Genomic DNA, 132,622 nt, shown 5'->3' on the forward strand with positions numbered 1-132,622 from the left:
ACAAAATCATTAAGTATGCAGATGATACAACGTTGGTAGGGCTCATCTCTGAGAATGATGAGTCTGCGTATAGGAGGGAAGTTCAACAGCTGTCCCTTTGGTGTAAAGCAAATAATCTTATTTTTAATATAAATAAGACGAAGGAAATTATAGTGGATTACAGGAAGAGTAGTTTGGACATCCAGCCGTTGTTTATTGATGGTGTTATGGTAGAACAGGTGACAGAATGGAAGTTTCTGGGAATTACCATGAAACAGGATCTAACATGGGGGGCAAATACTTTAGCTCTAGAGAAAAAGGCCCAGCAATGACTATACTACTTAAGACTCTTAAGATCACTACAACTGTCAGGGAGTCTGCTGGTTGCCTTTTATCGTAGTTGCATTGAGAGCATTTTATCTTATTGCCTCTGCGTGTGGTTTGGGAGCTGCACGGAAGCAGAGAGAAGGGTGCTCCAAAGAGTGACGAGAAGAGCACAAAAGATTTGTGGATGTTCTCTCCCTTCATTGGTGGATCTGTATAATATGGGATGTAAAAGGTAGATACAAATGATCCTAAGGGACCCTTCACATCTGGGCCATTTGCTGTTTGAGATCTTACCGTCAGGTAGATGATATAGAGTGTTGAAGGCTAGGACAAACAGATTTAAGGACAGTTTCTATCCAAGTGCTGTGGTTAGGTTAAATGCAGGGTTATGAATGATTATTTGTTTTAGATATATTTAAATGGTTTAAATGGTTTTATGAATGTTTATCTGTTTTAGATGTATTTAAATGGTTTTAGATGTATTTAAATGGTATGAATATGAATATGTGTGTGTTTGATGTGTTGGTATGTTTTGTGGAAGAGCACCTCATTTCGTTGCTCTCTTTTTGTTGAGAACAATGACAATAAATTTATCTATCTATCTATCTATCTATCTATCTATCTATCTATCTATCTATCTATCTATCTATCTATCTATCTATCTATCTATCTATCTTAAATGATACTGCATTGCTTACAATGTGTCTTAACAAAGGATGACTTCAGCTTGGCCAGGGCCACAGAGCATTAGGCTCCTATTCTTCTTTTTTCCTCCTTAGTAACTGTTCCTTATTATTCAACTCAGGCTTCAGTATAATGATGTATAACTTAGGGGAGAAGATGCAACCCAGCAATCCAGCACTGGAAGACAAGATGGAGAAAACCTCGACAGCCACCATGTATTTTCCCTTGGTGCTTAAGTAGGTTGGAACAAAGCAGAGCCAAACACTGCAGAAGACCAACATACTGAAAGTGATGAACTTGGCTTCATTAAAACTGTCCGGTAATTTCCGAGCCAGGAAAGCCACAGTGAAGCTGACAAGGGCCAAGAAGCCCAGAAACCCCAGTGCACAGTAAAACATAGCGACTGACCCTGCATTGCATTGCAGTACAATTTCTTCAGTTATTGAGTGCATATCAAAATCGGGGAATGGAGGAGAGGTTGCGAGCCATACAGTACAAACAATTGCTTCAATAAGGAAGCAGGAAAGAACAATGCCAGTTGTCAGTTGTTTCCTCACCCAGTTCCTAATATCTGACCCCGGTCGGGTGGCCATGAAAGCTAGGACCACAGTGGTGGTTTTGGCCAACACACAAGACACAGCTAGAGAGAATATCATGCTAAAGGCTGTTTGTTGAAGGAGGCACATGATTTTCTCAGGTTGGCCAATAAATAGTAAAGTAGAAAGGAAGGATAGTAGGAGGGAGATGAGAAGGGTATAGGTTAAGTGCCGGTTGTTGGCTTTGACAATGGGAGTCTCCTGGTATTTCACGAAAATCCCAAGGACCCAAGCACTGAGGAGTGATAAAAAAAGGGCAGAAGTAGCCAGACTGGCTCCCAATGTTTCTTCATAAGATAAGAAGTTTTTAACTTTGGGAATGCATAAGTTGTGGTCATTGTTAGGATAATGATCTTCTGGACAGGGAAAACAGTCATTCATATCTGAAAAAGACAATGTGGTTTATACACATGACTAACAGAAACAATTCCAGTAATCTGCCCTCAATATGTAACCCTGAAAGACAATTCCCTGTTTGCAAATTAAGAAAAAAAATTGTCTTCCAGTACAGGCAGGCCTCAGATTCAGCAAGAGCTCATGGGAAGACAGTTCCTGAACCTTTCTGAGGGTTCCTCCTCTTCCTCCCCACCTACCTTGTCCATTGAATAGTAGGGGCAGCTGCATAATAATCCCTGGATTAGGGGAGTGGGCAGCCAATCAGCCATCAGGGGCTTTGCCACACCCCCAGCAGCTCTCATTAACCCCTGGAGAAGCCCGTGCCACCTTTCACCACTTCTTTTATGATTTTGGGTGGCAGATGGCTTGCTGTCCCTTTGACTGTGGGCTGGGGTGGCCCAGGAGAGACCCAGGTGAGTGAGACCTGCTTGGGCTGGCTGGATCGCTGACTACCCAAGGAGGCCTCGCTCACCCAGGGCTCTCCTTTCTTGCATCAGGTTGCTTTTGGCTGGGGGACCTGGCATATGATAATGAGTTATGCTAATGAGCTCCACCACCTATTTTTCAACAAAACAACCCCTGAGTACAGGTATACATGCAATTTCATACTCAGATTTGAACTTGTAAGTGGAAATACATTCCAGCCTCTCCATTTATGTTATCTGGATTTATTGTAGGATGTACACTGTTGCAGTCAAATTTGGTGCTAAGTTCGGTTCTATAAGCAAGGTGATTTTACCAGACTATTACCTGGATCCTATAAACAAATGTTTTGTACACCAGATCAGGAGTAATAAACTGATTTGTTATGAGGGCTGGATCTGACATAAATGAGAACTCGTTGGACTGGGCCATGTTGGGCCGGGCCATGTGTGTACCTATTTAAGATTAGGTAGCAGAGATATAAAGTTTTTAAATGACACAGATAAACACAATTAAAGATTTTTTTAAAAAAAAAAAACAAAGCAAAACTTAAAATAAAACATGCTTAAAACATTAGCATTTGTTGGTCTTAAAGGTGCTTTCTTTGTATTTCTCCTGTGAGATCCAGGGAACTGGACATAGGCTCTTTCCCTCCCTCCCCAGGGGACCAGGAGGCACTCAACCAATGGAAAAAATAGAGGTCTTGATCTGTAGCTCCTGTGCAATTGAGCAAGCCTTGCAAAGCAAGCTGTGATGCAAAAGAAAGCAAGAGAGAGGGAGAAGGAAGCAGACAAGAGCCAGTTGCTCAACGGTCTGATAGAAGTTCTCCGGGGGCCTGGTTTGGCCCCAGGGCCACATGTTTGACACCCCTGTACTAGATAGACTTTGCAATGGAGCATGCCTCTTTTCATCCAGCAATTCCATTTGTACAAGAGCTCATTGCAAACCATTCGTCTTACATAAACATAAATGTTAGTGGAAGAAGGATGTTGTGTGGCAGAGACAACTTAGTGGGCATGGAGCTCATTATGTCCTGTCTGGGAGAGTGGTGGTGGTGTTACAAAGTCTCATATAGCTCCAGTAGTGACTTCAGGTCAGTCAGAGCAATCAAGGGGATACAGTTCTGCTCAAGAGGTTCCTGGTCTCTTAAATCCTTGGGGGCAGGGACTGTGCCTGGTTTCTAGGGAAGGACCACAGTGTCCCCCTGCAATACATTTGGAGGGGCCTGCACCATGAAGGACCATTCTTTGTCTGATGTGTGATCAGCAGAACTGGGGTGAGTCATGACACAGTCAAAGGATCAGGGCTTTTTTTGAGCAGGAACACACAGGAACGAAGTTCCGGCTGGCTTGGCATCAGAGGGTGTGGCCTAATATGCAAATAGGTTCCTGCTGGACTTTTACTACAAATAAAGCCCTGCATAGAATCCAAGTAGAGTTGAAATTTTCAGGTTTGGATAGGATTGGGAAGGGCGAAGATTGCAGATGGGGACACGGTATAATGTCATATAGTCCTTCCACCAAAGCAGCCAGGGGAACTGACCTACAGTAGGTACTCAAGTCATCAATTGAAATTCATTGAGATCTCCAGGGCATACTTGGAGGCTGGTGACTCTAGTCCCAAGTAAAAATACTGGACTACTAGAAAACTCCATCAACACTGAATAAAGTGCTTTTGGAAACATTAGCATAGTTAGCATCTCTGAACCCTGGTGTGCACATGTTTCATCACAGTTAATATAGCCAAGAAAATTTTCACAGGTCACTTCCTACCTTCATCTTTAGAAATCTTCCCTTCTGGACACCGAAGGCATTCATAGCAGCAAAATGGCTTTCCTTCCTTCTTTATCCTATTATAACCTGAATGGCAAACACTATTGCACATAGATAGAGGTAGTGCCTGCCCCTGAGGGAAAGAGCATAATATTATTTATTCAGATAATTAAGTTTGAGAGCTTGTATATTGCAGATGAAACTGTTTTGGAGTTACTGATAGAACGACATACCGGCATCACCTTACTGGAGTCTTGTGACCTCAGCATATAGTTTTAGGGAACATATGCCCACTATATTGAGAATTAGTGCAGCTTTTTCTCTGAAATATTGCTTGACATAATGTTATGCCTTTTAACATCAGTTCTTGTTTACCACCATTTTTTATGTTGCAATGTTTTTATTTTTGTGCTTGTGACCTTTGCATTGGGTACTAGTTAAACACTACAAATACCTAGGTTTGTATTTACAAGCCACTGCAACATGGACCCAACGACGCAGAGCAATAATTGACAATTCTAAAGCAAATGTAAATGCACTTCTGCGTTTCTTTTTCTCTGAAAGAGGGAATCAGTACATTCCAGCTGTTTTGAAAGTGTTCAATCTGAATATAGGCCCTCAAATACTATATGGTGCCCCCATCTGGATTGACTCAATAAATAAGGCAGTTGAGCAGGTACAATCTGGCTGCTTATGGAAGAGCTTGGGTGTCCCATTGTTGTCCCATATGCGGCTTTATGCCTAGAATGTGGCCAGTTTTATGCTCACAAGGGCATGGCTCATGACGTTCAAATATTGGCTGCATTTGCATTATAACACTGACCCTTCCAGCTACTTCTTCCAACTATTATCTGAATCTAATCATTCATCCTGGCTGGCTAACATAGGAAGCAAACTGGAGACACAGTATTTCTCTTGAATCCCTCCTTCCTCTTTCAGAAATGGAAGCACTGAAAATAATTGCACCCACATACGGAATAAAGAGGCTGACACATAATTATGGGGAAAGGGCCACTTTATTAACTACAATTTAATACGGCAAGGTAAAACAACTGTAATACAAGTCCTGGGGTCTTCCACCGACCCCGCCAAGTCCAACAATGGGCAAGCCACCCTGCCCCCAGCACTAGCCATAGAAATGTGGCTAGTGCTAGGCCGGCAGACCACAATTGCCCTCCCCTTAGCTTCAGCCCCGATCACCAGAAGGAGGGAACCAAGGTGAGGCTTGCACACGATCTGCATCACACAACATTGAGCTGTAAAGCCCATCTGCCGTTCCTGCGGATCGACTGCACTAAACATGTGCAGAGGCCTGGGTGTTCACCAGCAGGGTATGAACCCCCTGCTCCTTCTGCAAAGTGACCAACCGAACTACCTACCTAACTGCCACACCGCGGCTTGTAGTACAAGGTAGGCAAAAAACACCTCACCACTAGCCAATCCGTGAGTGTGAAAAAATTCCTACCCGGCCCCTAATAAGAAGACCAGTCAAAACCTGTACTACTGCGAATGGGTGGGTGGGCCAAGAGCTTCCCAAACTGAAAGTGAATAGCCTCGGCCATGGCCCCAGAAGCTCCCAAAGCCGGGGAAATGAACGTCAGCTGCATCCTATCGTGGATGCAATTGACGGCCCCACAGCTCGTAGCTGCTTGCGCGGCCTGGCCAGGGCGGGGCAGGATTGCACCCACATATGGAATAAAGAGGCTGACACATAATTATGGGAAAAGGGCCACTTTATTAACTACAACTTAATACGGCAAGGTAATACAACTGTAAGACAAGCCCTGGGGTCTTCCACCGACCCCGCCAAGTCCAACAATGGGTGAGCCACCCTGCCCCCAGCACTAGCCATACAAACGTGGCTAGTGCTAGGCCAGCAGACCACAACTGCCTTCCCCTTAGCTTCAGCCCCGATCACCAGAAAGAGGGAACCAAGGGGAGGCATGCACACGATCCACATCGCACGACATTGAGCCATAAAGCCCATCTGTCGTTCCCGCGGATTGACTGCACTAAACATGTGCAGAGGCCTGGGTGCTCACCAGCAGGGTATGAACCCCCTGCTCCTTCCGCCACCACCAATGCCAAGCCTCTGCTTAGGCATTCGTGCCCCCCGGGCGGCCCAGAGCCGCCCGAAGACCTTGCCGTAAGTTGCTCAAGAAGGCCCGATTCCCCAGGTCAGACAGATGAACACCATCTGGCTGATACAATTCCTTTTTGTTCACCCCAATAACAGGATGGGGATGGAAGGTACCCAGACCCCCTTCCAATGCCTTCCTCAGGGCCCGGTTTGCCTTTTTTCTGGTCTGCTCAATCCCCGCGGGGTCCAGAGAGGCACTCCAGACAATCCGTGGCAAGATGGCAGACCAAATCAAGCGGACCCCAGACTCCTCACGATGGCCCGAAGGTCAGCAACTGCCTGCACAGTGCCTTCCCCTTCATCAAACCCAAATCATTCCCCCCAAGGTGAATGATGAGTATGTGAGGCGGCGGACCGACCCTTCCGGAAAACAACAGGGGCAAAAGGCCAGGCCAATGTAGCCCCCTACGTCCCCTCCAATCAACTACTGCCCACTCACTCAGCCCCAACTGAGATCCAACCATCGATCTTCTGGCAAAGTGGGCAGCCCAAAATATCATACTGTGTCCGCAGATGAGGATCCGCAGCCTCCCCTGGCGAGACACAGCACCTGTAATGAAACAACAGTCAAACAACTGAAACATTAATACACAACCCAAAACTTAGGGCCATTCAGGGAAACAACAAGGGATGCACATAGGTCCAATAAGTGGCCGACCGCCAACATCCCACCCTCTGGATAGCCAGTCCTGGGTATCCCATTGCTGCTGCCGAAAGGAGTGGGTCCCAAACTTAAAATTCCCAAGCCCAAGCTTCTCCAATGCTCGAGAAGTCACAGTCCAAAACTGGTACTTAGTGACCCCCCACCCCCACCGAATGGCAGAAAAATGGCCCTTGTGAGCGCCCACGTAAGGCCACATATTGCCACAATGCTTGTACAAGGCATAAAACTGCCTCCTGACATGGGCTGATCACCACCTGGTGCCCTTCTGCCATTGATCCATCTTAGATTGCCGGATCCGTAAGAAACCACGCTCCTCCCTAAAAGTTACATCGCCACACTGCAGTACACAATCGGAATGATCCTTCCAGGACAACGGAACTAACTCACATACCCTTAAGGCGCCAAAGAATGCCATTAGGGCAGCTGCGTGGAACAAAGCCACCTCATAATCCGAGCTGCACACTTCCGGCCACACTTTGCCAAGCCCATGAAGTATGGAAGGGGAAAAGGGCTGATGGGTGTCCGCCCTTGCCCCCCGCTCCCTGGACCAACCCTCTAACATCTTTTTTTACCTGAAAATCATCTGTAGCTGAAGGGTGCCCTTGAGCTTTACTAATAAACGCTAAGGCAGCTAACTGTCCTTAAAAGAGTTCACAGTTATTCCCCTGCTTTTTTGATTCACGCAAAACTGCATAAGGTGAGAAACCAGAATAGGCCAACACTCACCCAAATTGGCAGAACTTCTAAACACCCTGAACTGTAGGGCGGCTTGCTCATAAGTTTTACGTGTACTGGGGGCCAAAGCTAAAACAATTGCCCTACCAACTTCTGCCTGCCAAGCTGCCACAGGTCCAGGGGCATCTGGAATGGCTGCGGATCTGCCTCTGGGGCCAACAGACAAAAGTGCTCCATCTGTTGATGAGACGGGGCATCCGCCACCCCGTTATTAACCCCAGGCACATGTTTGGCTAAAAACAAAATGTTTAAACGCAGACAATGCAGTGTAAAAACTCTAACCAGGTTCATAACTGGAATGGACTTAGATGACAAAGAGTTAATGATGTGGACCACTGCCAAGTTGTCGCACCAAAAATGCACCACTTGGTTGGCCAACTGCTCACCCCAATGGCATACTGCTACCACTATCAGAAAGAATTCCAAAAAGGTCAAGTTTCTGCAAATACCACTGTCTTGCCAATCCTCAGGCCATTGCTCGGCACACCAGTGCCCCCTAAAAACAACCCCAAAACCTAAAGAACCAGCTGCGTCAGAAGATATTTGAAGATCAGCTTCTAACTACATATCTTCCCGCCAAAAGGAGACCCCATTAAATGACTCAAGAAAACTCTCCCATACCTTAAGATCACAACTCATGGAAGCAGTTTTGCACACTCTGTGATGAGGCAAGCGCAGGGCCCCCATGGCATCACAAAGATGCCGAAGAATGCCCTGCCTGGTGCAACCACTCTACAGGCAAAGTTCAGATGCCCGACCAGTTCCTGCAACTCTAAGAACGAAACCTTACGTTGTTGTTTTAATGTTGCCAACCTAACCCTAAGCTGCTGCACCTTCTCAGCAAGCAAACGCGAAGCCTGCTGACAAGTTTCCAACTCAATACCCAAAAATGTTAACCGAGTGGCGGGACCCTTGGTCTTCTCGTACGCCAAGGGCACACCAAGGTCATCCGCCAGTTTCATAAATAGCTCTAACAGCCTGGCACAGCGCCCAGTCCCTGCAGTGCCAACGGACAAAAAATCATCCAAATAATGAACAATCTCGCTGCGCCCTCACTTAACCTTTAGCAGCCATTCTAAAAAAGAGCTAAACCGCTCAAAAGCCGCGCAAGATACAGAGCAGCCCATATCCATATCATATCATATACAGGGCATATACCGATTTTGCGGGGGCGGCCTGGTTACAATATGATGAGACTTTTCGTATGAGAGCTTTCCATATAATATTTTCCTTCAAACTGGAATCCCAACAATTCAAAATCCTCCAGGTGCACAGGCAGAGCCGAAATGCCGACTTGATGTCGCATTTGGCCATTTCCAGAAGAAGAGAGGGGGGAGCGAGGGGAAGATTTACCCTCCCTTATGAACACACGCTATCAACAACCCCCACTCCCCCCTTGAGGAACCAGCCACAAGCCCCAGCCAACCCGGTCCCCTCAAACCGGGAAAAAACTTGGGCAACACAGCCCAGTCTCCGACGCCGAAGTCGCTCCGACGCCACCTCTTCCCAGCCGGGACAAAAAACAGGGGCCTCCGATCAAGCTCTTGGCAGAAGGCAGCAACGTGCCTTTGTCCAAGTCGAGAGCTTCCCAAACTGAAAGTGAACAAGCGGGCTGAGGCTATAAAAGCCCCAGCCACGCCCCCAGAAGCTCCTGAAGCCGGGGAAACGAAAGTCAGCTGCATCCTATCGTGGATGCAATTGACGGCCCCGCAGCTCGTAGCCGCTTGCACGGCCCGGCCAGGGCGGGGCAGGATAAGGATAGACTGTTAAAGGCAGAACTAATGGATTTGTACAGTGCAGCCAATAAGACTTGCTCTCCCCTCAACCATGGAATATTACCTATTTTGGGTCATAGAATCATAGAGTTGGAAGGGACCTCCAGGGTCATCTAGTCCAACCCCCTGCACAATGCAGGAAACCCACAAATACCTACCCCAAATTCACAGGATCTTCATCGCTGTCAGATGGCCATCTAGCCCCTGTTTAAAAACTTCCAAGGAAGGAGAGCCCACCACGTCCCGAAGAAGCCTGTTCCACTGAGGAATCGCTCTAACAGTCAGGAAGTTCTTCCGAAGATTGAGCTGGAAACTCTTTTGATTTAATTTCAACCTATTGGTTCTGGTCCTATGTTCCAGGGCCACAGAAAACAATTCCACACCATCCTCTATATGACAGCCCTTCAAGTATATTCAAGTACCTCTCAGCCGCCTCCTCTCCAGGCGAAACATCCCCAGCTCCTTCAACCTTTCCTCATAGGACTTTGTCTCCAGACCCCTCACCATCTTCGTCACCCTCCTCTGGACCTGTTCCAGCTTGTCTATATCTTCTTAAAATGTGGCGCCCAAAACTGAACACAATACTCCAGGTGAGGTCTTACCAGAGCAGAGTAAAGCGATACCATCACTTCACGTGATCTGGACATTATACTTCTGTTGATATAGCCCAAAATTGAATTTCCTTTTTAGCCACTGCATCACACTGTTGACTCATGTTCAGCATAGGATCCAGTAAGACCCCTAGATCCTTTTCGTACATACTGCTGCTAAGACAAGTCTCCCCCATCCTGTAGCTATGCATGGGATTTTTCCTACTGAATTGCAGAACTTTAGATTTACCCCTGGGTCATAACTGGGTCATCCTCCCAGTTACCTTTACCAACTTCAGAATTCAATACTACATAAAACCTTTTCACTTGCTAGGCTTAATGTCCTCCCCTCAGTGATCCTACCAGGAAGAGTAAATGGCACACCTTTCTAAATAGCAAATAGCAAGCCTTTATTGGCCTAAAACAGATTTAGCAGTAAAATAGCAATATAAATAATATAAAATCCTAGATTATAAAGTACATAGGGAGCTAAAATACATAAAATAAGTAAAATACATATGAGTCGAGTTTAGCCAAAATTAATAATTAAAAGATAAAATGTGGTCATTCCAGAACCATTCTCTGTCGTATTTCCATGGCCTGTTGGAGAAATCCAGCTACCATTAAAGTTACCTCAGCGCAAGTGTCATTCAAAAGTTTGTGGACTTTGCCTGAATCAGCACAGCCCAACATATCTGCTAAGATATCTTTCAAGTATATACAATGAATATCATCATAAAGAGGACAGTTCAGTAGTACATGGGAAATAGTTTCAATACACTTGGAATTACAAAGACAGTGTCTATTAGAGTACTCAATCCTGTTAAATCTACCAAATAGGATAGCAGATGGTAATGCATTACATCTCATTAACGAGAATGCACGCCGTTGCTGTGGAGCTTGCAGAGAGGAGAAATACGACGCTAATTTCCCTACTGAAAGAGGAAGTTCGAAATTCAGCGGGGAGCAGGACTTGTTGGCCAGGCTATATAACATTTGCATTTCAATATCTAGAATTCTGAGCTTAAGTTTCAAAAAAGCTTCTTTTAAGGATAGCATAAGAAGTGAATCTAAATCAATGCCCATAGATTTTATTTTCCTCTCAATAAATACTAGCCAATTTGACAAATTAGATTCTGAGAGCAGTTGATTCGTCCCTGTTTCTAAACACAAAACTGCATATGGTATGCACTTTGGGAATCCCAGAATTTTCCATAGGAATTTTGATTGGACCCCTTCAATGTTATTATCCAAGGCTGTGATCCACACTGGGACAACATTATATAAGGAGCAGCTTACTAAATGTGTGGATAAAGTACAAGAAATATGGCGATGAGAGAAGACCTTTGTGGATAGTGCCGGCTGAAGTGATAAAGTTAACGGCCAAAACAGTTAAGGAAAAACAACTATCATACAACCAACTACTAAAAATACAAAGTGGGAAAATAGAAATGAAAACTGCAGAAGAATTGAATTATAAATATGATTGGTTTCAAATGCAACAAATAAAAAGCTTGATGGAGAATGATATCAAAGCTGAAGGAATAAGGAAAGAACAAACAGAAATGGAAAGAGTTCTGCTTGGAGATAATGAGAAATTAATTTCAAAAGTGTACAAATTACTTTTACAATGGACTACAGAAGATGAAGTAGTGAAATCTCAAATGATAAAATGGGCAATTAATGTAAATAAAGAAATAAAGATGGAATCTTGGGAATATCTGTGGAAAAACTCTATGAAACTCACAACATGTCATAGTATTAAAGAGAACTGTTTTAAGATGATGTATAGATGGTATATGACTCCAAAAAAATTAGCAAAGATGAACAATAAGATGCCAGATAGGTGCTGGAAATGTAAAAAGCATGAAGGTTCTTTCTACCATATGTGGTGGACTTGTGAAAGAGCTAAAATGTTTTGGCAGATGATTCAACAAGAGATATCTAAGATCCTGGGATATGAATTTAACAAAGAAGCAGAGACTTTTCTGCTGGGATTACAAATGGAAAAATTTCCAAAAGAAGATAGAACTTTAATATGGTACTTGCTCTCAGCTGCTAGGACATTGTATGCGCAGTTGTGGAAGCAAGAAAAAATACCAGAAAAATGGGACTGGACTATAAAAGTTATGTCATGGAGTGAAATGGACAAGCTAACAAGAAAACTAAGAGACTGCGATTTAGAACTTTTTAATCGGGAGTGGAAGAAATTCAGAAGATATGTAGAAAAAGAGTGGAAAATAAAAGGACATTGGACAATTTTTGAAGATTAAGACCTTTAAGACAAGAATATAACTTTTGAAGGGGGGATCTTTTTCTTAATCAATTTTTGTTTTTTCTTGATAGTTAAAGATACCTTTAATATTGGTTTTTTTTTAAAAAAATAACACTGGCGGGGGTCAACTATTGGGGGAAGGGGTGGGAGAAAAGTAAGATGTGGGGTAGAATGATGTTTTTTTTATCTTAAGCTTTTTATAAGTTGTAGATATAGTTCTACTACCATATGTTACTAATTAAAATTGTTTATACACACTGGGACCCCATATAAAAGCTGCGGTATCACTTTAGCCTTAAAGATTTTTAGCACAGCTGGGATAAACTGATTGCCTCTTCTGTAAAAGAAGCGCTGGATAGCTGCAACACTAACATTGACTGATTTAATTATACAGTTACGATGATTAGTCCAAAGTGTGTTATATTGAAAATGAATTCCTCGTATTTGTAATATTTTACTTGTTCTATCTCTTTGCCGCCTAATGAATATTTAGTTGGTTTCCAAGATTTGGAAAAAACAACAATTTTAGATTTGTCATAGTTCAATAGGAGCTTATTGTTATCAAGGAAAGTGATACAGCGAACAAGCAAACACTTTAATCCAATTCTGGAACAAGATAGTAAGACTGTATCGTCCACATATAACACTAAGGGAACATGTCTGGCACCAAGTTTTGGACTATGATGGTCAGTATCTGACAAAAAGGGAGCAAGATCATTAAGAAAGAGGTTAAACAAAAAGGGGGCCAACACACAACCTTGTTTAACCCCCTTTCTTAACGGGATTTTTGACGTAAGATTGCCTGATAAAGAGCATTTGACTTGACAAAAGTTGAAAGTATATAATTTTTTAATGAGCATAAGGAGTCTTTTATCAATACTTGTTTGTTCCAGTTTATCCCACAACAGGTCTCTGTTAATCTTCACCTGCATGGCTTCTGAAAAGGGAAGTCCTGCCTCACCAACCTTTTAGAGTTCATTGAGAAAGACTCGCCAGAGATTCCTGAGTAAACTTAGCAGTCATGGGATAAGAGGATGGGTTCTTTTTCTGATTAAAAAAACTGGTTAAATGACAGGTAGTAAAGAGTAGGAATCAGAGGACAATTCTCACAGTGGAGGGAAGTAAGCAGCGGGGTCCAACAAGGATTGGTATGGGGGCATGACTATTTCATTTATTCATAAATGATTAGGAAGTAGGGGTGTGGTGTGTGGCAAATTAAATTCGGTGCTGGTAAGTGTAAGGTGATGGCACAGTGGGACAAAGAATCCCCACTTCAAGCATAAGCTAATAGGGATAGAACTTGCTGTGAATGAGAGGGGGGAAATCCCAAGTGTGTTGTGGATAGTTCGGTGAAAGTGTCAACCAGGTGTGCTGCAGCAGTGAAAAAGGCAAACTTTGTGGTAGGTATTCTTGGGAACAGGACTGAGAATAAAACAGCTGATATTGTAATCCCCTGTATAGATCTATATCGCAGCCTTGTTTGGAACAGTGTGTACAATTTTGGTCACCGTATCTCCAAAAGGACATTGCAGAGCTAGAAAAAAGTACAGAGAAGGGCAACAAAGTTGATTAGGGGGCTGGAGCACCTTCCCAATGAGGAAAGGCTGATGAGTGACTTTTCAGTTTAGAAAAGCGATGGCTAAGTGGGGGAGGGGGAGGGTGGGGTCAAGATAGAGGTTTATAAAATTATGCATGGGGTGGAGAGAGTTGACAAACAGAACTTTTTCTCCCTTTCAAAATACTAGAACTCAATACAACGAGGCTGATAGTATATTCAGGGTGGACAAAAGAAAATACTATTTTACACAGAGAGTGATTAAAATGTGGAATTCGCTCCTCTGTCTGCTCCCTTGGTTCATCAAGGAGATCAGTCCCTAGGCTGACCATGATCCACAACCTCCTCTTCTCTCTAAAGCAGCAACAATAAACTCTTCTTTTTCTTTTAGAATCCTAGACAACCTCCTACTGCCGGGGCCCTGTTCATTGCTCAAGTAACCCCCAGACAGCTCCTTGGAGTGCTAACAGGTGGATGATGCTGACAATGGAAAAAAGGTGACATGTGTGGCGTTCCTGTTGCCCTTTCCTCACCAGAGACCGGAGCTGCTGGTGTTAAGGGTCCAAAGCAAGAAGCAGAGCCTTCTACACCCCACCTTGGATCTTGCCTGAATAGCATAAGAGGACATTTACATTTTCCTCCTAGGTGACGCTAGAGGATGTTTGCCCTCTGCTGTCCATGCGGGCTCTGTTTGAGGCAGGTTGCGGAGGAAGTGACTCTGTAGTCCGCCTCGAATGGAGAACTTGGGTAGGTGGCAGCAGAGAAGGCACACACTTCATGCCCGAGGAAATATCCTCGGTGTCAGAAACATCCCATGTTGAGAGAGGGATAAGCTGTTTCTCCCAGTCCTTCTCTCTAATTGCTCAGTAGCACCAGAGTAACACGGTGGCATGGTCAGATTTGACGGCTGGGCATAAGATTCACAGCCGGTCTTGAAGGTTTGCATCATGGCAAAAAACAAAACAGCCTGACTTAAATTGTTTGGTTGCATTTTATACTGCATAATGTCTATAGCTAGGTAACCCCCATTCAGGATAATCACCCTTCTTTGTTTTTAAGCAAAAACATTCATAAGAACATAAAAAGAACCCTGCTGGTTCAGGCCTGAGGTCTATCTAATTCAACATCTTGCCTCACAGAGTGGACAGCCGGTTACACTGTCTGGAGGGCCAAGCCCTTCCCCTGATTTTGCCTCCTGGCACTAAGATTCAGAGGTTCTTGCCCCTCACACATACCAGTACAGAAAGCTCACTTCTGCTCTGCTTGTAGAGCCAGTGAACTCATAATGAACAGTCACTTGGAATCTGAGGCACCAAGGGTGGAGGAGAACCAGTCCTCAATGTGGTATAACTTGTATGGTATAACCTCCCCCCGTTACCTGCATTTTTTTTCCAGCCAAATTTCAGAATCTTCTATGCAGCAGCTGCATATGTTTTTATCCACCCATGCTTTTTTTTACTCTGCAGATAAAATGGTTCTTTGCTGCTGAAATCTCAGTTTACATTTGTGGTCAGGCATGGCTAAACGACCATAATTTTTGTTGATGAGAGTATAACAACATTTGTACGACAATATTTTACAACCGTAAAAATCAGTGACCTAAAGTTCTGACCTTGGAAACACCCGGCATTCATTTTACCGATCAGGAGGTCAAGACCCTATCTTGACATTTTTGCCTCGGTTCCCATAGGAAACATCTTGCATTTATTTGTGGAGGGGGGGCGGGGGGCACCTGTCACTTTGGAATGCGGCTTGATGTTGATGAAAGGGTGTTTTAATCTTCTTCTCATAACCTCCCTTGTAATTTTTAACTAGAATGCCATGCCTTGTCAGTTTGTTGTTTGCTCTTTCTCTGCTGATGTTGAAGTGGGACAAAAGTCCTTTTGTGGTTACCTTTTTATGTTCCTATTTTTACTTAGATCTCCACCAATGCCACAATGAAATATGTCTGCTAGCTGATGGTTCTTCTGTATGATCTTATGTAGGACTTCTTTTTTAGCAGGACCTCCTTTGCATATTAGGCCACACATCCCTGATGTAGCCAATCCACCAGGAGCTTAAAGTAGACCCTATACTAAGACCCCTGTAAGTTCTTGGAGGATTGGCTAGAGCAGGGGTGTGTAGCCTAATATGCAAAGGAGGTCCTGCTACAAAAAAAAAATAACAACCCTGTTCTTATGTGACTTTTAAAGTGAGTCTAATAAGCCATCATGTGTGTGAAAAAATTGGGGTATCAGCATCTTAATGAATACATACAAAATAACATGATATACCCTCAAAATTAAACTAGGGATTAGAAACTGCATTTCAGGTGAGCTTCACCTTAAAAAATACAGGGACAGAACATTAAACATTGAACATTTCAAATGCTGTGAAATGACTAGAGATGGCCTGAAATAGGTGTAGCCCATACCTGATTAAATCCACTTGGCCACACAATAGCATCCTGACGAATGGTGAGTACTTTATCAGGAGGAGCCTTTGGGTCTATCCTTCCAACTCTGACCCTAAGAAAGGACTGATTCGAGAAGGTGACCCAGTTGATAATATCAAATCCAGCTACCAGTTCCCCATTTGGGTTGAAGGAAACCTCTTCCCCGGCAGTGTTGTTAAATGATATGCTTCTCAGAAAATGGTGGAGCTTAAGAGAAACAAGGAAATAAAATTAAAAGAACACAAAGGTGCAGGCTTGGAGGGATACTGAGGCAATGCAGCAGAAGGAACACAAATAGACCAAGAAATTGGTGAGAACATTGCTACAGCTTTGATTGGATACAGTTGAAGAAGCACTGGTGCAACATGGGCACAGATCTGGCATCAAGTGACCCACCTGCCAACTGATAAGCATAATCCCCCAGTCCGCATGCTGGAGGATCACACCATGGAATGGCAAGACCCCAAGATTCATGTAAACTGCTGCATGGTCTTCTTGACACCTGATGGTGAAGCCACCTGGTAGCCCCTAAACTGGGCCTTCCGCTAAGTGGCTCTGAGACGGCAGAGTAAGAAGGGATATTGATAAAGGGGAAATATGGATTGCTGGATAATTGGAAATGGTAGAGAAGGGTGGAATTAATAAGGCCCACAGAAATGCTTTTAGAATCTTTTGCCTAAGCAAGAGGGGAACTGGCTGCCAGCTAAGCAAACGAAGAAGGCAAGCAGCAAAATTTCTAACTTCCCTCGCAAAACCGCAGGTTGCAAAAGGCTAGCTGGGGCCCCAGCAGCGAGCTTAAGGAAGAACTTCCTCTTTCTGCAGAAGGTAGAACATATACGCAGGTTGGAAGCGATTTAGCAATAAGGAATGTATTGGAAATATTCTTAATAAGGAAACAGGGTGCAGCCGGCAGGGGAAGGCCCATATAAGGACGAACCTAGGAAGATGAACCAACAGACTAGTACCTCACATAAATTGTGGTCGATGCATGTTTTTGTCAGTGTCCCAGGGACATGGGAAGCTGAGACTGTTTTAGATAGTGAGTGGGTGGAGACACCCTATAAAGGATGGCAGGTAACTACAGTCATTGCTCAGAGTTTCTCTGAAGCCCGTGTACAAAGGGCCCGTGCACGTTAAATAAAGAAGCTGTTTTCCTGATTCCTTGTCTCCGCTGCCTCCATTATTGATCCGGCTGAAATTGGTAATGTATAAATAGGGTTTTTCCGTAACATAATTTGGTGCATTGGCCCGGTTTGGGGCCTTTAGCCCCTTTCTATTAGCCCGGCCGACTGCGGCTGGTGGCTGGTGGGACTGGAGCACCGGTAGTGGCGCCACCGGCCCTCCTTTGGGCTGACCGTCCTCAGTCTCCCCCGTCGCCGGCTGGCTTCGACCAGGCCTAATCGACCTAGCGGAAAGAGGCAACAGGAAGCAGCCCTGCTTAGAAGACTCCGGAGCGTGAGTATTGAACCCCAACCTAGAACCTTGACCACAAGGGCGTGGCAACTTTTTTAGGACCTTGTGCTCAGCGTAGCTTTCCTTCACGTATAATACTCTGACTGCAGTACCGAACCTCTCCGAGATGGTCGGGTAGGTGACCCGAAGGGTCGCCTGACAGCCCACCTCCGGCGGGGGGCGGGTAGGAACACCCCGCTTTAGCAGCACTCGCAGGACCCACAGTGCGGGTAGGGATACAGTCGCCTTCCGCCTGCGGCCTTCTAACAGTGTCTGATCGACGGAGAAGGGAAGGTATTAGCCCCTTCTGCCGGCGGGCCTTAGTCGGTTCCGCATGCAGCCGCTGCACTAGGCTACGGGCTGCATTCAAAGAGGGGAAGGGACGAATTCGACCCTTCTGCCTCCTATAGGTAGGGTAATAAGTGAAGGAGAAAAATAAAACGGCTGAGTCACCCGCCAGGGTGAGGCCGCCTCTTCTTCCATTTGGGGAAAGTTTTGTGTTTAATGTTTAGGGGAAATTGTGTGTCCAATATGTCTAAAATGTTCTGCCTGTCTGGTTAACCATCAGTGACTTATAATCTGGGGGACGCCCCTGCTGTTTTTGTGCTTGCTATCCTGTCATAGGTTTTCGGCGAGGTGCCCCACTCTTCTTCCAGAGCTTCCAAAAAAGTGGGGGAAAGAAAGGAGGTTTTGTGCCTCCTCATTGGTTGAGAGTTTTATTACTGCAACATAATCTGTCTGGTATGCCTGATGTGTGCTTGATGTGCGCCTGAGACAATACTTGGTATTGAAGCGATAGTGGATCTGTCAGTACCGCATTTCCCGCCTGCGCGAGCACGGTGGGCCGGGACCACAGAGAAGCGGCTGAATAGGCTCCCGTATGTGTTCTCCCTCCCTCACTAACTGTTGTAGTTGTCTTGTCTGTCTCACTAGGGGACCACATTCTCTTTCTCCTTACGACAGGCTAGACCACGATCAATGGACACCAGGCGCTAGTTTCCACTATTTAATTGGTCCCTGGGTGCGGACCCCGCATAAATTGTCCCTCAGGTGGGAAGAGACCCTCTGTTATCACCTTAAAATCCAACTGTGGGAAGGGTCTAATGGTACAACAACTGGGTGGCTCATAACACGATGCACTAGGCATCTTGCTGGGCGCTCCAAGAACTACTGGTTGTCATTTTGGGGACGCTGGTACTTTTTTAGACAGCAGGAGGGCGGTCGTATTTACGCCTGGACAATACATCCCCGCACTGCACAGCCCGTGAGAAATAAGGGGCCTGTAAGGTGGGGAGATGTAGATTGGGCTCCCCTGCTTGCACAGGATCCCCAAGCCTTGGAGCATTTCCATTACCTGCATTGCGACCACTGCAATTAGCAGACTACCCCCAATATCTTAACGATACAACCGTATGAATCCCTCCCCAGACTTCCAGCTGGAGGATCAGCCTCACTGGAGCCCCCGTCAGAGGTTTCGCAGGTTGGTTGGCCCCTGGGTCAACACCCCGGGAGCGCTGACCCTTCACTGGCATACTCCAATGTATCAGGGGCATAGTGCCCGCCTGTGGAGAGGGGAACAGGGGGAGACAATTGCTTGGTTTTTTAAAAGCAAGATCAGGGGGCCGGCTTGCACTTGCGTAAGACTTGGCTGGGCACGATGCTACTTCCTGAGAAGAACTCGGGAGGGCCCCCTGTTGGCATGGGAAATTAGAGGTCGGACTGCCATTCCGGCAAGATTGGCATAGGGCCGCCACTGAGGATTTGACGAGCCGCCCTTGGCCGCATTAGTCTGAATTTCGAAATGAATTATAAAAAGGATTGTGGTATAGATAAAGACTCCTGGGAAAATGATAGATAAAGACTCCTGGGAAAATGAGGAGTTTGGGTTTTTTAAATGTCCCAGAAGGGTCCCTGCAGCAGCGTTCAGTGGCTGTAGGATCCTGAAGTGTAGTATGGAAGAAGAAATTTTTAGCAGTTCGCCTTGTTGGTGTGGTTCTGGTTATAATTATCATTGTAATGGCTGTCCAAAAGGCACAGCCTTGTTCACCATGCCCCTTTCTTGGTACCATTGCCTGCCCACAACACTGGATTGGGTACCATGGGAAATGTTATTATAAATCTGAAGATGAAAGGGATTGGAATAGCAGTGAGACTAAATGCTCCACATTTGGTGCCACTCTGGCATTGATTGATTCACAGTGGGATCTGAGTTTTTTAGTAAACCAGACTTGCCCTGTACATCACTGGATTGGCCTCTCCAAACAGAAAGGCCTAGTATGGAAATGGCAAAATGGTACGGAGTTTGATGATCAGTTTCTTGTGCGAGGGGATAATGCATGTGCTTATTTAGATGACACTGGGGTGAGTAGTACCAGGTGTTCTCTGGAGAAGAACTTCCTTTGTAGCCAGCCAGACGCCTGCACTGGAAGTAAAGGAAGAAATTAAGATCAGAACAGTCAACGATTCACATTACTAGAAGCAGCAGGGCAGTGTAAAGGCTGCTTGTGGTGATGTGAAATATTTCTGCAGTATTGCATAACCCTGGCCTCGCTCAGAAAAAACGGGAAGTGCAAGTGTGAATAAGCTACCTAGCAACTTCCAATAAAAATGTATGTGTTTTACCCTGGGAGAAAAATCCTGGAGACAGCCCCCAAAGATTATTAACCAGGAAAACTGTGCTTTATTTTGTTTTATGATTGTAATGAGATTACCATGTCATGTCCTGTGGATCCAGCGGTCGTGTATTACTTGAACTTGCACATCATTAATTGAGTATGGGTGTGTAGCTTGAGTGATATGTAATTGCCGGATATAGCATCTCTGAATGGCCACCTCTTGGACAAGGCACTTTTAGTTAAGGAACCCCTTGGGAATCAAATGTTAAAAGCAGTGTTTTCTGCTGCCCCTTGTAGGGAGCTGGTCCTTTAAGCCCAATGCAAGGCTCCCAGTTTCTCTTGTCATTCAGACTTTTTTAGAATTTTACCATCGTCCCCTGCCCCTTGCATCAGTTGGCACAGGAAACCTACGCTAGTCACGTGATGCCCTCTCCCAACTTCCGACCCATGATTGGGCTTGAAGGCATTCAAGGCAACCTCTATCTCCGTTAGGCATGTATCAGGAGGTGAAGGAAGCCTTGAGTGTTATCACCTTTTACCTCTACGATTGGCTCCCATGGAGGCGACTTGACCATTTTAGTAAAGAATTAGAGCAGTTACTTGAGAGGAGATATGAGGGCCACTGGTATCCAGAGACGCCCCTGAAGGGTTCCGCCTATCGCTGCATTTGCATTGGGAAGACCAGAGACTCTGTAGTAGAATTAGCTGCCAAAAGAAGTGGACTGACTGTAGAGGATGTCCAGGACAGCATTCCTGCAGAATTGATTGTGTGGATTGACCCATTTGAAGTCTCCTACCGATATGGGGAAGAAGGGCCAGTCGAGACCGTGTATCTGAAGGACAATAAAGGCTGCAGCGCAGCCAAGGGGCAGAGCAAAAGCAGAAGCAGGCTCAACCCTGAGGCTCCGGCGTTTGTCCCCGCTAGGAGTCAGACAACCTTCTTGTCCAGCTCCCCACCTCCATTTTCGGACCAATCCTCTTGTCCGACTTTTACCGTCGCTACTTTTGCAGCTACCAAGTTTGGCTCCACTAAAGTGAAGAAAAGCAGCAAAAGGCTGAATTGGGGTCTTGCTTGCCCAGGAAAATAAAGAATTGTTTAAATAAGCTTCTTCTCTTGTGCAGTTGCTAAACGCCATTGCTGGAAGAGTGAGAGAAGATGGCATCGTCCCCTCCACCGCAAGAGGCCCAGATTGACGTCTGCCTTGACTGGAGCCAGGAGCTGGAGGAAAGTAGGTCCCCTAAAATCGGTCATAAGGGACGAGCCAGAAAGACAGCGGCTCCAGCCGGGAAGAAGCACTGGAAGAAGACCATTGCGAAGACCTTCGACACGTATGAAGGTACCTACAACCTCGAGGTCAAGGGGCAGGAACGGTTTCTTATGTTTAAGGAGCTGAATGAAGCCCTAGAGTTTAAAGATGCCCAGGAAGACCTTGAAATGGGAAAGAAGACCTCAAAGGGTCGTGGTGGAGGCAGAAGACCCCCAGACGATCAAGAAGAAAAGATGCCCCGACGTCCGAGTAGGCCAAGGGCCATGCGACCATCATTGGCACACAACGAGTGCGCCTTTTGCCGCGAAAGGGGGCACTGGATCCATTCGTGCCCAGACGCCCCTCCCCAATTTCAAGACAGAGGAAGAGGCCGAAGGGGAATGCTCGACCACCACTGGCATGCGATGCGTGAACCTAGGGTCATGAAAGTAGCCACGGGATGGTATCTCGCCCCTTACAGGCGGGACCACACAGCTTGGAATGAGGTCACAGACGAAAAGACTGCAATTGAGGCAACACCAGAGAGAGATGACCACGGAAACGGAGAAAGTACAGGCGAAGCAGCTGGCCCAGCCCCAGAACCAGATGTGAGTCCACAAGAGCCTCTCCAGGAAGAAGCAGCGGCTTCTGCCCTTTTGAACCTCAGGAAGCCTTTCCAGAAAGAAGAAAGCTCGGAGGAGAATCCCAATTGTTAAATCTTGATGTGAAGCCACGAAGAGGGGACCAGGATCCTTTTGAAGTAACTTTGATTTATTTGCTTTTTGGCGCTTAAAGACAATGCTTTTCCTTTGCTAGCAATAGATTTGTCGCCCATGAATTAAGCCAAGAAGGTAGGAGAAACCCCTGGGGAGAGTTAGGTAGTGAAAATGTGTCCCAAGCTGGTTCTAGCTTGGCACATTGTCTTGTGCCTTGTTCATGTCAAGGGACAAAGTGTGTTATAAACTGGATTGTCTCGTTTCATTGTTGTTATCTTTCTCAGACAGCTTTTCATGAATAACACCTTGATGAGCTTGCTAGGCGTTTTAGCATGAACAAGGCATTATTTGCTATTGTTTAGTGCCTTCTTCATGCTGGGATGCCTGGTGGGGGTAAAATGGGCGATTGAGGTCTTAAATGTTTTGTGGAGAAGCCCTTTGGTGAAAGTGCATGAGAAAAACCCAGCCCCAGAAAGAAATGTTATGATAGGATAGGCTTGTATCGAACCTGACTTTGTTTTGCTATGCAGTTTTAATCAAAGTTTTCCTAGATAGGCTTTCTAGGTGCAGCTTTGCTCCCAGACCTGATTGCTTGAAGCCCGACCTCTGGACCTCACTCACCGGCAGTAGTGAGGGTACACAGGCAACGCCCTCTGGATCCTGGCCTATCGGAAATGGCAGGATTCCACAGGCATCAGAGACGACTCCCCTAGCTGCAGTCACACAGGAGCTGATTGCTCTACGCTCAGGGAGAGGAAATTCCTCAAGCAACCGCCAGTTGATCGAGTTACAAGATCCATGATTGGACCTGTTCCAGGCTTAGGGACTGTAGTAATGTAATGGTGCAGTCCTGGGGTCTGGAGCGGGCCTGTTCAAATGGTTATCAAATTTATTCCAGATGTGTTCTAAGTATGGCTTTAATGTATTGGTTTTAATAGGTTGGTGTTGATATGTGTATGAGAGTTTGTGAAGGTGGACTAGAAATGTTGGTCAGGCTTAAGCCTGAAGAGTCAGGCCAAAAAGCCTGAAAGAGGGGAATGAGACGGCAGAGTAAGAAGGGATATTGATAAAGGGGAAATATGGATTGCTGGATGGTAGAGAAATGGTAGAGAAGGGTGGAATTAATAAGGCCCACAGAAATGCTTTTAGAATCTTTTGCCTAAGCAAGAGGGGAACTGGCTGCCAGCTAAGCAAACGAAGAAGGCAAGCAGCAAAATTTGTAACTTCCCTCGCAAAACCGCAGGTTGCAAAAGGCTAGCTGGGGCCCCAGCAGCGAGCTTAAGGAAGAACTTCCTCTTTCTGCAGAAGGTAGAACATATACGCAGGTTGGAAGCGATTTAGCAATAAGGAATGTATTGGAAATATTCTTAATAAGGAAACAGGGTGCAGCCGGCAGGGGAAGGCCCATATAAGGACGAACCTAGGAAGATGAACCAAAAGACTAGTACCTCACATAAATTGTGGTCGATGCATGTTTTTGTCAGTGTCCCAGGGACCTGGGAAGCTGAGACTGTTTTAGATAGTGAGTGGGTGGAGACACCCTATAAAGGATGGCAGGTAACTACAGTCATTGCTCAGAGTTTCTCTGAAGCCCGTGTACAAAGGGCCCGTGCACGTTAAATAAAGAAGCTGTTTTCCTGATTCCTCGTCTCCGCTGCCTCCATTATTGATCTGGCTGAAATTGGTAACGTATAAATAGGGTTTTTCCGTAACAGCTCCACCCCCAAGACCCCTCAAGGGAATCCTCAAACTGACAGAGCACACTTGTAGATCCCCTCCCCCACAGATCCATCCCAATGCCCAAACTGCCTGAGCTGTGACAAAAAAAGTAATGACAAAATGACATGACAATGTATATTGACCCATAACAACCAAACAAAAGAAGGGAGGATGGCGGAAAATCAGCCAGACAAACAAAGGGTGAGCTGGCTGAGGAGCAGCTTTAAATTGTTGAGGGGTTTGCTCTACCGCGTGGCTCAAAAGCCAGCCCCAGCTGACAAATCCAGTTGGTCCAGTCTGCAGCTGATCCCAACCCTTCAATCCTTGCAGGCAGCATGGAGCTGCTGGATGTCATCCATGCCTTACCCTACCTCTGCCTGAAAATGGCGGTGCAGGGTTAGTCCATGCTGCTCTTCACATTGCAGAAAGAGAGAGAGAGAGAGACAGAAAGATAGATAGATAGATAGATAGATAGATAGATAGATAGATAGATAGATAGATAGATGATAGATAGATAGATAGATAGATAGATAGATAGATAGATGATAGATAGATAGATAGATAGATAGATAGATAGATAGATAGATAGATAGATAGATAGATAGATAGATAGATAGATAGATAGATAGATAGATAGATATGGAGAATGAGTGGCTGTTTGACAACAGGTATTTCATTCTCTTCTGGGTTCACGTAGCCAGCTCAAGGTTGACTCAGCCTTCCATCCTCCCGAGGTCGGTAAAATGAGTACTGAGCTTGGTAGGGAGAAAGTGTAGATGACTGGAGAAAGCAATGGCAAACCACCCCATAAAAAGTCTGCTGTGAAAATGTTGTAATGCAACATCACCCCAGAATCAGAAATGACTGGTGCTTGTACAGTGGACTACCCTTACCTTTACCTTTATTTCAATCTCTTTATCTGCTTTTATATGCTTTGTCTCATCTTTGCTGTTTACCCAACCAATTCAAAAAATCTATGACAATGTCAGTCAGGGAAAATTGGGTTCAATTGTCCCTCATCCTATCTTGTATTTTTATCACCACACACACACACACAAATACCTCAAAGGAAGGATACAATTGGCTTTTGTATAAGTGTTCTTGAAAACAGCCCTCTTTCATATCAGCTCTATAAGTTATTATTAAAAATTCAGGGCCCTTGATAAAACCAGACCAGATAGATAAAAACTTATGTGTAAACTCACAGTGCTCTTGATTTAAATTTCAAGCAGATAAAGAATATCTAGGCAACGGATTTCTCCTCTGTCTAGGACACAATATCCAGGGTTGTACCCACAGTTGACTGAATTATCCTGCAGTACCTGCCAAGGTGGTTGAATTAGCTTCCTGGTCCCTCCATCCACTACTCTTTCTCTGAATTTGGGTGATAACATGGCATGCACAGCATGTGCCACAGCATAGATGGCATTGTAAACACAGTAGCTGTGGCCAGTCATGCTTGTTTCAAAGACAGAACCAGGAAGAGACTCCAGCTTCTCCTCTCCAGTACAGATCTTCATATCTTCCTTGGAGTCATGGAAACAGCACTTAAATGCATCCTTCCAGAAGTCCTTGATAAAACCATCTTCTTTTTCCACTTGAGGGTTTCTCCTCTGAATAAATTCCTGGAATCCTAGCAGCTTTTCTGAGTGAATGGCAAACGATAAAGCACCATGGATGAAATCTAAGTCCCAATCTCTTTGAAAGAATAGTGACGTGAATTCCATCTGTGCTGTCATAATCCAGATTTTTTTGTTCACTGGTCTATTCTCATCTTTTGACAAACGTAGCAGCATTCTCAAAATCATCATGCTTTGAATTTCACCATGGACGATGAGCACATTGGCGGTGCTTATCATGGCTTTATCGAATAACTGTGATCCCTTTTCGATCATTTCAGCAATATTGTTTGAAAAAGCCATTTGCGGGAATCTTTCGATGAAGTCAAAGCAGATACCTTTCTGGGAAAAAGCAGGAAGTGTGCTGTGTACAAATTCTTCTGCGGTTTGGCTATGCAGATAAATCACCCCAATCCATGTCCACTTGAAATGCAGCAGTAACTTGATAATCCCCATATAATGATGGTTCCTATTTGGGAACATCCATTGAAAGAAAACAGACTGACTGTTGTTATTAATTGATGAAGGAGAACCATAGGTGAGCTAGAAGGAAGTAAAGAAATAAGGGAGAGATCTATTTCCAAAGTAAGAATACTGTGGACGAAGGGGTCTTTAGTTCTTTAATTTCACCTGTGAGATCCTGTCCATTCTCATACAACTGGCTGGATATTAATATGACTGGATATTAGGAAAAACTTTCTTTAAGGTAAGAATCGTTTAACAGTGAAATCAGCTACTAAGGGAGGTGGTGAGCTCCCCCTCTCTGGCAGTATTTAAACTGCGGCTGGACAAACACTTGTCATGAATTCTCTAGGTTGATCCTTCATTGAACAGGGGGTTGGACAAGCTGGTCTTTATAGCCCCTTCCAAAACTGTGATTCTACGGCTGCACATACGAAAACATAATACTGTCATGGGTGTTTTTGTTTGTTTCTTTTGTTTTACCTTAACGGGGTCTGTAACTCAGTGGTAGACCATGTGCTTTGCATTAACATTTCACTATGTAAGACCAGTTATTTCAATGTGCTTAGACTGCAATAACTCTCTATGTTTCATGCTCCCACCTTACCTGGGGAAGTTTGTAGTTGCTTAGGATGGTGGCCATATGGAGATCAGTGTCAGAAGGTGGTCCCCCAATAACTGCCATTGGGGTGTTCTGGATGTCACACTTGTAGTTAGGGGTTAATTTGTTTGGTGTAGAGAGAAGGTCTATTGCAGCAAGGTAGGTATACCTTTTTTTGAAATAATCGCTATTGATGTGAAATCCCAGGCTGATGTTAGGTAAAATAGATGGATTTCCATTGATCTCCTTGACAGCGAAAGCCAAGGACAGGATATGTTGGTAGTTCTGAGTTATTAACCTGCAACAGAATTACATGCTGCATCAGTTACAGAGTATAATATTGTCTCTTCATGAGTCACAGAATGTAACATTCAGTATCTTTAAGTTCACCATGTGGTCTGCAGCTGACCTGGATGGCCCAAACTATGTCCAGAAGCTAAACAATGTTGTTCCTATTAGTACTTAGATGGGAGACCACTGAAGAAGCCTGGGGTTGCTACACAGAGGCAGGCAATGGGAAACCACCTCTGTTGCCCTGAAGATCCTACAGGATCACCCATGTAACTTGACAGCACTTCTCACCACCACCATATGTCCTGTGAGAGTTCTGTAGTTGGGCCTTTACTCCCTGAAATCAGCTAAAGGAACAAGTTAGTCACCCAGGAGGACTATGGATCAGTGGTTGCAGAAAGCAAGATAAAAGTACTACTACTACTTCTAGTGATCTGCACCCCCTTTCTACACAAGAAGAAGTCCAGTTCTGCTCACATGGGTCTAGAAAGTTAAACAGATTCCTTCTTATCTGCAGTCACTGCTTCTCAAAACAGTCCTGAAGATTCTTTTCAGAGAGGTCAGAAGCAGCTGCAGCAAAAAGGGGGGAGCACAAAAGATTTAAGAGAGCTTTATTTGCAGTAATTTCCACAAAGGGAATCAAGAGGATGCCTTTTTTAAAAAAAATAGAAGGAACAGGATTGTCGTTCATTCCAGAGTTTATGGTACATTATCCTGTTCTTATTATACTGTCTCCTACTTTTTGAAATCCAGATTTCTGCATTATTTGAATTAATGTCTGATACATTTCTATGTTTGTGCTGTTTTTCTTAATTTGTGATCTTAGTCCTATTGCAAAATACATGGGATGTCTATTGCAAAATTTATGCTGTCTGATTACAGTATTTGCATCATTGGAGTCATTTAGCACTTTAGAGACTGACAATATTTTGGAGTTTAAGCTTTCAAGCTTCATCAGGTATCTAGTATCTGACAAAAGAAAGTTTTGACACTTGGAAAGCTTATAACCCCAAAACATTGTTGGTCTCTAAGGTGCTATTGGAATCAAAGCAAGCTCTTCTACAGCAGACCAATATGGCCACCCTCCTGAACTATTTATATCACTTGATTCACCTTAAAGGCTAAGCAAGAAGTGTGATGTATAAATAAAGTAAATCTGGGCTTTTTTGTAGCAGGAACCCCTTTGTATTCTGACAGGGCCTACTGGAAGCTCCTGGAGAACTGGCTACATCAGGAAGGTGTGGCTTAATATACAAAGGAGTTCCTGAAATAAATAAATCAACATCGTCATAGACAACCTAAATGAGGGGGGGGGCGTGGTTTGAAGGATAGTCACTTGTCATCAAAGCAAAGACAAAGCAAAGACAAAAGCCATCCCCTAAGACTAGCCTGATGGACTTTCATGTCTACTTACATGAATTCCTCAACTTCTTCCTGATGAGGATGCTTTGTAAATGTTATCGCTTCAGAAGTGATGTAGATCTGAGAGATGATGCCACCAATGATGAGGTCTCCTAAATGATAATACTTGTGAAGAATGGAAAGAGAATCACTGGGCATGCAATTGTAAAGAGGAACTTGCCTAAAGTCTGAGGCATCAACATCAGTAACAGTCTCACAAATACCAGCATCATGCATGGAAACCGTCTTTCTGGGCACCAGTTCAGCTGTGCCTTCTTTGCCATGCGAGCCTTTTCTGGAGTCACACAGCCTCTCTCAAACTCTAGGCTGATTTGTAGGATGGGCAATATAAAGTGTCAGTGAGAAGACTGGTAGAGCCCTTCCTGCCTTCAAGTTACATCTCTGAACATTACAGGGGATACTAATAGCATTTTCAGTCTTGGTTTCTAGATTTGCTAGGGGAGCTCCTTAGGGATCTAGAGAAGAAGTTAAAATAAATGATAGTTTTATTGCTACAGGGACCATAATTAACTACTCTGTGCAATATAGAGTTTTGGTGGTATTGCAGAGGAAAACATGTTTATGCCATCTTAGTGGAAGCTTCTCAAGTCATCCCCAGCAGAACAGGAGATGCACGTGGTCTAACAGTGACCTACAGCAACAAAAGTTTTCCCAAAATGGCTGTTTTGTAGGGTAGTCAATGGCAGTATACCCCAAACCTAACCTGCCCCAGGCTATACCACATAAATCTTTAGAAATTTCCAAACATGGAGTTGGCAGTCCCATTTTTCCCATATAACCTGAGGGTGCTTGATTCTGCCCGCATCAGTGCTCTTGAGTTGGAAGTAACAACATCAGAGAGCTATTGTAGGCTGATGGCCTTTTCACGAATGTCAAGAAAGGCTCCAAGACCCTGTCCTCTTGGTTGCAGGGATAAGAGACTAGAGGTTCTAGAGTTCTGGTCCTGCTGTTAGAGTTCTGGTCCTGATGGCACCTGGGTTTTGGCCACTGTGTGACACAGAGTGTTAGACTGGATGGTCATTGGCCTGATTCAACATGGCTTGTTATGTTCTTATGAGGTTATTGCTATTATGGAAGCTTTTTGAAGATGCAGGTTTTGAAAAAAAAAAATCAATACCAGCTAGCAAATTCTGTGCTGGAGAGTTATTATTATGTGAAAACAATAAAAAAAACCTGTGTGAGTGCTGTTACTTCCACCACGACCTCCACACATGAGTCTCCATAGCTTCTTCCTGAGCAATCTTCTTTACTTGCACATATTGGGCTTAGTGAGGGAATCAGGTTACACCAGCCCATAAGCCTAACAGAAAGGATGACTACAGCATGGAAAAGAGACATAAGATTTGCACATAAATACTAACAGCAAGTTAAAAGTGTAAAGGGGTGTTTGCTTGGTGGAATAAAGGCAGACAGCTTGATCACCGCCATCTCCAGCCTGCCTGCCCTGGAGACTAAAGGAAGAGATCAAGACAGAGGTTAAAGGCCAGAAGTCCTATTCTCCAAGTGGGGGTGGAGATTCCCCCCTACTCCTGCAGCCCACCGGAGAAAGGGGCGGGGAACAGCAACGCAACAATTGTTGCAATGTCACATCACTAGCTATTAAAAAAATAGAATTCGTGGCTTTAAGGATAGAGCAGCTATATGAATCACTAGAATTACAATAGAGTTTCTGGACATTCACAGAACTATTGGTGTCACTTCCAATTTTTAGCAGAAGTGACACAGTGCTGAAGTTGCTGTTGCACCTTCACCCGTATCCCTGCCTACAAGTCCCCAGTTGGTTATAATGCACTGCCTTCAACTCTTTCAAGGTGTTCCCTTCTTCTAGGACAGTAAAGAGCAAACGCACATGTATATACTTTGAAGGGAAATATAAATAACCTTTTTCATTTTCTTAAAAAAAACAACAACTGAGTGCGCATAGAGTGGATCTGAAGCCTGCCTACTCCTGCAGTTGCTGTATTTATTTTATTTATTTTCATTGATTTATACTCCTCCACTTCCGGGAATGGCTCCCACAAATGTACTCTGCAGCTTTCCATGTTGTCCTCTGAGACCCACTGACTCCCCCCTCCCCCCCAGCTATAGTCTTGTCAGGAGAGAATATGCTTCAAGCAATGGATCAGATTGAGCTGGAGGGCACAAATTACTTGGCTTTGCAAGTGAGAAATACAACTGTTACGTACAGCCTGATTTCGGGGTACTTCCTATAACTGTGCTGAATTCTGCGCAGGAAGATCCCTTGGATGGCAGATGCAATCTCTTATAATGTCATCCAAACTGGATGAGCTGAGTTACACCGCGACCACATGCATTTCCATTAAAAAATTACTACTAGATTAATTTCCTATTATGGCTGACTTTCCTTTGAGCATGAGTAACATAATTAAATTGCACTAGGAATATTATTCGATAATGTATATTCGGATGCATATATGTCATAAAAATTAAACAAATAAATAGTATAATTTAATTTAGGGGTTAAGAGGTTCCTTTGCTATAGCTGCTCTTAGAGACCTTCTCAAGATATACAATTTGTCAAGAAAGAAAGAGAGGAGGAAGGAAGGAAGGAAGGAAGGAAGGAAGGAAGGAAGGAAGGAAGGAAGGAAGGAAGGAAGGAAGGAAGGAAGGAAGGAAGAGCTCATTTAGAGATGCCATTTTTATTACAGTATTACAGATATGTCATAACTATATCTTCTTTAGCAGTAGAGAGATAAATATCCAGCACTCTATGAGTCAAAATACCCATTACACTTTAAACTTTATCCTTAAGTGCAGTGCTGAAAACCTGCTTCCTTAGGACAAGATACCCCAACTGACCACCTGGTAGTGCCTACACTGTAGAAAAAGACACTCTAAGACAACGTGCATTTAGCTCTAGATCACAGCCAGACATTTTTAATATTTCAGTCTTTTATTAACTGTTCCTGGTGTTATTTAACTCAACAAAAAAGGAGCATACAGGTGTAAGCTACTGTGAAAGCCAAGATAGAGAAGCTCTTGAGAAATCTCATGCAGGTTTTTTACATGCTTACCAAAATGTAATAGGACATTTATCTATGCAGTTTGATGCCTGAGGTACACCATATTGTAATGCCAAAAAACAATCCTAGCTCAACGAAGATGGAAATTCTCAATGTTATCAAAACTTCATCACACCTTTCAATCAGGCTTTAAGAGAATACACAGAAACATTTATTTTTTATTTCTTTTTATAAGTATTTCCTTTTTGTTCACATCAGGTCTCAGTAAAATGATGTAACATTTGGGGGAAAAGATGCAGCCCAGTAGTTCAACACTGGAGGATAAAATAGAGAAGATCTTCACAGCCGCCATTCATTTTCCCTTGGTTCTCAAGTAGGTTGGAACAAAGGACACCCAAACATGCTAAAGGTGATGAACTTGGCCTCGTTGAAACTGTCAGGTAACCTCCTGGCAAAGAAAGCCACAGTGAAGCTGAGAACAGCCAGGAAGCCCATGTAGCCCAGGACACAGTAGTACATGGAGACTGATCCTTCATTACATCGCAGTACAATTTCTTCAGTCATTGAATGCATGTCAGAATCTGGAAATGGAGGAGAAGTTGCCAACCACAAAGTACAAATAATGGCTTGAATGAAAGAGCAGGAAATAACTGCAGAGTTGGCCAGTCTCTTCCCACACATTTCCTTATTCTTGATCCTGGTTTGGTGGCCATGAAAGCTAGAACCACAGTGATTGTTTTGGCCAATACACAGGAAACTGGTGTCTTTCAAGGGTCTGAGCAGTACTTTTGGGGACATTTTAAGATGAACAATGAGGGTGTATTCCTGGTTGGTTACTATATCATAGGTAGGGGAATTAAGGAAACACATGAGGCATCTCAGGATGAAGATCTGTTACAATTCCCAAATCAGGCCATCATTGAAAGAGCAGCCAAGTAGTTTGGGGAATGGAGACCATTTGTGCTGAACAGTATCTACAAATCCCTTAGTTGATTGCACAGAAATAGGAAGAAATGAGTTAAGACTTAGGGTGTGATCACACAAGAGATTTGGCCTGACGTAGCCACAATTCCCATTCAGATTTAATGTGCATGATCACATGTGCACATTTGCCCCCCCCCCACTGCAGGTTACACCCGTACCTAACTCATTTTAGGCTGGACTGGGACCGGATTAAATAGCTACGAGGAACTTCCCAGTAGAAAACCACTAAAACATATGTAGGGCACATTTCCAGGATGTCTGAGAAGCAGGAGTGCATGTTACACCCACCCCACATGCGCATGAGAAGTCTGAATGCTCCTCTTGTGCGTGCGTGGTCCATGCCTCTCCTGGCAGTAGGTGGGGGCTGTGAGAATGTCATGGCATGGATCAAAGAGAATTTGCTTTTTCAGAGCTGGGATACTGCTGTGCCAAATATCTTGTGTGATCACACCCTTAGAAACACTTGACACGTTTTTTGCCTGCTTCCTATAAAGTAAACACATATTCTTCACTTGCTTCTGTTTATTAGTTGCTCTCTCTTGTTCAGATCATGTCTCAGCACAATGATATAGCATTTAGGGGAAAAGATACTCCCCGGTAAGCCAGAACTAGAGGCCAAAATGGAGAAGACTTCATCAGCCACCATGTACTTTCCCTTGGTGCTCAAGTAGGTTGGAACAGAGGTCATCCACACACTGCAGAAGACCAACATGCTAAAGGTGATGGATTTGGTTTCATGGAAACAATCTGGAAACTTCCTGGTTAGGAAAGACACAGTGAAGCTCACAAAAGCCAGGAACCCCATAAAGCCCAGGGCACAGTAGAACATGATGACTGACCTTTCATTTCATTCCACAACAATTTCTCTAGTGAACTGAGTGCATATCAAAATGTGGGAAAGGAGAAAAGGTTGCAAACCACACAGTACAAATAGTTGCTTGAGAGAGGCAGCAGGAAATTACGATAGAGCTGTCCATCTTCTCCCCACCCATTTCCTCATCCTGGTCCCTGGCTTGGTAGCCATGAAAGCTAGAATCACCGTGATGATTTTGGCCAACACACAAGAAACAGCCATTGAAAAAATGATGCCAAATGCAGCTTGACGAATCAGGCATCTCACTTTTTCAGGTCACCCAAGGAAGATCAAAGTACAAAGAAAACACAGGAAGAGAGAGACAAGGAGAATGTAGGAAAGGCTCCAGTTGTTGGCTTTGACAATGGGGGTGTCCTGGTACTTCACAAAACTTCCCAACACCAAAGCTGTGATGAAAGAAAAGGAAAGAGCAAAAATAGCTAAACTGATCCCTAAAGGCTCTTCAAAGGACAGAAAACTTATGACTTTTGAAAGGCATTAATCTTGGTCATTGTTCGGATAATGATCTTCAGGACATGGAGAACAGTAATCCATGCCTGGGGAAAAAAAGGAAATGTAGATTGCCATGTAAAGACAGACTTTCCTAGAGAGCATTACATTAATAAAACTTCAGCTTTGAATGAATGGTAAAGAGGAATTTGCATTCTGTAATTATATTAGCAAAAAGTCATGCTCAAAGTGTGTGCAAAAGTAGTCCTGCATGACATTGCAAAAATAGAATTTCAACTAAATTACTGAAAGTGATCTGCTGTACCTGAACAGCAAATTCTGGGAACTGGGCCACCATCCCACTGGAACTTTTCCTGGTGGCCTTAATGGTCAGTCCACCACTGTTTCTTTCCATTACAGGAACTGCTACGAAGGGTTATGTCAGGTTTCTGTGGGTAAGTCAGATTCCATCTTCTTATCAATAACTACCATCATCATTGAACTGTGAACAATGTTTTTAAACATTAAGGAAAAGAGAATCTTTCTTCTTGAATGTTCATAACCCAGATTGCCGTTAACATATTCTGTACTCAACACCTCTTACCCATTTGGTTTGAAATCTTCCCTAATGGACATGGAATACAATCATAGCAGCAAAATGGCTTCCTTTCTTTCTTTGTCCTACTATAGCCCAGAAGGCAAGGATCATTACATATAGAAAGGGGCAGTGTCTGTCCATAAAAGAAAAAAAAAACATTTTAGCATTCAAAATATATACTTTGGGTTTTTTATTTCACTGGACAATCCAATTTTCACTGGCCAATCCAATCCAAATTCTGCCATAGCAGAATGGTGAACAGTTCTACTGGGTACTTGGTGCTCATTGGAGTATTTGAACTTCTACCACTCCTGGGGTCTTTTGCCCATACATAATCAAATTGGAATTGTAAACTTGATGAACACATGAGACTCTCTTCTACTGAATTAGACCATTGGTCCATCAACGTCAGTATGGCCTGCTCATTCTGGCAGTTACTCTCCAAGTTCTCAGGCAGAGTTTTTCACATTACCCTACACCTGATCTTCTAACCAAGGATAGAACTAGGGACCTTCTGCAGGCCGAACAGATGCTCTACCACTGAGCGACAGGCCCTCTAATCCAAGTTAAGTGTTTCCTGTGTTTTGCTGGGTTTTTAAAAAGAAGGTTACAGTGTATATGCATGGTCTATGATTTCATATGCAGTTGATTTATATGTTCTATGTATTGGCAGCCTTCCATTTCTGACCTAATTGAGTCTGATTTTGCTTTTTTTTCCTTTTCAAGTTCTTTCTTTATTTAGCTAAGGAAATTTAAAAGAAGGCTTTTCTCAAATCCAAAGCCAGATTTTTCTAATTCCCGAGTCTGATTTTCAGGTTTCTCAGTGGCTTCTCAAGCAGAGTTTATGAAAGAATTAATGACAACCCAAAGCCCCCATGCTGCACAAACTTCCCCTAGTAGAACTTAGCAATTTATTTCTTTTGCATTGCACTTGAAAAGCATCATGCAGGGTCTGCAAGGGTTCTGGGTATCTGAAAAAGCTCAGTTCCCACAAGTTTTTGTCTTTCTTAATTACCCATTTCTTTATTTCGTCTAGGCTAGCATCTTGTTTAAATTACAGAAAGAAAGAAAGAAAGAAAGAAAGAAAGAAAGAAAGAAAGAAAGAAAGAAAGAAAGAAAGAAAGAAAGAGAGAGAGAGAGAGAGAGGGAGGGAGGGAGGGAGGGAAAGAGGGATGGGGAGAGAGTTGGAAAGAAATATAGAAAAAAAGAAAAAAGAAAGGAAATAGGAAGGTAGGAATGAAAGGAGGGACAAAAGGAAGAAAGAGGGAAAAAAGGAAAAGAAAAATGGAAAGAAACGGGATGGGAGCAATTAAACTTTAAAACTGCTCACTCTCACCACACAGCTGACTCTCCCTCTGCTGCCTCCCTCCCTTCCCAACCACAGGTCAATTTCTGACTGTAAAGTCCCCCCCGCCTGATAGCTACAAAATTGTGCCACAGAAGCCTCAACACTGGGCTGCTGGACCTCTTGTCCCCTGGCCACCCCCCTGCAATGTGCCTTCCCCCCCCCGCCGCGGGGTTGCGCACCTCCTTCTCCCTCCCTTCCCCACTGCAGACATGTGAATTTCATGCTGCCTAATGCCCTCCCTGCCTGATTGCTGCAAAATCATGCCACAGAGACCTCAACACCAGGCCAAAGGGCCTCCCGTCCTCTGCCTCCCCCCGCCTCCCCCTCACATTGCACCTACCCTGCACCGCGTTGTGCTCCTCTGCACCTCCTTCTCCCTACCTTCCCCACCACAGGCAGGTCAATTTCACACTGCCTAAAGCACGCCCCTGACTGATGGCCTGATCAGTGGAAAATTGGCATGGAGCTCACTCCATGCTTGGCCAAGCCTGTGGCAGCTTGAACAGACCGCAGCTGAACAGACAGCGTATGGCTCCTCCCTTGCTGGCACTTCCTGGATGGGAAGGAAGTGCCGATGAGGGAAGAGCCACATGCCCTTATCAGCTGTGAAGGAGGTGTGGAGGGGTGCAACGCTGCGGGGTTGAGGTGCGATGTGGGGGGGAGGCAGGGTTGGCCAGGGGTTATGATGCCAAGCAGCCCGGTGTTGAGGGCTCTGTGGACCGGTGCCGGGTCACAACCGTGCTATTAGGGAACTCCGATCTACATGAAACCACAGAGAGGGATTAAGAGTATCACAACCGACTTCATTTTTCCTTATCAGTTGAGCTGAGTAGGAAGTTCTGAATAGGTGCCTCAATATGGTAATGAATGGTTAAGGATGTGGCATTTGAACTGCATCTGAACTGCATCAAAAACTTCCCCCTCTCCCCCCCCCCCCAAGTCACAACTGACTTATGGCAATCCATTAGAGTTTTCAGGGCAAAATAAGAACAGGGGCATAGCTATCCTAAAATTCCTTGGTGGTTTCCCATCCAAGTACTAACCAGGTGTGAATTCTAGTCTCCCTGAGTTTAGGAGATTCCAGTGAGTCCATAACAGATGTAACCACCCATTCTTACTCAATGACTTTCTGTGTAAGCAGTTTTAGGGTTGTTACATTGTGATTGATTTTTTCCTTGATAGCTGTGCCTTGCAGTTTAATTCAGGCCTTAGGACCATTATAAAGCATTTTGGGAAAAAGATGAAGCCTAGTAATCCAGCACTGGAGGCCAAGATGGAGAAGATCTCCACAGCTACCATGTATTTTCCTTTGGTACTAAGATAAGTTGGGACAAATGACGCCCACAGACTGCAAAACAGCAGCATACTAAAAGTAATAAATTTGGCTTCATTAAAGGAATCGGGCAGTGTTCTAGCAAAGAAAGCCACAATGAAGCTGACAATTGCAAGAAACCCCAGGTAGCCCAGAACATAATAAAACATTCCAACAGATCCTTCATTGCATTGTACTATAATTTCTTTTGCTAGCGAGTGTGTGTCAAAATCTGGGTATGGGGGATCAAGAAATAGCCAAGTCATGCAAATAATCACCTGAATGAATGATAGACAAAGAACAATAGAGATGGCAGCTCTTTCTCCCACCCATTTCCTCATCCATGACCCCGGTTTAGTGGCCATGAAAGCCAAAACCACAGTGATGGTTTTTGCCAAGACACATGAAATAACCACTGAGAAAATGACGCCAAAAGCAATTTGTCGTAGAAGGCAGATCAGAAAGTGAGGCTGGCCAATGAATAGCAAAGAGCAGAGGAAGCAGAGCGAGATGGAGAAAAGCAGAGTGTAGGTAAGATTCTGATTATTGGCTCTGACAATGGGTGTATTCTGGTGCTTAATGAAGATTCCCAGCACCACAGCTGTGGTCAGAGAAAGACACAGAGCCCAAACAGCCAAACTTATGCCCAATGGTTCATCAAAAGACAGAACATTGAGATTCTTTGAAAGGCATCCATTTTGATCCTTGTTGGGATAATGATCTTCTGGGCATTTGAAACAGTAATTCATATCTAAAACAAAAATTAAAAAAAGTATTTTCCAATATAATCATAGTACTGTAAAGTTCTATACTGACCCAATATGTATAAATCACTTGTATCATATATCAAGAAATACAGAACTTTCCCGTTTCCCAAATAATATTAGTTCTGTAGACTGTAAAGAGGGGCCATGGATAAGCGGTAGAGCATTTGCTTGGTGCGCAAAAGGTACCAGATTCAATCCTGGCATCTTCAGTTAAAACGATCAGGCAGTAGATGGTGTGAAAGACCTCTGCCTGAAACTCCAAAGAGCTTACGGCAGTCTGAATAGACAATGCTGTATTTAATGGACCAAGGGTCTGATTCAGTACAAGGCAGCTTCACAATTGGGCCAGAAAGGTTAAGAGGTGAGTAGACTGGCATCCCTGGACTCCGTCTCTCTATTGTACATGGAGTCTGCATGTGAGGAACACATGATTTTTGTTTACCTTTTACCACAAACACTTTCTACTTTAAATGCTAAGTAAAATCATTCTTACCTTTCTGGTTTGAAATCTTTCCTTCTGGGCATGGAGCACAATCGTAACAGCAAAACGGTTCTCCTTCTTTTCTTTTTGTGCTGTAACCTGGTAGACAGTTCTCATTACACACAGCAAGGGGAACAACCTGACAATTTTTTTAAAAAAAATAAGAATGTTTTCCAATTTTCCCTATTTAATATTTTTATAAATAGTTGATTGCATCCAATCATCATGCAGAAAGCCTCTCTTTAGCCTAAGAAGTCTTCCTTCAACTTAAGTATCTTTCCTCCAAAGGAAGAGTCAATTTAGTTGGAGAAAGGCTTCAAACTTGTACCAAAAGGGAAAGTGGAGTATAAATAAATAAATGCAGCACTTTTTTTTTAGCAGGAATTCACAGGAACACAGTTTCGACTGGCTTGGTATCAGGAGGTGTGGCCTAATATGCAAATAACCTTCTACTGGGCTTTTTCTACAAAAAAAAGTCCTGCACAAAACAATACTGATATCAGGGTGTGTGGCCTAATAAGCAAATAAGTTCCTGCTGGGTTTTTCCTACAGAAAACCCCTGAATACATGAATTTATTTATTTAATTTATTTTTATTCACCTTAGATTTATATCCCACCCTCTCCGTGAGCGGATTCAGGGCAGTTAAAAGTCATGTTAAAAACAACAATCTCCAGTTACAATTTTAGAAACAATAAAACTTAACTATTAAACAATTGAAAACTACATATTTGATGCTATTCAAGAATTTTGGTATAGGCGAGTCAGATTATGATTGTGTCATACTTCTTCTGTTGATGAAACCTAATTCAGTGAAGTGGTTGGACAAGAGTGAGGATCTCCTTCAGCTGCTCTGAGAATTGTACATTCATACTGTTAATTTAAGGCCCCACCCCCTGCCCCGCAGAGCAGTGCTCAGGGCCTATTACAATGATAAGGATACACAAAAGTTATACAAAATCCATAGAGAATTAATAAAATCCTACATCAACAAGATGACAATCAACACAATTCATAAATCCCTGAGATAACGATCTGTATGAGTGCTCAATGTAATCCCCCACGCCATGGTGACCTAGCAAGAAATTTGGAGGAGGCTCAGTGAAGAGCATATTTTGCAATGGACAAGTCATATTCAAATCATTCCTTCAGTTAAAAGAACATTCCAGATTAAGGTAGGCCAGTTCCTCCCTGCCCCCACCACTTAAAGAGTGTCAAACAGAATTTAACGTTCCAGCTGCAAAGTATTAGCAGGGTTACCCATTTTCTTTGTACCTTAGAAATTCTGCTCAGGTCTTACCTGATTGAAGCTGCTATGCCATGTAATAGCCATGTCATTAATGGACAACTCTTTACCCGGGGGTGTTTGGGGATCCATTTTCCCTATTTTCACTCTTGAAAAGGATTTATTTGGGAAAATAATCCAATTTATAATATCAAATCCACCAACCATTTCACCCTTCTCATCAAGAGACACCTTGCCTCCAGCACTGTTATTAAAAGTGATGCTTCTCAGAAACCGATGAAGCTAGAATCAAATAAATTAAGGAAGATTAGATGAAGGTAATGATGACGAAAACAGCATGTGGAGGTAGGGAAGAAGAAGACATCTAAATCAGATTCTGTGTTTTTGTTGCTGTTATTATTTTATTCTTTTTTATTTATTTTAGTAAATTTATATTCTGCTCTACCCCACAAATGGGCTCTGGGTGGATTACAACATGCAACACTACAACACGTAAGACATTAAAATCAATAAAAACCAATATATTAAAACAATATATTTAAAGCCTGCCTCAGTGGGGTAGGGCGGGATATAAATCAAATAAAATGAAATGAAAATAGAAATCTCCTGGTTCAGAGCAGGAGACAGATGAGTATAAGATTAAAACAATTTCCAGCTGGCCACTAATTATGTTGTGATGTTATGTTATGGGAAAGGGCGGAATATAAGTCTACTAAACAAACAAGCAAGCAAATAAACAAATAAAGATGTTGTAGTTCAAGTGAGGCCAATTTAATTTAGTTTGATTTAATGTGAATGCCCACTGCCTCACCGAAAGGCCTGGAGATCAGCTCTGTCTTGCAGGCCCTGTGAAAAGGTAGCAGATCTAGCAGGGCCCTAATCTCCAATAGGAGCATGTTCCACATGGCCAAGGTCAGGGCAGAAAAAGCCTGGTCCTAGATGAGGCCAGACAGACATCCTTAGGGCTGGGGACCACCAGGAGATGGTTTTCTGAGCGTAAAGCCCATTGTGGCACATACAGGGAGAGGCAGTCTTAGTAATGACTTATGTCTGGTTCCTTAATGTAAAAACTAAGCCGGGTTCCCAGCTTTTTTAGGAGAACCATTGTCACACTTCTCTGTGAAAAGGGGGACAGTAGGTATTGAATAGAAGCTTCTATCCTTGAACTGAGCTATATCATGACCAATAGAAAGGGCTGAAAAGAATGCCGTTGTGTATTCTATGCTTCCTGAGCACATGGTCTGTCACATTAGTCTTCAGTCTATATGAAACTTTACCTGAAATGGCTGTGGCTTTGGATGCTCCAGCTTGCTCCCATCTGCCTTGATTCCATATTTGTTTCTGGATGAAAACATGGCATGTAGAGCATAGGCCACGGCATAGACAGCATTGTAAACACTGTAACTTTGGCTTGTCATGATCATTTCAAAAAAAGGGCCAGGAAGGCTCTCCAGCTTCTCTTCTCCAGTACAGCTATTCATTGTCTCATCACCTACATCAGTATCTGGAAATACACAGTCGAATGCCTGCTGCCAGAAAGTTCTGATAAAACCATCTCCCTCACCAAAGGGATTCAGGCTTTGAAGGAAGTTTTGGAAATCTTGAACTTCAGTGAGATGAAGTGCAAATGATAAAGCACCATTAAAGACTTGTATGTCGAGATGTCTGTGATATATTTCTGATGAAAAATCAAAATCGGCCGTCATAACCCACACCTTATGTATAGGTGACATAGAATCCGGGTCAAATTGATTCAGCACCAACTGTAAAGCACTCATACTGAAACTGTCAGCATTTACTATACATATATCGATGCTTGTCTTGTTTAGAAAAACTACCATATTCAGAAAATATTCATTTAACATGCTATAAATATCAAAAGTATTACTGTAAGTTGGAGTTCTTACAGTGAATGCAGTGCAGATACCATTCTGGGAAAACTTGCGAGCCAGGGTCTGCATGAACACTTCTCCTTTATCATCACTCATTGCAATGATCCCCACCCAATTCCATTGGAAACGCAGAAGAAGTTGGACTAATCCAGTGTACTGATGCTCTTCACTGGGGACAACTCGGTATAAAGGAGATCGCTGGATTGTATCGCTCATTGTAGGAGCAAATAAACAATATGTGACCTAAGCAAAAATAAAATAAAATAAACTTTATTGTCCTCCAAGTAGCTTAAGATATCTTTCATGAAGGTTCTTCCGCACTTCATAAGAACAATGTGGGCTGCAAGAGAGAAATGTATGGAGATCGGTGGCTACTCTGTGAACTTCCTTTATAGTCACTCATGTCTAGGACCAACATTATCCACTGTCTGCCACTTTCTGTATTCTCTGATCTATACAGACAGAAATGATATCTGGGTACAAACCCTGAAGAACAGCAAACTTTTAAAAAATGCTGTACAGAGAATCTGAATCACAAATAGGGCACATCGCTGTGGGGGATCATTAACCATCACAGCATTAAATGTTTCCTTCTTCACTCTTATCAACATTCTCAATGTTCTGCCAGTCACATTATTACACTATTTCATCAGTTCTTTGTTGGCATTCTGATGTGTTGTGATTTTCTGTAGTGGAAATTGTGCAAAGCTCTGAAATACTGATTTCGTATTCTGTTGTTTGGTAGGTTCTTCAGTTTGTTTGTTTGTTTTGTGGGTTTGTTCCCAATTTTCACATTTTTGACATTCCAGTCTAAATTCTTTGGTCTCCGTTTTCCTTGTAGAGTATGCAGGGCACACACACACAAAAAGTAAGCAAGGAGACAACATTCTGGAGTCTCAAAACTCTGCACACACTACTAACTGGATTGGATAATGCAAGCTCTTTTCACCCATTTTTTCTCATTTACCCCCATCTAAAGTTACTACCCCATGTTGCTTTTTTCCATGCAGGCCCCCACAATTCTTAGCAAAGCCTTTTTGGTAGTCAGTGAGAACTCTAATTTTTACCAGCAGAACAGTTGTTCATATGTGACCCATTCTTTTTATTTTATTTATTTCTACATAATCCAAATTAAAATTCTAGTTTGTATCAATGGTATCTATGTACAATGGGTTGGAGAATCTCAGGAGCTAAGCAGGGTTGAATGGGAGATCACCAAAGAAGACTTTACAGAGGAAAAGAATGGCAAATGGTCTCTGCTTCTTTCTTAACTTGAAAGTCCCTTGCTGGTTGAGATACAACCAAGGAAGATTCTACAGAGGAAGTCAATGGCAAACCACCTCTGCTTCTCACCTTGAATTCCTTTTGCTGGGGTCACCATAAGTCAGTTGAGACTTGGTAACGCTTTTGTACCTATCTATGCACCATGAATCAGAGTCTTTCTTGGTGGACTCCCATTCAAGTACCAACCCTGCTTAGCCTCTGAGATCAATGAGATCTGGCTATACCATGCTGCCTTCCCTTCCAATAGTAACTACACCAAGTTGCGGGGGGGGGGGGGGGAGAGATAAGGGATTACCCCAGCAGCATTTTCAGTAAACACCATGTTACCTGTGGAATCTTGTAAATGGCTAAAGTAGTGGCCATATGGGAGGATATTTCAGAGTCCACTCCCCCAATGACAGCTATTAGATTCTTCCACACATCACAGTTGTAGTTAGGAATGGTCTTATTTTGATTAAAGAGGAGGTTCAAAGTATTATGATACGTCATCCTTGCATCAAAGTAGCTGTCATAGATGTGGAACCCTAATGTTATGTTAGGTAAAGTCTCGGGATTCTCATTAATTTCTTTCACAGCAAATACCAAGGAAAGAAGATGCTGGTAGGCCTTTGTCACAGCACTAAAGGCAAAGACAAAGGATGTGTAAGATGAAGGCTTTAACTTTCTGACTACTTTCCAGTGCTGATGTAGATACAGTCCGCTTCAAAGCCGGTTCTCTGGTTTGTGATATCCACTATAAATCAACTTGGGATGGTTTACTTACCAATTGGATGCCCCTGGCACCTCAAAGCTAGGGGTGTCTCAATTCTAATATCGAAGGCTGCAAATTTTGCTACTAACCAAAACTCTGGTCAACCCCTTGGAGAGATTAATCTTTGACAAAGGCGTTAGAGAAGGGACTGAGTATACCCTTTGTATTTTATGTGCACCCAACGTTAATCAGATATCCTTCCTGACACAAACTCTAACCAAGTTGGAAGCCTTCACAGTAGGACATTCAGGTATTGGAAGAGATTTTAATGAAATCATCAACTGAGACCTCGATAAATCCAATCTTAGATGTAGCACAGTAGCTTAAAAAGCCTGTTGTGTAAGCAGCATAAACCCTCTAAAATTTTACAGGATGTTAACTTACTAGATGCCTGGATATTTATTCACCCATCTTTAAAAGAATGCACTCATTACTCCAGTAGACATAACTGTTATAGTAGAATTGATAAGATTCAGATTTCACACTCCTTGCTCCCTTTATTGGGGCAGCAGAGAGCAGTCCTATGACATGATCAGACCATGGTCCTAAAAATACCATGGAAAAAAGCCAATTAGAATGTGGAGAGCCAGTTTTTTTTAATTAAAGGAAGATATCTCTTTACATAAGCTCCAATCAGAAATAAATGAATACTCCCCCCCCCCCCAGTAATAAAGAAGTTAAGGAAAAAGTGGTTTGAGACACCTTTATATCTGTAATAAGAATTTCTATAGCTATAAAATTTAAGAACAAAAAAAAAAAGCTGCAAAAAAATTAGAGAAAATATCATACATAAAATTAATGTTTTCCAGGTTAAACATAAACTCTCACAGGATCCAAAATTATTCATGAGAAACTCATGCTGGAGAGGATGAATTTCTCACTTGTGCTTTACTTATTCTGAAATACATACTTGAACGTGACTTGTTAATACAAATAAGTATTTCATTTGCAAAATATGTCAGTGGCAATTATCTATTTCTTTATTTAAAATCTTTACACCTAATCGGAGATCCCTAAACAAAACAATAAAAACATTTTATGTCTAAATATTCCTTTAGAAGACATCAGTAGAGGGAAACAGACAAACCCTCCTGGGAAGAAAGGGCCAGATTTTGAGTGTTAGCTATTTGATCTGTCTCAAAGACATCAGAGGATGGGGTGAGTGCGAGAGCAGGACGGGCAGCAGCTGTTCCTGTCTGACCTTGCTTTTTTAATCCTCCTGGAGGCCATGCCTATGTTAGCTCAAATTAGCCATCTGAATTCAGCCCTTCATTTTTTCAGTGATGTTGGATGGGGTTAGCAAGAGAATGCCATAGGAGGAAATTCAAGATCTTAAGTATATAGAGAAGCAGGGGAAATCACCACCCACTTTTTAAAAGATGCCAGTTCCTTTAAACTCTTTGAAATTCATGGCTGCATACATGCCCATGATTATATTGGGTTGGATCCAGAGTTCCCTCAAAGCTGAATTAGTATGAGCTAGCTTACATATTTTTAGCCTCCAGCTCACACATTTTTGCCTTAGCTCAGGAAAAATGGCCCCAGAGCACAATAATTTATGCAGTAGCTCACAACTTTAATACCAGTAGCTCACAAAGTAGAATTTTTGCTCACAAGACTCTGCACCTTAGAGGGAACATTGCTTGGACCTAGCCAATGTTTTCACTTAATCACACTGCATTTCTCTTCTAACTACAGCTTCCATCGCATGTAGTTTTTGTAAATGTGCGTTCTGTGATCATCAGCACAAGCTTTGTGGGTGGTCAAGTGGGACCTCATCTTCCCTTTTCAGTAGCAGGAAAACTTGCCGGATCCAAGGCATTTTCTCTTTGCAAGTGTTATAAAACCAAAACTGATATGTTATGGAAACTAATAGCCCATAAATTTTCTTACAAAGGTTCATGAAAAAAATTTCCTTTGGGATGTTCCTTGAAGGATACACTGTCCGAAACCAAGATGAACTGAGAAGTGAGCCCACAAATGATGATATCCCCTGGTTGATAATACTGGTATCGTGTCCAGAGTTGATCATCCATAATCCATGAGGCAGGATTCTTCCTCTTGCATTCAGTCTGAGGCAGCATTAGAAATACCAGGAGCTGTAAAGGCAAGCTGGAACCTGTCATCAAGAAGACAGAAACTTGGTCTCTTGACATACCTTCAGTCATATCCCCCACTATCTACCAGTAGTCTGGTTACACCATCTGATGTTTAAAATTTGACCTGGGAAACTGCTATCCGGTGAATCCAACAGCAGGGTTCCACAGGCCTAGGGAAAACTATCAAAAGCAGATAGTTTCAAGCTTGCCCTGAGCAGTATCTTGCCCTGAATAGTACTGATGGTATTTGATAAAATCATTCAAAAAAAAAAAATAAGAGTTGATTTGGTAGGGAAATTCATGATCACAGGAATCAGAGATAATTGCATGTTAGGCAGTCATTCATTTCCTAAAAGGCTGAGGCATCAGGGGAAGGAGAACCATTGGTAGTAAACATGGGAGTTATCCATCAAAAGTTTCAGATCCAATCGATTTAAGAAAGTTTTTCTGCACTGCCATTTGCATACAGATTGACATTACATGTATTTACATTCTGTTTTAGCTAGGATGATGGACTGCTCTGATGTCCTTAAGGTCTACACAGGGCTTTTTGTATAGCAGGAACTCCTTTGCATATTAGGCCACATACCCATGATGTAGCCAATCCTCCAAGAGCTTCCAGGGCCTACTTTAAACTCTAGGAGGATTGGCTACATCGGGGGAGTGGCCTAATATGCAAAGGAGTTCCTTCTAAAAAAATGCCCTTGGCCTTTTATTTCAATGTTACTGAGAAGGTGGCCAATTTTTTTTACTCTGCTCTGAACCTGAGCCAAAAGATCTCATGTAAATAATTTATGCTCACACAGGTGTATATGTAGGCTGTGTTGTTTGTTTGTTTTTTAAAAAAAACCTGTATTGATTTTTATTTATATTCTTATGCCAATAAAGTCTAACTTGGTTTTACTTGATTTAAGTGCTTTTCTTAATTTTAATGAGAATATGTTGCTCCCATGAAAGTGGATAATTTACAACAAAGACCAGAAATGTTCATGAAAAACCTCGACCGTTTTCGCACACAGCTAACCTCGCAGTAAAAATCCTGTTCCCTCCGCAGCGTCCGGTTGGATTTTGCACCATCTGCACCGGAGTTACAGGAAGTGCCGCGGCTTTTGCATAGCAAACGTAAACCGCTAAAACCCAGTTTACGTTTGCTATGCAGAAGCTGCGGCACTTCCTGTAACTCCGGCGCAGATGGTGGTTAATCCGACTGTACGCTGCGGAGGAAACAGGATTGTGACTGCGAGGTAAACTGTGTGCGAAAACGGTACTTGACTCTCCACTCTTGAACCATTTTTTCATGCTTTGGAATATATTTAAAATGGCTTCTTTCTATTCAATAGGTCTTTGTGGCATCTCGGGAACTGAAATATAATTTCTTATACAGCATGCATATAACCCCCCTAAAAAAAAATCCAAAACCTTCAGAGGTGTAAAACCATAACAACTTTCTGTTATCTACTTTATCACAGCTTGAAGGACTTCCAAGAAAGCAAAATTCAGTCTCAAAAGTAGTTAGGGACAATCTCCATCTTTACTGCTGGGGAGGGATTCCACAGTCTCTGGGGGCAGTAGAAAAAGTTTTCCTGCAAGTGACAAGGAATATATCCTAAAGAAGGACTGATTTCCTTGGGGGCCCACCAAGGAAGATTCTGAAGAGGAAGGCAATTAAAAGGGGTAAAAAAAACCCTCTGCTTTTTGCTTGCCTTGGAAGCAAGGGTTAACATAAGTAGGTTGTGACTTGGAGGTACATACATAGGTAGGACTGGTTTAAGCAGGAGAACATCATGAATGGATTCAAAAACCTAGACAAGTGGAAACAGTTTCTGGGCCTAAACTATTCAGGGCTATAAAGGGCAAAATCAGCACCTTGAATTCAGTCTAGAAAGAAATTGGAGTCCTTGTTCCCTGATCTGGTTCTGCTTCTGTGTAAGTTGTATTGAATACAATAATTGCTTATATGCAGAAAACTGGATATTCCTCCCACACCCCATTTTCTATTCCATGGCTGAAATCTTTTTTTCAGAACTCATTGAAAAAAGAAGTTATGACCATGAAGGTGTCTACATCATGTAGCTAATCAGATCTGGTTCTGTGATGACATACTGGATTGCATCACTCCACATGGGTTATGGAATTGAAAGGCAATGCAACCCTAACACCAAGGCAAGAGACAAATATTTCCTGTCTTGCCATTCTGTGCTGGCTTTTTTAGTTTACTGTCGATCAGGTGCAAGTTGGATATGGATGGAGAGTTACGTTAATCTGAAAGTGTGTCATACTGAAAATGGAGAGAGAAAACTCGTTTTTGTGTCCATTTTTTCATATGGATTCCACCCATGTCCAGGTGTGGACCATTACCAGCACTGGCTGAAGACATTTCTGGGCTGACCCTGATGATGATGGGTGACCTAAAAACTGTCAGGAATCACTGCAAATTGAGGTTAGGAGGCCGGTTCACCTATCTAGCAGTGGAGCAGCAAAGTGGGCTTACACTAGGCAGATACCAAGGCCTCCTCTGATGTAGACTGCACAGCCTTATTTAGGAAACTGGGGATGGTGGCCAAGGAGGACAGTCCAAACTTCCATTCTCTGCAGAACAATGGGTGATGGGAGAAGGAAGAGGTGGGTGTTATGTATCCCTCCCCTTCCTGTTTAAGGCTGACAGGACTGTCTTGAGGACAGGCTAGGCAGAGAGGAAAGGAACTTAGTGTAGTATAGGTCCTCCCCTCTCCAGCTTCAGGGGACCAGAGGAGCAGTTGTCAGGGCAACTGCATCACCAAGTGACTGCAGGAAGCCTGATCTGAGTACACTAGCCCCCTGGCCAAAGGAAGTAAGTCTGTTTAAAGTTGCAGTGCCATTCACAAGGCTGACCCTGACTTGTTTTTGTAACATAAACAAGCTTACCCTGAGTTTGGTTCAAGACATTCCCCAGTAACACACATACCACGAAACAAAACAACACAAAACAAAAAAACCAGTTTCAGTTTGCTTTATTATAGTCCATGACCAAATACACAGCACAATGCAGGCCGACAACAACCACATAAAAATTGTAAAAAATCAAGATGGACCTAAATAGGTGGAACATAAGGTATTTAAAAAATAAATGTGAAAATAAAATATAGGACATTAGTATGAATGAGATATGACAAATAATACAGTAGTGGTCAAACATCTTCTAGCTTAATAAATATAGTACATATAATAAAAATTTTAAAATTATACAGCTTGAGAAAAAAATATTAACTAGAATACACTAGTTAAAATTACAATCTGTTACCTCGACATTAACTTTTAAGAACCATAAAATGCAATTTGATTGCATGGGAACAAAATTTGGCAACTTTATGCATGGTCTCTGTATTTATTTCAGTTTCAGTAGCATTTGTGATGGTATACAGAGTACTCAGTCATTTAAGAAAAGATAAAATACAAGCTTGGAAATAATCAAAAAACAGTCAGTTCAAGACCCCTTCTTTACAAAATCCTCACAAATTCTCCTAGCTGCCGCCATAAATTTGGCACAATTAATTGTGAATTGGGGGTTAAAATCTGATAACAGCGTATTTCTGATTTTGAAATCAGAAAACCCGAGACATCCCTCCAACAAAGAATAAATGTACCTGGCTCGTATGCCAGGGTATAGGCCACACCCAAACAAAACATGGTCAATCGTTTCAACTTTATCTGCACCACAAGGACAAACCCGCTCAGCCATAGGCACCTTTCTAAAGCGGCCCTCAACGACTGCTGAAGGAAAGATATTGCAACGGGCCATAGAAAAGGCCCTTCTGTGGGATGGTATTGTTAGAGTTGAGAGATAGGGGGCTGGAGCTAACACATATCTCCTTTGAGGGGGAGCTAGATAATCTGGGACCTTGTTAATATCATTCTGTCTCTCAATGTCTTGTAGTCTCTGTTTGACTATGGCCCTGGCTTGATCCAGGGCCATTATCTGGAGAGATTCAGGTGAAAAGCCAAGCGTAGACAATTTCTGATGGATGGCTCTAACCCAAGAGGAACAATAACTATCCTTTAAAATCAACGATGTGATATTTGGGGCAATGGCTGAGATTAAGCCTAGTGGTGATTGAAAGTAGGGTCACCGTAGCCTCTATCCTTAGCAAGCCAGTTTCCAAGCGTAGTACTGCATTGGAAACGCAGGTTGGAAAGTGGAAAATGGCTCAAGAATTTGGACTGAATTTTCTCAAGGGGGTCAAAACTTGATAAGGATGGACCCAACATAGTTCCATAAGTGAGTTGGGGTATTGTTTTGGCCAAGTAGAGTTTTAATGCAACTGGTATAAAATGCCCCCCTTTCGTGAGAAAAAACCTAATGGTGGCCTGGGTCGATTTGCGACCAGAATTGGGAGCACATTTGTGGTGAGCCTTCTTTGACCCTGAGGACTGAATCATGACCCCCAAATATTTGTAAATTGTTACCTGTTGTAGACTATGGCCATTTATATTCCATCTCCTTAGCCTGGGTTTTGGGCCAAAAGCCATTACTTTTGTTTTCTGATCATTAATCTCTAAGAGGTTATGATCACAATAAAGACCAAATTGAGCTAATGCCCTTCTAAGGCCTACTGGTGTTCTAGACAGCAAGATTGTGTCATCTGCAAAGAGTAAGGCTACCAGTTGCCTATCTGCCAGGGAGGGGGGATGAGTATCGACTAGATGGAGGTTGCTGATCATATCATTAATAAAGATGGCAAAAAGGGAAGGGGCCAGCACGCAGCCTTGTTTGACTCCTTTTAAAGTTGGAATAGGGTCAGTAAGGAGACCTTGCTTATTGCACCTGACCCTAATAGACGTGTTGGTATATAATGCCTGGATCAGGAATAAAAGTCTCCTGTCAATTGAGGTGGCACTTAACTTCTCCCATAATTTCCCTCTGGGAATGGAGTCAAAAGCAGATTTTAAGTCAATAAAGGCTGCATGAAGAGAAACCGTTCTGCTGGTTGCGTATTTTTCTATCAAATGTGATAGAATCAAATTATGTCCCAACGTGGATCGTCCTTCCCTAAATCCAGCCTGCTCATCTACCAAATACCTTTCTTGAATCAGCCAGCACTGCAATTTCTCTAGAAGATGGCTAGCGTATAGTTTGCCCAGAATACTCAAGAGGCTGATTGGCCTATAATTGGCTGGATTATCCTTCTGCCCGGACTTAAAAAAAGGAATGATGATAGCCTCTCTCCAAGCATCAGGTAAATCCCCTGTCAAATCTATATATGTAAACAATGGGGCCAAGAGAGAGGACCACCAGTCTATATTATCTTTCAATAGATCTGGGGGAATAAAATCAGGGCCTGGAGCTTTGCCTCTCTTGAGTTTACTGATCAAAGATCTAACTCCTCCAGCCGTCACTGGAGGCCAAGCTGGCAGGTCTGAAAGGGCCTCATGACTCTGGGAAACTGCAGAATGGTGGGGATCAGAGTACAGCACTTGAAAAAATGATTCCCAATTCTTGGGGGTGACAAATGAGTCAATGGGGGAGGTTCCGGTTCCGGCACGCCCAGTTTAAGGACGGCGGTGACTTTGTCTCTGATTAAAAAGCTAAGTTATCAAAGTTTTTTAAACCTTCAGTTGATGTTTTAAACTCATCTATTGCAGTTTACAACTTTGTTCTTCCCTCTTGGCAAGGGTGGACAAGTTTTATCTTATCTTACTCCACTAACGAGGAGTCAATTATCTGCCGTCCATTTACTGCCAGGAGTGGAGTTTAAGAAACATCGGCCAGAGGATTTTATATCGTTCTTTAAATCTAGTTTTGGAAGTTTACCCTTGGCAGAGCAACCTTTTCAAGTTGTGGATTTTGTGAGATTATTTAGCTCCTCCTTTGAGAAAAGACTGTTTGAAGTTTTAGAGTCACTATTATTTTCACCTGTGTTATTCCAAGCATCTCCCTTCTACCTCTGGATTGTATTTTAAGTTTTCTGTTCCAGCATAGCCTTTTGTGGTTTGTGCTTTGGCTGCTTGTCAACAATGGGATTGAAAAGGACATATCCTTTTGAAGAAGAGGTTTCTCAACCGTCATTCAAACAATCTAAATTGGATCATTTTTTTTTTCTGCAATACCATTGCAAAACAGGTTCGAGTGCTTGGAGGCTGTTGCTGAGGAGGGCGAATTCCTCACCTATCAAATCACCCCAGAGACTGAGCAAGAGATGCCTGGTTCCAGGTCTCCTAATGACAGACGAGCCACCAGACCTTGGGAGGGGCTGGAGCTGCTAGCCCAACAAACAGTTCTAGTTGCTGAATCCCTAAATAAAATATTTCAAGCCCAAGAGAAGATGTTGGCCCTGCTTCAAGAACTGAATAACATCATGTCTATCAATAAGGATAGCAGCTCACCAATCACTAAAGGGAGTCCAAGTGTGCAATTCCAGTCAAACAGTTCTGATGGTGACCAGAAGTCTAATGTAAAAGCCTCCTTTACACTAGTCCTTAATCCTTATGCTGTAGTTGTTAATGTGTTCCCATGGAGAGGGAGACACATTGATTGGAGCCAGAGAAGCAGAGCAACAGGTCATTTGGCTGATATTTTTAAACTTCACCATAAAGGTATTGATCTTATTCGGATTGAGAGACTAAGCAGCCCAATCAGATTTGAACGTTTCCTTTTGCATTTTCGCTCTAAGACAATACCATCACGACTGTTTGCCCAATCCACCAAATTAACTGCTCTGGGCATTCAGGTACAGAGACATTTCAAAACCACATTAATTCAGGAGCTAGCCCCTGAATTTGCTACAATAAAATCTGAAAGATCCATTCAGGATTTAAATGCAAGGGCAACAGGGACCCAAAAGGTGCCTATCAACTCTCGGGATCCACTGATGATCCTAGACCTGCCTATTCCCTCCAACTTACAACAGCCATTGAGGGTGTCAGGACAGCAGCGCCCTACTGATATCTCTGTCCCTAAGATCCCAGAAACGTTAAATTCCAGGAGTCAGATCCACATGGAGACTGTGGATTCCCCAGGTGCAGAGGATGTGATAGAGGCAAGGCTTCTCACCTCCTTTAGGACGTTACCAACTCAGGAACAAGATTGTATACTTGGTCGTATGGAGCTCTTGGTATCCACCCTGAAGGGTTTAAGACAGCCCCGGCAGAATAAATGAACCTAATGGACCCCCCCCTCTGCCATAGATGGTTCTCTAGTGCCAGCGCCATTGAGATTCATTCCACTGGAACCAATCATAACAATCAAAAAAAGGGGCAACAACACCAATTTGATAATCCCTCCAGACAACCCAGTCTTGCATACGATCTTAGACGAACCTACTGGAGTTGAAAGAATCACTGACCCTGTTTCCCTGGCAGAAGCTTCAAATGTATGACAGCCAATTCAGCGTAAAATAGAGAAGCCAAATAATCTTAAAATAATCTCCTGGAACATAGCTGGCTGGGCCCGCCTGAGAAGCCTAGATCATTCCTCACTTTTTAAAACATATGACATTTTATTTCTTCAAGAGACCTGGACAGCTGGGGAGGTTTTATTGGATGGTTACCATGGTTTTACTAACAAGGCTACCCCTGGTGAAGGCACTGGAAGGCTCAAAGGGGGATTGGGAATTCCAATCTCCTCAACAATTAAAGGTAAACAAAAAACCCTTTATTGAAGATTTTTTAAAAACATTTTTTTAAAAAAAAATCATATACTTTAGTGGCAGTCATAATGCACAACAATAACAAAACTTAGCTGGCTAACTACTTATGTAATTCTTGCAGCATCAATGGTGGTTCGTACACATATGAAAAACTCATTTCTAAAGTGTTTCTTTTAGAACATATGAAGAAGAGAGTTGAATGTAAACATTGTATAGTGATTTAATGTCATGTCTGGTTTTCCTCTGTTGATCACATGATATTTACACAATAATGAGGGGATGGATAGGAGAACATAAAAGAAACAATGTTTTCTCAACATGAAATTCAATTGAAACCAAAATTCTTGTGAATGGATTCAATGGGGATAAGAGAGTTTCATGGAGGATAGGTTTATCAATAGTTAGGGCTTTTCTTGTAGCAGGAACTCCATTGCATATTAGGCCACATGCCCCTGATGTAGCCAATCCTCCAAGAGCTTACAAGGCTCTTAGTACAGGGCCTACTGTTTCTGCTACAAAAAAAAGCCCAGTCAATAGTTATCATTCATGCAGACTAAAAAGACCTTAAAACAAAGATAGCGGAAGGATGAAATGTCATGGAAGGCCTCTTTCTCTGTGCCCTCTTTGAAAGTCTTCCAGGGTAACTGGTTGGCACAGTGCAAAACAGAACACTGGTCTAAATAGAGCACTGATACAATCCAGAAGGATTTTGCTTATATTCTTATAGCATATTAAACATAATTAAATGATACTACTAAATGAACCAGCCTCGTGGTGCAGAGTGGCAAAGCTGCAGTACTGCAGTCAAAGCCTTCTGCTCACAATCTGAGTTCGATCCTGGCAGAAGCTGGGTTCAGGTAGCCAGCTCAAGATAGACTCAGCTTTCCATCCTTTCGAGGTCAGAAAAATGAATACCCAGCTTGCTGGGGGGAAAGTGTAGATGACTGGGGAAGGCAATGGCAAACCACCCCGTAAAAAGTCTGCCGTGAAAACGTTCTGAAAGCAACGTCACCCCAGAGTCAGAAACAACTGATGCTTGCACAGGGGACTACCTTTACCTTTTTTTAAAAAAAGATACTGCATTGCTTACAATGTGTCTTAATAAAGGATGACTTCAGCTTGGCCAGGGCCACAGAGCATTAGGATCCTATTCTTCTTTTTACCTCCTTAGTAACTGTTCCTTATTATTCAACTCAGGCTTCAGTATAATGATGTATAACTTAGGGGAGAAGATGCAACCCAGCAATCCAGCACTGGAAGACAAGATGGAGAAAACCTCAACAGCCACCATGTATTTTCCCTTGGTGCTTAAGTAGGTTGGAACAAAGGAGAGCCAAACACTGCAGAAGACCAACATACTGAAAGTGATGAACTTGGCTTCATTAAAACTGTCCGGTAATTTCCGAGCCAGGAAAGCCACAGTGAAGCTGACAAGAGCCAAGAAGCCCAAAAACCCCAGTGCACAGTAAAACATAGCAACTGACCCTGCATTGCATTGTAGCACAATTTCTTTAGTTATTGAGTGCATATCAAAATCAGGGAATGGAGGAGAGGTTGCGAGCCATACGGTACAAAGAATTCCTTCAATAAGGAAGCAGGAAAGAACAATGCCAGTTGTCAGTTGTTTCCTCACCCAGTTCCTAATATTTGACCCCGGTCGGGTGGCCATGAAAGCTAGGACCACAATGGTGGTTTTGGCCAACACACAAGACACAGCTAGAGAGAATATCATGCCAAACGCTGTTTGTTGAAGGAGACACATGATTTTCTCAGGTTGGCCAATAAATAGTAAAGTAGAAAGGAAGGATAGTAGGAGGGAGATGAGGAGGGTATAGGTTAAGTGTCGGTTGTTGGCTTTGACAATGGGAGTCTCCTGGTATTTTACGAAAATCCCAAGGACCCAAGCACTGAGGAGTGATAAAGAAAGGGCAGAAGTAGCCAGACTGGCTCCCAATGTTTCTTCATAAGATAAGAAGCTTATAACTTTGGGAATGCATAAGTTGTGGTCATTGTTAGGATAATGATCTTCTGGACAGGGAAAACAGTCATTCATATCTGGAAAACACAATGTGGTTTATACACAAGATTAACAGAAGCAATTCCAGTAATCTGCCCTCAATATTTAACCCTGAAAGACAATTCCCTGTTTGCAAATTAAGAAAAAAAATTGTCTTCCAGTACAGGCAGGCTTCAGATTCAGCAGGAGCTCACAGGAGCACAGCTCCTGAACCTTTTTGAGGGTTCCTCCTCTTCCTCCCCACCTACCTTGTCCATTGAATAGTAGGGGCAGCTGCATAATAATCCCTGGATTAGGAGAGTGGGCAGCCAATCAGTCACCAGGGACTTTGCCACACCCCCAGCAGCTCTCATTAACCCCTGGAGAAGCCCGTGCCACCTTTCTCCACTTCTTATGTGATTTTGGGTGGTAGGTGTCTTGTTATCCTTTTGACTGAGGGGTGGGGTGGCCCAGGAGAGCCCCAGATGAATGAGACCTGCTTGGGCTGGCTGGATCTCTAACCAGCCCAAGCAGGCCTCACTCACCCAGGGCTCTTCTTTATTGCATCAGGTTGCTTTTGGCTGGGGGAGCTGGCATATGATAATGAGTTATGCTAATGAGCTCCACCACCTTTTTTTCTACAAAACAACCCCTGAGTACTGGTATACATGCAATTTCATACTCAGATTTGGGCTTGTAAGTGGAAATACATTCCAGACTCTCCCTTTATGTTATCTTCATTTATTGTAGGATGTACACTGTTGCAGTCAAATTTGGTGTTAAATTTGGTTCTATAAGCAAGGTGATTTTACCAGACTATTACCTGGATCCTATAAGCAAATGTTGTGCACACTAGATCAGGGGTATCAAACTGATTTCTTATGAGGTCTGGATCTGACATAAATGAAACCTTTTTGGGCTGGGCCATGTTGGGCCGGGCCACATGTGTACCTATTTAAGATTAGGTAGCAGAGATATAAACTTTTTAAAGGACACAGACAAACACAATTAAAGATTTTTAAAAAAGCAAAACTTAAAATAAAACATGCTTAAAACATTAGCACTTCTTGGTCTTAAAAGTGCTTTCTTTGTATTTCTCCTGTGGGATCCAGAGAACTGGACAAAGGAAGCTCCGTATCTTTCCCTCCCTCTAGAGGACAAGGAGGGAGAGGAGCCTCAACCAATGGAGAAAATAGAGGTCTTGATATGTAGCTCCTGTGCAATTGAGCAAGCCTTGCAAAGCAAGCTGAGATGCAAAACGAAGCAAGGCAGAGGGGGAAGCAGACAAGAGCCAGTTGCTCGGGGGTCTGATAGGAGCTCTCCGGAGGCCTGGTTTGGCCCCAAAGCCACATGTTTGACACCCCTGCACTAGATAGTCTTTGCAATGGAGCATGCCTCCTTTCATCCAGGAATTTTCATGTTTGGATAGGACTGGGAAGGTCGAAGATTGAAGATGGGAGCATGGTATAATATCATATACTCCTTTCTCCAAAGCAGCCAGGGGAACTGACCTACAGTAGGTACTCTAGTCATCAATTGAAATTCATTGAGATCTCCAGGGCATACTTGGAGGCTGGCGACTCTAGTCCCAATTAAAAATACTGGACTACTAAAAAACACCATCAACTCTGCATGAAGTGCTTTTGGAAACATTAGGATTGTTAGCATCTCTGAACCCTGGTGTGCACATGTTTCATCACAGTTAATATAGCCAAGAATATTTTCACTTGTCACCTCCTACCTTCATCATTAGAAATCTTCCCTTCTGGACACCGAAGGCATTCATAGCAGCAAAATGGCTTTCCTTCCTTCTTTATCCTATTATAACCTGAATGGCAAACACTATTGCACATAGATAGAGGTAGTGCCTGCCCCTAAAGGAAAGAGCATAATATTATTTATTCAGATAATACAGTTTGAGAGCTTGTATCTTGCAGATCAAACTGTTTTGGAGTTACTGCTAGAACGACATACCAGCATCACCTTACTGGAGTCTTGTGACCTCAGTATATAGTTTTAGGGAACATATGCCCACTATATGGAGAATTAGTGCAGCATCTTCTCTGAAATATTGCTTGACATAATTTTATGCCTTTTAATATCAGTTCTTGTTTTTCACCATTTTGCATGTTGCAATGTTTTTATTTTTGTGCTTGTGACCTTTGCATTGGGTAGCAGTTAAACACAACAAATATCTAGGTTTGTATTTACAAGCCACTGCAACATGGACCCAACGACGCAGAGCAATAATTGACAATTCTAAAGCAAATGTAAATGCACTTCTGCGTTTCTTTTTCTCTGAAAGAGGGAATCAGTACATTCCAGCTGTTTTGAAAGTGTTCAATCTGAATATAGGCCCTCAAATACTATATGGTGCCCCCATCTGGATTGACTCAATAAATAAGGCAGTTGAGCAGGTACAATCTGGCTGCTTATGGAAGAGCTTGGGTGTCCCATTGTTGTCCCATATGCGGCTTTATGCCTAGAATGTGGCCAGTTTTATGCTCACAAGGGCATGGCTCATGACGTTCAAATATTGGCTGCATTTGCATAATAACACTGACCCTTCCAGCTACTGCTTCCAACTGTTAACTGAATCTAATCATTCATCCTGGCTGGCTAACATAGTAAGGAAATTGGAGATACAGAATTTCTCTTGAATCCCTCTTTCCTCTTTCAGAAATGGAAGCACTGCGAATAATAATAAGGGATAGACTGTTAAAGGCAGAACTAATGGATTTGTACAGTGCAGCCAATAAGACTTGCTCTCTCCTCAACCATGGAATATTACCTATTTTGCGTCATAGAATCATAGAGTTGGAAGGGACCTCCGGGGTCATCTAGTCGGACCCCCTGAACAATGCAGGAAACCAACAAATACCTACCCCAAATTCACAGGCTCTTCATCGCTGTCAGATCGCCTTCTAGCCTCTGTTTAAAAAGTCCAAGGAAGGAGAGCCCACCACCTCCCAAGGAAGCCTGTTCCACTGAGGAATCCCTCTAACAGTCAGCAAGTTCTTCCTAAGGTTGAGCTGGAAACTCTTTTGATTTAATTCCAACCTATTGGTTCTGGTCCTACCTTCCAGGGCCACAGAAAACAATTCCACACCATCCTCTATAAGTACTTAAAGATGGTGATCATATCGCCTCTCAGCCGCCTCCTCTCCAGGCTAAACATCCCAAGCTCCTTCAACCTTTCCTCATAGGACTTGGTCTCCAGACCCCTCACCATCTTCGTCACCCTCTTCTGGACCTGTTCCAACTTGTCTATATCCTTCTTAAAATGTGGTGCCCAAAACTGAACACAATACTCCAGCTCAGGTCTTACCAGAGCAGAGTAAAGCGATACCATCACTTCACGTGATCTGGACATTATACTTCTGTTGATATAGCCCAAAATTGCATTTGCCTTTTTAGCCACTGCATCACACTGTTGACTCATGTTCAGCATAGGATCCACTAAGACCCCTAGATCCTTTTCGCACATACTACTGCTAAGGCAAGTCTCCCCCATCCTGAAACTACGCATGGGATTTTTCCTACCAAATTGCAGAACTTTACATTTATCCCTGGGTCATAACTGGGTCCTCCTCCCAGTTATCTTTACCAACTTCAGAATTCAACACTACATAAAACCTTTTCACTTGCTAGGCTTAACGTCTCCCCCTCAGCGATTCTACCAGGAAGAGTAAATGGCACACCCTTCTATAATAGATTATGTCCCTGTGCAAGCGGTGCCATCGAGACAGTATCCCATGTGCTATTAGAATGCTGTTACTACATCAGTGTATGGCATAACGTTTTATCACCAATTCTTGGTTGTATTTTAGATATTTCTGACTCACACAAATTGCTGTTTCTGCTAAAGAATACTGCTGATGGTGTTACTGAAACTGTGGCAAAGTTCCTGGCAAAGAAGGTGGGATCCTGTTGAGTCAGCCTATTACTCAGTTGCACTGCAAGTCCGCACAACACTCCAGTGCTCTAATTGCACACAGGGTCATGCATCACAGCTGGGATCATGGCTATCACTCCAGGACACCAACTACCCGAAATTCAGCCCGTCTAGACCTGACCTGTGGGATTCATTAAATACTACTTTCAGTTGCACATGATGGAGGAAGCAGATGATAAGAAGGCACTCCTCCTGAGGCGAGACTCTCCATCTGATGAAGCACCTCAGTGCACCTACCTGGGTCATAACTTGTAGGTTTTACATAGTACTATGATAAACTAAGAAGCTGCCAAGCTATTCGGCCTAGAAGTTAGTCTGAAGAAGACAGAAGTTCTCCACCAGCCTGCACCCCAGGAAGATTATCACCCTCCCTGCATCACTGTGGGTGAATCAGTTCTGAAGACAGTCCAGCAGTTCAGCTACCTGGGGTGCATCATCTCCTCAGATGCCAAGATCGACAAGGAGATTGACAACAGGCTGGCAAAGGCAAACCGTGCATTTGGCCGACTGCACAAAAGAGTGTGGAGCAACAAGCATCTGAAAAAAGGCATAAAGATCAATGTTTACAAAGCGGTTGTGATGACAACCCTCATCTATGGCTCCGAATCGTGGGTTTTATACCGTCATCACCTGCGACTCCTTGAGCGCTTTCATCAGCGCTGCCTTCGCACCATCCTCAACATCCACTGGAGTGACTTTGTGACCAACACTGAAGTCCTCAAGCGGGCAGAGGTTACCAGCATCGAGGCACTGCTTTTGAAGACGCAGCTGCGCTGGGCAGGGCATATTTCTAGGATGGAAAACCACCGCCTTCCCAAGATTGCCCTGTATGGCGAACTCTCCACCGGCCATCAAAATAGAGGGGCACCAAAGAAGAGGTACAAGGACTCCTTGAAGAAATCCCTTAGCACCTGTCACATCAACCATCACCAGTGGTCTGACCTAGCCTCAGATCGCAAAGCATGGAGGCACACCATCCACCAGGCTGTCTCTTCCTTTGAGAACACACGCATAGCTGGTCTTGAGGACAAAAGGAGATTGAGGAAGAATCGCACTGCTACAGGACCAACCCTAAATCAGACTTTTCCCTGCAGCCGCTGTGGCCGGACCTGCCTGTCCCACATTGGTCTTGTCAGCCACCAGCGAGCCTGCAGCAAACGTGGAATATTGCACCCTTCTTAAATCTTCGTTCGCGAAGCCAAGCCGAGAGAGAGAGATGATAAACTAAGCTATTTTATAATGATTTAATTAATAACTTTTAAAAATTGAATTGGAAGATGGAATATGTTTTTTATACATGTGTATGGTTTATTTCTGCATTTTCTTTTACCCTACTCTTTTTTATCTTAAGAGTTTTATAATGCCAATAAAGGAAATTGCTATGTCATATGTAGTTAAAAGTTAGTAACCAGTGCTGAATCAGGAGTCAAAACCCTGTATGGGATTCATCTTCTTTAGAGGCCTTTGTCTGTGTTATCCCCATTGTCAGGTACAAAATGTATGACCACTAGAAGCAAAGCCTGACTCCAGATCCGCAGTATTTTCTGGACTTTTGCATAACCTCCCATGTAATTTTTAACTAGAATGCCATGCCTTGTCAGATTATTCTTTGCTCTTTCTCTGCTGATGTTGAAGTGGGACAAAAGTCCTTTTGTGTAACCTTTTTATGTTCCTATTTTATTTTATTTTTTTAGATCTTCACCAATGCCACAATCAAATATGTCAGCTAGCTGTTGATTCTTCTGTATGTTCTTATACTTACTTACTTACTTACTTTATTCGATTTATATCCCACCCTACCCCACCGAGGTGGGCTCAGGGCGGCTTACAACAATAAAAGCTAACAAAGGTCGATTTAAATACAATTAAAATTATACAATAAAATACATAAAAGCCTAAAAATACATAAAACTCACATCGATATACACTATGCTACTATTCCTTAAATCAGTCCTTCAGATTTCCAATATTCAGTAATCTGATGTTTAAGATTTAATATTCAGGCATTCTGCTCACAGTTAATTATATGCCAACCGGAAGAGGGTTGTTATGTAGGGCTTCTTCTTTTTTAGCAGGACCTCCTTTGCATATTAGGTCACACATCTCTGATGTAGCCAATCCTCCAAGAGCTTAAAGAAGACCCTATACTAAGAGCCCTGTAAGTTCTTGGAGGATTGGCTACAACAGGGGTGTGTAGCCTAATATGCAAAGGAGGTCCAGCTACAAAAAAAAAAGCCCTGTTCTTATGTGACTTCTAAAGTGAGTCTAATAATTGTGAAAAAAACTGGGATATCGGCATTTCAATGAATACGTACAAAATAAAATGATATACCCTCAAAATTAAACTAGGGATTAGAAACTGCATTTCAGGTGAGCTTCACCTTAAAAAATACAGGGACAGAACACTGAACATTGAACATTTCAAATGCTGTGAAATGACTAGAGATGTCCTGAAATAGGTATAGCCCATACCTGATTAAATCCACTTGGCCACACAATAGCATCCTGACGAATGGTGAGTACTTTATCAGGAGGAGCCTTTGGGTCTATCCTTCCAACTTTGACCCTAAGAAAGGACTGATTCGAGAAGGTGACCCAGTTGATAATATCAAATCCAGCTACCAGTTCCCCATTTGGGTTGAAGGAAATCTCTTCCCCAGCAGTGTTGTTAAATGATATGCTTCTCAGAAAATGGTGGAGCTTAAGAGAAACAAGGAAATAAAATTAAAAGAACACAAAGGTGCAGGCTGGGGTGCGGTACTGAAGCAATGCAGCAAAAAGAACACAAATAGACCAAGAAATTGGTGAGAACATTGCTACAGCTTTGATTGGATACGGTTGAAGAAGCACTGGTGCAACATGGGCACAGATCTGGCATCAAGTGACCCACTTGCCATCTGATAAACATAATCCCCCAGTCCGCATGCTGGAGGATCACACCATGGAATGGCAAGACCCCAAGATTCATGTAAGCGGCTGCATGGTCCCCTTGACACCTGATGGTGACACCTGGTAGCCCCTAAACTGGGCCTTCCGCTAAGTGGCTCCACCCCCAAGACCCCTCAAGGGAATCCTCAAACTGGCGGAGGTGAGCACACGAGCAGAGCCCCTCCCCCAAAGATTCATCCCAATTACCAACCTTCCTGAGCTGTGATAAAAAAGTAATGACAATTCGGCCCCGCAAAGGCCGTGCCGCAAAGCCGCTGCGTGCCACGGGGCCGCCTTTTGCCTCCCTGGAAGGAGGGGAGGCTGCGCTTGAGCTTCCCTCCATCTGGGAGTGGCTGTCGGGCGGAGCGTCAGGGCTGTTTGTAGCCTCGGCCCCGCCCTCACAGATCAGTTGCGTTGCTACTCTCGGCCTGGTCGGAGGTCCCTGGTGTATGAGGCCGAGAGCGGATGAAGGCCGCATCGGGCTGGACGGCTCTGTGGAGGACCTGGACGGGGTCGGGGCCACGAGCTCCCATGGGGAGCGGATCGAGACGTTTGGCCTGAGGGCTGAAGGGCCTTTCAACGAGCGGGACGAAGCCGAGCAGTCGGCCGGCGGGCAGAGGGGTCTGGAAAGGTTTTTATTCGCTTTTGCCCCCCCTCCCCCGCAGCTTGCAAGTAGCCGCAGTCTCGGGCCGCGACTCGTTGGGGTCGGTTCCCCACCACCCTTCTTTGAAGGTGTATGTTTAGGAGAAAAGGGGGGTCTATTGGGGGAAGGGGCAGTACCTTCCTGGGTGCCCACTGTGTGGTGTGGAGCGTTTGACTGGGTGGACCATCGGCCTGGTCCGGCATGGCTCCTCTTATGTTCTTCGGTGATGCAGAGTGCTGGACCGGATGGGCCGCGGGCTGGGTCCTACATGGCCTCTCTTATGTTTGTCTGTGTAACGGAGCGGTGGATCGGATGGGCCTATTTGCGTGATCCAGCATGGCTTCGCTTGTGTTCTTATGTGACGCAGAGTGTGCGACGGGATGGGCCGCTGGCCTGATCCAGCATGGCTTCTCTTATGCACTTAGGTGGCATGGAGTGTCGGATTGGATGGGCCATTGGCCTCATCCAAGGTGGCTTCTATTATGTTCCTATGGGGCATGGAGCGTTGGACTGGATGGGCCACTGGCCTGATCCAGTGGGGCTTCTCTTAGGTTCTTATTTATTTATTTATTTTATTTATATTGGAATTTATACCCCGCCCTTCACACCGAAGTGTCTCTTCTTATGAGACACGGTGTGTTGGATTGGATGGGCCATTGGCTTGACTCAGCATGGCTCCTCTTATGTTTTTATGTGACACAGAATGTTGGACTGGATGGGCCACTGGCCTGAGCCTACAGGGCTTTTCTTATGTTCTTAGGAGACATGGAGTGTTGGACTGGATGGGCCATTGGCCTGATCCAGCATGGCTCCTCTTATGTTCTTATGTGACACAGGATGTTGGACTGGACGGGCAACTGGCCTGATCCTACAGGGTTTCTCTTATGTTCTTATGGGACACGGAGTGTTGGACTGGATGGGTCATTGGCCTGATCCAGCATGGCTCCTCTTATGTTCTTATGTGACACAGAATGTTGGACTGGAATGTTGGCCTGATCCAACATGGCTTCTCTTATGTTTTTTCCGTGACACAGAGTGATGGATTGGATGGGTCATTGGCCTGATCCAACATGACTTCTCTTATGTTCTTATGTGACACAGAGTGAGGGACTGGATGCGCCATTGGCCTGATCCAGCATGACTTTTCTTATGTTCTTCTGTGACACGGAGTGGATGGGCCATGTGCCGATCCAACATGGTTTCTTTTATGTTCTTCTGTGACACAAAGGGGTTGGGCCATTGGCATGATCCCACTGGCTTCTCTTATGTTCTTCTGTAACACAGAATGTGGGACTGGATGGGCCGTTGGGCCTGATCCAACGTGGCTTCTCTTATGTCTTATGGATCGTTTGCTGGTGGGGAAATGCATAGGGAAAGGCCGGGCTTCCCCTGCCGTGACGAAGTTCCCCTGAGTCGGTTAGTCTGGGCTGGCTGAGTCCTGTCAGTCCCTGTGGCCGGACGGGTCGTCCATGACTGGTAAGGAGGTTGCCATGCAGGGCTTGTTAAGGTCATTGCCTCGAATGGGAGAACTCTAAGGAAGACCGAGTTCTTGTTGGGGAGATAGGCAGTGGAGATTTCTTCGGGGGTTTTGGGGAACGGTCTGCCATGGTTTGCGGATGGGTTCCCCTGCCCACCCAAGTAAAGAGCACCATTGTCAGGCTGGCCGTTCCTTGCGGCTGGAGATGGGGATGCTGCTGGCCTTCCGCCTGGCTTATGCTTTCTTCTTCGCTAACCGTCCCTCCTTCTTCTGGGTCGGTTTCCCACTGGCTGAGCAGCTGCTTGATGTGCAGGGTCCCAGGTTCGATTTAAGGTGTACCCTACTAAAGAAGGTCCGGGCAGACGGGCGTATGGATCTTTGCTTCAGATTCGGCGAGCCGCCGTTGGTTCGGTGGGATGCTGCTGACTGTGGTGGTCCGGCGGTACGAGGCATTATAAGGCAGCTGTATCGGTTACGGGTTAATTTCTTGCGTGGGTGCGGCGACGGTAATTCCGGTCGAAATGGTTGGTTTTCTTTCAATGGGTTTAAGAAAGGGCAAGTTCCTTCCAATCGGAAATGGATAACAATGGCCCTGCTAATTGGGTTTTCCCGGGCAAGCTGCATGAGGAGTAGTCAGTCGGGTCTGAGTTGAGGCAGACTATTATGTCAGCGGCCAAAAAATTGGGAATTAGGCGCGGGTGGCGCTTCACACCCTGGTTAGGTCACCTTTGTGTGCCAGGGCGGTTACCCCTCCCCCCCTTTTTTGGTACATTGTAGTGTTGAGGCTGTCCGAAGGGTTTTCCCCCAGGGTTCATTCTATACTTTCAGTGGGGATTGAACTGTACTCGGTACTGTTGGTTTCGTGAATCCCGACGGGAGGACAACAGCTCGGTAACGACTCACAGCCATTATACTAGATGGCATGTAGTGCGGTTAATTTCTTAAGCTTGTTGAGCCTGATTTCAGCATTAGAATGGTGGCCTCGGGGGGAGTTGGATTGTGGCGTCTTTCGGCGCCATACAGTCCCTCTGCCCCCCCCCATCGTGCTGCACATTAACAGCTAGTTTCCGCAGCGGCTCGTTGTCGGGTCACCTTTTTTCTGGCAATTGTTGGATGCTGTTCCGTTTGGCGCAAGGGCATTCTGTGAAGTGTCCTTTCAGTATCCTCTGGAGTGGCCGGGTCGTCCGGTTTCAGGTTCTTTGCCGGCGGCACTGGAGTGCTGGTCGGTAGCACCGGCATTAGCAGTACTGGGGATGTGTGGGAGCCTAGCATTTTGTGTTTTTCTATTGTTGTGGTAATAGGGATCTGGGGGCGTGGACGGCTAATGGGTGTATGGCTGGTTGCGTCAGTTGGCCAGCAGCACCCGTTGTTTAATCGTTGATATCTAAGTCCATGCCAGTAATGAACGCGGTAATGGCTTTACTCTACGGTGCCTCAGTAGAGGTGTTGTTTTTTCAGGATAAGCATAACGCGGGATTGTTACTCGCGATGGACACATTGTCTGTGTGGTAGGACCCCCAGATTGATAGCTCCAATAATCTATAATGAAAGTGTGAGCAGAAATGCAGGCTTAATAAAGGCAGACACAAGAGGCTTGTATTAGCAATGAAAAGCAGAGCTTTCAGAAAAGAGGAACTAGCTCCTCTATGCCTTAGCTTAGCTGCAGAGAACATAGTTGCACAAGCTAACCGCAAAAGCAGAAGTTAGAGTTATTTACCAGAAAGGAAAAGGAGCTGGAAAGCCCCTAAGAATATGTACCCAGTATTCTCCCCCTGCACCCCACATAGGGAGAAACCAGATAAGACCAGAAAGGCCGGATGCCCAGACCACAGTGACCTCGAGTAACACCCAGTAACAGTACTAACAAGACCGAGTCCCCTTCCGAGTCCCCTTTCCTATGACTAAATATGGGCAGAGAACACCTACTAGGAGGGTGTCACGAGGGACAAGAGAAACGGGTATCAGGCCTAGATGGGGAATGATGATGTATGTATTATATGAAAAGAGGAAGTATGTTTGAGGCTCTGAAGGCCTATAAAAGCTGTGATTTTTCTATGCTTGTTGCTCAGTCTCTTTGGAGTCTGAGACCCTGCACGTGCTTGCAATAAACTAGAAGCTGTTTCCTGACAACGCCTCGTCGCCTCTGTTATTGGTCCATCGAAATTGGTAAAGTATAGCTCTCCCGCTACATAATTTGGTGCCGAAACCCGGGACCGCGGGCGTTAGCCCTGTTCCATTAGCCCACCCGGCTAAGGCTGGGGGCTGGTGGGACTAGACCCGCGGTTGGAGCTCCCGGCCCCGTTTGGGCTGTCCGCCTTCTGTCTACCCTGCCCCTGCCTGGCTGCGGTTGAGGCCTTAGAGGAACCAGAGGACCAAGGCTGTCGGAACCAGCAACGAAGACCTCCTAGGTGTGAGTATACAATTTTTGAGCATTGGGTAGTAGGACCCTCCACAAGAGACCAGGGGTAGCAACCCCATCTCGGAGGAAGGCGGGACCTGGCCACCCCGCAGCAGCACTCACGGAACCCTGCAGGACGCAGAGGGGGAAGTTGGCCCTTCTGCCTGCAGCCTTCCAACAGTAGCTGCTAGGAAAGGTTATTTGGGAGGTATTTTGTCAGAGTGTGTGAGCGTGTGTGGCATGTGCCTGAGACGATATCTGATATCGAAGTGAACGGGACGCACAAGTACTCCGTTTCCGGCCCGGGCGACCGCGGTCGGCGAGGAAAGTGCGGAAGCGATTTGCCTAGGCTCCTATACGTGTGCACCCCTCCCTTGATCTTGTGTTTCAGTTGTTTTGTCTGTCTGAAGGCCCCGGGCGGGTAAGCACTGGGAGGCGGCTCATGACTCACAAGCTTAGTCAGGACGACAAGCCCTATTGGGACCCCCCGCAGAGATACAGGAACATTGTTGCCCCTTGGATTGAGCCCTCAGGGTGCAGGTTGTCTCGGGTCTGGCAACTCACCCTGTGCGCCCAGTATAGAGCTCAGCTGTGGGTAGGGGTCTACAAGACTACCACTGCTTGGTTTATTAAACGGTGCACCAAGACACCGAGCAGTGGCTGGGGCCGGACCTGGTCCCGTTGGTATTTTCTCAGAAGGAGGGCTGACATGGAACTACAAGCGTGGAGAGTGTACCAACGCAGCGCTTTCCCGGAATCAGGATTTAGTGCTTGGGGAGACCTTATTGCCCAGGACCCTCCTGTTTTAGGGCCATTCCACGACTGGCACTGCCCCTGCCACATTGAGCTCAGTGCGTCGGACCTGCTAGACTTTCCTTTGCTCCCCAGCCCCCTGTCAGACCCCAGCTTGGGATCCAGCTCGAGCTCACAGGATCTTGACCCCGTATCTGGCCCCCGCCCCTCTTGGTGGTACGCCAACCACACCCTTGCGTCTTGCCCAGTAGACCTCACTCAGGACGAAAAAGAGTGTGAGGAAGAAAAGTAATTTTGTTCACTGAAACTAGATAAAATGGGGGGCTCTCAGTCCACAAACACCCCTTTAGAGTGTATGCTACAGCATTTTGTCGAAGGCTTTGTTGGGAACCTTGGGGAATATGACCAGACCCTGGGGTTGTTGCGAATATTTTGTGAATCCGAATGGCCCACCTTCGGGGTCGGGTGGCCTCCTGAGGGGACCTTCTCAGTTGATATAGCACAACAGGTGCATAGCGTAGTGGTGACCCCGCCAGGAGACCACCCAGACCAATACTCTTATATTGACTCATGGCTCAGCCTGCTCCAAAACCCTCCCCCTTGGTTGAAACAATGCATGAAGGCAACTAAGACCGTTCTGCTGTTAAAACCAAGGGGAAAGCCTAAGAAGGGGGGGAGTAGTCGTTGTTCACGAGCAATTGGCAATGCATCCCATCAAGATCAGTTAGAAATGAGCAAGCGCCAGCAGCTGGTGCCGAAACCACAGCCTGAAAAACTGAAGCCGATTTTTTTCCCTTCAGATCAGGCCGATTGTGAGTGGCCCCCTCCCTATGTCCCTGCCGCGCCTCCACTGGGACCCCAGCAACAACATGTTCCCATGGCACCCCTTGCTGCGCCCCCGCCAAGCCCAACCCCGGCTCAATCTGGCGCCCGCCCGGCCCTTGGCGCACCAGAGAGAACCGTTAGAACGCACCAAATGACCACTAGGTCTCAGGTGTCGCCTGCCCTGGCTCGGGAATTCCAGGGATGGCCGGGGTACTCATGGAAGGCCCCATGGAGCCCCACTATATCCAGCATTCAGGGCAGAAAAAGCCGAGAGAGATCCAATTCCCTTACGGGCCCCCTTGATTTCAGCCCGGGCTGTGCAGTACGGGTAAAGACCCAGCCGGCGGAGAATGAGGAAGTGGCCCCGCCTGAGGGCGCGGCGGCTCTGCCATCTCCTGGCTCTCCACTGCACCCCTCTGAGGCTCAAGTGATGCCCTTGCGGCAGATTCAGACACCTCAGTTCTTGGGTGCGGGTGGACAGGTCCAGGGGGGGGGAGAGCCGGTATATTTACACTCCCTTCTCCTCGGCCGACCTTCTTAACTGGAAGACCCATGTAGCCTCCTATACTGAAAAACCTGAAGCGCTTACCAGCCTTCTGACCAGCATAATGGGCACGCATTGCCCTACCTATCTAGATTGCCAGCAACTCTTTTTGACCCTCTTTACAACTGAGGAGCGGCAACGTATTTTCAGAGCCGCTAAAAAGAAAGCCGAAGAAGCCACCCCCGCCGATGCAGCGGACCGCGCCCAGTGGCTAGCGGAGAGCTTCCCTGACGCTGACCCTAGTTGGGACCCAAATGACACAAACCACATGAGACTGTTAAGGGCATATAGAGGCTATTTGCTGGCCGGAATGCAGGAAGCTGCCAAAAAGGCCACCAACATGAGTAAGATTGCTGAGGTCCTCCAAAGACCAGACGAGGCCCCCGGAGCTTTCCTTGAGCGCCTCTACGAGGCTTACCGACTATACTCGCCCTTTGATCCAGAAAAAGCCGAGAATCAGCGGATGGTTAACTGTGCCTTTGTTAGCCAGTCGGCTGGTGACATTAAGCGAAAGCTCCAGAAGCAAGAGGGTTTCGCGGGCATGAACATCAGCCAGCTGCTAGAGATAGCCCAGAAAGTGTTTGTCAACCGGGAGCAAGAGGCTAAAAGGGCAGAAGACAAAAAGATTAAGATGAAAGCCGCCCTGCTCGCTGCCGCCATAGGGGAACGCACTGGAAATCAGGGACCCCGAGACGGCAGGCGAGCCCGGTCCGGACCCCGACCCCAGACCGGACCCGCAGGGCCGGGTCCCATGCGCCCACCCTTGGCCCGCAATGAGTGCGCCTTTTGCCGGGAATTAGGCCATTGGCGCGAATCCTGCCCGAAAAGAAACCAAATGGCCCCGTCCAGAGTCCAAGGCAGAGGTAGAGGCCGGGGAGGAATGCCACCACTACGAGGACCCGGTCGCCCCTTTAGGAATGAGAGAGGAGGCCGCCTGGATGATATGGATTTCATTGGTCTGGCCAGCATGGGCCCGCAGGACCAGTGGGACGATTAGGACAGACCGGGCTCTCTATCGCTTGGCCCCGGGGAGCCCTTGGTCAAGATGAAAGTAGGGGGCCAGGAACTGTCTTTTATGATTGACACTGGGGCTGAATTTTCCGTAGTAAATACACAGATTGCACCTGTTACCAAGCAAACTGTGCCCATTGCCGGGGCCACGGGACGCGCAGGGCCCAGACCGTTCCTACAGGAGCGAATTTGCAACTTGGGATCCCATCTGGTCCAGCATAAGTTCCTGTACGTTCCTGAGTGCCCCGTGCCGTTGCTAGGGCGAGACATCCTGTCCAAACTACGGGCAGCCATTCACTTCGAGAAAGATGGGCGAGCCACCGTGGCATTCAACACTGACCCAGCAGGAATGTATGTGCTGACCTGCCCCCTCGAAGAGGAATGGAGATTGTTCCAGAATCCCCCGACTGCCACTTTGTCGGACGAATGGGCTTCCCTAGTTCCAGGCGTCTGGGCCGAAGACAATCCACCAGGCTTGGCCCGAAATCACGCCCCAATCACTATTGAACTTCAACCGGGTGCCCAGCCGGTCCACCTACGACAATACCCCATCCCATGGAAAGCCATAGAAGGCATCCAGAAGCATCTGGACAGACTGCTGAAGTACGGCATCCTCAAAGAATGCCAGAGTCCATGGAACACTCCACTGCTGCCGGTCCAGAAGCCAGGTACCGGAGAGTTTAGGCCATGCCAGGACCTTCGAGCAGTAAACAAGAAGACGGTCACCCTTCACCCAGTTGTGCCAAACCCTTATGTATTATTGGGACTGGTGCCACAGCAAGCTGACTACTTTTCTGTCTTGGATCTTAAAGATGCTTTCTTCTGCCTCCGCATTGCCCCCGCAAGCCAACCCATTTTTGCATTCCAGTGGCAAGAACCAGGTACTGGGAGGAAGCTTCAGTATACGTGGACCCGACTGCCGCAGGGATTCAAAAATAGCCCTACTCTTTTCTCTAACGCACTGGCACAAGACTTGCAAGACTTTGATGCGGCCCCAGGACAATGTGTTTTGATCCAATATGCAGACGATCTGCTGATTGCCGCGCTTGGCCAGGACCGTTGCTATCAGGCAACCCTCGAACTTTTAGACTTGTTGTGGAAAGCCGGCTACAAGGTGTCCAGGGAAAAGGCCCAGCTGTGCCAAGCTGACGTGAAGTATTTGGGATTCCATGTCTCTCAAGGAACCCGAGCACTGGGACATGAACGAAAAGAAGCCGTCTGCGCCCTCCCCGAACCCACCTCCAGACGTCAAGTGAGGGAGTTTCTGGGTGCAGCAGGGTTCTGCCGAGTATGGATCCCCAACTTCGCGCTGATCGCCAAACCCCTCTATGAAGCTACAAAGGGGGGAGAGAAGGAACCATTCCTGTGGACGCCGGAACAGACGAATGCTTTCAAAGAACTGAAGCGATTACTGATGGAAGCACCCGCCTTAGGGCTGCCAGACGTGGAGAAGCCCTTCACTCTCTTTGTCCATGAGCGAAATGGAGTAGCTATCGGAGTTCTGACCCAAGCTTTGGGCTCTTGGCAACGACCAGTTGCCTATCTGTCAAAGCAGCTGGACTCAGTAGCCAAAGGATGGCCCGGCTGCCTTCGTGCCATTGCAGCCGTGGCTGAACTCATCAAAGAGGCCGACAAATTGACTCTAGGGCAAGAACTCGAAGTCAAAGTACCTCATGCTGTTCTCACCTTAATGGACTACAAAGGAAACTATTGGTTCACAAATAGTCGAATGACCAAGTATCAAGCCATGATGTGTGAAAATCCAAGACTTCGACTGACTGTTACAGGTACTCTAAATCCTGCATCGTTGCTCCCAATCAGTGACCAGCCTGTCGACCACGACTGCATCCAAACCATGGACGAGGTATACTCCAGCCGCCCTGATCTGACTGATGCACCTTTACCCAGTCCGGACGTCGAGTACTACACCGATGGGAGCAGCTACGTCCAAGATGGGCACCGCTACGCTGGATACGCTGTCGTCACGCACCAAAGCACTGTTGAAGCACGACCACTGCCGCCAGGAACGTCTGCTCAGAAGGCCGAACTGATCGCCCTCACTCGAGCTCTGGAATTGGCGGAGGGAGTGACTGCCAACATCTACACAGACTCCAAATACGCTTTTCTGACTTTGCATGCTCATGGGGCACTCTACAAAGAAAAAGGACTTATGAACTCGGCAGGAAAAGCTATCAGGTACAGCGCTGAGATTTTGAGGTTGCTGGAGGCTGTATGGGCTCCACGAAAGGTCTCTGTGATGCACTGCCGGGCCCATCAAAAACCCCTAAGCCCTGTAAGTATAGGAAACCGAAAAGCAGATGAAGCTGCAAAACAAGCTGCCATGCAAGACGTAGACAGGAGTGAGGAGCTGGTGTGTCCCATCTTCCAGGTCCCACTGGCTGAATGGACCCCCAGATATAGTGCGGCCGAGGAAAGCTGGGCCACAGCCCAGGGCACCCCCCAGGTACGTGTGCAGGGATGGATTCAGTTGCCCGATAAGCGTTTGTTCGTGCCTGAAGCCTTGGCCTGGCCCTTAGTGGTTCAGGCCCATGAGGGAACGCATTTTGGGAAAACTGCCTTGGCTGAGCTATTGGACAGGCAGCTGTACATTCCAAAACTGCATAGCTTATGTGAAAAGGCAGCCCTCAGATGTGTTCCCTGTGCACGTAACAACCCCAGACAAGGTCCCAGCCATCCCCCGGGGATCCAGCACACAGGGACTACCCCCTTTGAGTGTATTATTACAGATTTCACTGAAATGCCCAGGTCAGGATGCTGGAAGTATTTGCTTGTATTTGTGTGTACCTATTCCAACTGGATAGAGGCCTTCCCCACCAGAACTGAAAAAGCGGCCGAGGTGGTAAAGCACTTGCTAAAAAGCATTCTCCCATTCTGGGGTCTTCCGGTGACTATCGGATCCGATAACGGTCCAGCGTATATCCATAAGGTGGTTCAAGAGGTATCACGGGTATTACATATTGATTGGCGACTCCATGCCGCATATAGGCCCCAGTCATCAGGAAAATGCGAGCGAGCTAACAGGTCAATAAAAGCTCAATTATCAAAACTATGCCAAGAAACAAGCTTAAAATGGCCAGATGCGTTGCCAATAGCTCTGTTTAGGCTCCGATGTTTGCCTAAGAAAGGTTTAAAACTCAGTCCTTATGAAATTGTTTTTGGGCGACCCCCTCCGATTGTAAAGGGAATAAAAGCCGACCCAGCACAGATAGGGAACCTTGTGTGGTTTCAGGAGATACAGTCATTGGGAAAAGCAATGAATGCTGTGTCAAAATATGTCTTAGAAACTTTGCCCCTGCAGGTCCATAATCCGGTCCACCCGTTCCAGCCTGGCGATACAGTGTGGGTCAAGGTCTGGAGATCACAACCACTCCAGCCGAAGTGGAGAGGCCCGTTTACTGTTCTGCTCTCTACCCCAACTGCGATAAAAGTCCAGGGGCTGCCCAGGTGGATCCATTGGACACATGTGAAGCGAGCCGCTCCAGATTGGCAGGTGCAGCCGGTTCCCGGAGATGGACTAAAACTAAGATTCTCTAGAACTTAATCCTCTGGACCCTTGCCTACCGGCAACGGCTGGGTTCACAGGGTTCATCCCCTCTGAGCTCCACCTACCGGAAACGGTGGAGTGCACAGGGAAGAAGACCTCGTCACAGCAGAAGAACTGAAGATAATGTATTTTAAAGTATTGTAATGTTTGATGTAGAATCTAAGTCCTCTGTTGCACCCTACATAGGCATAGTCTTCATAGTGATATTCATCTTAGGGTTCTTAGTAGCCTTGTATTTCGTTTTCCTCTTTTGCTTCCGCAAGCTGCGCCAGAGACAATTGACAGCCTGGGTTTCTAGCAACAACTTATCCTGAGCGATAAATGGGTCTAATAGCTCCCCTAATAGCTCCTCTAGATTACGGTTTCATCATACCAGTCAGCGCAGGGGCTATTGGGACCATATCTTTCTTGATATCTCTCTGCTGTTCTCTGTGGTGCCTGGAGCGTAAAAGGAAGAAAAAGCTCAGGCAGAGAGGGATAGACATCAGGGAAAATGTTGTCCGCTATAGGCGTGAGTGTATTGATCTTTTGGATGCAAGCCCCCGTGATTTGGAAAATACAGGCCACGGCCTCGAGCTCCCAAAGGAGTGTGACAATGCACATACCCGACCCCTGCCAGAAACACCAAGCAGCCTCCGCAGGTGCCCTGAAGTTCCAAGCAGCAAACCAGACGTCCCCGTCCGGTACGTCACCTTCGGTGTCGACCTCGACCCCTAATACGCCCCAGAGCATGGGTCCCTCTGGCACCCGAAAGGTATTTCCCCTCTTCCATGAGAAGACCCCGACTCATCCTTTCCATGAACCGATCAAATATGTGTCAGAAATAGCTAACCTTTCCCAATGCTGGCTTTGTGCCCACACCCATGCGGCAGGGGGAGCACTAGCCTGGGATCCCCTCCGTGGCCCAGATTGGATCCTGAACTCCTCTAGTGACATATATATAGGATTCCAAACCTGTGGAAAACCAATGTTCACAAAGACAGATGGTAAGAAAACTTTTTGGAACCCCCATGATAGTTTTCGTCTAATAGGGAAAAATGGAACCATGTTTGATTTGCACCCCATTGTGGCCAAGCATCAAAGACAGTATCCGTGGTGTATAGTGGGAAATGGTACGGGTCCAGCAGTAGGATATCTGGAAGCTCAATATTGTACATCTATCCTCTATTTGGACCCTGATAAACCTGGGTGGCAAACCAACCGTTCCACCTCACCAGCCTACTTACAGAAGGAATGCAAATATAGTGATTCTCATGTTAATTGCACTAGTCCCCTTTCCCCACTGATGTGGAATGGCACTCAAATTTGTGTTAACTGTTCAGTAACAGGAATTCAAAATTACACCTTGCAATTGGGCACTCGAGGCATAATATGGTTACTCTCTGGCAATCCACCCACATGGATTAGTGCACATGCCTCTATTTGGCTAACTGGATTGGCATACCTACAGGCCTGCAACACATCCACATATCCTAAAACCCTGGAAATGTTCCAGAACTTATGTAATGCCTCCTATGCTAGAGTCAATGGCATCTACATTGACTTACCAGGTGTCTATTGGGTGTGTGGAAATACAGGGTATAAATATTTACCTATGCATTGGAAGGGCATGTGCTCGGTGGCTCACTTAACACTAGCAGGGCAGCACCGCAAAGATATCATGGCCCATGAAGTTCTAAATCTAGGATACCCCTCCAACCGTTGGGGCCAGCAGACTAAAAGACGGAAAAGGTCCTGGGGTACTGGAATTTTAGATATTTTACGCTCTGTGTTCCCAGGTTGGGGAGTCTATGATTTACAGATCTATACAAGAAACCTGTCCCGAATTTTACAAGAAGGCCTTGAGAAAACAGCCTCATCTCTGTTCACACTGCAGAAAGAGGTTGATAGCATAGCTAATGTTGTGCTCCAGAACCGAAGAGTGTTGGATCAGTTACTTTCCGAACAAAATGGGGCATGTGCTTATCTGGGAGAAGTATGTTGCTTCTACGTTAATGAATCAGGTAAAATCCTCAGTGGAGTTAAGACCTTACGAGGACTAGTAAAAGAAGCACAAGGAGCAGATACAGCTTTTAACTCAGGAGCTGACTTGTTCAAATGGCTCACCAGCTGGCTCCCTGATTTTGCCTGGCTGAAAGAAGGATTTATTGCTTTCCTTATATTCATTTTGGTGTGTATTATTGTGTATGGTTATATTAGGTGTGTGCCCTCGATAGCTTCGCGCCAAGCTCAGAATGCCTACCCCATATATAGGACCCCACCCCGCAGAGAACCAATATATGAAGAGATGAAAGCTGTTAGATCGCAATGTATTTAGGGTCAGGGAAACTGTGAAATCTCAAGTTCCCCTGAAAGGGGGGAGATGTGGTAGGACCCCCAGATTGATAGCTCCAATAATCTATAATCAAAGTGTGAGCAGAAATGCAGGCTTAATAAAGGCAGACACAAGAGGCTTGTATTAGCAATGAAAAGCAGAGCTTTCAGAAAAGAGGAACTAGCTCCTCTATGCCTTAGCTTAGCTGCAGAGAACATAGTTGCACAAGCTAACCGCAAAAGCAGAAGTTAGAGTTATTTACCAGAAAGGAAAAGGAGCTGGAAAGCCCCTAAGAATATGTACCCAGTATTCTCCCCCTGCACCCCACATAGGGAGAAACCAGATAAGACCAGAAAGGCCGGATGCCCAGACCACAGTGACCTCGAGTAACACCCAGTAACAGTACTAACAAGACCGAGTCCCCTTCCGAGTCCCCTTTCCTATGACTAAATATGGGCAGAGAACACCTACTAGGAGGGTGTCACGAGGGACAAGAGAAACGGGTATCAGGCCTAGATGGGGAATGATGATGTATGTATTATATGAAAAGAGGAAGTATGTTTGAGGCTCTGAAGGCCTATAAAAGCTGTGATTTTTCTATGCTTGTTGCTCAGTCTCTTTGGAGTCTGAGACCCTGCACGTGCTTGCAATAAACTAGAAGCTGTTTCCTGACAACGCCTCGTCGCCTCTGTTATTGGTCCATCGAAATTGGTAAAGTATAGCTCTCCCGCTACATCTGGACAAGGGACGAGCATTATGTCGGTGGTTTGAGGCAGATTTTCTGCTGGAACCAATTTTCTGGGAGTCATTGTTGCTCGCTAGGCGATAGTGGCAGGGCAGTTGTGTTACCTTGTCCCCAGGTACACGGCAGGTGCCGAGCTTGTCACTCGATGAGGTAGGACAGGCAGACATATGTGCTGTCGGGATAGTCGACCCAATGTTTCGGTGGTTGTATGTCGTTCTGTGCGCTTCAGATTGATATTGGGCCTAAAGGTGAGGCCTATCTGGCATAGTTGGCGGCCTTGGCTTTTTAGCAAGACGATTAGCATTTCAAATCCAGTCGGGGATTTAGAGTCCTAAGTGGTCGAAAGGTTGTTGCATGAGCTGGGTGCGCAGGATGCGCATGGCGAGCCTCCTCGCCGTTCGTACTAGGAGGTTTAACCGGGTTTGCCTGAGACAGCTCAGGCCATGAGACAGCACGATTTTCTGCAGTCGTGCCAACTTCTGTTTTTGACATCCTTTGGCTAGAGGCCAATTTGGCTGCCCGGAACAATTGGTGGTCTGGGCGTCACATGGCGACGTCAAATTCGGAAGAGTTGGGCTGCAGGTATGCCGATCTACCGGATCAGTGGTTATGGGCACTTGTTGCTTATTCGTCCCTGAACGGGGCCGGTGTGTGACGGTGTAAGCGTCAACGCTATGGGCTGGTGGGGGGAGTGTACAGAGTCACCCCCCCCCTCGTTAAGTCATTTCAGGCGGTTATGGGTCTGGCCCGGGTTAACAGGTGGATGGACTTGGTGTAGGATCCGCAACATTTTTCCAAATGGGGGCCACGTCCATGGCTGCACCAGTGGGCTTTCTAGGTCTGACCAGCAAGAGGTGGGTGTCCCGCCAGGGTAGGCGGATTCGTTTCCGGTCCGTATGATTTTGGGGGCAGCCCATTATGCAAGGATATCGCCAGCGAAAGCCTTGGTGCTGTGGGTGCGGGCTGTGGCGCCTGGGGATGAGTTGGCCGCGGCTCCCACCATTATTGAAAGTAGTGCTGAGCTCTGGGCTATCGTGTGGGGGTGGCCTGGAGTCCGACCCCTCTGGCCGTCAATTATTGGTAGGTCTGGCTGGCTGCTCGGGCCTGGTTGGGTTGAGTGGGCCAGTTGAAAGCGTTATCTGGCCCTGTGGTGGCCTTGGTGGTCGGTCTGGGTACCTTCCTTTGTCAGCATTCACCTTAGTGGGACTGATCAGGGTGGGAGGGACAGCCCCCCCTTGTTTTTGTCTGAAGCTGGTGGTGGAGCTCCGGGCCATCGTGTGGGGATGGCTTGGATTCCAACTCACCTGGCCGCCACTTTAGAGTCTGACTGTCTGCTTGGGCCTGGTTGGTTCAAGCGGGCCAGACGGAAGCCTTACCTGGCCCTGTGGTGGCCTTTGGGGGTTGGTCTGGGTACCTTCCTCTGTTTGCATTCCTTTTGTGGGAATGATCGGGGTTTGGTGGGGCAGCCCCCCCTTTTTGGTTTGTAAAGTTGGTGGCGGAGCTCCGGGCCATCGTGTGGGGGTGGCCTGGAGTCCGACTAACGGGGCGCCTTTTACACTGGTCTGGCTGGATGCTCGGGACCCGGCGGGGTCGAGCGGGCCTGACGGAAGGCGAATCTGGCCCTGTGGCGGCCTTTGCGAAGGTCTGGGTATCTTCCTTCTTCCTCATGGTAGGAAGGGCATGTGGGGGCAGTGCCGGCCAGATGTGATTCATCTGCCAATGTGGGTAAGAGGGCCTTCTTTCACGACATTCGGCAAGGGCGGGCGGCCTTGGCTGCTCTGTGGGGCGCCATTGCCTAAGCAGAGGCTTGGCATTGGTGGTGGCAAAAGGTGCAAGGGGTTTATACCTTGCAGGTGAGCACCCAGGCAGCTGCACCTGTTCGTGCAGTCGATACGCAAGAGCGGCAGATGGGCTTTACGGCTCAATGCTGTATAATGCGAATCGTATTCATGCCTCCTCCTAAATTCGCCTCCTTCTGGGTATCGGGGCAGAAGTTTAGGGGAGGGTTTTGGCCTGGCTGGCCTGGCATTAGCCAGAGTCTTATGGCACGTGCTGGGGGCAGGGTGACTCGACCTTCATGGGACTTGGCGGGGTCTGAGGAAGACCCCAGGGCTTGTCCCACCGCAGGTTGCCCTTGCCGTGTTAATTGTGTTAATTAAATAAAGTGGCCCGTTTCCCAACATTCTGTGTCAGCCTCTTTATTCCGACTAGGGGGGCAATTCGGCCCCGCAAAGGCCGCACTGCAAAGCGGCTGCACACCACGGGGCCGCCTTTTGCCTCCCTGGAAGGAGGGAAGGCTGCGCTTGAGCTTCCCTCCATCCGGGAGTGGCTGTCGTGCGAAGCGTTGGGGCTGTTTGTAGCCTTGGCCCCACCCTCACAGATCAGTCACGTTGCCGCTCTCGGCCCACCCACCCACCCTGTGTAGTACAGGTTTGACCGGTCGTCTTATTAGGGGCCAGGTAGGAATTTTTCATCTCACCTGATTGGCCTGTGGTGGGGTATTTTTTCGCCTACCTTGTACTACCGACAGTGGTGTGGATATTAGGTAAAAGGTGGGGTTTAATTTCGGTCACTTGGCAGAAGGTGCAAGGGGTTTATACCTTGCAGGCGAGCACCCAGGCAGCCGAACCTGTTTGTGCAGTCGATACGCAGGAGCGGCAGATGGGCTTTACGGCTAAATGCTGTATAATGCGGATCGTATTCATGCCTCCTCCTAAATTCGCCTCCTTCTGGGTATCGGGGCTGAAGTTTAGGGGAGGGTTTTGGCCTGGCCGGCCTGGCATTAGCCAGAATCTTATGGCTCGTGCTGGGGGCAGGGTGACTCGCCCTTCATGGGACTTGGCGGGGTCTAAGGAAGACCGCAGGGCTTGTCCCACCGCAGGTTGCCCTTGCCGTGTTAATTGTGTTAATTAAATAAAGTGGCCCGTTTCCCAACATTCTGTGTCAGCCTCTTTATTCCAACTAGGGGGGCAAAATGACATGACAATGTATATTGACCCATAACAACCAAACGAAAGATGGGAGGATGGAGGAAAATCAACCAGACAACAAAGGGTGAGCTGGCTGAGGAGCAGCTTTAAATTGCAGAGGGATCTGCTCTACCACATGGCTCAAAAGCCAGCCCCACCTGACAAAGCCAGTTGGTCCAGTCTGTAGCTGATCCCAACCCTTCAATCCTTGCGGGCAACATGGAGCTGCTGGATTTCATCCATGCCTTACCCTTCCTCTGTCTAAAAATGGCGGTGCGGGGATTAGTCCATGCTGCTCCTCAAATTGCAGAGAGAGAGAGACAGACAGACAGAGACAGAAAGACAGACAGACAGGCAGGCAGGCAGGCAGACAGAGTGAGTGAGTGAGTGGCTGTTTGACAACAGGTATTTAATTCTCTTCTGGGTTCAGGTAGCCAGCTCAAGGTTGACTCAGCCTTCCATCCCTCCGAGGTCAGTAAAATGAGTACCCAGATCCCTTAGAGTCATTATTTATGCTCTCACAATCAGAGGCATTTCGTAAGATCAAAGCCAGAATTCTGGATATTGAATTACAAAATCTTCACAGTGCCGCTAATAAAATTTGTTCGCCTGTGAGTCTAGGGTTCTCGTTTGATGTTGGCCATATGGCCTCCTATTTCTACTCTTTGCAAAACCCTCAACAGCATAGGGCCTTCTCATTGGCAAGATTCGATGTTATGCCATCAGCAGTTTTATATGGTAGATATTACAACATATCCTATGCGGCCAGACTGTGTCCATGTAAGTCTGGATCTATTGAAACTATTTCACATATTCTTCTGTACTGTCCCTTTTATGTAAGTATTCGTTGTCGATTTCTGGATCCTATTCTTCTAAATAAGATGGGTCTAGCTGATCCAGAGAAGGTGCAGTTTCTTTTGAAGGATGTTACTCCCGACATAACCGTGAATACCGCCTTATTCCTGTACTGGGCCAAAAAGACTCGTCAAGACAAGGAACAGTCGTGTTGTTTCATTTAACTGTGATCTTATGTAATTGTGCTCTAATCCTGAGGTTCAGTATTTTAACCTATTCTCTGTTTCTCAACCCATTGTTCTCCTTAACCTGTTTTTATATGCCATTAAATGTTGATTGATTGATTGATTGATTGATTGATTGAGTACCCAGATTGCTAGGGAGAAAGTGTAGATGACTGGAAAAGGCAATGGCAAACAACCCCATAAAAAGTCTGCTGTGAAAATGTTGTGATGCAACATCACCCCAGAGTTGGAAATGACTGGTGCTTGCACAGGGGAGTACCCTTACCTTTACCTTTATTTCATTTTCTTTAGCTACTTTCATATGTTTTGTCTCATCTTTGCTGTTAATCCAACCAATTCAAGAAATCTATGACAATGTCACTCAGGGAAAATGAACCCAATTGTCCCTCATCCTATCTAGTATTTTTATCACCACACACATACACGCACAAATACCTCAAAGGAAGGATACAATTTGCTTTTGTATAAGTGTTCTTAAAAACAGCCCTCTTTCATATCAGTGCTATAAGTTATTATTAAAAATTCAGGACCCTTGATAAAACCAGACCAGATAGGTGCAAACTGATGTGTAAACTCGCAGTGATCTTGATTTAAATTTCAAGCAGATAAAGGATATGTAGGCAATGGATTTCTCCTCAGGACACACTGTCTAGGACACAATGTCCAGGGTTGTACCCACAGTTGACTGAATTATCCTGCAGTACCTGCCAAGGTGGTTGATTTAGCTTCCTGGTCCCCCCATCCACTACTCTTTGTCTGAATTTGGGTGATAACATGGCATGCACAGCATGTGCCACAGCATAGACAGCATTGTAAACACAGTAGCTGTGGCCAGTCATGCTTGTTTCAAAGACAGACCCAGGAAGAGACTCCAGCTTCTCCTCTCCAGTACAGATCTTCATATCTTCCTTGGAGTCATGGAAACAACACTTAAATGCATCCTTCCAGAAGTCCTTGATAAAACCATCTTCTTTTTCCACTTGAGGGTTTCTCCTCTGAATAAATTCCTGGAATCCTAGCAGCTTTTCTGAGTGAATGGCAAACGATAAAGCACCATGGATGAAATCTAAGTCCCAATCTCTTTGAAAGAATAGTGATGTGAATTCCATCTGTGCTGTCATAATCCAGATTTTTTCCTTCACTGGTCTATTCTCATCTTTTGACAAACGTAGCAGCATTCTCAAAATCATCATGGTTTGTATTTCACCATGGACAATGAGCACATTGGCATTGCTTCTCATGGCTTTATCATATAACTGTGATCCCTTCTCGATCATTTCAGCAAAATTGTTTGAAAAAGCCATTTGGGGGAATCTTTCTATGAAGTCAAAGCAGATACCTTTCTGGGAAAAAACAGGAAGTGTGCTGTGTACAAATTCCTCTGCGCTTTGGCTATGCAGATAAATCACCCCAATCCACGTCCACTTGAAATGCAGCAGTAACTTGATAATCCCCATATAATGATGGTTCCTATTTGGGAACATCCATTGAGAGAAAACAGACTGACTATTGTTATTAATTGATGAAGGAGAACCATAGGTGAGCTAGAAGGAAGTCAAGAAATAAGAGAGAAGATCTATTTCCAAAGTAAAAATAGTGTGGACGAATGCGTCTTTAGATCTTTAATTTCACTGGAGAGATCCTATCCATTCTTATAGAACTGACTGGATATTAATATAACAGGATATTAGGGAAAACTTTCTTTAAGGTAAGAGTTGTTCAACAGTGAAATCAGCTATAAGGGAGGTGGTGAGCTCCCCCTCAGTGACGGTCTTTAAACTGTGTCTGGACAAACACTTGTCAGGGATGCTCTAGGTTGATCCTGCATTGAACAGGGGGTTGGACTAGGTGGTCTGTATGGCCCCTTCCAAATCTGTGATTCTATGGCTGCACATAAGAAAACATGATACTTGTTTTACTTTGATGGGGTCTGTAACTCAGTGGTAGACCATGTGCTTTGCATTAACGTTTCACTAGGTAAGACCAATTATTTCAATGTGCTTAGGCTGGAGTAACTCTCCATGTTTCATGCACCCACCTTACCTGGGGAAGTTTGTAGTTGCTTAGGATGGCGGCCATATGGAGATCAGTGTCAGAAAATGGTCCCCCAATAATTGCTATTGGGGTGTTCTGGATGTCACACTTGTAGTTAGGGATTAATTTGCTCGGTGTAGAGAGAAGGTCTATTGCAGCAAGGTAGGTATACCTATTTCTGAAATAATCGTTATTGATGTGAAATCCCAGGCTGATGTTGGGTAAAATAGATGGATTTCCATTGATCTCCTTGGCAGCGAAAGCCAAGGACAGGATGTGTTGGTAGATCTGAGTTATTAACCTGCAACAGAATTACATGTTGCATCAGCTACAGAGTATAATATTATCTCTTCATGAGCCACAGCATGTAACATTCAGTATCTTTAAGTTCACGATGTGGTCTGCAGCTGACCTGGATGGCGGTTCCTATTAGTTCTTAGATGGGAGACCATAGGAGAAGCCTGGGGTTGCTACACAGAGGGAGGCAATAGGAAGCCACCTTTGTTGCCCTGAAGATCCTACAGGGTCACCCATGTGTCTTGACAGCTCTTCACCACCACCATATGTCCTGTGAGAGTTCTGTAGCTGGGCCTTTATGCCCTCAAATCAGCTAAAGGAACAAGTTAGTCACCTAGTAGGACTATGGATCAGTGGTTGCAGAAAGCAAGATAAATGTACCGCTACTACTTCTAGTGATCTGCACCCCCTTTCTACACAAGGAGAAGTCCAATTCTGCTCATACGGGTCTAGAAAGTTAAACAGATTCCTTCTTATCTGCAGTCACTTTCACTGCTTCTCAAGACATTCCTGAAGATTCTTTTCAGAGAGGGCAGAAAGAGCTGCAGCAAAAAGGGGGGAGCGCAAAAGATTTGTTAAGAGAGCTGTATTTGCAGTAATTTCCACAAAGGGGATCAAGAGGATGCCTTTAAAAAAAAAAAAATAGAAGGAAGAGGATTGTAGTTCATTCCAGAGTTTATTGTACATTTATCCTGTTCTTATTATACTGTCTCCTACTTTTTGAAATCCAGATTTCTGCATTATTTGATATAATGTTTGATACATTTCTCTGTTTGTTTTTCTTAGTTTGTGATCTTAGTCCTATTGCAAAGTTTATGGAATGTCTTCTGCTGTCTGATTACAGTATTTGCATCACTAGAGTCATTTAGCACTTTAGGAAAGGAAAGGTCCCCTGTGCAAGCACCAGTCGTTTCCGACTCTGGGGTGATGTTACTTTCACAATGTTTTCACGGCAGACCAAGAATATTTTGGAGTTTAAGCTTTCAAGCTTCATCAGGTATCTAGTATCTGACAAAAGGAAGTACTGACACCTGGAAAGCTTATAACCCCAAATCATTGTTGGTCTCTAAGGTGCTATTGGAATCAAAGCAAGCTCTTCTACAGCAGACCAATATGGCCACCCAATCAATCAAAGTTTAATATGGTCAAAGACCAATCAATTAAATACGAATAACTTGATAAAATACAATCAGGTGATACTATAATGAGAATAAAACATTCACAGTATAAAATATGATTTCCTCCCCAAAACAATGATTAAATTGAAACACTGATTAAACATTTATTAAAACACTGATTAAATTCCAGGACCAAGGCGTTCAATTGGGTATTTCCCTTAGGAATTGCTTCCGGAGACTTCTAGCTCGCGAAGCAAATTTTGCCACACATAAAGTGGTTCCTTTGTTCCTATCAGCCAATAATTTATCTAGCTGAAATCTAATATTTCTTCCAGGGACACTGGAACAGATCGGGAGTATATAATCGGCCCTAATACACTGATATAATTTACATTGGAATAATACATGCTCCCTATCTTCCGGTTTATTGTCCCCACAGATACACAATCTCTTCTTGTGTAATTGTCCTGTGTATCTGCCTTCAATAATAGCTGACGGTAACATATCAAATCTGAGAAGAGTAAATGCTCTCCTATACTCTGCTTTGTCAAGATTTTGCAGACCAATTTGGCCACCCTCCTGAACTATTTATATCATCTGATTCTCCATGGCTAAGCAAGAAGTGTGATGTATAAATAAATTAAATCAGGGCTTTTTTGTAGCAGGAACTCCTTTTCATTCTGACAGGGCCTACTGGAAAACTCCCGGAGAATTGGCTACATCAGGAGGGCGTGGCCTAATATACAAAGGAGTTCCTGCTACAAAAAAAGCCCTGAAGTAAATAAATCAACATCATCATAGATAACCTAAATGGTGAGGAGGAGGGACGCTTGAAGGATAGTCATGTCATCAAAGCAAAGACAAAGCAATGACAAAAGCCATCCCCCAAGACTAGCCTGATTGACTTTCATGTCTCCTTACATGAGTTCCTCAACTTCTTCCTGATGAGGATGCTTTGTAAATGTTTTCACTTCAGAAGTGATGTAGATCTGAGAGATGATGCCACCAATGATGAGGTCTCCTAAATGATAATACTTGTGAAGAATGGAAAGAGAATCACTGGGCATGCAGTTATAAAGAGGAACCTTGCTTAAAGCCTGAGGCATCAACATCAGTAACAGTCTCACAAATACCAGCATCATGCACGGAAACCTGCTTTCTGGGCACCAGTTCAGCTGTGCCTTCTTTGCCATGCGAGCGTCTTCTTGAGTCACATAGCCTCTCTCAAACTCTAGGCTGATTTGTAGGATGGGCAATATAAAGTGTCAGTGAGAAGATTGGTAGAGCCCTTTCTGCCCTCAAGTCACATCCTTGAACATTACAGGGGATACTAATAGCATTTTCAGTCTTGGTTTCTAGATTTGCTAGGGGAACTCCTTAGGGATCTAGAGAAGAAGTTAGAATAAATGATAGTTTTATAGCTACAGGGACCATAATTAACTACTCTGTGCAATATAGAGTTTTGGTGGTATTGCAGAGGAAAACATGTTTATGCCATCTCAGTGGAAGCTTCTCAAGTCATCCCCAGCAGAACAGGAGAAGCACGTGGTCTAACAATGACCTACAGCAACAAAAGTTTTCCCAAAATGGCTGCTTTGGAGGATGAAGTCAATGGCTGTTTTGGAGGGTGAAGTCAATGGCAGTATACCCCAAACCTAACATGCCCCAGGCTACACAACACAAATCTATGGAAATTTCCAAACATGGAGTTGGCAGTCCCATTTTTTCCCATATAACCTGAGGGTGCTTGATTCTGCCTGCATTGTTGCTACTTGAGTTGGAAGTAACAACATCAGAGAGCTATTGAAGGCTGATGGCCTTTTAACTAAAGTCAAGAAATCGGCCCCTTCCCAGCCGCACTGGCAATGCCAGTTATAGGCTGGGGGGCGCGCTTTGCCCTCCCGGAAGGAGGGAGGCTGACTCCGGCTTCCTGGCCATCCAGGAGATAAAGGATGGGGCGTGGTGTCGGGGCTCTAAAGCCCCAGCCCCCGGCTGTGGGACGCAGTTCTTTTGTGGCTCTCGGAAGGGAGAGCCATGTCATTGGTGTGAGAGTCGGGCCGAGGCTTGAGAGTGCGAGGCAGGGAGTAAGCGCGGCACGAGCCTTGACACCTCTGCAGCTGATCGGGGCTGCGAGGAGCGGCTCGGAGCATTTGCGTTGTGGTGGCTACAAAGCAGCAAGCATGTGGTCGGTTTCGGAGTAGCGTAGGGACATGGAGATTGATTGTGGGGCTGAAAAGAGCCTGAGTTGGGGGGTGTAGGGCACGTGGTGAGGCCTGAGGGCCCCCTGCCCCCCCTTTTTCCCTCCCCTCCCTGGTGGCTGAGCTAGAGGGGTGGTCTGAGGAGTGCGAGTGCCTTTGTTTTGGTCATCATTTTGAGTTGTGGATAGGCGCCCCCCCCCTCCGCTTGCGATTTCAGAAAGGGGCGGTGGCTCGGTGGCAGGGCAGAGCTGGTACCGGGGTGGTGTAAAATTTGTAAAACATTCATTTTGAATTAGAGCTGCATATATGGCGGCATCAAGGGGTTACACCCCCCCCCCCAGCCATACATTGAATTACACAGTGGCGGTCAGCAGCCTATACATTATGTTTGCACATTGGTCTTTCAGTGAGTGCGTTGGGGGCACATGAGCAATGGGTGGCCCACGGGCATGATTTTCTGGTTTGACTGTTTTTCTGTTTTTCATGTGCTGTGGCTCGTAGAGAGAGGTGGCAAATTCTTATCTGCGGGCACAGCATGGTTTTGTGGCCCACCAGGGCAGGAGATCGCCAGTGGGCACCCAGTTGGGTCTCAGCGAGAGGGCGACAGTTGAGAGGCTGGGTCGCCGTGGCCTACTTTGGCCAGGAATCATGCCTCTGTTGTTCCATGGGAGGAGTGTGCTTCCTCCGCACATCCTGGTCATCCATCTGGGGGGTAATGACCTGGGTTGTATGAAAGCGAAGGCCCCCCCTTTTTTCTTTGCACACACAGGAGGATCTGCAGGCCATTATGCAAAGATAGCCTGGAGTCACTTGGTTTGGGTGGCATTTTTGCCAATAGGGTCTGGTGGTCTGCCCTGTATCCCGGGGGGATTGAACGTGCCAGACATAAGGCCAACCGGGCCTTGCAAAAAGCCATGGAAAGGGGGGGGGGGGTGGACATAATTCTTCCCCACCCGGCCATATGGGTCGAGAATGCTGACCTGTATAGGTCGGATGGGTTTCAGTTATCTGAACTGGGTACCCGGGCCTTTGTGAATGAGCTAAGGCAGGGGTTGTGGTCGGCTCTGGGCCATCCAGTGGGCACTAATGCCTAAGCAGAGGCTTGGCATTGGCATTGGCGGTGGCCGAATGAGGTATTGGCTACAGTCTTTTCAGGGAAGCACCTATGGCTCTGCACCATTGGGTGCAGGTGGTCTGTATGAACGGTAGATGGGCTTTATGGCTCGATGCTGGGAGTGCAGATCATGACAAAGACCGAGGCGGATCTTTCCTGAGTGATTGATGCCAACAGAGGTGGAGGTGGAGTTTGGGCCTGGCTGCTCAGCACCAGTCAGATGATATTGGGCTCGTGCTGGGGGCAGGGTGGCTCGCCCTTTTAGGACAAGGCGGGGTCCTGTGTTTTGACCCCAGGGATTGTTCTTGTAGGCCTATACCTCTTGCCATCCTTATTCATTCAAGTTATGTTTCAATAAAGTGGCCCGGGTTTTTATCCAACATACTGTGTCAGCCTCTTCATTCCAACTGGGGGGGCAAAGGCTTTAAGACCCTGTCCTCTTGGTTGCAGGGATTAGAGACTAGAGCTTCTAGAGTTCTGGTCCTGCTGTTAGAGTTCTGGTCCTAATGGCACCAGGGTTTTGGCTACTGTGTGACACAGAGTGTAGGACTGGATGGTCATTGACCTGATCCAACATGGCTTCTTTTATGTTCATATGAGGTTATTGCTATTATGGAAGATGCAGGCTTTGAAAAAAAATCAATACCAGCTAGCAAATTCTGTGCTGGGGACTTATTATGATGTGAAAACAATCTTAAAAAAATTGTGTGAGCGCTGTTACCTCCGCCACGACCTCCACACATGAGTCTCCATAGCTTCTTACTGAGCAATCTTCTTTACTTGCACATATTGGGCTTGGTGAGGGAATCAGGTTACACGAGCCCATAAGCCTAACAGAAAGGATGACTACAGCATGGAAAAGAGACATAAGATTTGCACATAAATGCTAACAGCAAGTTAAAAGTTTAAAGGGGTGTTTGCTTGGTGGAATAAAGGCAGATAGCTTGATCATCTCCATCTCCAGCCTGCCTGAAGACTAAAGGAAGAGACCAAGACATAGGTTAGAGGCCAGAAGTCCTATTCTCCAAGTGGGGGTGGAGAGTCCCCCCTACTTCGGCAGCCCATGGGAGAAAGGGATGGGGAACAGCAACACAATAATGGTTACAATGTCACATCACTAGCTATTAAAAAAAATAGAATGGGTAGCTTTAAGGATAGAGTAGCTATAGGAATCACTAGAATTACCATAGAGTTCTGGACATTCACAGAGCTATTGGTGTCACTTCCAATTTTTAGCTGTTGCACCTTCACCCGTATACCTGCCTACAACTCCCCAGTTGGTTGCAATGCACTGCCTTCAACTCTTTCAAGGTGTTCCCTTCTCCTAGGACAGTAAAGAGCAAACACACATGTATATACTTTGAAGGGAAAGATAAATAACCTTTTTCATTTTCTTAAAAAAAACACAACTGAGTGCACATAGAGTGAAGCTGAAGCCTGCCTCCTCCTGCAGTTGCTGTATTTATTTTATTTATTTTCATTGATTTATACTAATCCACTTCCGCGAAAGGCTCCCACAAATGTACTCAACAGCTTTCCATGTTGTCCTCTGAGACCCACTGACTCCCCCCCCCCCCCCAAGCTGTAGAGTCTTGTCAGGAGAGAATATGCTTCAAGCAATGGAGCAGATTGGGCTGGAGGGCACAAGTTACATGGCTATGCAAGTGAGAAACACAACTGTTCCATATAGCCTGATGTGGGGGTACTTCCTATAACTTTGCTGAATTCTGCTTAGGAAGATTCCTTGAATGGCAGATGCAATCTCTTATAATGTCATCCAAACTGGATGAGCTGAGTTACACTGCCACCACATGCATTTCCATTAAAAAATGACTACTAGATTTTCCTAATATGGCTGACTTTCCTTTGAGTATGAGTAACATAATACAATTGCACTAGGAATATTATTTGATAATGTATATTCGGATTCATATATGTAATAAAAATTAAACAAATAAATAGTATAATTTAATTTAGGGGATTTAGAGGTTCCTTTGCTATAGTTGCTCTCAGAGATCTGCTCAAGGTATACAATTTATCAAGGAAGGAAGGAAGGAAGGAAGGAAGGAAGGAAGGAAGGAAGGAAGGAAGGAAGGAAGGAAGGAAGGAAGGAAGGAAGAGCTCATTTAGAGATGCCATTTTTATTACAGTATAATAGATATGTCTTAACTGTATCTTCTTTAGCAGTAGAGAGACAAATCTTCCAGCACTCTATGAGTCAAAATACCCATTACACTTTAAACTTTATCCTTAAGTGCAGTTCTGAAAACCTGCTTCCTTAGGACAAGATACCGCAACTGACCACCTGGTAGTGCCTACACTGCAGAAAGGGACACTCTAAGACAATGTGCATTCAGCTCTAGATCACAGCCAGACATTTTTAATATTTCAGTCTTTTATTAACTGTTCCTGGTGGTATTTAACTCAACAAAAAAGGAGCATACCGGTGTAACCTAATGTGAAAGCCAAGATAGAGAAGCTCTTGACAACTCTCATGCAGGTTTTTTACACACTTACCAAAATTTAATAGGACATTTATCTATGCAATTTGATGCCTGAGGTATACCACATTGCAATGCCTAAAGCAGTCCTAGCTCAACTGAGATGGAAATTCTCAATGTTATCAAAACTTCATCACACCTTTCAATCAGGCTGTAAGAGAAGACACAGAAACATTTATTATTTATTTCTTTTTATAAGTATTTCCTTTTTGTTCAGATCAGGTCTCAGTAAAATGATGTAACATTTGGGGAAAAAGATGCAGCCCAGTAGTTCAACACTGGAGGAAAAAATAGAGAAGATCTCCACAGCCACCATGCATTTTCCCTTGGTGCTCAAGTAGGTTGGAACAAAGGACACCCAAACACTGCAGAAGACCAACATGCTAAAGGTGATGAACTTGGCTTCGTTGAAACTGTCAGGTAACCTCCTGGCAAAGAAAGTCACATTGAACCTGACAACAGCCAGGAAGCCCATGTAGCCCAGGACATAGTAGAACATGGAGACTGATCCTTCATTACATCGCAGTACAATTTCTTCAGTCATTGAATCTAGAAATGGAGGAGAAGTTGCCAGCCACAAAGTCGCAATAATGGCTTGAATGAAAAAGCAGGAAATAACTACAGAGTTGGCCAGGCTCTTCCCCACACATTTACTTATTCTTGATCCTGGTTTGGTGGCCATGAAAGCTAGAACCACAGTGATTGTTTTGGCCAATACACAGGAAACTGGTGTCTTTCAAGGGGCTGAGCAGTACTTTTTGGGACATTTTAAAATGAACAATGAGGGTGTATTCCTGGTTGGTTACTGTACCATAGGTAGGGGAATTAAGGAAACCCATGAGGCATCTGAGGATGAAGAACCATTACAATTCCCAAATCAGCCCATCATTGAAAGAGCAGCCAAGTAGTTTGGGGAATGGAGACCATTTGTGCTGAACAGTATCCACAAATCCCTTAGTTGATTGCACAGAATTAGGAAGAAATGAGTTAAGACTTAGAGTTTGATCGCATAAGAGATTTGGCATGATGTAGCCACACCTCCCATTCAGATTTAATGTGCATTATCACATGTGCACATTTGCCCTCCTCCCCAGGTCCCACCCATACCTAACTCATGTTAGGATGGACTGGGACTGGATTAAATAGCTACCAGGAACTTCCCAGTCGTAAACCTCTAAAATATATGTAGGGCACATTTCCTGGATGTCTGAGCAGCAGGAATGCATGATGCATCCACCCCACATGCGCATGAAAAGTCTAAATGCTCCTCTTGTGTGTGTGCAGTCCATGCCTCTCCTGGCAGTAGGTGGGGGTTGTGAGAATGTCATGGCATGGATCAAAGAGAACTGGTTTTTTTTAGAGCTGGGATACTGCTGTGCCAAATTTCTTGTGTGATCACACCCTTAGAAACACTTGACACAATTTTTGGCTGCTTCCTATGAAGTAAACACATATTCTTTACTTTCTTCTGTTTATTAGTTGCTCTCTCTTGTTCAGATCATGTCTCAGCACAATGATGTAGCATTTGGGGAAAAAGATACACCCCAGTAAGCCAGCACTAGAGGCCAAAATGGAGAAGACTTCCACAGCCACCATGTACTTCCCCTTGGTGCTCAAGTAGGTTGGAACAAAGGTCATCCACACACTGCAGAAGACCAACATGCTAAAGGTGATGGATTTGGTTTCATGGAAACAATCTGGTAACTTCCTGGCTAGGAAAGCCACAGTGAAGCTCACAAAAGCCAGGAACCCCATAAAGCCCAGGACACAGTAAAACATGATTACTGACCCTTCATTACATTCCACAACAATTTCTCTAGTTACTGAGTGCATATCAAAATCTGGGAAAGGAGGAAAGGTTGCAAGCCACACAGTACAAATAGCTGCTTGAGTGAGGGAACAGGAAATTACTATCGAGCTGGCCAGTCTTCTCCCCACCCATTTCCTCATCCTGGTCCCTGGCTTGGTAGCCATGAAAGCTAGAATCACTGTGATGGTTTTGGCCAACACACAAGAAACAGCCATTGAAAAAATGATGCCAAATGCAGCTTGACGAATCAGGCATGTCACTTTTTCAGGTTGCCCAAGAAAGATCAAAGCACAAAGGAAGCACAGGAAGAGAGAGACAAGGAGAATGTAGGAGAGGCTCCGGTTGTTGGCTTTGACAATGGGGGTGTCCTGGTACTTCACAAAACTTCCCAACACCAAAGCTGTGATGAAAGAAAAGGAAAGAGCAAAAATAGCTAAACTGATCCCTAAAGGCTCTTCATAAGACAGAAAGCTTATGACTTTTGGAAGGCATGAATCTTGGTCATTGTTCGGATAATGATCTTCTGGGCATGGAGAACAGTAATCCATGTCTGGAAAAAAAAAAGGGAAATGTAGATTGCCATGTAAGACAGACTTTCCTAGAGGGCATTACAATAATAAAACTTCAGCTTTGAATGAATGCCTAAGGGGAATTTGCATTCTGTAATTATATTTGCAAAAAGTCACACTCAAAGTGTGTGCAAAAGTTGTCCTGCATGACATTGCAAAAATAGAATATCAACTAAATTATTGAAAGCATCTGCTGTATCTGAACAGCAAATTCTGGGAACTGGGCCACCAGCCCACTGGAACTTTTCCTGGTGGCCTTAATGGTCAGTCCACCACTGTTTCTTTCCATTACAGGAACTGCTACGAAGGGTATGTCAAGTTTCTGTGGGTATGTCAGACTCCATCTTTTTATCAATAACTACCATCATCATTGAACTGTGAACAATGTTTTTAAACATTAGGGGAAATAGAATCTTTATTCCTGAATGCTCATAATCCCGATTGCAGTTAACATATTCTGTGCTCAACATCTCTTACCCATCTGGTTTGAAATCTTCCCTAATGGACATGGAATACAATCATAGCAGCAAAATGGCTTCCCTTCTTTCTTTGTCCTACTATAGCCCAGAAGGCAAGGATCATTACATATAGAAAGGGGCAGTGTCTGTCCATAAAAGAAAAAAAAAACATTTTAGCATTCAAAATATATACTTTGGGATTTTTATTTCACTGGCCAATCCAATTTTAGGAACTGTGTTCCTTCTACCATAGCATAATGGTGAACAGGTCTACTGGGTACTTGGTGCTCATTGGAGTATTAGAACTTCTACTACTCCTGGGGTCTTTTGCTCATACATAATCAAATTGGAATTGAAAACTTGATGAACACATTAAACTGTCTTCTACTGAATTAGAGCATTGGTCCATCAACATCAATATAGCCTGCTAATTCTGGCGGCGGCTCTCCAAGTTCTTAGGCAGAGGTCTTTCACATTACCTACACCTGATCTTCTAACCAAGGATAGAACTAGGGACCTTCTGCATGCCGAACAGATGCTCTACCACTGAGCGACAGGCCCTCTAATCCAAGTTAAGTGTTTCCTGTGTTTTGCTGGGTTTTTAAAAAGAAGGTTACAGTGTATATGCATGGTCTATGATTTCATATGCAGTTGATTTATATGTTCTATGTATTGGCAGCCTTCCATTTCTGACCTAATTGAGTCTGATTTTGCTTTTTTTTTCCTTTTCAAGTTCTTTCTTTATTTAGCTAAGGAAATTTAAAAGAAGGCTTTTCGCAAATCCAAAGCCAGATTTTTCTAATTCCTGAGTTTGATTTTCAGGTTTCTCAGTCACTTCTGAAGCAGAGGTTATGAAAGAATTTAAGACAACTCAAAGCCCCCATGCTGCACAAACTTCCCTTTTTAGAACTTAGCAATTTATTTCTTTTGGACTGCACTTGAAAAGCATCATGCAGGGTCTGCAAGGGTTCTGAGTATCTGAAAAAGCCCAGTTCCCACAAGTCTTTGCCTTTCCTATTACCCATTTCTGTATTTTGTCTAGGCTAGCATCTTGTAAGAAAGAAAGAAAGAAAGAAAGAAAGAAAGAAAGAAAGAAAGAAAGAAAGAAAGAAAGAAAGAAAGAAAGAAAGAAAGAAAGAAAGAAAGAAAGAAAGAAAGAAAGAAAGAAAGAACTGACTATGACCAGTAGATCTTAAAAGCATTAAATAACAATTTATTCCTTATAAAAACCCAGTCTCTATCTTGTGGTTTGTAGTCAGAACCAAAATATCACAATAATCCAAATGTGAAAAAAGAATAGCACAATGAGATATAGTCCCAAAATTTCAATAGTCTCACTCCAGTTGTATCACAATTTCTAATGTCCAACTTGACATGTACTCATGAAGGGGAGTGGACTCATGAAGAATCTTGCAAACCCATAAGAAATAGGATGTGTTCTCAGAGGAGAAGTGCTGTGTTTTGAGTAGCTCTTTTTCAAGCCCAATAGGCTAATAATTCATGTAGGAAGCAATTAATTCATTCATGGTGGATCATGGATAATTATTGAGCCTGATACCTTGAGCTAGTGGGGCAATTAAAAACAACAACTTCTATGCCTGACCAAAACAAAGTGTTATGTTCCCAATAAATCCACTGCTATTGCTCATTGGGGTGAGAGGGGAATGCCTTGCACAAATCAGCCTCTTTGAATCATTTCCCAATTTTTCCAAGCAGATTGATTTCTTGACTGGCATGCCCTTCTGGAGGTTCACCTTTGGGTCAGGCAGCATCCTGCATAAATGATATCTGGAGTGATAATAAGCATGAAGGCTGTTTATCTCTATCTGGGCACAAACGGCTCCTTCTGCAGGAGGCAGGTCTTTCTGGTAAAATATAAGAACTTCAAAATCATCCCTAAATATAAAAAACATTTTTTTCTGATAAACATTTTGGGTTCTTCCATGGTTGGAAATTCATTGACATTATATAGGGATATATATGTTCAGCATGTAAATACTCAGGGCTTTGGGGGGGCAGGAGTGCACAGGAGTGGTGCTCCCTCTGGGCTGGCCAGAGCTCCAGCTGGCATACTGGGGAAGACAACTTTAAATGCCTCCCCAATGGCTCCCCAAAAGCATGCTGGGGAAGGCAGGGGAGCTCTTGCTGGGCTTTTTCTACAAAAAAAAGTCCTGTGAACACTGGACTGCTTTTTTAACCCTTTCTTAAAAACATGGGTCCCACCTGATTGAACCTGTTGGGCCATATGATGGCCATTTCATTGACTGTGAGCTCTTTGTCTAAGGGAGCTTCAGGGTCGATATTGCCAACTTTGACTCTAAGAAAGGACTGGTTTGGGAATGTGACCCAGTTTATAATATCAAATCCAGCTAGTAACTCCCCATCTGGATTAAAGGTGACCTTTTCTCCAGCACTGTTATTAAATGAGACACTTCTCAGAAACCGGTGGAGCTAAGCAAGGGAAGAGGATAAAAGCAAACATAAGGCAATAGAAAACAGTGTATATACACAATAGAGTGAAGACTTTGAAGGCAATGTCATTTTAAAACAAGCTATCAGGAACTGTTCCCATGCATTCCTGTTCAAAAAAAGCCCTGTAAACAACACAGCTAGGTATACTGGGTATACATATAGTATATGAGATTTACAGAAGAGCACCAAAGAATTGGCTGAATCTCAGGCTGATCAAGTCAAAACTCAGGCCTTCTGAGAGTTCTATCTTTTTGTGCCATCTAGGACACGTTTGTTGATGCATCCACATGTATGATGAGGCTTCTGACATAGGTCTACCTAGTATATTACCTGCCATGACTTTTGATTCAGCAGCTTCTGTCTCTCTCTCCCCCCCTTTTCTGAGAGCATGAATCTTAACAAATGCATGGCATGTAAGGCGTATGCTACAGCATAGACAGCATTATAGACGCTGTTGCTGTGACTGGTCATGCTCGTTTCAAAAATGGACTTGGGAAGATGATCCAGTTTCTCCTTTCCAGTACACATATGCTCAACTTTCTTGTCTGCCATGGATTTGAGGAAAAAACAGGCAAATGCATTTTCCCAAAATTCCCTGATGAAGTGATCTTCATTTTCCAGTGTAGGATTTCTCATCTGAATAAATTTTTGGAACCCTAGTGATTTCCTGAAAGGAACTGACAGAGAGATTGCACCATGGATGAAGTGTATGTCCCACTCTCTTTGAAAGGCCAGTGACGTGAACTCCATCTGGGCTGTCATAATCCAGACTTTAGTCTTCATGGGAATATCCTCAAATGTCGAGAAGTGCAGCAATGTTCTCATAATCATGATGGTATGACTTCCGCCATGTATGAATATCACATTGGCAGAGCTCGTCATCACAATGTTGATTATTTTCAGTCCTTCTGACAACATTTCTTCAATCTCATTAGAAAAAGCTAACTTTGGGAATTTTTCTATGGAGTCAATGCAGACATCTCTCTGGGAAATTATGGGAAGGACATCGTGAACAAAACTCTCTCCGGAGTCATCATCAGCATAAATCACCACGATCCATGTCCACCTGAAATGAAGCAGTAATTGCAGAATCCTCATATATTGATGGGCTCTATTTGGAAACATCTGATGGAAAAGAACAGTTTGGGTTTGTTCATTCTTAACTGGAGCAGAAGCGTATGTAATCTGAGAAAATAAAGGGGGAAATGACATATAAATGGTCATTACCAAAATAGAAGGTGATGTCAGAGTGTGAGAGAGAGATAAAGGGTTTTTTTTTTAAAAAAAAATTATCTGTGTGTATGGATCTTCATTGGAAGTCATGTCGACCTATGTTGACTGCCCTCCACTGGGTGCCTGGATGATATTCAGAGAGGTGGCTGAATGAAGCCTGTCCCGGTCTTCCCAACTGTTTATGAAGAAGATATTGGATTTATATCCCGCCCTCCACTCCGAAGAGTCTCAGAGTGGCTCACAGTCTCCTTTACCTTCCTCCCCCACAACAGACACCCTGTGAGGTGGGTGGGGCTGGAGAGGGCTCTCACAACAGCTGCCCTTTCAAGGACAACCTCTGCCAGGGCTATGGCTGACCCAAGGCCATGCTAGCAGGTGCAAGTGGAGGAGTGGGGAATCAAACCCGGTTCTCGCAGAGAAGAGTCTGCTCAATTAACCACTACACCAAACTGGCTCTCCAAGTTTGTATTCCAAAAAGGTCTCCCCATCCAACTGTTAACTAGAATCCATACTGCTTAGCTTCTGAGATTGACAAGACTTGACTGGGCTATCCAGGTAAGGGCAAATAATGCAGTTTCCAAATAGCAGTCCTGGTTCCCAAACTCTGGTTGGATCCAAACAGCTTTTTCATTTAATCTCACCTAATTTCAATCTTTACTACAGCTGCCATTTTGAGTGCCTTTATAAATGGAGCATCCATGATCTCCAGTACAGAGTTTTTGGTAGCCAGAGAGGACAGTCTCTTCCTTTCTCCTCAGAAGAACAGCTGGTTGGATCCAACTGGCTATCAAAACTTCCACTTGTAGCTTCAACCAGCAATTAAACAGAGATTGTGACTTATATTGTTTCCTATTTTTGTTAACCTGATAGAATATATATATTACTGCGGGATAGTTTCCTCTGCACTGAGCAGAAAACCATGGATATGGAGAGTCTGCAACATACCTCATCACGGAATAGAATTTCAATAGCCCTGAGTGTGGCATAGAATGGAAAAGTTGATTATTATCCTTCTGGACACAACTCCAGTCTGCTCAAGCACATGGGAGGCACTTCGCTAGCACTCCCCAGACCTTCAGACAGATGGGAAAAGTGACAGGGAAGCACTTGGCAGATTGTAAGTGGTAACTTTTTAAGGTGGCAGAGGCTCTGGAAGATGACCTAAGGCAGGATGTAGATGTGTGCATTTGAATGTGCAATTTAAATCCGGCTGTGGGGAGTTCCTGTGTGGGCCCAAATAGGCCATCTGTATGCAGCCTACAGATTCTTTTCTTCCATAGCCTCAAATGACCCACAAGGAATCTTTTCCTAGGATTATAGATGAGCTTTACATAGATGCAAGACATGCCACTTCCACCTAGAAACCAAAAAGCTAACTCTAAAGGACAAGAGGAGGGTGAATTAGAACCCCCAAGCTCTATGCAATAATCTTACCAGTGGGATCTTGTAGGTGCCAAGAATGGGTTCCATGTGGTGAAAGACACTCTCACTAGGTCCCCCAATGACAGCAATCAGATGGCTGTGGGTTGCACCACCACACTTGTAGTTCGGAATGAATCTGCCCAGCATGGAGAGAAGTTCCATGGATGCATGATAGGTCCTGCTTGCACTGAAATAGCTATTGTAGATGTTGAAGCCAAGGGTGATGTTAGGTAAGAGCTGGGGATTTTCATTGATCTCCTAAACAGCAAATACCAAAGCCAGGATATGCTGATAGTTTTGAGTCAATACTCTGCAGTGACAGTTACACATTGTGTTACATTGTATGAGCTTCAAAATACATCAGTAGCTACTTTTCAATTTAATATATAACTACTAGCAACAGTGCACTCAAATACGGCATTTGCCCCCCAGGAAAGGAAAGCAGAAAATTCCCTTGGAAGGCATATCTAGATTTTTAAATTTCCCCCAAACCAGCGATCACATGCGAGCACAAAAACAGGTTACGGTATGTATTGCCCCCCCAAGTTAGAATAAAGAGTCAGACTCAAGGTATAGGGTATAACTAAGGGCCACTTTATTAAAGTATAAGTAACAAACGGCAAGAGCTAACCGAAACTGTCTTGGTCAGGACCAGGGGTCTCAACAGACACCTCCCCTGCCGTTCCACAGTCGAGGGACCCAGCCTCCAGCCAAAGCTGTACTTCACAGCTCCCGCCAGGTCAGCTCAGCAAGAAGGTAATCCCCAGAGGGTCTGTCCACTAGACACATGTCTCAATGGAAGGCACCCTCCAGTCGAGCCTTTAAGGATGGTCTGCATTCTCCCACCCCGGGTCATCAGACCCCAAGGTTGATCCTGCCAGACCCCTAACCCCCCAAGAGGGGATGCCTTCTGGTCCTCCCCTAGCCGCACAGTACCATAAGCACAGTAAAACCTGCCAAAACTAAAGTGACCAACCTATTTAACAGTGCCTCCCTATAGCCAAATCCACAATCCACTGATCTGCTATGTAGGGTAGAGGAAAAAATACCAGCAGCAAACTGCCAATCAGCTGGGGAGCAAAAAATTCCTACCCGACCCCCCAATCCTATGAGGCGAGCAGCACTTGCCTACGTAACAAACAGGGTGGGAGGGAGGGCCGATCGTCTGTCGAAGACTGAGGTAGAGGGTGGATGGTGCTGCCGTTACAGCAGCAAGCTCCGCCCCCTCAGAATCACACCCAAACAGGCAGCAGAAGTCCTCCCTTTTCCTTCCAGGGAGGCAAAGACATCTCTGCAGCCAGGCAGCAAAGCTGCTGGCCGCTAGAGATGAATTGTTTTATTTTCTTTTTTAAAAATGTTGATCACTCTCATAAGAAGATCCCTGCTGGATCAGACTGATAGTCCATTTAGTCCAGCATCTTGTCTCACACAGTGATCAAGCAGTTCCTCTGAATGGCCAGCAATAGGACATAGAGGCTGAGGCCTGCCCCTGATGTGGCTCAGTGGCTCAGTGGTAGAGCATCTGCTTGGGAAGCAGAAGGTCCCAGGTTCAATCCCTTGCATCTCCAAAAAAAGGGTCCAGGCAAATAGGTGTGAAAAACCTCAGCTTGAGACCCTGGAGAGCCGCTGCCAGTCTGAGAAGACAATACTGACTTTGATGGACCAAGGGTCTGATTCAGTAGAAGGCAGCTTCATATGTTCATATGTTGCCTCCTGGCTCTGAGATTCAGAGGCTTAGTGCCTCTGAATGTGAAGGTGTCACATTTGTTTCTCTCCAGTCTTTTGATACAGCAACTGAATTTAGTGATAGGTTACATATATAGTTAGTAGATCATATACAGGTTAGTAGATCAACGATCTCTTGCCTGAATTCTTAAGAACTCTAGGATGTATACCATCAGGACCTGGAGACCTGTTTATTAGATTTGCTGTGTTATTTATGTCAAGTCACGGTATGTTTATTCTGCAAAGTATGAATTTACGTAAAGCATATACATATAGTGTATCTAAAATGCATGTGACTCAAAGTGTCCAATAGGTTGTGAAAGGGACAAGGAATAAAACTGTGGAACAAATGTTGAGCTCAGTGATTGACATTCATTCAACCCTGAAACCTAACTACTTACAAGTTCTCTTCAGCCACACTCTGGGAAGGATCGTTCTTGAACATGAACTGATTAAACGAGCTGTAGATCTGAGAAATAATGCCAGCTATGATGAAGTCCCCTGTCTGATAATACTTGTGAAGAATTGGAAGAGGGTTATGGATGGTGCATTGAACAACAGGAACATCACACACTGCCTGGGGCACAAGCACTAACACAAACACCACAAATGTCACTATCTTACTGGATAATCTTCCTCTTGGAGACCAGTCCGCCTGCTCCCACATTGTTATCTGAGTATCTGTTGGTATCACAAAGTTACTTAAATAACCATTGTCTTTACTGCTGTGAAGCCAAACAGTGATCAGCAGTCAGAGGAAGAAACACTTTATCTGCCTCCAGCTCTGGTAGGGAATGCTACAATGAATATTAGTAGCATCTTTACCTTGTTACTGGCTGCTGGGATTTCTGAGGGAATTGGAGAAGTTGCAGAATGAATCTTAGTGAGATAGATAATTGCAGGGGAGGTTACCAGCAACTCGGAATTATGAATTCTCTGTTGACGTTTCAGAAGAAAATATGGTTACTAATAGCTCGTCAGATGTCTTCTGTAAGGCTCAGTGGGACATCAATGTGCTTTCAGGGGAAGAAGAAAAAAAAAACAGTGCACAAAATCTATGATACAGATTTGCTTTAGCGTGTGTCCCATAATGGGCTAGTTTCCCCTCTCCACCAAGGAAAAAAAAACCCAGAATACATGAAAATGTTAGTTATCAAAGAGAAAAAAAAGGGGGGGGGGTTTAAAGCGTATTTGCCACATTTCTAAGCCCCTTTTATTAAAAGCTCCTTAAAGTGTAGAATGTAGAAACTGAAGTTGTTGACTCAGCATGCAACTGCAATAAAAAAAGGCAAATGCTATGCAGGGAATTGAAGGGGATTGAAAAAAACTTGTCAGTATCATAACACTTTTGTATAAATCTATTGTACAGCCTCCTTTGGAGTGTACAGTTCTGGTCGCTACACCTTAAAAATGATGTTATAGTACCAGAAAAAGTGCAGGAAAGGGCAACTAAAATGATTAAGGGAATGGAACACCTTCCCTATGAAGAAAGATTCAAGAGGTCTGGAGGAACAACAAGTGAGGGCTGACAAAATAGAAATTTGCAAAATTTTGCATGGGATGGAGAAGGTAGAGAAAGAAGTACTTTTCTCTTTCTCACAATACAAGAACTTACGGGCACTCAATGAAATGAATGAGCAGTTCGTTTAGAACAGATACAAGAAAGCACTTCTTCACCCCCCCCCCCAAAAAAAATAACTAACATGTGAAATTCACTGCCCACATCTGATCACCTCAATTGAACATGGTAAGAGCAATGTTGAACATGGAAAGGACTGTGTGGAACACACTGGATACAAAATTCACAGCATCCTTATTTATTTATTTATTACGTTCGACTTATATCCTGCCCTCTCTGCAAGCGGACTCAGAATTCCTTATCCTTTTGTTTTTAATAAATGGGAGTGTGAATATAGTGCAGTCATTGTTGGAACTCCAAATACAAAATAATCACTGGAGTAAGGCAACACTTTAGAAAAATAACAAAGTATCTATATTACAAAAAGTCAAGATAAACAAATAACATACACGCAGCTACAAAAAGTCCATTCGCAAAAGATAGCTTTTGTTGTTCCATGGGTTTATGTCTCCTTTGCAGTGAGAAAAGATAGGACATTTTGTTCGTTCAACTGATGCTTACACTGGGGCTCTGTGGAAATATTACATATTATCTGCTCCCTTTTGTTCAGATCAGGTCTCAACAGAGTGATGTAGCATTTTGGGGGAAAAAACACAACTCAAGACTCCCGAGCTGGATGCCAAGATGGAGAAGATCTCCACGGTTACCATATACTTTCCCTTTGTGCTCAAGTAGGTGAGAACAAAGGACAGCCAAACTATACAGAACAGCAGCATGCTGAAGGTAATAGATATGGCTTCATGGAAAGAGTCTGGTAACTTCCTGGCAAAGAAAGCCACAACAAAATTGCTGATGACCAGCAAGCCCATATATCGCAGGACACAATAAAGCATGGTGACATCCCCTTCATTACATTGTACTAGGATTGCTCCCCTTATTGAGTGCATATCAAGATCAGGGAACAGAGGAAATTTGGCCAGCCAGATGCTGCAAAGAGTGGCCTGAATAAGGGAACGGAAAAGAACAATGGAGGTTGCCTGTTTTTCCCCCACCTATGACCCATTGTCTCATACTGGATCCTGGCTTGGTAGCAACAAATGCAAGAGCCGCAATGATTGTTTTAGCCAACATACAAGAAACTGCCACTGTGAAGATAATGCCAAATGTCGTTTGTCGAAGGAGAAATGTCACCTTCTTGGGGCGTCCAATGAACAGTAGAGCACAAAGGAAGCAGAAGAAGAGGGAGATGAGGAGAGTGTAGGAGAGATTCCGGTTATTGACTTTGATGATGGGTGTGTTGTGGTATTTCATGAATATTCCCAGCACCAGAAGTGGGATGGAAGAAAAGGAAAAGAAAAAAATGGTCAAACTGGTCCCCAAAGGTTCTTCATAAGACAAAAAGGTTACAACTTTTGGAATGCACAGGTTCTGTTTTTCATTTGGATAATGATCTTCCAGACATTGAAAGCAACCTCTTATATCTGGAAAATAAAACATTTTTTTCTTTTGAAGATATATACTTGGTAGACTTATAGAGAGAGATTATTTCATCAATTACAAGTCTCTGGATAAATGTTCCTAAGACAAACCCAGATAAACACATTTATGCACTCTTCTCTGAAATTATATTTTCTGTAGCAGGGGAGGCCAACGGTAGCTCTCCAGATGTTTTTTGCCTACAACTCCCATCAGCCCCAGCCATTGGCCATGCTGGCTGGGGCTGATGGGAGTTGTAGGCAAAAAACATCTGGAGAGCTACCGTTGACCACCCCTGTTCTAGAGGATGAGCCAAGATCATCCAATGTTTTAGGATCCATGCAATTAAGACTCTCTTGAGAATTAATCTTTTCTCGCTGTGAATAATAATTACACCTGTCTTGTCAGGATATAGTAATATTTGGTTGGTTCATTCAAATGATCAAGCTTATATGTAGGATTTTATACCCATCATCAATGCTTTCATCAGACTTATCAGCAATCACCACTAATTTGTGGATAAAACATTAAGTGGAGAGCGTATATCTCCAAGTGTATAATCACTGTCAATAAATTGCATGAGCATTATACATGATATGTCTTACCACTTTGGTCTGAAATCTTCCCTTCTGGACATGGATGGCAATCATAGCAGCAAAATATGCCACTTGAGCTGGGGAAGACGGCACAATTCTACCCACCCTTCCTCATCTCTGGGCTTACAATGCCAAAGCTGCAACTGGGTGCCTTTTCCAGGTGCCTATTTTCTTTTGCCACCCACCTAATCTCAGAAGGCGGGGCACCCAAAGCAGAGCAACCAAAGATTAATATGATGGCTGAGTTCATAAGACAGTAGATCCCTCACCATTTGTGTGTGAAGTGCCAATTAGTTGCAGCCAACTTATTCCAACTTCAGCAAGGGGCTTTCTAGGCAAGTGAAGAGCAGAGGTGATTTGCCATGGCCTTTCTGTGCAGAGTCTTCCTTACTGTTCTCCCATCCAAATACCAACTTTCCAAGATCTGACAAAATTGGGCTATTCCATGCTGCTTTTCCCTCCCAATTCCCAAACATTACAAAGTTTTCAAGGGTCAGCACCAGCACCCTGAATTGTGTCTAGTTGAGAGCCAGTGTAGTAAAGCAGATAGATTTTGCTACACCAGCCTGAAGGAATCTAAAGCCGGGACAGTACAGGACCAAGGGCCTTATGAAGCCCAGCTAATGGACTTCTCTCAGGGATTTTCCTGCTGATTTGAAAGGCAGTTTGTTCCAGATGGCTTTGGTCAGATCTGATCCAGTCCAATGCTGGTCCTAGTGGATAGGGCCCTGAAGAATGGCATGTCTATAAGAGGACAGCAAGAGACACATGTGTTTCTCATGATACACAGCATAAGGAACATGACATTGAGACTAGCGACAAAAGAGTGGAAATGACATCCCCATGACTGTGACAATATTAAATTAAATTATTTAATGTTTAAAAACGGACAATGTTTTCACCTTATTGTTCCCCCAACCTGTGCACTGCCTCAAACGGCAACACACAGAGAAGATCTTGGAAACACTGTGGTGCATGGACACAGTTTTCAAGCACAACCAACAATAAAGGACATGTATTAATCTTCCCACCCCTTTATTATCTTCTCCCTTTTGTTCAGATCAGGCCTTATCATAGTGATGTAGAATTTGGGGTGAAAGACACAACTGAGTACTCCAGCACTTCAAGCCATGATGGAGAAGATGGTCACAGAACCTACCAGGGGTGGGGCAATCCTAGATTTGGTCCTAAGTAATGCCCAAGACTTGGTAAAGGATGTAAAAGTGAGCAGTAACTTGGGAACAGTAACCATAATGTTATTGATTTCACCATTTGTATAAATAGGGAGTTGCCCCAAAAGACCAGCACAACCACGTTTAACTTTAAAAGGGGTAAATTATTTGAGATGAGGAGGCATGTGAAGAGGAAATTGAAAGGAAAGGTAAATACAGTCAAAACCCATGGGGAAGCTTGGAGGCTATTTAAACAACAGTCCTAGCAGCTCAGATAAAATATATACCACAAGTTAGGAAAGGCACAAACAGGTATAAGAAAAAGCCTGCATGGTTAACAAACAAAGTAATGGAAGCTGTAAAAGGTAAGAAGGACTCCTTTAAGTGGTGGAAAGCTAGTCCAAGTGAGATTAATAAAAGGGAACACAGGCTGTGGCAAATCAAATGCAAGACTGTGATCAGGCAGGCAAAAAGGGACTATGAGGAGCATATTGCAAAAAACATAAAGACCAACAATAAAAATTTCTTCAAATTTATTAGAAGCAGGAAACCAGCCAGGGAGGCAGGGGGGTCCTTGGATGACCAAGGGGTAAAAGGATTACTGAAGGGGGATAGGGAAATGGCTGGGAAGCTGAATGCATTTTTTGCCTCTGTCTTTACTGTGGAAGATGAGAAGAGTTTGCCCGCTCCAGAACCACTAATTTTGAAAGGGGTGTTGAAAGACCTGAGTCAGATTGAGGTGACAAAAGAGGAGGTCCTACAACTGATTGATGAATTAAAAACTAATAAGTCACCAGGTCTGGATGGAATACACCCAAGACTTCTGAAAGAACTCAAAGTTGAACTTGTGGATCTCCTGACAAAAATATGTAGTCTTTCATTGAAATCTGCCTCCATTCCTGAGGCCTGGAAGGTAGCAAATGTCACCCCTATCTTTAAAAAGGGTTCCAGAGGAGATCTGGGAAACTACAGGCCAGTCAGTCTGACTTCAATACCGGGAAAGTTGGTAGATACCATTATCAAGGACAGAATGTGTTTAAACAATTTTATTGATACCATATGGTAACAATATCCATTTAAATCATTGCTATCCCTAACCCATATGATATTTTCTAATCCCCCCTCCCTCTGTTTCTAGACTCCTGCCAAAGTTATGTACTTAAAGTTCACTTATAAAGGTACCTTTAACGATAACAATCTAAATTCATATTCTACCCTTATTATAGTGCCTCATTTTACCACAGATTTTTGGTGATTGTTAGAGCTATTCTTGTCTCTTCCAGGAATTATAAAAATCACCAGGAACTCTATGGTCAGAACTTATGGTAAGCAGCCAAGACCTTGTGTTTCATTTTTCATTTTTTTCAGAAGACTCCCCCCCCCCCCGCCACACACACACACCCTTACTGGTCATCTGGCAACCCTAGAAACAGGCACAGTTTGAAATACAGAAGGTTTTATGATGTCACTAAAAATGATGCCTTGTTTTCCAGGTTCCCTTTCTCTCTGTTGTTCCGTTGTTACAAATATGTGTACAACTGAATTTAATTTAATTTAATTTAATTTAATTTAATTTGCAATTTATACCCCACCATATCCCACAAGGCAGGCTCAGGGTGGCTTACAACATCAAAACATTGCAATAACAACAAATAAAACATATCCAATTAAACACAACAAATTTAAAATATCTCATAAACATAATACATAAAATAGAGAGTCATAACTCCAATAATAGTCCAGCCAAAGGCCATAGTTCAGCAGTTGATATGACTTCAGCTAGTTAACACCACTTAGCACAGCTTCAGGTCATTGACACTACTTAAGGTTGTATCTCTCACTCTTGACCAACTCAAGAACATGGATAGTAAAGCCCTGGGGGAAGGTTTCAGATGATGCCTGGTAGATTAAAAGCCTGATGGAAGAGCTCTGTTTTACAGGCCCTGCGAAATTTAGGTAAATCCCACAGGGCCCGGATCTCTAATGGGAGCTCATTGTTCCCTGAAGAGATTCTGAGAACAGGTCTACTAAAATGTAGTCAACATATTTTCTTTGGCAAAGTTGCAGAAAATCTATCACCTGAGTAAGTCAATTACCTTCCCTGTAATCAGCATATTCATCATCAACACTTCTACTTATTCTCTCCATCTCTTGGGAGTTTAAGTGATCATGGGGGCGGGGGGGCGGGGTACGATATTGTTGTTCCCTCTTCCATCAACAGCTGGAAAGAAAGACAGAGAGGGGCTGTCTGTTCACTGATATTTTACACTTGTACTGTCCTGACTTTGATTCAGTCTAGTGAGTGTGCCTTCCATCTCAAGATGTTCTAAGGGGTGTTTGAATATTAACAAGAGAACAGATGAATCGGTGTCTCTGATTTTCATGGAAGATGGTGTTATTTCTCACTTCTATGTCAGTTTTGCTGGTGCAGGCGGTGTGCAAATCTCCACCTGTTCAATGCCTCACTAGTAAGCCACTTCCTATTGTTCACAAGTACTATCAATCAGGAGACCTTCTCATTGCTGGCATTGTTTCTCAAGCATTTCAGTTGTCAGATATTGTGACATTTACAGCACATCCTTCTTCCAGTTTCTCGGATGAAGTCATGTAAGAATGATTTTTTCCCCACAGTATTGCTTTATTGTACTCTGTGTATTGTAATGGAAGGCTAAATGTGAGCTATGATATTCATGGGCTCCCTCCCAATAAATCTTCATCTTAAACTGCATGGGTTTCATTAGAAAACAAATAGTATCTTCTGCGTTTTATGCCCACATGAAAAGAACAACAACAAACTTTTGTAGAACTCTAAAATTTACTGTTGCATTAACACTGGAATTTTCTGCCTGATTCAAGGATCCATCCATCTGTAGAATACACTTTCACTGGATGATATTCCATTGTTAGGGCCATGGCTCAGTGGTAAAGCATTTGCTTTGCATGCAGAAGGTTGGAGGTTCGATCTTTGGCATATCCAGTTGAAAAATCTGGCCATATGAGATGTGAAGGACCTCTGCCAGAGACACTGATGAGCTACTGCCAATTTGAGTAGACAATACTAATTTTGATGGACCAAGGGTCTGATTCAATATAAGATTCATCATGTGTACCTGTTTCTCAAATGTAAGCTTCCTAAATTGTATGGAACCAGCCTCTCCATTTTGACTCCCCTCATGAGCATTTCTATAGGATATTGAACACAAGAAAGAATATACCCCCTACACTAACACAACAGAATGAGACTGCACTAATAATTTATAGCAGGGCTTTTGTTGTAGCAGGAACTCCTTTGCATTTTAAGCCACACACCCCTGATGCAGCCAATCCTCCAAGAGATTTACAGTAGGCCCTGTAAGAACAGCCCTGTAAACTCTTGGAGGATTGGCAACATTAGGGGTGTGTGGCTTAAAATGCAAAGGAGTTCCTGCTACAACAAAAGCCCTAAGTTGAACCTATTGCCAATGAGTATGTATGCTAACAATCTGTTCCACTGTTGAACTGATATTTTGAGGTCAGCTAAGGGACCGCTCATAGTTACCAGGCCTCAGGGCTATAGGATTTGATTTCCTTGAGTTCATTTTGTAAAGTGATGTTGCACTGAAATGCATTAAATGTTATCATTTGAACTGAACTTGCTGTAATGCAGCATCTCACTCTCTTTGCAGAGTAATGCCTCAGCTTTACCAGAACATCCTGGCTTTGGTGTTTGCTGTAAAAGAGATCAATGAAAATCCTCAACTCTTACCCAACATCACGTTGGGTATCCACACCTATAATAACTATTTTAGTCCAAGCTTGACCTATCACGCTGCAATGGAACTTCTCTCCACAAAGGGGAGGTTCATTCCTAACTACAAGTGCAACCACCAGAACAACTTAGTGGCAGTTTTGGGGGGACCAAGCTCTAATATGTGTATCTACTTGGCAGAAATTCTGGGCATCTTCAAGATTCCACAGGTAAAATGGCCTCATGGTTCAATGAATGATAAGAAGCCTTCAACATTTCCTTGGTCTCAGAGTCTGAAGGTAGAAATTGGCTCATTGAAATACCAGAGACACATCCTGCATGATGGCCAAGGAAAATATTAGAGATAGGTCATTTAGTACCGAGAGACAAAATAATTCATGTGTATTGGTTTGTCTATGCAGACGGTAATTGCTGTGATACTGGAAAACATTTCCACCATCTCTTAGACCAAGTTATTGTGGAAGTGACTAAAGCATATTCTTCAACACTATCACTTGAAGCGTTTTCTGGTTTTTGGCATGCAGAATCTTGTTTCCCTTTTTTAAGTAGTGATCAGAGTTAGGAGAGGGACGGTGGCTCAGGGGAGGGATGGTGGCTCAGTGGTAGAGCATCTGCTTGGTAAGCAGAAGGTCCCAGGTTCAATCTCCGGCATCTCCAACTAAAAAGGGTCCAGGCAAGTATGTATGAAAAACCTCAGCTTGAGACCCTGGAGAGCCGCTGCCAGTCTGAGTAGACAAGACTGACTTTGATGGACCAAGGGTCTGATTCAGTATAAGGCAGCTTCGTATCTTCATACAGCTGGTGGGCAGTAGTTAAGCATGCAAACTTATATGCTTAACCACTGCATGCTTAACCTCTGTCCACCAGCTTTTTGTAACTCTGATCACTGTACCCCATTTCATTGTCTGATGAAGTGTGCATGCCCATGGCAGCTTACATTCTGAATAAAACTTTGTTGGTCTTAAAGGTGTTACTGGACTCCCACTTGAACATATGAACATATGAAGCTGCCTTATACTGAATCAGACCTTTGGTCCATCAATGTCAGCATTGTCTTCTCAGACTGGCAGCGGCTCTCCAGGGTCTCAAGCTGAGGTTTCTCACACCTATTTGCCTGGACCCTTTTTTTGGAGATGCCAGGGATTGAACCTGGGACCTTCTGCTTCCCACTTGGTTCTATTGCTTCAGACCGACGCGGCTGCTTCCCACTTGGTTCTATTGCTTCAGACCGACGCGGCTGCCCACCTGGACCTGTTTTAGTAGTATATCATAAAGGACAGCCTAAGTTTCTCTTTACCCATGTATGTTTTTATCAAGTGAAAATTTCACGTAATATTCTGAACTGCCACCATGTCCATACTACTCCCTTCCCTCTCCCTATTGATGTTGTAGGTGGCCCAATGCAAGCAAAATAGAAACACTTGTTGAACCAATAACCTGCTCTTTCTTTACAGACTCATATTGCTTTTAATGATCTTGTATGCTTTTACAGTTCAGTGCATTCATATCATAACTGATTCATGGAGACCACAGGACTATGAGTTTTTTCAAAGCAAGAGATGAGCAGAGGTGGTTGCCTGTCTCATCTAAGAGTTCTCCTAGACATTCATTGCTATAAAACGAAGACCATCGTTCTTTTTAGCCAGATGCAAAAGCTTCTATTGAGAATTATTCTAACTCGATGCCAGATCTTCTTATTTCCAGCAAAAAAGCTCTAGTAGTAGGAGTAAGATATGATTTTTATACGTTAATTTCTTAAGCAAATGTTTCCCACCCCCCAGCTTTAAGCTGGAGCTAACATGGATCACATTACAATACCATTGTAAGGATTACAGCAGAATAGGTATATGAAGAGATTTGAACACATAAAGGATTATTTACATGGTACCTGAGTTCCATCAAGTTACAACCAATTTACAGTGCCCCCAGTAAGGGGCTTTCAATACAAGTGAGAAGCAGAGATGGCTTGTTAGTGTTTTCCTCTGCAGAGTTTTCCCCGTAGTCTCCCATCTCAATACTGACCCTGCTTAGCTTCTCAGATGTGAGGACATTGGGCTATACCATGACACATTCTCTTCTCATTTACATAGGTTCATTAATATATACTGCTCTGTAAAGGCAAAATATGCACTGTGGATCTTGCTAGCAACCGTTACGATTGGGCATGTATACTATTTGTCCCTGGCACATTCATCAAACCAGGGAATTGAGTATGAAATAGCTCTCTGCTGTCTCCTTTCTTTCCTTTAGCTCCTCTATGGCTCTGCTCCAGTAATGCCCAGCCAAAATGAAGTGGCTTTCCTTTACAAGATGTTTCCCAGTTGGGCCACTCAGTACATGGGGATTGTGAAGTTACTTCTTCATTTCAGATGGATATGGGTTGGGGTGATCTATGTGGATGATGAATATGGGCAGCGATTTGTACAGGAGGTGCTTCCAATCTTTTCCAAGGATGGTGTCTGCTTTGATTTTATAGCAAAGTTTCCTACAATGACTTTTACTAATGCTTTTTTAAAAATGGTAGAAGAAAACGACAACTTAACCGCAGTTGTTATGGGAAGCACAGCCCAAGCAGTGGTGGTGCATGGTGAAATTCAAACCATGATTATTTTCCAAATATTGCTGAGGACTCCAGAATTTAATGAAATGCGTATGAGGATGAAAGCCAAAGTCTGGATTTTGACAGCCCAGGTAGATTTCACATCAATTGATATTCAAAGAAGTTGGGACATCAACTTCATCCACGGTGCTTTATCCTTTGCAGTTAACTCAAAAGAGGTCTTAGGATTTGTTCAGTTTCTTCGGGAAAGGGATCCTGCCTCTGAAAAAGAAGATGGCTTTATTGGGGATTTTTGGAAACGGGCTTTTGACTGTTCACTCCCCAGTACCACAGAAGCCGCAACTGATGAAGAAATCTGCACTGGGGAGGAGAAGCTGGAGAGTCTTCCTGGGTCTGTCTTTGAAATGAGCATGAGCGGCCACAGCTACAGCATCTACACTGCTGTCTATGTGGTGGCACATGCGTTACAGGCTATGTCTTCATCCATGCTCAAACACAGAACGCTGGCAGATGGAGGGATAAAAAAGTTTCTGAATCAACAGCCATCGCAGGTAATGCCTAGAAGGCTCTTGATTGCAGGGGAGCTCCCCAAAATTAGAGATCAGACAGCATTAGGGAACTAGAGACCCCAGACTGCAAAATGAGCCCGTAGCCAGAAAATTTTAGATTGGGGGGAGGGGGTCACAGGGCACAAAATCACATCAGAAGAGAGCGTAGTGCTTTATTTTCTCTCCCCCCACAGATCACAGGCCCCAGTAGTGAAGAAGGCCCCAGCCCTGTGATGCATTTCTTGCTCCCCCCCGCCCCCCCCCTTCCTTGCTTGCCTGGTCTGACTTGAGCAAGTTGGGAAAAAGTGAGAAGCCCAGAGGAGGAGATGGGAATCTGGGGGCTTACTCCAAGGGCCTATTCCCGGGGCAGCTGCTGCTGCTTGGCCAGGACAAACATGGGTCCCACTGTTCCTAGCTGCTCTTGCTCCCAGCCACCTCTGCTATAGCTGGCATGTCTGGCAGAGGAACTGTTGAGCTCCAAGCAGTCACTGCCGCTACCTTCCAGGGAAGAGCAGATGCACATGCCGGAAGGGGGGGGGGGAGCCCAATTCAGTGCCCCTCGCTCCCGGCGCCCTAGGCAACTGCCTAGTTTGCTTAGTGGGCGAGCCGGCCCTGGCTGCAAAAGCAGAGATTTTAGCAATTAAACATCTACTTCATAATCATTCCCTGGTTATGTTTCAAGGGAGGTGCTATGGCTCAGAGAGATAGTATTTGTTTTGCATGCAAAAGGTCACAGGTTCAATCCCCAACATCTCTAGTTAAAGAATCATGAAGTAGGTGATGGGAAAGACCTTTCTGTCTGAGATGCTTGAGAGCCGCTGCCATCTGAGTGGACAATACTGACTATGGCCAAGGGTCTCATTCAGCACAAGGCAGCCATATGTGGGTTCAAGTAAGTCCATTAAGGAGACAGGAATCTGATTATTTTCTCTGGGCTTAACTGCTATAACCAAGTACTAACATTCTTACATATGCATCTAGTTCCATGAATTTTTGAAAAGGGTCTCATTCAACAACACTGCTGGGGACCTGGTTGCCTTTGATCAAAATATGGAGATAGCGGCTGGACTTGATATCATCAACTGGGTCACATTTCCCAATAAGTCCTTTTTTAGAGCCAAAGTTGGAAGGATGGACCCAAAACTTCCAGAAGACAAAGTGTTCACCATTCATGATGATGGAATCATTTGGCCCCGCATGTTTAATCAGGTGGGCTTTAGTTGCTTTTCAGAGAATATCAGTTCCATTTCCTGGAGTTCCATTAGTGGTTTCTAGTTAAATTCTGGAACAGCCTCTGTGGTCTGTCAATCAGATAAGCCCCAATCTGGTCATATTTTTCAATTTGTATGATATAGTGCATTCCATACATGGAAGAGGCGAGGTGGTAGTGAATCATAAGCTCTTTATTGATTTCAGCATAGTAAGGCCTAAGTATAAGACTGGAGAAAAGGGTCAACAGGGCCAATCTTTTATACATGTCAGGGTTCCCGTGCTAGCGTTCTATTGGTCCATTCAAACTAGCAGGGGACTCATGATTGGAGCAGGGCAACAGGGATTTGGATCCTGCTGCCTATTGTTCCCAAGACCCCAGGCTCTGGTCATCTGGCTCCAATGAGCCATGTGGGAACACTCAATTCAGTTCTCACTTGAGTCCACATACATAACAATTTGAAATCATAAAATTGCAAATTTTTGAACATATATTGCATTTAAACCATTTGCTTATTGTGCATCTTAGGTGATTTACTCAGGACAGAGTAAGTCATCCTTCAAAGAGTGAGTCTTCATTTCCACTAAAGAAAATAGGATTTGTTAGCCATGTGTTGCCCTGAACTGGATGGCCCAGACTAGCCCAATTGCATCAGATCTGGGAAGCTAAGCAAAGGTTAGCCCTGGTTAATCCTAAAATGGGAGAAGCCAGGAAGTCCAGGATTACAAAACAAAGGCAGTCAATGGCAAACCACCACTGAGCATCTTTTACCTTACAAGCTCCACATGGTGTCTATAAGTTGTCTGTTACTTGATGGCACTTCCTACGTTCTAGAGGCAGCTAAGTTTTCTTGAGTTCTGTATAGTATATGTAAATCTGTCTTCTAGTGGAAAACATCCCAATATTCCATTTAGGGTTGCCAAGTCCAATTCAAGAAATATCTGGGGACTTTGGGGGTGGAGCCAGGAGGCATTAGGGGTGGAGCCAAGATCAAGCCTGTGACAAGCATAATTGAACTCCAAAGGGAGTTCTGGCCATCACATTTAAAGGGACGGCACACCTTTTCAATGTCTTCCTTCCATAGGAAATAATGAAGGATAGGGGCACCTTCTTTCGAGGCTCATAGAATTAAACCCCCTGGTCCAATCTTTTTGAAACTCGGGGGGGGGGGTATTTTGGGGAGAGGCACTAGATGCTATACTGAAAATTTGGTGCCTCTACCCCAAAAAACAGCCCCCCCCCCAGAGCCTGAGATACCCACAGATCAATTCTCCATGATTTCCTATGGGAATAAATCTCCATAGGGAATAACAGAGTTATTAACAGAGACATTTCCCTCCCCTCCCCCCGGTTTCTGATGACCCTGAAGCGGGGGGAGGGCCTCCAAACCGGGGGATCCCCTGCCCCCACCTGGGGATTGGCAACCCTAATTCCATTACATATCACGTGGTCTCCAAAAGAGATGTTGTTATGCCACTCCAGTGTCAACCCTCTAGTTACGTAGACGATTGACCAGTGAAATTCAACTATTGAAATGTATTTCCTGGATGGGGGGGGGGGGACAAAACCCTTCCTCTCTTTCATTCTGGACAGGTTCAGCCCCTTTCTCTGTGCAATGACAGATGCCATTCAGGCCAAAGTAAGAAAAAGAAGGAAGGGAAACCATTTTGCTGCTATGATTGCCATTCATGTCCAGAAGGGAAGATTTCAAACCTGGAGGGTAAAAACTGAATACTCTGAGTTTATAACATATTCCTGTTTCTTCTTCTGAAACTTACCGTTTTAAGGCTAGATTTTTGTTATAATTAAAACTTTGAATATAGATTTTTTTCGTTAATTTTAGAGTAATTAAAAAAAATTAACAAGGTGTGATGCATGCAATATTGAGATTTCCATGAAACAGCCTTAAGTACCCTATAGCAAATATACTAATGCAGAGCACTGTACAAAGGTCTTATATGTACCTATACCCACATTTCTTTTTCAGATACCAATGACTGTTTTCAGTGCCCGGAAGATCAATATCCAAATACTAATCAGGACTTATGCCTGCAAAAACGTATACGTTTCTTAAGTTATGAAGATCCTTTGGGGATCGCTTTGGCCAGTTTTGCACTTTCCTTTTCTTTTATGGCAGCTCTTGTGCTTGGCATCTTCATTAAGAACCAGGACACTCCCATAGTCAAAGCCAACAACAGGAATCTCTCCTACATTCTCCTCATCTCCCTCCTACTCTCCTTCCTTTGTGCCTTGCTTTTCATCGGCAGACCTGAGAAGCTCTCGTGTCTCCTTCAACAAACTACTTTTGCCATCATCTTCTCAGTGGCTGTTTCTTGTGTGCTGGCCAAGACTGTCATTGTGGTTCTAGCTTTCATGGCCACCAAGCCAGGGTCCAGGATGAGAAATTGGGTGGGGAAACGACTGGCCAACTCCATTGTTCTTTCTTGCTCTTTGATTCAAACAACTATTTGTACAGTTTGGTTAATAACTTCTCCTCCATTCCCAGAACTTGACATGCACTCAATGACTGAAGAAATTGTTCTGAAATGTAACGAAGGGTCAGTCTCCATGTTTTATTGTGTCTTGGGCTACATGAGCTTCCTGGCCACTGTGAGTTTCATGGTAGCTTTCTTAGGCAGGAAGTTACCTGATAGTTTTAATGAAGCCAAGTTCATCACCTTCAGCATGCTGGTCTTTTGCAGTGTTTGGCTGTTGTTTGTTCCAACCTATTTGAGCACCAAAGGAAAATACATGGTGGCTGTGGAGGTCTTCTCCATCTTAGCCTCCAGTGCTGGATTGCTAGGCTGCATATTTTTCCCTAAATGTTATATTATAGTTTTGAGGCCTCAACTGAATGGCGCGGTTCAAATTATCAGAAGACCAAATGGAAGATTCTAACCATCTTCCACATTGATACAGTTAGCCAATACTCTGTCTCACAGAAGGAAAATGACCGATTTAACACACAGCTTACCTCACAGTCACGTTCCTGTTTTCTGCGCAGCGTCCATCGGTTTTAGCGGTTTACGTTTGCTAAGCGAAAACCGCGACACTTCCTGTAACTCCGGCGCAGATAGTGCAAAATCCGACGGACACTGCGCAGAGAACAGGAATGTGACCGCATGGTAAGCTGTGTGCGAAATCTTAACTTTGACCTGACCAACTCACCAGTTTGCTTTCAGTAGGTTGTAATAATGTCTACATCTAAGTAAACTGAGGTGCTTTCTGCTATGTCATTTATGCCCTGTATAGAGTGTGAACAGTGAAGCCCAACAGAGAAAAGGCAGCAAAAATTGATTGTTCCATCATCCTGGGATTCAATTCTAGCTGAAGTCCTCTTCGTCTCTGCTACCATTTGGCATTCATGAACCCAGTGAGATAACTGCTAGATAGCTGTGAGATAGTCTTCCATTTTGCCTCATTTGGGACTACCCAAAATGATATCCCACTTGATATCCTTGGGACACTCCGGAACTGGCCTGTTGGTAGAATTTCGGTAACAACTGGAAGACCGATTTCACACTCAGCTTACCCCGTGGTCACGTTCCTCTTCTTTGCGCAGCGTCCGTCGGATTTCCCACTATCTGCGCCGGAGTTACATGAAGTGTTGTGGCTTTCCGCACAGTGAACGGAAACTGGTTTTTAGTGGTTTCCATTTGCTGCACGAAAGCCACAATGCTTCCTGTAACTCTGGCGCAGATAGTGGGAAATCCAACGGGCACTGCGCAGAGAAGAGGAACGTGACCACGGGGTAAGCTGAGTGTGAAATTAGTCACAAAACTGTTTTCCACCCTCCTAAGGAGGAGATGCTTCACCTCTCTTGAATAAACCCTGTTTGTATTTTAACTTCTCCTTATGAGGGGTAAGAAATTATTAGAGAGCCTTTGTATTCATTTTGAAATATTGTTCCCTGTATTGCCTCTTGGTTATTCTTCCCTAGTTAGTTGCACTGAGGGACTGCTACTTTCTCCTCTTTACCTGCCCTCCTTCAGTAAGCAACCCATGTTCCGCCATTTCTTCCTCAACATTGTGTCAGTAGGCATCAGTTTGGTTACTCTTTATGATTACTCAGTGGATTGATTTCAGTGGATTTTAATCATGATTTTTGAGAACTGGACCTTGACCTGTTTTAAGGCAGTCTTTCTTCTTTCTTTCTTTCTTTCTTTCTTTCTTTCTTTCTTTCTTTCTTTCTTTCTTTCTTTCTTTCTTTCTTTCTTTCTTTCTTTCTTTCTTTCTTTCTTTCTTTCTTTCTTATCTCTCTCTCTCTCTCTCTCTCTATCCTCCCTCCCTCCCTTCCCTTCCTTCCTCCCTCCCTCCCTGCCTCTTTCTTTCTTTCTTTCTTTCTTTCTTTCTTTCTTTCTTTCTTTTTTCTTTCTTTCTTTCTTTCTTTCTTTCTTTCTCTCTCTCTCTCTCTCTCTCTCTCTCCCTCCCTCCCTCCCTCCCTCCCTTCCTTCCTTCCTTCCTTCCTCCTTCCCTCCCTGCCTCTTTCTTTCTTTCTTTCTTTCTTTCTTTCTTTCTTTCTTTCTTTCTTTCTTTCTTTCTTTCTCTTTCTTTCTTTCTTTCTTTCTTTCTTTCTCTCCTCCCTCCACCCTCCCTCCCCTTCCTTCCCTTCCTTCCTCCCCTCCCTCCCTGCCTCTTTCTTTCTTTCTTTTCTTTCTTTCTTTCTTTCTTTCTTTCTTTCTTTCTTTCTTTCTTTCTTTCTTTTCTTTCTTTCTTTCTTTCTTTCTCTCTCCCTCCCCTCCCTCCCTCCCTCCCTCCCTCCCTTCCTTCCTTCCTTCCTTCCTTCCTTCCTTCCTTCCTTCCTTCCTTCCTTCCTTCCTTCCTTCCTTCCTTCCTCCCTCCCTCCCTGCCTCTTTCTTTCTTTCTTTCTTTCTTTCTTTCTTTCTTTTCTTTCTTTCTTTCTTCTTCTTTCTTTCTTTCTTTCTTTCTTTCTTTCTTTCTTTCTTTCTTTCTTTCTTTCTTTCTTTCCCCATATTTTCCCCCCTATTTCAATTTATTTTCTTACAGATGTTCCTTAAAATCAGGAATTCTTAAGAGTGCTGTGTCTTCTATGACATCTCACTACCAGACTCCATTTTTTGTTTTGTTGCTTATGCACTAGAAGTTGGGTTAGCACACATGTTGGTGTGGATAGCTTTGTGGTCCTAAGGTCATGTGAAGGGGTGAGGGCTCAGGCAACCCTATACAAACCCACATGGAGAAAAATTGAAGGGGTGAAACAGGACAAAGTTTTATTGACAACAGCAGTAGTATTGGTGAAGCACAGGGTATGGATCAAGTACTGGGTGACCCACCTGATGGCTGATGGAGCCAGTCCCCTCATTCTTCCTGATGGAAGGGGAAATTTAGAATGGCAAGTATGGTGGAGCACATGGCCACTTAGTAAGTAAGTAAGTAAGTAAAATTTTATTTATATCCCGCCCTCCCCCGCCTCTGTGTGGGTACCTTGCTATGTGAGCTGAGCTTGTAACCCCTTGGCTCCCCCCCAAGACAACTTAAGGGGGTCCCTTCTGTGGGAGACAGGCATGGAGGCAAAGCTTCCCCCAAATGGATGTGGCCCAATGCTAAAGCTGTAATTTAAAAAACTTGACAAAAAGAAATTCATTGCTACAAGCAGAAGACAATGGGATGGTGGGAGAGGTGGCTGAAGATGAATTTGTGAGCTTCTGGTGGCCACATGGTCTTTTAAAGAGGCAGGAGGTGTTCCAGAGCAGCCTCCTGGACAAGAGCCCTCCCGGCCTACCCACACGCCGCCAATAAGGCAGCCAGTAATAGGCTGGTAAGGAAGGAAACTCTCCAGGTACCCACCAGTCACCATCAAGGCACTGACCATGAGAACAGGAGCTACACGGGCACTCCTCCAATCTGCCTATGATCCTGCTTCAGGCCTGTGGCTGCAAAGTAAGTTTGCGGCTGTTGCTTATTGTCCCTGTGGAAAAAATGGCCATTCCTAAAGGTTCACCCCCAATATGGGGGCTTCAACCTGGTTTTAACAAGTTTTCCTGTCAACAAATTTCAGGTGAGAGAAGAGGAGGCAATTACTCCCACATCTAGTTGATTGTTTTCAAGCAGTTGGTAAGTCAAGTTTACTCATGGAAACATATCTAAAAGGATGAGAGTAATGAAGTGGACCATTGAGGATGTAAATAATAAAGAAGTTATAAAAAACTATACCCCCCCATTATCAAATTTACACACACACACACACACATAAATCATAGTGAATGGTGCGGTTCTGGATATAAAGGCACAAGCACATCATTACTCTGCAGTGATAATAGATGGCATAAAAAAGACTAGGCATCAGCCTTCCCTATTGGGGGGGGAGAACTTTCTTTCTGTGGGGGGAAAGAGGGCAGTTGAGCCAAGAGAGTCAACTACAAAAACAAAGAATGAGCATTAAGTGGTTGGAAAGAGCATGGAACACTCCTAAGCCTTCTGAACGTGGAAGAAAGCAAATGGTCACAGCATATCTACCCCCTCCCCTGGGAAGAGAAATTAAAAGGCACCACTTGCTGCAAGCACATCAAAAGAGTAATGATGGCACTTGTGTCTTCTTATAGCAATAAAAAGGGTAACGGTAATAGGTCCCTGTGCAAGCACCAGTCATTTTTGACTCTAGGGTGACATTGCTTTCACAGGTCATTTTCGCACTCACCTCCAGCTGGCGCGACCCCCCTCTTCACCGTGCAGGATCTGCGCGGATTTCGCACTAAATGCCGCGGAGCAGCCTTTTGCACCAAAAACTCCCGTCGCAAAAGCCGCTCAAACGTAAATCGCCAAAAAGCAGTTTGGCGTTTGCGCGGCTTTTGCAACGGGAGTTTCCGGTACAAAAGGCTGCTCCGCGGCATTTAGTGCGAAAATCCGCGCAGATCCTGCACGGTGAAGAGGGGGGTCGTGCCGGCTGGAGGTGAGTGCGAAAACGACCACAATGTTTCACAACAGTTTCACACCAGACTTTTTAACTTGCCTTCCCCAGTCATCTAAACCTCCCCCCCCCCCAGCAAACGGGGTCTCATTTTACCGACCTCGGATGGATGGAAGGCTGAGTCAACCTAGAGCTGGCTACCTGAACCAACTTCCGCTGTGATCGAACTCAGGTCATGAGCAGAGGGTTCTGACTGCAGTGCTGCAGCTTTACCACTCTGCGCCACAGGGCTCTTCTTATAGCAATACAGATATTTTATATCATGTAGCTGTCATACTTGTTTCTTAGCATGGTATTGTAAGGCCTCTTTGCATTAAAAAAAGAAAGAAACAAAAGTAGGGGATCCAAGCAGTGCTCCCTCTAAGCTGAGTTAGTATAGCTCACAATTTTTTAGCCTCCAGCTCACACATTTTTGTCTCATATCAGAGCAAACTAATTTATGCAGTAGCTCACAATTTTAAATGCCAGTAGCTCACAAAGTAGAATTCTTTGCTCACAAGACTTCACCGCTTAGAGGGAACATTGGATCCAAGTTTCCATTTGTTAAGCCAACAAAATAACCAAGAGTGAGCATATGTTCTGTTAAGTGGACAGAGCGTATATGTGGCCTAAGTAGGGTTGCCAGCTCTGGTTGAGAGATTCCTGGAGATTTGAGGAGTGGGTGACTGGAACCTTGGAAGGATGAAATTTGGTGAAGGGAGAGGCCTCAGCAGGGTATAATGCCACAAATTCCACCTTCCAAAGTGCCATTTTCTCCAGAGAAACTGATTTCCATAGTGAGGAAGTGAATTTTAATGCTGTGAGCTCTTCACCTAGAGGTTGACAACCTCTAGAGGTTGGTAGGCTGAGAGATTCCTGGAGATTTGAGTAGTGGATGACTGGAACCTTGGAAGGATGGAATCTGGTGAAGGGAGAGGCCTCAGCAGGGTATAATGCCCCAGACTCCACCTTCCAAAGTGCCATTTTCTCCAGGGAAACTGAATTCCATTGTGTGGAAGTGAATTTTAATGCTGTGAGATCTTCACCTAGAGGTTGACGACCCTAGTTTTAAGACTGGTAGGCTGAGAACTTCCCAGTGAACACAGTCAACAGGTTTATGCATATACGTGACGTGAACCTCAGCTCAGTTTGTCCCATCATCATAGTTCATAGCCCTATTTAAGAACATAAGAACATAAGAGAAGCCATGTTGGATCAGGCCAACGGCCCATCAAGTCCAACACTCTGTGTCACACAGTGGCAAAAAATGTTATATACACACATACACTGTGGCTAATAGCCACTGATGGACCTCTGCTCCATATTTTTATCTAAACCCCTCTTGAAGGTGGCTATACTTGTGGCCGCCGCCACCTCCTGTGGCAGTGAATTCCACATGTTAATCACCCTTTGGGTGAAGAAGTACTTCCTTTTATCCGTTTTAACCTGTCTGCTCAGCAATTTCATCGAATGCCCACGAGTTCTTGTATTGTGAGAAAGGGAGAAAAGTACTTCTTTCTCTACTTTCTCCAGCCCATGCATTATCTTGTAAACCTCTATCATGTCACCCCGCAGTCGACGTTTCTCCAAGCTAAAGAGTCCCAAGCGTTTCAACCTTTCTTCATAGGGAAAGTGCTCCAGCCCTTTAATCATTCTAGTTGCCCTTCTCTGCACCTTCTCTAAAGCTATAATATCCTTTTTGAGGTGCGGCGACCAGAACTGCACACAGTACTCCAAATGAGACCGCACCATCGATTTATACAGGGGCATTATGATACTGGCTGATTTGTTTTCAATTCCCTTCCTAATAATTCCCAGCATGGCGTTGGCCTTTTTTATTGCAAACGCACACTGTCTTGACATTTTCAGTGAATTATCTACCATGACCACAAGATCTCTTTCTTGGTCAGTCTCTGCCAGTTCACACCCCATCAACTTGTATTTGTAGCTGGGATTCTTGGCCCCAATGTGCATTACTTTGCACTTGGCCACATTGAACCGCATCTGCCACGTTGACGCCCACTCACCCAGCCTCAACAGATCCCTTTGGAGTTCCTCACAATCCTCTCTGGTTCTCACCACCCTGAACAATTTAGTGTCATCCGCAAACTTGGCCACTTCACTGCTCACTCCCAACTCTAAATCATTTATGAACAAGTTAAAGAGCATGGGACCCAGTACCGAGCCCTGTGGCACCCCACTGCTTACCGTCCTCCACTGCGAAGACTGCCCATTTATACTCACTCTCTGCTTCCTATTACTCAGCCAGTTTTTGATCCACAAGAGGACCTGTCCTTTTACTCCATGATTCTCAAGCTTTCTAAGGAGCCTTTGATGAGGAACTTTATCAAAAGCTTTCTGGAAGTCAAGGTAAACAACATCTATCGGTCCTTTGTCCACATGTTTGTTCACCCCCTCAAAGAAATGCAACAGGTTACTGAGGCAAGATCTTCCCTTGCAGAACCCATGCTGAGTCTTCCTCAATAACCCGTGTTCATCAATGTGCCTACTCATTCTGTCCTTGATAATGGTTTCTACCAACTTTCCCGGTATTGAAGTCAGACTGACTGGCCTGTAATTTCCCGGATCTCCTCTGGAACCTTTTTTAAAGATGGGGGTGACATTTGCTACCTTCCAGTCCTCAGGAATGGAGGCAGATTTCAATGAAAGATTACAGATTTTTGTTAGAAGATCCACAAGTTCAACTTTGAGTTCCTTCAGAACTCTCGGATGTATGCCATCCGGACCCGGTGACTTATTAGTTTTTAATTTGTCTATCAGTTGTAGGACCTCCTCATTTGTCACCTCAACCTGACTCGGGTCTTTCAACACCCCTTCCAAAATTAGTGGTTCTGGGGCGGGCAAAAAGTTCTCGTCTTCTACAGTGAAGACGGAGGCAAAAAATTCATTTAGCTTCTCAGCCATTTCCCTATCCTCCTTCAGTAATCCTTTTACCCCATGGTCATCCAAGGGCCCCACTGCCTCCCTGGCTGGTTTCCTACTTCTAATATATTTGAAGAAAGTTTTATTGTTGGTCTTTATGTTTTTTGCAATATGCTCCTCATAGTCCCTTTTTGCCTGCCTGATCACAGTCTTGCATTTGATTTGCCACAGCCTGTGTTCCCTTTTACTAATCTCACTTGGACTGGTTTTCCACCGCTTAAAGGAGTCCTTCTTACCTTTTACAGCTTCCATTACTTTGTTTGTTAACCACGCAGGCCTTTTCTTATGCCTGTTTGTGCCTTTCCTAACTTGTGGTATGTATTTTATCTGAGTTTCTAGGATTATAGTTTTAAATAGCGTCCAAGCTTCCCCAAGGGTTTTGACCGTATGTACCTTTCCTTTCAGTTTCTTCCTCACATGCCTCCTCATCTCAGTGTATTTACCCCTTTTAAAGTTAAACGTGGTTGTGGTGGTCTTTTTGGACAACTCCCTATTTATACAAACGGTGAAATCAATAACATTATGGTCACTGCTCCCAAGCGGCGCAATCACTTTTACATCTCTCACCAAGTCTTGGGCATTACTTAGGACCAAATCCAGGATCGCCCCACCCCTGGTAGGTTCTGAGACCATCTGCTCCATAGCACAGTCATTGAGAGCATCAAGAAACTCTTTCTCTCGACCAGAACACATATTGACCCAATCAATCTGCGGGTAGTTAAAAATCACCTATTACAACACAGTTTTTACGTTTAGCCGCTATCTTTAAGCCTTCCATCATATTATAATCGTCCTCTCTCTTTTGATTTGGTGGGCGATAACAAACTCCCATAGTTAAATTTCCTTTTGGGCCCTCTATTTCAACCCAAAGCATTTCTAAAAGTGAATCTAATTCTCTGATCTCAGCCTTACTGGACCGTATATCCTCTCTGACATACAGAGCCACCCCACCTCCAACCCTTCCCTCCCTATCCTTCCGATATAGCTTATATCCAGGAATCACCGTGTCCCACTGATTCTCCTCATTCCACCAAGTTTCTGAAATTCCCACAATGTCTATGTTTTCTCCCAACACTAAACATTCCAATTCACCAATTTTACTTTGAACACTTCTAGCATTTGCATACAAACATCTATAATTTCCCAGGCGAGCTAGGCCCACCACCTTCCTCCTGCCGCCTCGAGACGCTGGCAGACAGTCCATATTGTTTGTCACCTTCACAGTGGACAACTCCGGTCCATTACCCGGTAGAGAAATAGCAGCTAACCCTTCATCTCTTTGAGACGAGTCCTCCCGAACCAGAGACATTTCATCTCCTGTCGGCTTTCCCCCAAGATTTAGTTTAAAAACTGCTCTGCCACCTTTTTGATTTTAAGCGCCAGCAGCCTGGTTCCATCTGGGGACAAGTGGAGACCGTCTCTTTTGAACAGCTCCCGCTTGTTCCAGAAAGCATCCCAGTGCCTAACAAACTTAAACCCTTCCTCCTTACACCATCATCTCATCCACACATTGAGACTTCTAATTTGTGCCTGTCTCTCCTGCCCTGAACGTGGAACAGGTAGCACTTCCGAGAAGGCTACCTTGGAGGTCCTGGCCTTAAGTCTCCCGCCTAGCAGCCTAAATTTTTCCTCCAGGACCTCACGACTGCATTTCCCCACATCGTTGGTGCCAACATGCACCACGACCACAGGCTCCTCCCCAGCACTGTCTATCAGTCTATCTACTACACGCGTAATGTCCGCTACCTTCGCACCAGGCAGGCAAGTCACCATACGGTCAGTACGCGGTTTCGCCACCTGGCTGTCTACTTGCCTAATGATCGAATCACCAACTACCAATACCCCCCCTCTCCCCCTGCTCAGGGATGGTTCCTTGGCGCGAAAGGATTCCCACTCACCAACCGAAGAAGAGGTCCCTTCTGAGGGCACATTCCCCTTATCCTCAGCACGGTGCCCTGTTCCCTCTTGACCCTCACGCTCTCTGGCAGCAACGGGGCTGCTACGTTCAGAGCGGGGCTCATCTAATACGCCCCCGAGAGTCTTCCCCAAGTGCCTAACTGACCGTCTCTGCTTCTCCAGGGCAGTCACCTCGGCCTCAAGGGTACGAACTCGTTCCCTGAGGACCAGGAGCTCCTTGCATCGAGCACACACCCAAGACTTCTGTCCTTTGGGCAGATAGTCATACATGTGACACTCAGTGCAAAACACTGGAAAGCCCCCAACCCCCTGCTGGCATTCTATCTTCATTGTGTATATATATATATATATATATATATATATATATATATATATATATATATATATATATATATATATATATATATATATATATATATATATATATATATATATAAAATATACAGTCCTCTTTAAATGCTGTTTAAGTGGCTCCCCTTCTGGCGGGTCAACTTACCTTACCTAAACTTACCTTATTGGGAATTTACCTTATTTGGAGAACAAGGAAGCCAGGGATCTGGGTTCCTGCTCCTTAGGGAGCCCCTAGGCAAAGAGCCACAGGCCAAGAGCCCTTTAGCTCTCGCCCTTCGGCTCGCGCCAAAGGCTCGCGCCTTTGGCAAGGCGCAGCTTAAAATGCAAAGAGGTGGAGCAGAGGCACTCCTCAGCAATCACTCTCAATCAGCAGCAATCACTCTCAATCTCTTTCACCCTTAAGGCAGTCAACCAAACAAAGAGCAGTCAACCAAACAAAGAGCAGTTCCCCAGCTATCACACCTTAGAATTTTAGGCAGCCCCACAAACCTTAGAATGAAGTCCTTCAAAACTCAGAAATTCTCAGCAATTTCTCCAGCTGTCTCAGCTATCAGAGCTGCTCTGCTCTGCTCCTCTCAGACCTCTGTGAGATGTGCTCAGCCTTTTCCTGGCTGACCATCTGGAAAGACTCTAACTGATTATGTTACATCATTGGAGCTGAAAAATATGTTGCTGTCTTCCAGATCTGAGCAGCCCAAAATGGAATACCATTGGGTAGTATTTAATGATAACTCAAGTGCCATTTGGATTTTGAAGGATTTCAATTTTTTCTCCATTCACAATTTATTAAATTAAATTAAATTCTACAGTGAACATTAATACAAGTTACTGACCACATTGTTCCATCAATCTACTATATTGTTCATCCATGTTTTATAATAGAAAACATTTTTCAATTAATCCACACGCAATTAATACACCTATTTGCTAACCATGAGTCATTTTCTGTGCTGAATCTTATTATTTTATATCACCCGTTTCCTCTAAGGATTTCCATTTTGAGAAACAGGTAGAGTTCCCATTTGTCCACTTATAGTGAAAGAACTTCTACCAATTTTAACCCATTCTCACTCATAGCTCAATTGATCAATGAGTGGAAACGGAGGCTAAAGGGGGGCACTGGTCCTGAAGATAAAAATTAAAAAGATGGTTTCTGGTGATTGGAAGAGCTACCCTTGTCACTTTTAGGTACCTCTAGGAATCACTTGGAACAGTATGGTCAACATTGCTAGAGATACCCTTGCACTTCTATGCGGCTCTAGGAGTCACCAGTAACTCTATGGTCAGAACTTCTGTTAAGTAGCTAAGGTCTAATTTTTAATTTCTTTTTAATTTTATTTTTCCTGTGGATTTTGCCTCCCTCCCACTGCAACCCTCCAGCTGGTGACTTGGCACTGCTGGCAACCCTAGAACAGGCCAGTTTTCCAATACAGAAGGTTGTATGCTGTCTCTCGGAATGCACTTGTTAAGGCCTTGTTTTCCTGGTTGTCTTTCTCATTGGTGTCCAGTTGTTACAGATCCGTGTACCCAGAATACAAGCCTGCTAAGATGTAGTCAACGTATTGTCTTCTCAATGTTGTAAAAAATTGTTCATCTGAGTTGGTAAATTACCTTCTGTGTAATCAGCAAATTCATCACCATTTTCTCTCCACCCTTTGGGAGTTCTAGTCATCACTAGGAAAGGGAAGGGGAGAAGCACTCAAAGATGATGTTACTATTCACCCTGACATTCATAGCTGGAAGAGAGTCAGAGAGGGGCTGCGTTCACTGATACTTTATATTTGGAAGGTATAAACGGTGGAGGGATGGTGGCTCAGTGGTAGAGCATCTGCTTGGGAAGCAGAAGGTCCCAGGTTCAATCCCTGGCATCTCCAAAAAAGGGTCCAGGCAAATAGGTGTGAAAAACCTCAGCTTGAGACCCTGGAGAGCCGCTGCCAGTCTGAGAAGACAATACTGACTTTGATGGACCAAAAGGTCTGATTCAGTATAAAGCAGCTTCATATGTACATATGTTCATACTGTTCCAACTTGGCTTTGGATAAGGCTATTAATGTCCCTTCCATCTCCTGATGTGCTGCTAAGGAATCCTTGAATATTAACATGAAAACAGATGAACTGGTGTCTATCAGAAAGATTTTCATAGAAGATGCTGCTATTTATCACTTCCATGTTAGCGCTGCTGGGGAAGGGGGTGTGCAAATCTCTGACTGTTCAATGCCCCAGCAGTTATCCGCTTCCTATTGTACACAAATAAAAAGGAAGTTTTATGAAAGAATTTTTCAATCTGAAAACCTGGGCTTGAAGTCTAGAGAAGAGTTTGCAACACAGTTGGAGGGGTGTTTGGGTAGTAGGGAACTTGGCACATCTCCCACTGTGTTAGGATGGTCCTTTTATGCGGAAGGGTCCCATAGCTAGACATGGGAACCCACTTTCTTGGATATACAGCTTGCATTTGAATGGGCAGTTTGAAAGTAACTGCTGCCAAATTTTGATAAGAAGATTAGTAGGACAGTATCCAACATTCCAAGGTGGGATGATGGTTGGATGTGAATGACTCGCGTATTGATTAGCTTAAATGTCTTTTTGATGGCCCATCTTGGGTGTATCAGCTGTTAGCCTGCCTTTATCAATGTGTGGCTGTGAGAGCTAGACCATAAGGAAGGCCGAGAACAGAAGAATAGATACTTTTGAGCTGTGATGCTGGAGAAGATTCTTGAGAGTCCCTTAGACTGCTAGAAGATCCAGTCAGTCAGTCCTAAGGGAAATCAACCCTGACTGTTCCCTGGAAGGTCAGATGCTGAAGCTGAAGCTCAAATACTTTGGCCACCAAATGAGAAGGCAGTACTCCCTGGAGAAGATCCTGATGCTAGGAAAGACAGAAGGCAAAAGAAGTAGGGGATGGCGAAAGATTTGGGCAGACTTCGGAGGATGGTGGAAGACAGGAGGGCCTGGCATGACTTTGTCCATGGGGTCACCAAAAGTCGGACTTGAACAACAAAATCAATTGTTACATTGGATTAGTTACATTGGATTAGTAACAGTTAAGGGCTGCCCAGCTGTCTATAGCTAGAAATGGTTCACATTGCCTTAATGAAGTATCCCTTGGAGCAAGGGCTATTATTGTAATAGGCATATTTTGGATTTTAGCATTGAAAATGCACCCCCCCCCCTGAAAATAAATATGCCACTTGAGCTGGGGAAGACGGCACAATTCTACCCACCATTCCTCATCCCTGGGCTTACAATGACAAAGCTGCAACTGGGTGCCTTTTCCAGGTGCCTATTTCCTTTTGCCACTCACGTAATCTCAGAAGGCAGGGCACCCAAAGCAGAGCAACCAAAGATTAATATGATGGCTGAGTTCATAAGACAGTAGATCCCTCACCATTTGTGTGTGAAATGCCAACAGGTTGCAGCCATCTTATTCCAACTTCAGCAAGGGGCTTTCTAGGCAAGTGAAGAGCAGAGGTGATTTGCCATGGCCTTTCTGTGCAGAGTCTTCCTTACTGTTCTCCCATCCAAATACCAACTTTCCAAGATCTGACAAAATTGGGCTATTCCATGTTGCTTTTCCCTCCCAATTCCCAAGCATTACAAGGTTTTCAAGGGTCAGCACCCTGAATTGTGTCTAGTTGAGAGCCAGTGTAGTGAAGCAGATAGATTTTGCTACACCAGCCTGAAGGAATCTAAAGCCGGGACAGTACAGGACCAAGGGCCTTATGAAGCCCAGCTAATGGACTTCTCTCAGGGATTTCCCTGCTGATTTGAAAGGCAGTTTGTTCCAGATGGCTTTGGTCAGATCTGATCCAGTCCAATGCTGGTCCTAGTGGATAGGGCCCTGAAGAATGGCATGTCTATAAGAGGACATCAAGAGACACATGTGTTTCTCATGATACACAGCATAAGGAACATGACATTGCGACTAGCGACAAAAGAGTGGAAATGACATCCCCATGACTGTGACAATATTAAATTAAATTATTTAATGTTTAAAAACAGACAATGTTTTCACCTTATTGTTCTCCCAACCTGTGCACTGCCTCAAACGGCAACACACAGAGAAGATCTTGGAAACACTGTGGTGCATGGACACAGTTTTCAAGCACAACCAACAACAAAGGACATGTATTAATCTTCCCACCCCTTTATTATCTTCTCCCTTTTGTTCAGATCAGGCCTTATCATAGTGATGTAGAATTTGGGGTGAAAGACACAACTGAGTACTCCAGCACTGCAAGCCATGATGGAGAAGATGGTCACAGAACCTACCAGGGGTGGGGCGATCCTAGATTTGGTCCTAAGTAATGCCCAAGACTTGGTAAGAGATGTAAAAGTGAGCAGTAACTTGGGAACACTAACCATAACTTTATTGATTTCACCATTTGTATAAATAGGGAGTTGCCCCAAAAGACCAGCACAACCACAACAACAACAACAACTTTTATTTGTATCCTGCCCTCCCCGCCGGAGCAGGCTCAGGGCGGCTAAAACATTTCATACATCAATTATACAATCATTAAAACTGCTACATTAACAATGTAATTAAAATTCTAGTTAAAATTCTAAAACTAATAAAAATTAATAACATATATACTGGTGCTATGATTACGTTTACGTTTATGATGGCGAGTTCTTTAGCAGTTTCCCCCTTATTCGGTGAAGGCCAACTGGAAGAGGGTAGTCTTGCAGGCCCTGCGGAACTGTTCAAGGTCCCGCAGGGCCCGCATTTCCTCTGGAAGTTGGTTCCACAGGTGTGGAGCCATAGTAGAGAAAGCTCGGTTGCAGGTGCTTTGCAACTTCACCTCTTTCGGCCCGGGGATGTTCAGCAGGTTTTTCCCAGCTGACCTCAGTGCTCTCTGGGGTTCATACGGGGAGAGACGGTCCCTAAGGTAGGCAGGTCCTCGACCATATAGGGCTTTAAAGGTGATAACCAGCACTTTGTAACGAATCCGGTATACAACTGGCAGCCAGTGCAATTCGCGCAGCCCAGGCTGTATGTGGCCCCACATTGGGAGCCCCAACAGCAATCTAGCCACCGCGTTCTGCACTAGCTGCAGCTTCCGGATTCGGTACAGAGGCAGCCCCATGTAGAGGGCATTACAGTAGTCAAGTCTCGAGGTGACCGTTGCATGAATCACCATTGCCAGATCTTGACGCTCTAGGAAGGGAGCCAGCTGCTTTGCCCGCCTCAGGTGGGAAAAGGCTGACTTGGCAGTGGCTGCAATCTGGGCCTCCATTGATAGTGAAGGCTCCAGTAAAACTCCCAGGCTCCTGACCCGGCACGCCGCTTTCAGCGGCGCTCCGTCGAAGACCGGGAGAGGTATTTCTCCTCCCCGGGGCCCCGATCTAGGCAAAGGACTTCTGTCTTCGCTGGATTCAATTTCAGTCCACTCTGCCTTAACCAAGTTGCCATAGCCTGCAGAGCCCGGTCTAAATTCTCTGGGACGCAGTCAGGCCGGCCGTCCATTAGTAGATAGAGCTGGGTGTCATCTGCATATTGGTGGCACCCAAGCCCGTAACTCCTGGCAATCTGGGCAAGGGGGCGCATATAGATGTTAAATAACATCGGTGAGAGAACTGCTCCCTGAGGCACACCACAATCTAGTGTGCGTCTCTGGGACAGCTCGCCTCCGATTGCCACCCTTTGTCCCCGATCTTCAAGGAAGGAGGAAAGCTATTGTAGGGCTGACCCCCTAACCCCCACATCGGCGAGGCGGCGGGTCAGTAACCGATGGTCGACCGTATCAAATGCAGCCGACAGGTCTAACAACATCAGCACTGCCACACCACCTCGATCCGGATGCCGTTGGAGATCATCCACCAGGGCGACCAGCACTGTCTCCGTCCCGTGGCCCGGGCGAAAGCCAGACTGGCAAGGGTCTCGCACGTTTAACTTTAAAAGGGGGAAATTTTTTGAGATGAGGAGGCATGTGAAGAGGAAACTGAAAGGAAAGGTAAATACAGTCAAAACCCTTGGGGAAGCTTAGAGGCTATTTAAAACAACAGTCCTAGCAGAATCAGATAAAATATATACCACAAGTTAGGAAAGGCACAAACAGGTATAAGAAAAAGCCTGCATGGTTAACAAACAAAGTAATGGAAGCTGTAAAAGGTAAGAAGGACTCCTTTAAGCAGTGGAAAGCTAGTCCAAGTGAGATTAATAAAAGGGAACACAGGCTGTGGCAAATCAAATGCAAGACTGTGATCAGGCAGGCAAAAAGGGACTATGAGGAGCATATTGCAAAAAACATAAAGACCAACAATAAAAACTTCTTCAAATATATTAGAAGCAGGAAACCAGCCAGGGAGGCAGTGGGGTCCTTGGATGACCAAGGGGTAAAAGGATTACTGAAGGGGGTTAGGGAAATGGCTGGGAAGCTGAATGCATTTTTTGCCTCCGTCTTTACTGTGGAAGATGAGAAGTGTTTGCCCACTCCAGAACCACTAATTTTGAAAGGGGTGTTGAAAGACCTGAGACAGATTGAGGTGACAAAAGAGGAGGTCCTACAACTGATTGATGAATTAAAAACTAATAAGTCACCAGGTCCAGATGGCATACACCCAAGTGTTCTGAAAGAACTCAAAGTTGAACTTGTGGATCTCCTGACAAAAATATGTAATCTTTCATTGAAATCTGCCTCCATTCCTGAGGCCTGGAAGGTAGCAAATACCACCCCTATCTTTAAAAAGGGTTCCAGAGGAGATCTGGGAAACTATAGGCCAGTCAGTCTGACTTCAATACCGGGAAAGTTGGTAGAAACCATTATCAAGGACAGAATGTGTTTAAACAATTTTATTGATATCATATGGTAACAATATCCATTTAAATCATCGCTATCCCTAACCCATATGATATTTTCTAATCCCCCCTCCCTCTGTTTCTAGACTCCCGCCAAAGTTATGTACTTAAAGTTCACTTATAAAGGTACCTTTAACGATAACAATCTAAATTCATATTCTACCCTTATTATAGTGCCTCATTTTACCACAGATTTTTGGTGATTGTTAGAGCTATTCTTGTCTCTTCCAGGAATTATAAAAATCACCAGGAACTCTATGGTCAGAACTTATGGTAAGCAGCCAAGACCTTGTGTTTCATTTTTCATTTTTTTCAGCAGACTCCCCCCCCCCCCCTTACTGGTCATCTGGCAACCCTAGAAACAGGCACAGTTTGAAATACAGAAGGTTTTATGATGTCACTAGAAATGATGCCTTGTTTTCCTGGTTCCCTTTCTCTCTGTTGTTCCGTTATTACAAATATGTGTACAACAGAATTTAATTTAATTTAATTTAATTTGCAGTTTATACCCCGCCATATCCCAGAAGGCAGCCTCAGGGTGGCTTACAACATCAAAACATTGCAATAGCAACAAATAAAACATATCCAATTAAACACAACAAATTTAAAATATCTCATAAACGTAATACATAAAATAGAGAGTCATAACTCCAATAATAGTCCAGCCAAAGGCCATAGTTCAGCAGTTGATACGACTTCAGCTAGTTAACACCACTTAGCACAGCTTCAGGTCATTGACACTACTTAAGGTTGTATCTCTCACTCTTGACCCAACTCAAGAACATGGATAGTAAAGCCCTGGGGGAAGGTTTCAGAGGATGCCCGGTAGATTAAAAGCCTGATGGAAGAGCTGTTTTACAGGCCTTGCGAAACTTAGGTAAATCCCACAGGGACCGGATCTCTAATGGGAGCTCATTGTTCCCTGAAGAGATTCTGAGAACAGGTCTACTAAAATGTAGTCAACATATTTTCTTCGGCAAAGTTGCAGAATATCTATCACCTGAGTAAGTCAATTACCTTCCCTGTTATCAGCAAATTCATCATAAACACTTCTACTTATTCTCTCAATCTCTTGGGAGTTTCAGTGATCGTGGGGGGGCGGGGTACGATATTGTTCTTCCCTCTGCCATCAACAGCAGGAAAGAAAGACAGAGAGGGGCTGTCTGTTCACTGATATTTTACACTTGTACCGTCCTGACTTTGATTCAGTCTAGTGAGTGTGCCTTCCATCTCAAGATGTTCTAAGGGGTGTTTGAATATTAACAAGAGAACAGATGAATCGGTGTCTCTGATTTTCATGGAAGATGGTGTTATTTCTCACTTCTATGTCAGTTCTGCTGGTGCAGGCGGTGTGCAAATCTCCACCTGTTCAATGCCTCACCGGTAACCCACTTCCTATTGTTCACAAGTACTATCAATCAGGAGACCTTCTCATTGCTGGCATTGTTTCTCAAGCATTTCAGTTGTCAGATATTGTGACATTTACAGCACATCCTTCTTCCAGTTTCTCGGATGAAGTCATGTAAGAATGATTTTTTCCCCA

At 44.5% G+C, this 132,622-nt stretch overlaps 5 protein-coding genes across 5 annotated transcripts; 1 reads left to right on the forward strand and 4 right to left on the reverse strand.

Annotated features, from left to right (window-relative positions):
• Positions 1-1,061: 1,061 nt before the first annotated feature.
• Positions 1,062-28,594, reverse strand: LOC132583167 (vomeronasal type-2 receptor 26-like). Its single transcript, XM_060254837.1, has 6 exons — positions 28,482-28,594; positions 26,783-26,963; positions 25,417-26,256; positions 16,325-16,552; positions 4,178-4,304; positions 1,062-1,969 (listed from the first exon to the last, which is right to left on the reverse strand). The coding sequence occupies exons 2-6, from the start codon at positions 26,858-26,860 to the stop codon at positions 1,062-1,064; spliced, it is 2,181 nt and encodes a 726-aa protein (XP_060110820.1). The 5' UTR covers positions 26,861-26,963; positions 28,482-28,594.
• Positions 28,595-36,386: 7,792 nt separating this feature from the next.
• On the reverse strand, positions 36,387-41,217 carry LOC132583168 (vomeronasal type-2 receptor 26-like). Its single transcript, XM_060254838.1, has 4 exons — positions 40,789-41,217; positions 38,279-38,405; positions 36,863-37,769; positions 36,387-36,465 (listed from the first exon to the last, which is right to left on the reverse strand). The coding sequence occupies exons 1-4, from the start codon at positions 41,215-41,217 to the stop codon at positions 36,387-36,389; spliced, it is 1,542 nt and encodes a 513-aa protein (XP_060110821.1).
• A 13,101-nt stretch (positions 41,218-54,318) lies between these two features.
• Positions 54,319-84,910, reverse strand: LOC132584746 (vomeronasal type-2 receptor 26-like). The gene is made up of 6 exons (XM_060256648.1): positions 84,695-84,910; positions 82,366-82,545; positions 81,027-81,866; positions 61,583-61,810; positions 56,897-57,023; positions 54,319-55,214 (listed from the first exon to the last, which is right to left on the reverse strand). Exons 1-6 carry the CDS (start codon positions 84,908-84,910, stop codon positions 54,319-54,321), a joined length of 2,487 nt encoding a protein of 828 aa, XP_060112631.1.
• Positions 84,911-91,042: 6,132 nt separating this feature from the next.
• LOC132583169 (vomeronasal type-2 receptor 26-like) lies at positions 91,043-99,940 on the reverse strand. Its single transcript, XM_060254840.1, has 6 exons — positions 99,675-99,940; positions 97,561-97,744; positions 95,224-96,078; positions 94,645-94,872; positions 92,441-92,567; positions 91,043-91,944 (listed from the first exon to the last, which is right to left on the reverse strand). Exons 1-6 carry the CDS (start codon positions 99,938-99,940, stop codon positions 91,043-91,045), a joined length of 2,562 nt encoding a protein of 853 aa, XP_060110823.1.
• A 7,954-nt stretch (positions 99,941-107,894) lies between these two features.
• On the forward strand, positions 107,895-115,060 carry LOC132583170 (vomeronasal type-2 receptor 26-like). Its single transcript, XM_060254841.1, has 5 exons — positions 107,895-108,053; positions 110,095-110,955; positions 111,934-112,161; positions 113,756-113,882; positions 114,150-115,060. The coding sequence occupies exons 1-5, from the start codon at positions 107,910-107,912 to the stop codon at positions 115,058-115,060; spliced, it is 2,271 nt and encodes a 756-aa protein (XP_060110824.1). The 5' UTR covers positions 107,895-107,909.
• Positions 115,061-132,622: the final 17,562 nt, after the last annotated feature.

This window comes from Heteronotia binoei, chromosome 15 (assembly GCF_032191835.1).
Source record: "Heteronotia binoei isolate CCM8104 ecotype False Entrance Well chromosome 15, APGP_CSIRO_Hbin_v1, whole genome shotgun sequence".
Classification (NCBI taxonomy): domain Eukaryota; kingdom Metazoa; phylum Chordata; class Lepidosauria; order Squamata; family Gekkonidae; genus Heteronotia; species Heteronotia binoei.

What these genes read in the sequence shown, in the direction of transcription:
- LOC132583168 (XM_060254838.1), bottom strand. Translation starts at nt 41,217, where the DNA reads ATGACGGCCGATTTTGATTTTTCATCAGAAATATATCACAGACATCTC. An exon ending in CAAAGCCACAGCCATTTCAG is followed by an intron (nt 38,406 to 40,788) that starts GTAAAGTTTCAT and finishes AAAAATTGTCAG; the next exon opens with GTTGTTCCCCTTGCTGTGTG. An exon ending in AGGAAAAAATCAATCACAAT is followed by an intron (nt 36,466 to 36,862) that starts GTAACAACCCTA and finishes GGTTTCATGTAG; the next exon opens with ATCGGAGTTCCCTAATAGCA.
- LOC132583169 (XM_060254840.1), bottom strand. Translation starts at nt 99,940, where the DNA reads ATGTGGGAGCAGGCGGACTGGTCTCCAAGAGGAAGATTATCCAGTAAG. An exon ending in TGAATCAAAAGTCATGGCAG is followed by an intron (nt 94,873 to 95,223) that starts GTAATATACTAG and finishes TCCCTTGCTTAG; the next exon opens with CTCCACCGGTTTCTGAGAAG. An exon ending in GGCCCAACAGGTTCAATCAG is followed by an intron (nt 92,568 to 94,644) that starts GTGGGACCCATG and finishes TTTTATGGACAG; the next exon opens with ACACTGCCCCTTTCTATATG.
- LOC132583170 (XM_060254841.1), top strand. Translation starts at nt 107,910, where the DNA reads ATGGAACTTCTCTCCACAAAGGGGAGGTTCATTCCTAACTACAAGTGC. An exon ending in TGAATCAACAGCCATCGCAG is followed by an intron (nt 110,956 to 111,933) that starts GTAATGCCTAGA and finishes ATATGCATCTAG; the next exon opens with TTCCATGAATTTTTGAAAAG. An exon ending in GGCCCCGCATGTTTAATCAG is followed by an intron (nt 112,162 to 113,755) that starts GTGGGCTTTAGT and finishes CATTCTGGACAG; the next exon opens with GTTCAGCCCCTTTCTCTGTG.
- LOC132583167 (XM_060254837.1), bottom strand. Translation starts at nt 26,860, where the DNA reads ATGGCAGTTATTGGGGGACCACCTTCTGACACTGATCTCCATATGGCC. An exon ending in TAATTCAACCACCTTGGCAG is followed by an intron (nt 16,553 to 25,416) that starts GTACTGCAGGAT and finishes GTTTCTCTTAAG; the next exon opens with CTCCACCATTTTCTGAGAAG. An exon ending in GAAGATTTCTAAAGATGAAG is followed by an intron (nt 1,970 to 4,177) that starts GTAGGAAGTGAC and finishes TGTCTTTTTCAG; the next exon opens with ATATGAATGACTGTTTTCCC.
- LOC132584746 (XM_060256648.1), bottom strand. Translation starts at nt 84,910, where the DNA reads ATGCTGGTATTTGTGAGACTGTTACTGATGTTGATGCCTCAGGCTTTA. An exon ending in AGGAAGAAGTTGAGGAACTC is followed by an intron (nt 82,546 to 84,694) that starts ATGTAAGGAGAC and finishes CACATCAATAAC; the next exon opens with GATTATTTCAGAAATAGGTA. An exon ending in GAAGATTTCTAATGATGAAG is followed by an intron (nt 55,215 to 56,896) that starts GTAGGAGGTGAC and finishes TGTGTTTTCCAG; the next exon opens with ATATGAATGACTGTTTTCCC.